The sequence below is a fragment of the Oncorhynchus gorbuscha genome, linkage group LG08, assembly GCF_021184085.1.
Source record: "Oncorhynchus gorbuscha isolate QuinsamMale2020 ecotype Even-year linkage group LG08, OgorEven_v1.0, whole genome shotgun sequence".
Taxonomy (NCBI): Eukaryota; Metazoa; Chordata; class Actinopteri; order Salmoniformes; family Salmonidae; genus Oncorhynchus; species Oncorhynchus gorbuscha.
This window is the reverse complement of record NC_060180.1, coordinates 38255760-38399938: the sequence shown is the minus strand read 5'-3', so window position 1 is coordinate 38399938 and position 144179 is coordinate 38255760. Positions and strand designations below refer to the sequence as shown.

At 42.7% G+C, this 144179-nt stretch overlaps 6 protein-coding genes across 16 annotated transcripts in view; 1 reads left to right on the top strand and 5 right to left on the bottom strand.

Annotated features, from left to right (window-relative positions):
- Positions 1-8701: 8701 nt before the first annotated feature.
- LOC124041613 (ski-like protein) lies at positions 8702-42402 on the bottom strand. Of its 2 annotated transcripts, none has more exons than XM_046359391.1 (8): positions 42182-42402; positions 38584-39933; positions 16956-17057; positions 16430-16515; positions 15454-15599; positions 14715-15013; positions 14003-14233; positions 8702-13607 (listed from the first exon to the last, which is right to left on the bottom strand). In XM_046359391.1, the coding sequence occupies exons 2-8, from the start codon at positions 39739-39741 to the stop codon at positions 13332-13334; spliced, it is 2298 nt and encodes a 765-aa protein (XP_046215347.1). In that variant the 5' UTR covers positions 39742-39933; positions 42182-42402; the 3' UTR covers positions 8702-13331. The 2 variants fall into 2 exon arrangements, with proteins under 2 accessions (XP_046215347.1, XP_046215349.1); XM_046359393.1 differs by lacking the exon at positions 42182-42402 and adding an exon at positions 41257-41561.
- An 11032-nt stretch (positions 42403-53434) lies between these two features.
- prkci (protein kinase C, iota) lies at positions 53435-101416 on the bottom strand. The gene is made up of 17 exons (XM_046359398.1): positions 101082-101416; positions 89495-89616; positions 83938-84027; positions 83258-83308; positions 83052-83137; positions 70871-71008; positions 70621-70684; positions 63018-63073; positions 62698-62874; positions 62168-62352; positions 61780-61915; positions 61495-61582; positions 61174-61299; positions 60159-60238; positions 59856-59945; positions 57266-57381; positions 53435-55629 (listed from the first exon to the last, which is right to left on the bottom strand). The coding sequence occupies exons 1-17, from the start codon at positions 101162-101164 to the stop codon at positions 55542-55544; spliced, it is 1776 nt and encodes a 591-aa protein (XP_046215354.1). The 5' UTR covers positions 101165-101416; the 3' UTR covers positions 53435-55541.
- A 2500-nt stretch (positions 101417-103916) lies between these two features.
- On the top strand, positions 103917-123672 carry LOC124041611 (polyhomeotic-like protein 3). 7 transcript variants are annotated; one of them, XM_046359383.1, is made up of 13 exons: positions 103917-104024; positions 105865-106140; positions 113253-113447; positions 113527-113679; positions 113918-114007; positions 114435-114669; positions 114894-115697; positions 115831-115940; positions 119565-119778; positions 119859-119973; positions 120330-120471; positions 120980-121247; positions 122760-123672. In XM_046359383.1, exons 2-13 carry the CDS (start codon positions 105907-105909, stop codon positions 122912-122914), a joined length of 2715 nt encoding a protein of 904 aa, XP_046215339.1. In that variant the 5' UTR covers positions 103917-104024; positions 105865-105906; the 3' UTR covers positions 122915-123672. The 7 variants fall into 7 exon arrangements, with proteins under 7 accessions (XP_046215339.1, XP_046215336.1, XP_046215337.1 ...); XM_046359380.1 differs by having other exon boundaries at positions 113918-114040; XM_046359381.1 differs by having other exon boundaries at positions 103940-103967; positions 113918-114040.
- Positions 123673-125124: 1452 nt separating this feature from the next.
- On the bottom strand, positions 125125-134141 carry LOC124041610 (PWWP domain-containing DNA repair factor 3B-like). 2 transcript variants are annotated; one of them, XM_046359378.1, is made up of 12 exons: positions 134034-134141; positions 131421-133415; positions 130563-130995; positions 129603-129673; positions 129432-129517; positions 129238-129298; positions 127668-127743; positions 127518-127565; positions 127093-127340; positions 126676-126885; positions 126127-126215; positions 125125-126028 (listed from the first exon to the last, which is right to left on the bottom strand). In XM_046359378.1, exons 2-12 carry the CDS (start codon positions 133350-133352, stop codon positions 125950-125952), a joined length of 3333 nt encoding a protein of 1110 aa, XP_046215334.1. In that variant the 5' UTR covers positions 133353-133415; positions 134034-134141; the 3' UTR covers positions 125125-125949. The 2 variants fall into 2 exon arrangements, with proteins under 2 accessions (XP_046215334.1, XP_046215335.1); XM_046359379.1 differs by lacking the exons at positions 125125-126028; positions 126127-126215; positions 126676-126885; ... (1 more) ...; positions 127518-127565; positions 127668-127743 and adding an exon at positions 128052-128633.
- A 5405-nt stretch (positions 134142-139546) lies between these two features.
- On the bottom strand, positions 139547-141742 carry LOC124041624. 2 transcript variants are annotated; one of them, XM_046359418.1, is made up of 7 exons: positions 141593-141742; positions 141164-141335; positions 140842-141018; positions 140552-140648; positions 140217-140370; positions 140034-140059; positions 139547-139874 (listed from the first exon to the last, which is right to left on the bottom strand). In XM_046359418.1, exons 1-7 carry the CDS (start codon positions 141640-141642, stop codon positions 139852-139854), a joined length of 699 nt encoding a protein of 232 aa, XP_046215374.1. In that variant the 5' UTR covers positions 141643-141742; the 3' UTR covers positions 139547-139851. The 2 variants fall into 2 exon arrangements, with proteins under 2 accessions (XP_046215374.1, XP_046215375.1); XM_046359419.1 differs by having other exon boundaries at positions 141164-141431; positions 141593-141683.
- A 346-nt stretch (positions 141743-142088) lies between these two features.
- Positions 142089-144179, bottom strand: part of LOC124041620 (death-associated protein kinase 3-like) — a 12855-nt gene continuing 10764 nt past the window's right edge. For both annotated transcript variants that reach the window (XM_046359409.1, XM_046359410.1), the window contains exons 10-11: positions 144080-144179; positions 142089-143937 (exon numbers count right to left, since the gene is read on the bottom strand). The exon at positions 144080-144179 is cut by the window's right edge and continues 112 nt beyond it. In XM_046359409.1, coding sequence (XP_046215365.1) covers positions 143622-143937; positions 144080-144179 — 416 coding nt within the window. In that variant the 3' untranslated portion in view covers positions 142089-143621. The remainder of the gene's footprint in view (positions 143938-144079) is intronic.

The following is a 144179-nucleotide window of genomic DNA, read 5'->3' as shown; positions in this document are numbered from 1 at the left end:
TCATGGGGGCTGGCATTCAGTATAACTTTATTTATTATGTAACCTTATACACATGTTTACTGGAACTCTGTTGCTCTGGTTTTTTGTAAATTCTTTCCAATGTGTCAAGTAATTATCTTTTTGTTTTCTCATGATTTGGTTGGGTCTAATTCTGTTGCTGTCCTGGGGCTCTGTGGGGTGTGTTTGTGAACAGAGCCCCAGGACCAGCTTGCTTAGGGGACTCTTCTCCAGGTTCATCTCTCTGTAGGTGATGGCTTTGTTATGGAAGGTTTGGGAATCGCTTCCTTTTAGGTGGTTGTAGAATTTAACGGCTATTTTCTGGATTTTGATAATAGTTTTTTGGGTGCTCTAGGGCAACGGTGTCTAGATGGAATTTGTATTTGTAGTCCTGGCGACTGGACCTTTTTTGGACACCATTATATTGGTCTCACTGAGATGTACTGTCAGGGCCCAGGTCTGGCAGAATCTGTGCAGAAGATCTAGGTGCTGCTGTAGGCCCTCCTTGGTTGGTGACAGAAGCACCAGATCATCAGCAAACAGTGGATATTTGACCTCAGATTCTAGTAGGGTGAGGCCGGGTGCTGCAGACTGTTCTAGTGCCCTCGCCAATTCGTTGATATATATGTTGAAGACGGTGGTGCTTAAGCTGCATCCCTGTCTCATCCCACGGCCCTGTGGGAAGAAATGGCCCTGTGGGAAGAAATGTGTGTGCCAACACCACTTTCCATCAAGTTGTATGGCAGACCCTCATGTCAAATTGAGTCGGAAGGCTTTTTAAAAAAATCAACAACGCATGAGAAGACTTTGCCTTTGTTTTGATTTGTTTGTTTGTCAATTAGGGTGTGTAGGGTGAATACGTGGTCTGTCGTGCGATAATTTGGTAAAAAGACATATTGACATTTGCTCAGTACATCGTTTTCAGAGAGGAAATGTACAAGTCTGCTGTTCATGATAATGCAGAGGATTTTCCCAAGGTTACTGTGGATGCATATCCCACGGTAGTTATTGGGGTCAAATTTGTCTCCACTTTTGTGGATTGGGGTGATCAGTCCTTGGTTCCAAATATTGGGGAAGATGCCAGACCTAAGGATGATGTTAAATAGTTTAAGTATATCCAATTGGAATTTGTTGTCTGTTAATTTGATCATTTCAATGAGGATACCATCAATACCACAGGACTTTTGGGTTGGAGGGTTTTTATTTTGTCCTGTAGCTCATTCGAGGTAATTGAAGAATCCAGTGGGTTCTGGTAGTCTTTAATAGTTGATTCTAAGATTTTTATGTGATCATGTATATGTGTTTGCTGTTTGTTCTTTGTTATAGAGCCAAAAAGATTGGAGAAGTGGTTTACCCATACATTTCCATTCTGGATAAATAATTCTTCTGTTTGTTGTCCGTTTAGTGTTTTCCAATTTTCCCAGAAGTGGTTAGAGTCTATGGATTCTTCCTCTCTCTAACAGTGGTTCACAACCAGTAGTAGGCTACTAGGACCCCCGGGTGTACTTGGGCTATTCACAGGGGAAGACTTATGAGACCATAGGATAACTGGTAACATGCACATGAGGAGAGGGGGTACTTCCATGGGTATCCCGGCCAGAGCAAACTTCAGTCGGTAACCACTGCTCTAACATAAGCATTCTGTGTAACCTACCATTTAGTACTTTCAACAGACTATTGCCAATTGAGCAGCTTATGTATTTCCCTATTTTTAAGTTTAGATTGAAAACACATTAACATTTGAATCCTGAGTCAGCCATTTAAATGTGGTGGGAAGTGAGCTGCCAACGAAGAGGGTTTCTGGCATCAGTACCCACGATGCACTTAATCAAGAAATCCGCTCCAGAGGCACTCACTCACTTCACTGCAACTAATTCCTGGCTTCCAACCCCTCGGACAACATACACTGGCTTCCAACCCCTCGGACAACATACACTGGCTTCCAACCCCTCGGACAACATACACTGGCTTTCAACCCCTCGGACAACATACACTGGCTTCCAACCCCTCTGACTACATACACTGGCTTCCAACCCCTCGGACAACATACACTGGCTTCCATCCCCTCGGACAACATACACTGGCTTCCAACCCCTCGGACAACATACACTGGCTTCCAACCCCTCGGACAACATACACTGGCTTCCAACCCCTCGGACAACATACACTGGCTTCCAACCCCTCGGACAACATACACTGGCTTCCAACCCCTCTGACAACATACACTGGCTTCCAACCCCTCGGACAACATACACTGGCTTCCAACCCCTCGGACAACATACACTGGCTTCCAACCCCTTGGACAACATACACTGGCTTCCAACCCATCGGACAACTAATCCCTGGCTTCCAACCCCTCGGACAACTAATACCTGGCTTCCAACCCCTCTGACAACATACACTGGCTTCCAACCCCTCGGACAACTAAGCCCTGGCTTCCAACCCGTCGGACAACTAATCCCTGGCTTCCAACCCCTCGGACAACTAATCCCTGGCTTCCAACCCCTCGGACAACTAATCCCTGGCTTCCAACCCCTCGGACAACTAATCCCTGGCTTCCAACCCCTCGGACAACTAATCCCTGGCTTCCAATCCCTCAAACAACTAATCTCTGGCTTCCAACCCCTCGGACAACTAATCCCTGGCTTCCAATCCCTCAGACAACTAATCCCTGGCTTCCAACCCCTCGGACAACTAATCCCTGTCTTCCAACCCCTCGGACAACATACAATTGAGGATTCATGTTTTTCTACCCTTCGACAATAGGACCTGTGATACACACCTGTGACAGCAATACGTGTCTACTGTCTATAGATCATCCCGGTCTATTGACACACCTGCTGTGTGAATAAACACCCTATGTACTTATATTTCCTTTCTGGTACTTATATATATCATTGTCCAACCTATGGACAGATAGGTCACTTAACACTGTAAGATGTTTGATATCAACATCAACTACACTGCCATTTATTCCCAACGCTCATATGGGAACCACAAGAGACTCACAGCTTCACGGTAGGTCTGCATTACACATCAGCCAAAGGTACATTGAGAATATTACTTCTACTTAAGTTGAAATGTTTGTTCACCCAATAAGGCTACAACAGTGGCATATATTTAGAGTTCGGACAACTTTGAGAATTTAGAATATTGATCGAATAAAAGACATTCAGTTGCTTAATATTCCCAATGTTATGTTATTAATGGAGAGCTAACATAGCCGTCATATTTAATGTAAATGCATCATAACACATAAACCTCAAAGCTGTCCCAACTCTAAATATTATGGCTCTGGGCTACAGGTGTTCTTCAAGTGCAGTCGCAAAAACCATCAAGCGCTATGATGAAACTGGCTGTCATGAGGACCGCCACAGGAATGGAAGACCCAAAGCTACCTCTGCTGCAGAGGATAATTCATTAGAGTTACCAGCCTCAGAAATTGCATCCCAAATAAATCCTTCACAGAGTTCAAGTAACAGACACATCTCAACATCAACTGTTCAGAAGAGACTGTGTGAATCAGGCCTTCATGATCAAATTGCTGCAAAGAAACCACTACTAAAGGACACCAATAAGAAGAAGAGATGTGCTTGGGCCAAGAAACATGAGCATTGGACATTAGACCGGTGGAAATTTGTCCTTTGGTCTGGAGTCCAAATTTGAGATTTTTGGTTCCAACCGCTGTGTCTTTGTGAGACGCGGTGAGGATAAACGGATGATCTCCGCATGTGTATTTCCCACCGTAAAGCATGGAGGAGGAGGTGTTATGGTGTCGGGGTGCTTTGCTGGTGACACTATCTGTGATTTATTTAGAATTCAAGGCACACATCCCATCTGGTTTGGACTTAGTGGGACTATCATTTGTTTTCAACAGGACAATGACCCAACACACCTCCAGGCTGTGTAAGGGCTATTTTACCAAGAAGGAGAGTGATGGAGTGCTGCATCAGATGACCTGGCCTCCACAATCCCCTGACCTCAACCAAATTGAGATGTTTTGGGATGAGTTGGACCACAGAGCGAAGGAAAAGCAGCCAACAAGTGCTCAGCATATATGGGAACTCCTTCAAGACTGTTGGAAAAGCATTCCAGTTGAAGTTGGTTGAGAGAATGCCAAGCGTGTGCAAAGCTGTCCAGGCAAAGGGTGGCTATTCGAAGAATCTCAAATATAAAATATAACTTGATTTGTTTAACACATTTTTGGTTAGTACATTATTCCATGTGTTTTATTTAACAGTTTTGATGTCTTCAATGTAGAAAATAGTACAAATAAAGAAAAACCCTTGAATGAGTAGGTGTTCTAAAACTTTTGACCAGTAGTGTATGTATATATATTTTAACTGACTTTATTTGAGATGGCAGAAATTTGACCATCAGATGAGACAAATAGTAATCTATGGGAATCCCATTTGAAAAGAAGTGGAGAGCAGCAGAGAGCAGAGCAGAGCAGCTTGAATACCATTGAAAGGTGTGCGCTTTCTGTTCCTCCTACCACTCCATGACAAGTTGTGATTGATGCCTTTTTTAGTGTTATTTATCAAGCACACTTCATGTGCTTAATTTCATGTGTTCTGTTTATCTGGTAGATATGAATGATGTATGGAGAATAGTGTCAAAGAAAACACTGTTTATTATTCTGTGCTGCATCTACAACTTTTAAAGTGGTAGAGAATAGGTATCTATGCATTGATCTTGTGTGGCTCAGTTGGTAGGGCATGGCACATGCAATGCCTAGGGTTCAATTCCCACTTGAGCCAGCCATATGTGAAATGTATGCGTGAATGACTGTAAGTCGCATTGAATAAAACTCAGAAAAGTGTCTGCTAAGTGGCATTATGTGTCAATGAAATACAGAAGATGTGTTTATAAAAATGTATATATTCTGTATTATATGCTGTATCAAATGGGTTCTCATTGAATCCAAGGGTGTATGAACAGAGAAGGAATGTTTGTGTCTTACATGTCATCAAGGTACGGTCTTTTTGACCACATCCTGCTGGAGAAGTATTTTCTAAAAGACGATAGCCAACTCAATTAAGGCTTTTTCATTTAGATTCAAGAATTAGTGCCTCGGCTTTTCAGTCTCAATTCAACAAACAATTAAACCATTTTTATAGCCATTTTTTGTTGATGTTTCATCGACATCTAGATTCCATCTTAAACCTTATTTTCGGGACATATGGAGCCCAGGAGGTTGGTGGCGCCTTCGTTGGGGAAGACTGGCTCGTGGTAATAGTGGAACGGTATCAAATTCTCCGTTCCAGCCATTGTAATGAGCCATCCTCCCTTCAGCAGCCCCCTGTGGTATGCTGTACCTGGTGAAATGAACATACAGTACTGTAAATATTTGAGTTCCTGATGGAATAACAGTAACACACAATGTATCTTTAATACCGGTGTGTTTCTCTAAGGTATTGACCCCCAGCTCTTGCTAGCCACTGGGGTTGCACTGTAGACTCTAGACCTCTCAACTGCCTCTGGGGCATTCTCATGTTAGCTCCTCGATAACGTAACATAAAAATGAAAATGTGTCCTTCTTTGCTGTCAGCCTTGGGATTTAAGCGGGCAAGGCTCTGAGTAGCCTACTGGCCTGCCTCTCAAGCCACAAGGTTACCGCCGCTCCAGGACCCCTAAGGCAGCTGTATAACCCTCTCCAGGACCCCTAAGGCAGCTGTATAACCCTCTCCAGGACCCCTAAGGCAGCTCTATAACCCTCTCCAGGACCCCTAAGGCAGCTCTATAACCCTCTCCAGGACCCCTAAGGCAGTAGTATAACCCTCTCCAGGACCCCTAAGGCAGCTCTATAACCCTCTCCAGGACCCCTAAGGCAGTAGTATAACCCTCTCCAGGACCCCTGAGGCAGCAGTATAACCCTCTCCAGGACCCCTAAGGCAGTAGTATAACCCTCTCCAGGACCCCTAAGGCAGTAGTATAACCCTCTCCAGGACCCCTGAGGCAGCAGTATAACCCTCTCCAGGACCCCTAAGGCAGTAGTATAACCCTCTCCAGGACCCCTAAGGCAGCTCTATAACCCTCTCCAGGACCCCTAAGGGCAGCAGGACTCATCTGGAACTCAGGCCACATCATGGACGTGTCCATCCCCTCAATCCTGTTCCGTCTGAAGGGTGGGGGGATTATGTAAGGCTTGTCCTTGCTCCTCTTCCACCGAGCATACCTAAACTAGAGGTTGACCAATTAAGATTTTTCAACGCCGATACCGATTATTGGAAGACCAAAAAGCAGATGCCGATTAATCGGCCGATTTTGTATTTATTTTTTAGAACAATACTGAATGAACACTTATTTTATTTTAATATAATACATCAATAAAATACATTTTGCCTCAAGTAAATAATGAAACATGTTCAATTTGGTTTAAATAATGCAAAAACAAAGTGTTGGAGAAGAAAGTAAAAGTGCAATATGTGCCATGTTAGAAAGCTAAGTTTCAGTTCCTTGCTCAGAACATGAGAACATATGAAAGCTGGTGGTTCCTTTTAACATGGGTCTTCAAAATTCCCAGGTAAGAAGTTTTAGGTTGTTGTTATTATAGGAATTATAGGACTATTTCCCTCTATACCATTTATATTTCATTAACCTTTGACTATTGGATGTTCTTATAGGCACTTTAGTATTGCCAGTGTAACAGTATAGCTTCCGTCCCTCTCCTCACTCCTCCCTGGGCTCGAACCAGCAACACAAAGACAACAGCCACCATCGAAGCAGCGTTACCCATGCAGAGCAAGGGGAACAACTACTAGAAGGCTCAGAGCTAGTGACGTTTGAAACGCTATTAGCGCATGTTAATTAGCTAGCCATTTCACTTCGGTTACACCAGCCTCATCACGGGTGTTGATTGGCTTGTGTAGTCATAAACAGCGCAATGCTTCTGCCTACCACCGCTCAGTCAGATACTTAGATACTTGTATGCTCAGTCAGATTATATGCAAAGCAGGACACGTTAGATAATATCTAGTAATATCATCAACCATGTGTAGTTAACTAGTGATTATGATTGATTGTTTTTTATAAGAAAAGTTTAATGCTAGCTAGCAACTTACCTTGGCTTACTGCATTTTCGTAACATGCAGCCTCCTTGTGGAGTGCAACGAGAGAGAGGCAGGTCGTTATTGTGTTGGACAAGTTAACTGTAAGGTTGCAAGTTTGGATCCCCCGAGCTGACAAGGTGAAAATCTGTCGTTCTGCCCCTGAACAAGGCAGTTAACCCACAGTTCCTAGGCCGTCATTGAAAATAAGAATGTGTTCTTAACTAACTTGCCTGGTTAAATAAAGGTATATATAAAAAATATTTTAAAATGGCAAATCGGCGTCCAAAAATACAGATTGCTGATTGTTATGAAAACTTGAAATCGGCCCTAATTAATCGGCCATTCCGATTAATCGGTCGACCTCTAACCTAAACCAAAGCTTCCTGGATCTCTTCTCTTCTCTCTGAACGTGGTGGACACCCTGCTGAGCTTGTTCTCCCGGTACAGCTCAAAATTACTTAACTTATTTTTTACTTTCGTTTGCTTATTTTTTCATTTAGTATTGTCTTATTGTAATATTTCAGTGTAAGTTGTACTCGCAATTGAGCTTGTTGCTGCCACTTGTACAATGTCTTGCTGGGTAAAATAAACAACATTATCTCTCTCCCTCCCTCAGGGAGACACCTCCCTCTTGGGCTTGCACATCACATCACTCAGTTGGCCGAAGTGCTGCTACTGACTGTGGCCTGTGCAGTGCTGTACGTTCATAGCCACACAGGGTCTCCTATGGGGATCCACAGGGGTGGAAGGATGCTCACATGGATTCATCCTCCATTTTGGAGTCACACTGGCAGGCAGTGCAGAGGTGTTTCGCCAGGTGTTGTGGATTATCCTCAGATTGGGCTCTGTTCCTGGTGTTCCTGCCTGTGTCTGGTCTTCCAAGTTGGGATCCCTAGATACCTGGGGCTGAATGATCCCTGGCTCTGTTTGCTCAACAGCTTCCTTCTTGGGGTTGTGTTGTGTGTTCGCTGCCTGGCTAGCATTTCAGCTAGCTCAGGGCTCAGTGACTACTGACAGACCTACTGCACCTAAGCACACATGATGCTCTGGAGGAGCTACACTTGTCCCCTAATGCTTAACACCACACTGAGCTGTAACCGATGCCTTAAGGGCCACTCTAAGTCGAGTGACAAGACAAACAATGGAGTCCATATATTGTAGGTCCATTGTTTTTTTGTCATTATCAGGCGAGAGAGCTGTACAAATCTTAACAGGGTATTTATAAATCACACTCTTAGTCTTGACTTGTAAGATTATGTCATCTCTCATGAAATATTAAATATTACACAACACAAGGTTTGGTTCTGGGTACCGAGAATAATAATGAGACCGACTGGTCAGTTGTCATTCTCATGTTAACTTTTTTTTAACATGAAAAACATCTTTCATATTCACAGTTATGTCTACTTGATGTGTAGGCCATTGTTGTATTTTGGATAATGATGCATACAATGTAATGAGTTAATTTTATGATGTACAGTTCTGTTTTTTGTATCCTATTTAGTCTAAACTTTGACTGGCTGATGTACAGCTAATTGCCTATGAGGGATAATAAAGATGATCTATTCTACTTTAAGCCATCAGTGATCGTCTACGACAACACATGACATCAGTCTCGACTCCCGAAGAAAAGAAGATTCCCGACACCAATCGTGACACTACAGAACTTTACTTGAACGTGATCCAAGTTCATTGTTTATACAGTGTATATTTACAAGATGTGAAATAAGGGCGGGAGGAAAAAAACAACACGAGATATACAACTGAGGTATTCGCTAAAAGCAAGTACAGGTATGTCGTCATCATTTACTAGGAAATATCAATTATGATCCACGATTAAAGACGCAGTGTCCTCTGCTTAAAAAACATTTTATATCACAACATGAGGTAGGAGAACAGTGTCTCGTTTCATGCAACAAAAAAAAAAAACGTCTCAATCACACTATCGTTGTTGGCAACATGGTATGCAATGGTCATACATAGACACCCACTGCCATACAGGTTTCTGAAGAATAAAAAAAAGCCATAAAAAGATCACATTTCTTCTTTAAACTATGATTTGTCAGGTGTAGCCTAATAACTTTAAACTGAAAACATGGCATGTTTATCCCAGGCACACATAATATTAAGAACCATTTTGTGAAATCATTAACAAGATGGGACCTAGCCAGGACAAGGTGTAATGTCCAGGTCCCACGCTTGTAGATAAGGGTGTTTGTAAATTCAACTACAAAGCATAATTGGAAACAATTGATCTGTAAATAAATATTAAACTACAAAGCATAATTGGAAACAATTGATCTGGCATTATATCACCCATCCAAAATAACTTGTTGCCATTGTTAAAGAGCGCCACTTCTACACTTCATCGCCTTCTTCATTAAAAGGGAAAGTTGAGCCATTGTATACATTTCAAAATGTTTTTTTTTTTTAATTGCTGAACTATTCTTTTATGTCTGAGAACAATCCATTGGGGATGCATGTAAAATATCTATAAAATTGAAATGAGTTACTGTTTAGCTGTGCTTCTGAAGCAAGGCCAGGACCAAGCCTAATGGTAATGGTCTAGTTAGTAGTGAGTTGAGTAAAATGCACCCCTCTAAAAACATTTTTTAGTTTATTTTAAACTCTGTACAAAGCACATCCATATTAGGTTCTGTCCTAAATGGCACCCCATTCCCTATATAGTGCACTACTTTTGACCAGGGCCCATAGGGTTGCTTACAGGGTAGGGAACAGGGTGCCTTTTGGGACACAACATTAGTTCTCATAACAATGCGAATGCAAGAGGGCCCAGCCCACTGTGTCTTTCACATCATTATTATGACATTTAACTACAGTCAATATAGAGCGCCCTCTTGTATATAACATTCCATTTACACCGACAGCAAATAAAACACAGAAATACATTAGATACCCCAGAACGATTGTTAAAAAACTAAATGAAGTAGACTGTAGAGATAGGTAATTATGGTGATAAACTGAATACTGATTTATCTTGTGATGTCAACAAAATGCAGTTAGACTCTATACCCCGAAGAGGACAATTGTCTCTGTGTTGGACAAAAATGAGGACAACCACAGTGCTACTTGAGAATAAGTCTCTCGCTTTTTCATAGCTACTGTGCTTTGGTCACTTTCAAATCGATGGCATAGAGTCAGTCAGACAAACTCGACACACACACACTTCTCTCTCTCTCATCATTGCAGAATCTCATGAGGCTACATTTGTATGGTATGATTAGGTAGTTGGACTTTAGTTCTATTTAGCCATCTTCTAAAGCCAGAAGTATATTTCAACGGTCAAACTAGCTCAGATGCCCTCAGCCATTGCGTCTCCTTGCTAGTAGTGAGACAGGTCAACAACTTGTACGTTGGAGACACTGGTGGCATCCCAAATGGCAACATATTCCCTATATAGTGCACTACAGGAATAGGGTGCCATTTAGGACAGGCTCTTTTTATTTATTTTTTACAAAAACGTATCAATTGAGTGGCTCGGTGAGAAGTAAAAAATCATTCACCTAACAAAACAACTTAGGGGTATCGATCCACTCGGTATATGCAAACTTTAGTTTAGTTTGGTTTGTTTTCAGTTTCTTTTTTTTCTCTCTAAACAAATGTTCGGTGCATTTTTAAATTGTCTGGGTTGAGGGTTTAGTGTACAAAAATGGAAGGTATTAAGGGAGAAAGATTATACATCATTATTACACAGTCTATCAAGGTGAAATCATCCACAAAAGAAACTAAATGAAAGCAATGAGTTCTGGGGAAGTGCTGTAACAACGCTCTTTCTTTCCTATTCAACTCTGACCTCTGTCCTGTGTCAGGTGGTCACATCTGAACACCATGCATTTCAACTCCCAACAGCAAGATTACATCCTTTAAAAAGGTGCAATATGATATCACCGTACACAGCAGAGCGACAACAAATTCAAATGTGCCACTATTGGTTAGTCCCAATGTAGGCATGGCCCTTTTTTTTATTTTTAAGAGCCAAGTGTCAATCTGGAATTAGGTTGTTGATAATGTGTTAACAGGAAGTCACTCCGCTGCGTATTGAACCTTTAACAGGGTAAACAACAAGTTAAGTGAATCTTTGAAGAATTCAGAGTTAACAAAAACATCAGGGCTGTTTAGAGCTTCGGGCCTGGCTAGTTAATATTATAATAACCTTTAAAAGATAATCCCATAACAACACAGTAAATATATTAAATGACTAATGTATGTACAAAGTGAATATAAATCTTTAGTTAATACATTAAATATATTTTTATTTATTTCTTTTGTTTACAATTTCCAAGGAAGGTTTATATGGAACAATGGTCGGTAGAGAGCATACATTTGCAGTATGGATTGGATTTTTCTGCATGCGAGTGAACTTCACGTCACACACCAAGGGTGTTAGTTTCATCGTTGTCGTTTTTCTCCTCGTGAAAATAACTTTATGTAGCTTCGTTGAAACTCGATTACAAAATAAGACCTACTATACTTTAGTACTCTGGCAGAGCATTGAGTATGTTGTAGGGAATTCTCTTTAGAGATCTGCATTGAATGGTTGAGCACAGTGGAATGTCTATCAACTTGCATGTACAGCAGATGCATAAAAAAGCAGCTTGTAGTTAAAGCCAAGGCCAAAACCTCTTTTAACCAACTATTTACACTCTGCCTGGAGGCTATAAAAGAAAGACTGTCTGGCAACTAGACAAAACCCCAGTTCTGTGTGTACGTTTGTGGGAGGGAGAGATGGCGATGTGTGTGTGGGGCAGAGAGAGGGGCTCCTGTACCAGCTCCCCGGGGGCAGGAGAGAGAGAGGCCCCAGACTATAGAAACGGCCCCAATTCTAACAGGACAAAAGAGGCTCCTCTCTCCTCCTCATCACCCGCACCCGGCCCACCCAGCTCGAGAGAGAGAGAGGGCATCAGCCCCCTGCACTACCTCAATTCCCTTCCTTTCTCTCTCTCACTCCTCTCTTCCCCCGCCTCCATTTCTCTCCGCTTGACTGTACCTCCCTCCCTGCATCCTGGTCTTTCCCTCCTCCCTCTCGGGATCTGTTTGTTTAGTGAGTTGGAAAAACGCGGAGGAAGCAGGGGCCTGGATCCAAGGCAGCAGCCAGCCCACACCACACTCTGTCAATCTGCACTAATTCCATTCACCTGTGACCCACATTCCACCAAGAAGACAGCTAGGTTCTGCTGCTCTCACGAGAAGGAGAGATGAGGATGGCAAAACACACCAACTGCTGCCAACAGGGAAATCAAAACTAAAACAGGACAAACTGCAGATTTCTACAAGGAAATTTTGTGTGTGTGTGTGTGTGTGTGTGTGTGACATGTCCTATCAAAACAGACCGAGCCAGACTAGTTCAGGGGTTTGTTGTTGTTCCAGACCACAACAACCTAAGCAGTCCTCAGAGTCACATCACTCATATGTCTTTAGATCTTAATATCACTTCAGTAGGCTTAACAATGACGACTGCAAATGCTCTGTACAATTACGTTTCCCTATACCTTTGTTTTACACATTTAGAACTTCTGTCATTCAACTTCTCTTCTTACCAAGAATAAGAGTACAAAAACAAACCAAGGTGAAATGATAATGTCTGTCAATGCAGTCTACTGCTGTGTGTGGCTGGTAGCTGGTCCAGAACGGCTGGGCTGGGTGTATGTACAAAGATTGAGAGCACCCACACGGGCACCATCTTGGCTCCAGTTGGCGTGCAAGGTAGTAGTAGAAAGAGCGACTGAGCGCTAGTGTAACCACAGTTCAGAACAGAGTCGAGTGGTGCAGGAGAGAACTGTTTTTCTGTCTGACTGACTTCCCGGGCTCTATGGGGGCGACAAAACATCAAGTCCAAGGAAGGAGGGAGGGATGGAGGAAAGGGTCCTAAAAACATCCAACTCCTATCGGTCTGCCAAGCAGTCATTAGTTTGTTCAGTAAAACTATAAATTAAAACAAACATATACTTCCCAAAAATGTAAATACTGTTTAAGGATAAGGGGTGTGAGGAGGAATAAAAAACAAACATAAAACTCATTTCATGTGATGTTAAATAAAAACAGTTCCTTTTCCAAAGAAGTAAAGACGAGGGAGGGACCAGGAAGGAAGCGGGTGAGACAGAGCAGAGAAGCAGCCTTGGGGGACAGAGTACTCTGTCTGTCTGTCTAGGGCTGCCGTCTCTGCCAGCAGGAGGTGAAGGATGAGGGAGTGAGTTGGAGGAACATAACAGAGGGCGCTTGGGGGGTTGAGAGACAAATGGAAAAGGGGAGTTTCGTGAGGGGCTACTTCTGAGCGTGGCCGTTCTGCTGCTCGAGGCCTGCGATGTGTCCCTCTGTGTGGGGTGCTTGTGTGGAGGGGGTGGGGTTTGAAGAGGGGCTCCCTGTAGCAATTGTGGTGGCCGAGGAAGACGAGGAAGAGGCCGTCTGGTCCATCTGGTGTTTGAGCTGAGAGATGATTCTCTCCAGCTTCTCCCGGGCGTCCCGCTCCCTCTTCAACTCCTCCTGGAGCTCCTCCCTGTCAGCTTCCGCACCATCCAACCTCCCACGCAGCTCTGCCAGCTAAAGAGGAGGAGGAAGGGAGGACGTAAGAAGAAAGAGAGATGAGGTCAGGTTAGTCTGAACTGTCTGAACAGCACACAGACACTCACACACTTGGACACACACACAGAAACACACAGCCAGACAGTGTGAGCCAGACACCAAGGCTGAAGGAGACAGCAGGACAGGAGGGGTGTGTGTGTGTGTGTTACATTCCTCCCTGAGCTGAGCCCAGCAGCACTATCTGAAAATAAAGCTCTGTACTGGAAACCCAAACAAAGACCCAGTGTCCTCTACACACCACTACAGTGTCACAAACAGATATGAGTATATTTTCCCAGAATGACTAAGTGTTGTGTTGTCTGAGGTCAAGCAGGATGTGGTGGTGTGTGTATGTGTGCATCTCCAGTGCCTACCTGATTGGCGTAGTGTGCCTCCTGGTGCGTGTGTATGCTGCTGTCACACACACAGCTCTGCTGTCGCAGCTGTTCCAGCCTGTGCTCCAACTCCCTCTGTTCCTCCCTCACCTGCCCCAGTTTCTGAGTGTGCTCAGTGTGGACTGCCTCCAGTTCACTCTGCAGCTCACGCTGCTCTGCAGACAACTGCTGCAGCCTGGCCGCCTCGCCTCCACGCAGCGCCTCCAACTCCTAGAGACGGAGGGGGGCATGGTCAGTTACATAGCTCTAAATTACACTATATTACACAGAGACAGAGGGAGCGAGAGACAGACACAGAAAGAGAGAGATACAGGGGATGGTACATTCCCCAGAAGCAGTTCAGGTCATTGAGGTGTACAAGGACATACTAAATGCTTTTGAAATTCTGTCCTATACCTGATGCGTGATTTCTTTAAATTCAACATGTTGAATTCAATGAATTGAAGGGACTCAATATTTTTGAGACAACCTAACATATAATATAATATAATAACATCTTGGTTCTTTGGTCTACCAAGCCCTCTTGTTGATTGAATCAAGAGTGTTAGTGCTGGGCAGGAACTAAGAAGACCTGAGGAGTCCCTGATGAACAGATTGAGAAATATTGTTTTATGCTATTGACTCCCTGGCTAAATCTGTTTCTATGGGTGGATTAGACAACCTCTAGTTGTCTCACTGTCTTGTGTCTCACCATCTCTAGATGCAGTTGTTTGTGCAGGGTGGAGTGCAGTTTCTCCTGCTGTCTGCTGTACATCTGAACGATCTCCACTACGATCCTGTCCTTGTCGTCCTCACAGCCTGAAGACAGAACATCTTTACTCCCCAGCGCTGCTACCGATGACGCTACCGCCGCAGCTCCCGCTACTGCAGAATAACTCTTGTTGCCGGGGCTGGTCTCCATGGAAACTGGCTGCTGGCGCTCCCGGTCGGCAGCGGAAACGACGCGCTGCTGAGACTTGGTCTCGTCAACTACAGGAGAGGCGTGGAGATCTGAGGAGGAAGAAGGAGAAGAGGGAAGTTGAGAGATGGAAGCAGTACAAAGTCTCATCCACCTACACAGCATAGCCAACCCACACACATGCATGTGCAACGCAGATATATGGACAAATACACACATCCTCCCACACAGCTGGAGAAGAACCATTCACCTAACAACCCGATACCACATATTCACCCACACAAATGGTCCCCTCATACACACGCACTTCTAGGGCTGAACCCCCAATGGCAGCCCTATTCACTTTATAGTGCACTACTTTTGACCCATAGACTTTTGGCCCACAGAGCTCTGGTCAAAAGTAGTGCTCTATAGGGAATAGGGTGACATTTGGGACACGACCTGGGACTTTGACGCACTAATTTACGACCTGTGTGACAGGAGGGTGCAGCAGCATGGCTGATTCATCCGTGTGTGTGTGTGTGGTACTGACCCATAGCAGTGTCGCCGTGGCCGTGGGTCAGTCTCCTGCTGTAGTGGTGTTTGAGCAGCACCCCCAGTACCTCAGGGCTGACCTCCGGCTGACCCCTCAGAGACACGTTAGGAGCCACCATCTTATCATATGTATACAGGAAGTGACTAGGGAGAGAGAGAAAGAGAGAGTAGACGTTATCAAATATATACAGGTACAGAGTTACACATGCTCACCGTTATTCTACGTATACCACTTGTGCATTTTTGGCATCCAAGTTGCACTAAAATGGATAAACTATATTCTAAACGCGCCGCTTCTTCACGCGCCGCTTCTTCACGCGCCGCTTCTTCACGCGCCGCTTCTTCACGCGCCGCTTCTTCACGCGCCGCTTCTTCACGCGCCGCTTCTTCACGCGCCACTTCTTCACGCGCCACTTCTTCACGCGCCGCTTCTTAACACAGACTTCTGCATAGTGCACACCTTTAATATAGGGCAAGTTTTCACAGGCTAGCGAGGCTTCCTGGTGTTCTAGAAAACACTCGGTTCTAAAGTTGCACTGTAAAAACCACCGAATGCGGGGAAACCAGCTTTGGTCTGGTCGGGTCTGAAGTCTAAGGCAGACATGTCTGGCGAGCGGCCAGTTGTAATCCCATAGTCTAGTCTGTTTCCTCCCTGTGGTCACATGCTGCCATGCCTCCTATAATCCAGCTAGTCTCCACAATCTGGAACCGATTACTGATCAGAAGAACACAAAAGGTCACGCTGGCACGGGCCCACGGTCGGGTTAACTAGAGGCAGGGTAAAGAGGCAGAGCGGGGTTTCAGCGCTGCTCTAGTAACGCTCCCCGAGAGGATGTTGGGAAAGTTACTTGGAATGGATTCTCAAGGGCCAGGTCTTCCCAGGAGGAAGACTGTAGCTTGCCAGTCCACAGGACTCTTGGAAGATTAGCCTCAATTGTGGGCTAAAATATATGAAAATAAGAAAACAAAAGTACCTGGGATGGACCATGGCAGGGTGGCCAGGCTCTTCCTTAATGTGGGGGAACAGGCGGTTGAAGACCAGAGTAGCCTGGGCTTTAGCCTGTAAACAACATAATAATACATTAATACACATGTTAATATACTGTAGATTAAAATCAAAATCAAAGATAAAAACCAAAAAGGAGAGATCTGTAGATGTTTATTAATTATCATATAAAACCTATATCTGAATGTCAATGTTTGTAGCTATAATTCTGTGTGCATGTTTGAGAAGATTGTAATAAAAACACATGGATTTTTCAATGGCTGTGTGTGTTTAGGGGAGGGTGAGAAGAGAGGAGAGAGAGCATGGCGTGCTTTTTCAAATAGGAGTGTGTTTTAGGGGCTGACCCCAGTTTGTGTGGGGTTACGTGGTAAGAGTTGGGGTTGGGTTAGGGTCGTAGGGGATTCGAGGAAGGTTAGGGGGGGTGAGTGTAGTTGATTCAATGTTACATCGTCAGCAGTACACCGCTTCCTGTGTGTGTGTGTGTGTGTGTGTACCTTGGTTGCTGCATCGCTGTCGGCCAGTTTACTGTTAGGAGAAACCAGAGGCTCGGGAGGACGCGATCTCCTCACCTGGGTGTCCCTGTCCTCATCTTCCATCTTCCAGAGAGAGAGAGAGTGAGAGAGTGAGAGAGAAAGAGAGAGAGAGAGAGATGGAGAGAGAGAGGAGGGTTAGACACTGGAGAGAGTGAGACGGACCTCTGTGTTATGGCGCAGATTAGCCAGAGACTTCCACTCTTTTCAAGATGTTATTTTCCAGGACTTTTCAATTATTTTTTTGGGGGGGGAAACAGCACACACAGGCATCAGTTGTTTTATGTATGGGGCTGCAACAAAAATGTTTGCCACTCCCATCTCGCTCTGCTGAAGCTGCTGCCGGTTGTGTGCGTGTGTGTTTTTATCCAGGTCACTCTCAGCAAGAGGCCATGAGCTAATGTGTTAATGCTCATCGCGGACAGACAGGGCTGACACACACACAGTACTAATGCAACAGGACTGTTCACAGCTCAATAACATTTCTAACATGCAGCTAAGGGAAGGAGGGATGAAGAGCGTGAGAGAAGCCAGTAGTAGGTAAGCGAGAGAGATGTATGCGTGTTAGAGGTCGACCGATTAATTGGGGCCGATCAAGTTTTCATAACAATCGGAAATCTGTATTTTTGGGCGCCGATTTAAAAGAAATATATATATTTTTATACCTTTATTTAACTAGGCAGGTCAGTTCATTAAGAACACATTCTTATTTTCAATGACGGCCTAGGAACAGTGGGTTAACTGCCTCGTTCAGGGGCAGAACGACAGATTTTCACATTGTCGGCTCGGGGGATCCAATCTTGTAACCTTACAGTTAACTAGTCCAATGCAATAACGACCTGCCTCTCTCTTGTTGCACTCCACAAGGAGGCTGCATGTTACGAAAATGCAGTAAGCCAAGGTAAATTGCTAGCTAGCATTAAACTTATCTTATAAAAAACAATCAACCATAATCACTAGTTAACTACACATGGTTGATGATATTACCTAGCGTGTCCTGCGTTGCATATAATCTGACTGAGCATACAAGTATCTAAGTATCTGACTGAGCGGTGGTAGGCAGAAGCAGGCGCGTAAACATTCATTCAAACAGCACTTTCGGGCATTTTGCCAGCAGCTCTTCGTTGTTTTTTTTTTGGTGCTTTTTTAAATTTGACCTTTATTTAACCAGGCAAGTCAGTTAAGAACATATTCTTATTTTCAATGACGGCCTGGGAACAGTGGGTTAACTGCCTGTTCAGGGGCTGAACGACAGATTTGTACCTTGTCAGCTCGGGGGTTTGAACTCGCAACCTTCCGGTTACTAGTCCAACACTCTAACCACTAGGCTACGCTGCCGCCGTTGTGCGTCAAGCATTGCGCTGTTTATGACTTCAAGCCCATCAACTCCAGAGATGAGGCTGGTGTAACCGAAGTGAAATGGCCAGCTGGTTAGCGCGCGCTAATTGTTGTTGTGTTGCTGGTTCGAGCCCAGGGAGGAGCGAGGAGAGGGACGGAAGCTATACTGTTACACTGGCAATACTAAAGTGCCTATAAGAACATCCAATAGTCAAAGGTTAATAAAATACAAATGGTATAGGGGAAATAGTCCTATAATTCCTATAACAACAACAACCTAAAACTTCTTACCTGGGAATATTGAAGACTCATGTTAAAGGAACCATCAGAACCAACATGTTCTCATGTTCTGAGCAAGGAACTGAAACGTTAGCTTTCTTACATGGCACATATTGCACTTTTACTTTCTTCTCCAACACTTGTTTTTGCATTATTTAAACCACGTTTCATTATTTACTTGAGGCTAAATTGATTTTATTGATGTATTACATTAAAATAAGTGTTCATTCAGTATTGTTGTAATTGTCATTATTACAAATAAGTAAATAATAATTATTATTATATATATTTTAAAATATTTTGTATTATAAAATCGGCCGATAATCGGTATCGGCTTTTTTTTTGTCCTCCAATAAATCGGTATCGGCGTTGAAAAAAATCATTATTGGTCGACCTCTAATGTGTGTGTTTACGCATTGGGCTTGGCCATGTGTGTGTTTACATGTATATCATTGGTCTGACCCTCCTCAGCAGTGGAAGCCAGTGCCAATATTCCCGAGTGTGTGTATGAGGTGCGCTATCTGTGTCTGAAATTGTTTGCTGTATTTCTCAGAGGCAGTGCACACTGCGAGCGAGAGAGAAAAGATAAGCAACAACAAATCAGCCACTGCAGTGGTGAGGCAGTCTGTCCCCCCCTCTCTCTCTCTCTCTCCATTCCTGATGCACCAGAGAGCTGCATCATGGCCTGGTAAGGCAACTCCACCGCCGCTGACTGCAAGGCTCTACAGAGGGTGGTACGCTCAGCCCAACGCACCATTGGGTGCTCACTGCCTGTACTCCAGGACACAGCTGTAACCCTGTGCATGTGACTAATAAACTAAATTAAACATATACATACACACAAACGGATTATTGCGTGACTGTATTGTGAGCATGTGTGCTTATATACCTATATATACACACACAAGTAGCTATGTGGGAGACCCACAAGCTGCATGACAATGTGGATTAGTATTCTAGGCACAGGAACAGCTTTTCCCTACTGTTATAATCTACCAGCCACAAACACACAAACTGCCAGGGTTCATGTCTCTACTCCACATCTCATCCACTGCTGAGGAGGGTCAGACCAATGATATACATGTATTCACTAGATGAATGACAGGGGGCGCCGTCCAGCAGTAATGACACTCCCAAGGAACAGCCTCCATAGAAATTTACAGCATTTCAATGTCATTTTTCAAGGACAAAAACACATGCATTTAAGTATTTCTTTGTTGTAGTGTCGACTCTAAAATGTTTTTATATTTTCCATTTTTATTGAGAAATTGGCTTCTTTCAGTTCATACGATACTATGTATTCGTCTCTGTAATGAAATAAAATGTGTATTTGTATTCTAAAAAACTAAATGTCGATTACTATATAATGTCAGCTGGAGAAGTTAACACATGATCCCATAATGTTTTCAACACCGCTGACCAATTTAAGATCAATCTGATGTAAAATACTCCCCAATGAAGCCAGTAAAAAGAAACTGCATTAGAGTCAAGACCAATACAACAGGTTCAATGGTGGTCTTTTTTGTATTCATCATGCCATGTAAGGTTCAATTGTACACATGTATCACCACTTCATCCATGTTTAATAACATCAACAATGGGTTATCATTTAGTCTCTACCTCATATTATAAACTCAGCAATGCTGACATGGATGTAGGCAATGCGGAAATGTTCCAAAAGACAATTAGTGGGAAAACATTGTTCTCAAAGGCACCTGTGAGTGGTTTCATGTGTCAGAAATTAAAATATCCATTACAAATGAAGAGGGGAGATGTAAAGATGCATCAACTAGCAGGGTTATTTATAAGGATTAGGATTATCATCAACTAGCAGGGTTATTTATAGGATTGGGATTATCATCAACTAGCAGGGTTACTTATAGGATTGGGATTATCATCAACTAGCAGGGTTACTTATAGGATTAGGATTATCATCAACTAGCAGGGTTACTTATAGGATTGGGATTATCATCAACTAGCAGGGTTACTTATATAGGATTGGGATTATCATCAACTAGCAGGGTTACTTATAGGATTAGGATTATCATCAACTAGCAGGGTTATTTATAGGATTGGGATTATCATCAACTAGCAGGGTTATTTATAGGATTGGGATTATCATCAACTAGCAGGGTTACTTATAGGATTGGGATTATCATCAACTAGCAGGGTTATTTATAGGATTGGGATTATCATCAACTAGCAGGGTTATTTATAGGATTGGGATTATCATCAACTAGCAGGGTTACTTATAGGATTGGGATTATCATCAACTAGCAGGGTTACTTATAGGATTGGGATTATCATCAACTAGCAGGGTTACTTATAGGATTGGGATTATCATCAACTAGCAGGGTTACTTATAGGATTGGGATTATCATCAACTAGCAGGGTTACTTATAGGATTGGGATTATCATCAACTAGCAGGGTTACTTATAGGATTAGGATTATCATCAACTAGCAGGGTTACTAATATGACTAGGATTATCATCACTTAGCAGGGGTTACTTATATGACTAGGACTATCATCACCTAGCAGGGTTACTAATATGACTAGGACTATCATCAACTAGCATTGGTTACTAATATGACTAGGATTATCATCAACTAGCAGGGTTACTAATATGACTAGGATTATCATCAACTAGCAGGGTTACTAATATGACTAGGATTATCATCAACTAACAGGGTTACTAATATGACTAGGATTATCATCAACTAGCAGGGTTACTAATATGACTAGGATTATCATCAACTAGCAGGGTTACTAATATGACTAGGATTATCATCAACTAGCAGGGGTTACTAATATGACTAGGATTATCATCAACTAGCAGGGTTACTAACATGACTAGGATTATCATCAACTAGCAGGGTTACTAACATGACTAGGATTATCAACTAGCAGGGTTACTAACATGACTAGGATTATCATCAACTAGCAGGGTTACTAATATGACTAGGATTAACATCAACTAGCAGGGTTACTAACATGACTAGGATTATCAACTAGCAGGGTTACTAACATGACTAGGATTATCAACTAGCAGGGTTACTAATATGACTAGGATTATCATCAACTAGCAGGGTTACTAACATGACTAGGATTATCAACTAGCAGGGTTACTAACATGACTAGGATTATCAACTAGCAGGGTTACTAACATGACTAGGATTATCAACTAGCAGGGTTACTAATATGACTAGGATTATCATCAACTAGCAGGGTTACTAACATGACTAGGATTATCATCAACTAGCAGGGTTACTAACATGACTAGGATTATCAACTAGCAGGGTTACTAATATGACTAGGATTATCATCAACTAGCAGGGTTACTAACATGACTAGGATTATCAACTAGCAGGGTTACTAACATGACTAGGATTATCATCAACTAGCATTGGTTATTTGAATTGGCTAATAGCAGTAATGCCGAATTAATTATTTCACCCAATAATTATTATTTTTTATATTTAAGGGGTCTTAAAATTCTAAATCAAATAGCTAAATGATCATTGGCATGACCATCTTAAAACAATTCCATATGTTACCCTAGAACCCACCTCCCCCGGATTAGACAGGGCTTAGACACTAGACGGTTAAGAAGGGGCCAGGAAAAGACAGAGGAGCTGGTCTCTACAAGGAAGTAAAACTCTGTTTGGGTTAGCATTCTCCCTCTCCCAGACAGAGAACAAGGGAGAAAAAGACACACAGCAGTCAGTGGGTCCGCCCTGTCTGCAGTCTACCACATCCTGTTCCAGAGCTCACTGTTGTTAGAGCAGTATCAGAGTTCACTCTGTGTGTGTGTGTGTCTCTCTCACTTCATTCTCTCTGTGCCCTAAGAAAAACATGCTGAAAGAACCCTTGTGACTGTCTAGTTAAACAAACACACAGACACACACCTGTTCCTCTGTCTCTTTCCTTCAGACACAAACACAGGAAGGAAAAACAAAAGCAGACCGACATACAGATAAATATCGGTCAACACACACACACACGCACACACACACACACACACAGATAAGGACAGGTTTGTTCCTGACCAGAGTTGGCTGCTGGCCTGAGGCACATTTTTCAGGCCACATGGGCACTGTCTAGACGCCTGTCATCAGTGGCAGCGTCACACACACTCCGTCTGCCCCTCCCAGCCACTCAGTCCAATCTCTCCCTTTTCAGCCATCTCCAGGCTGAAGACTAGTTTCGTCTAGTCTGCAGCCTAGTTTCGTCTAGATAATTAATTACCCAGCTGTCACTGCTTACCTCTTGAGTCATCTCAAAACACACACACACACACACACACACACACACACACACACACACACAGAGAGTGAGTGGGAGGACAGGATGATGACTCACCTCACAGTAAGCACACCAGTGTACACACAAACGTAAACAAACAGTAAAGGGACATAGACGGACAGGCACCAGGGGATATTGCTTTGGGAGTACAGTACAGTAGTATTTCTCTAATGGGTGTACAAACAGAGGAATTGATTCCTGTCAGTCAGAATCCCATCTGATGATGAATCTGTGTCATGTTGTTGTGATGATGAGAGGAGAGAAGCAGAGGGCATGCAACAAGCAAGTAACACACACACACAGCCATCCATGAGTAATCAGGCTACAGAGCTACAGGAAGCAGAGCAGTGACGGGGAGGAAGTGACCCAAGTGAAGAGGCTGGGAGATGTGTGTGGACAGATGGCCCTGACCCTCTGCCCATGGGTACCATAGCCTGTGTGTCACAGGAACCCTGATGATGCCACTACACAGAGTGTGTCAGTCCCTCGAGCATGCTGATAATGGCCCCACGTCATACCTTCACAGTCCAGTAGCAACAAAGTAACGTACATTAAGGATGCGACAGATGGAGAGAAAAATCTGGATGTTGAAACAAAACACAAAAAAAGACTGGTTCACCACTTCGTTCATGTCGCTTGCCTTTCTCTGCCATTTCTCCAACTTAACGACAATGGAATGCTGCATCTCGCAATTTCGTGGCTTGCAATGTCTCCCAACTTCAGTAAAGCAGGGCCTATCATCAATGAATAAGCTACGATACTGAGATGAGCGAGATGCAACACGACGCTCACAGCATCTCCGCACAGGTTCGCTTCAGGCTGTTCACAGCATGGTAGCCAGGGCACCGAAACAGTGGAGAAGTTGAGCCTCCAACTTCAACACTCTAAATTGTTGCAGAAATTGAACCACTACACTGTTTACTTTCTGCATCGACGTCAAAATATTTATTTTCTTCTTCTTAACTTTAAGGATCCGTTTAAACGTTCAAACCACCAACGTGCCCAAACTATACAGGATTGAACCCCCCGCATGTCCATAGATGACACACATGCTGTGTGTGTAGTGTCTCAGTGATGTGCTATAGAGACAGTGTGTGTACTATCCTTTTATGACAACAGATACAACAGTACTGTATATTGCCTTCTCCTAAAGGCTGTGTTTTCCTCAGCTACCTCACAACTAGAGGCCTGACTGTCAGCACCCAGTTGGGTAAGGAGGGAAAACAGTTCTATTCTGGGAGCCCAAAAGGTTGGAGGAGGAGATTCTCCTGAGGTTCCTAATGACGAGAGGACATGGTGTAAGTGCAGCTAGCTCGCAGAAGATCCTCCGCCTCTGCCTCTGCTTCCAGGCTTCCTCATGTTTTTTCCAATAAGCCATAGTGATGAACGAGACTTTGTAGTAAGGTAATGCGAGACTGTTGCTACTGTAACTAGCAAGCTTCAAATTCAAACACATTGGCGGCCATGTTGACATGGGAGCTACCAACCAAAATGAGGACAAACTTGCTTTCATTAAAACAAAGGACATGAGAGCAACCAGCTACCACCAAGCATAGCATTAACACACACACACACACATTACACACACAGACAGTGTGAATACCTAACCACACACCACCATGGGTGGGTGCGTCCCACATAGCACCCTATTCAGAGCCTAAAACAAACTTGTTGGTCCACCAGCAGGTAGACAACAAGAAACAAAAAAACAGCCACAGATTTTTTATCAGATAAAATATTTGGTCATAATTACTTTTTGTTTTACATGAATGAGCATGCTTTGTAATGTTTGTTAAACAATAAATGTATTACTAGTAAGAAGTGATGTGGTATATTGATACATTTTATTTCCTTTTTTTTGTAACCAGAGTATCACTGACCAGACAAAATAAAAATTCAGCTGTCACTTTAAGGGCGGGAGGTTACCTTGGCAACGAGGGCAGGGCACTCAAACTCTCAAGTCTTGTGACAGTGTGCCTATGACGTAGAGAATCTGACCAGTAGACGATGCATCTTTGCTAGCAGTTGAAGCAAACTCAAACATTGGAAGACAACCTTTCTTGTAAACAAAACAATGTAAATAGCCAAGACAAGGACAAAGTTTCACTTTAGTACTTTTGAGAAAATTACACTAACTTTCATGCCTGTGCACAGCGCTTCTAAAAATTAATCTTCAGCCGAATCACAGTGCGCACAGCTCCCCAGCCAGGCAGTGTGGCTGTGCGGGATAAACAGTTGAAGTCGGAAGTTTATATACACATTAGCAAACTACATTTAAACTCAGTTTTTCACAATTCCTGATATTTAATCCTAGTAAAAATTATCTGTCTTAGGTCAGTTAGGATCACCACTTTATTTTAAGAATGTGAAATGTCAGAATAATAGTAGAGAGATTTATTTCAGGTTTTATTTCTTTCATCACATCCCCAGTGGGTCAGAATTGTACTTACACTCAAATTAGTATTTGGTAGCATTTGCCACAAAATTAGAAGTATGCTTGGGGTCATTGTCCATTTGGAAGACCCATTTGCGACCAAGCTTTAACTTCCTGACTGATGTCTTCAGATGTTGCTTCAATATGTCCACAATTATCCTTTCTCATGATGCCATCTATTTTGTGAAGTGCACCAGTCCCTCCTGCAGCAAAGCACCCTCACAACATGATGCTGCAACCCCAGTGCTTCATGGTTGGGATGATGTTCTTCGGCTTGCAAGCCTCCCCCTTTTCCTCCAAACATAACAATGGTCATTATGGCCAAACAGTTCTATTTTGTTTCATCAGACCAGAGGACATTTCTCTAAAAAGTACAATCTTGGTCCCCATGTGCAGTTGCAAACTGTAGTCTGGCTTTTTTATGGCGGTTTTGGAGCAATGTCTTTGTCCTTGCTGAGCGGCCTTTCAGGTTGTCGATCTAGGACTCGTTTCACTGTGGATATAGATACTTTTGTACCGGTTTCCTCCAGCATCTTCACAATCTGGGACTGATCTGCACTTTTCGCACCAAAGCACCAAAGTACGTTCATCTCTAGGAGACAGAACGAGTCTCCTCCCTGAGCGGTATGACAGCTGCGTGGTCCCATGGTGTTTATACTTGCGTACTATCGTTTGTTCAGATGAATGTGGTACCTTCAAGCGTTTGAAAATTGCTACCAAGGATGAACCAGACCTGTGGAGGTCTCCAATTTTTTTCTGATGTCTTGGCTGATATCTTCTGATTTTCCCATGATGTCATGCAAAGAGGCAATGAGTTTGAAGGCTGGCCTTGAAATATATCCACAGGTACACCTGCAATTGACTCAAATTGTGTCAATTCGCCTATCAGAAGCTTCTAAAGCCATGACATCATTTTCTGGAATCTTCCAAGCGGTTTAAAGGCACAGTCAACTTAGTGTATGTAAACTTCTGACCCACTGGAATTGTGATACAGTGAATTATAAGTGAAATAATATGCCTGTAAACAATTGTTAGAAAATAACTTGTGTTGTGCACAAGTAGATGTCCAAACCGACTTGTCAAAACTATAGTTTGTTAGCAAGACATTTGTGGAGTGGTTGAAAAATGAGTTTTAATGACTCCAACCTAAGTGTATGTAAACTTCCAACTTCAACTGTATTATAGGATTAATAGTTCTGTGCCACCAGCGATGAAACAAAATGACAGAAACACTTGGAAAACAGCTACTGCTTCATTCATTTCGCTAGAATCTGTGCTCATACTTGACTGCGAATGAAATGCTTGCGCTGTGGAGCCCTGACCACGCACCAACGTGGCTGGCGAAATATACATATTACCTGCCAATTCCAAAATCTACCGACATTTGGCAGGTCGCGGGTGTTAATTTTAGACCCTGACCCTATTCCCTTCATAGTGCTCTACTTTTCACCAGACCCTAATGGGCACTGGTCAAAAGTAGTGCACTATAAAAGGCATTATGTATTTAGGATGCACATCATCGCTTCCCCATGGAAATGACAGCCATTACAGAACCTGCTACAGATAGAGGTAGTAAAGGGGAGCGAAGAGGATTCCTTTAATGGAATACGGTCTTTTCCCTCTTCCCACGTCATGTATAATGGAGAGATAGATGGTGGAAGGAGAGAAGGATGGAGAAAATAGATGTACAGAGACTAGAGAATTTGCAGTTTTAATATGTTCCTGTGTGTGTGTGTGTGTGTGTGTGTGTGTGTGTGTGTGTGTGTGTGTGTGTGTGTGTGTGTGTGTGTGTGTGTGTGTGTGTGCACACACATCCCTCTGGTTGCTCTGGGAGACTAGACACTGGGCAGTTAATCTTCTCATTGGTCAATGTATTTATGTACTACTAGCACTAAAAGGCACCCTATTCTCTATATAGTGCACTACTTTTTGATCGAGGCTCATAAGGCTGTATATAGAAAATAGGGTGCCATTTGAGACACAACCCTGGTTCCATGCTAACAACCTCGTCTCCATGTTCTCCTCTCGATCCTCCCGCCTTCCTCTATGTTGTTGGAGCCAGCTCTGTCTATCTGTCGACTTTAGGTAGTGAGACAAGGGAACAGGCGTGTTTGTGTGTGTTTAGTCTGCTGCCTGACTGGCTGGTTGGCTCTGGGCTGGAGTGCGTATGAAGTAAGCTGCAGTTAGAGAACCCCTTCCACTCCCCCTGACAGGGCCCCTCACTGCCAGAAACAACAGGGCAGGAGCATAGCTCTATGGAGAGAAGTGAACTTTCCCTAGTAATTCTATGGCGCATTTCCATACAGGATTTACCTCAGTGTATTACCCAAGCTCTATCGAAACACAATTTCCCTAGTATAACATAAGGGTGTGTACTAGGGGTGTAACGGTACACTTACCGTACCATTCAGACCGTGAACCTGAACAAATACAATTTAAAAAATGAAAATAAAAAAAAACACTAGGCTGGGCAATAAAACACTAGGTAACAGGCTAGGCCTACGCTGCGTTGTAGGCCTAATGCCTCGAAGTAAATCTGAGCTGAAAACACATTTCAGGTTATTCCGTTAAAACTAGAGCCTATGAGCACGCCCTATTCAAAACTATAATCTTAATTGGCACATTTCGAACTGTCCTTTTGTGAGGCGCAGCCGAGAACTGGTTCTGTGCGACGGTGAGTGGTGGGGTCGATAAACCAGGAGGATCCTCAAATCAGCATTTAAACCAACAGTTTGGGAAAATGTTGGCTTCCCAGTAGATTAAAAGGGTGATGGACAGATTTGTGGATAAAATGTTGACAGCAGGTCGCCACGCTCAATGAGAATAGCCTATGCAGCTGCCAATACCTCCAATATGTTGACACATTTATGCTGACATCCCCCCCAGTATACCAGAGAAAGACGGAAACGCAAGAAAAACAACGTTCTCCCCTCTGCATTCAAGCAGCACTTGGCAGCTGATTCTGACCGGGCCAAAGAAATTAAAGGAGCGATAGGTATGCAGTTTATATATTTACAGTCTCTGGTTTAGAGAGTGCACATCTGGCATAGTCAGTGCAAACCTGCATCGCCCCTACCCTGAACCCTAACCTCTACCCGTACCATTCCCTAACCATTTTAAAATGGCAACTTCAAGGATACCGGATTGCACGGACCCATCTGGCACTGAAGGACGCAGTGTCATGGTGCGTTCGTAGCCGAGTGGAAAGTGGGAATTTACCACATACAACTGGGAAAAATCCACTTTAACGGCCCTCAAACTGGTAATTACTAGTGGAAAACTTGTCTTTTCATCCTGAGCACCCACTTCTCACACATGGTGACCTCTGACGTCACCTACTAAGAAAATGGCTCCAACAGCATTTTCGGCAGTTAAATGCAACAAAACATTATTTATAAAAAGCAATCTATTAATGTGTTTTTTTAACACTAAAATTTGTTTACAAGCACGATAGCTGTACTTTCTGTTTATGGTTGACGGTTTGTTGGCCATTAGCCAATCGGCATTTCTCAATGAGTTCAAAATCACATGAATGCATCCAACTGGTACTTACAACTTCACAACTGGTAAATTCCCACCTCCCACATGGCTACAAACACAGCATCAGAGTGGAAACTTGAGGCACATTATAACAAGCCGGTCTCAACAGACAACGCAAGAAACATCGTGACTGCGGAAAATTGTCAATAGCATTTCATTTCCCAGCTGTACCGAAACGTGAACCAAAAACCGCAATACGTACTGAACCATGGTTTTGATGAACCATTACACACCTAGTAAATACAATAGTGTAACCACTGGTGTTACAGTCAAAAAAACACCATTCTTTCCTTAGCTGTGGCTGTTTAGAAATAACGTAGTGACTCTCATTAAACATCTACAACCACAACTGTGAGCAGGTTGTTATTACAGCAGAGGGAAAATAAATAAAAACGGGGGGAAAAAATAGAGAAAAAATACCAACTCATCCACACGGGGGGGGGGGCGAGAGAAAGAGGCTGGGAGCGAGAGGGAGACAGAGGGAGGAGTCCAGCTCTAGCGTGTGATTGGCTGAACATGAGGGTTGTAACAGGCTGAGTATTTCGTTCAGACGAGGTCTTGTGAGGTTAGTCTCCCCCTGGACAAGGAGAAGAAGAGAGCAGAGGAGGGGGAGGAAAGAAGAGGGAGAGGAGAGCAGGGTTCATACACATGTTGACAGATGGAATTTCATGACTTTTCCGTGACTTTTAACCAAATTTCCATGGTCAACAATTGGCAGCGTCTCTATGTATTTACAAAAAAAGTAAGCGTATTGTGGTAACAACACTGGGAGGCTGCTCTCTGATGCCATGTACCATCTCCTGTCGTTGTTGTTGTTGTTGTTAGTCAACTGTATAACACACACACACACACGTGGTCAACCCTAAGGCTGGATCAAGCCCTGCTCAAACACAACAGAGACAGTTTACGAAGGTCCCATTGAGCAGCTCATTTCGAAAATGTGGCTTGTTAGAGGGGAACTGTAATAAAAGCTTGCACGCCCATTAGCTCTCCTGAAGGACGGTTGACCAACCTTGATGTACAGTGCCAGTCAAGGTTTGGACACACCTACTCATTCAAGGGTTTCTTTACTTTACTATTGTCTACATTGTAGAATAATAGTGAAGACTATCAAAACTATGAAATAACACATATGGAATCACGTAGTAACCAAAAAAAAAAACAAAAAAAGTGTTAAACAATTCTAAATATATTTTATATTCTTTGAAGTAGTCACCCTCTGCCTTGATGACAGCTTTGCACACTCTTGTCTCTCTCTCCTTGAGGAACAGCCTACACATCTCACAAACACATGCTGGTGATGCGCACAACCAGACGGGCTAATGTGTCATTCAGATCCTGGCTGATATGTTGATTTTTATTTGATTGCTAAGATATTTTAAAAGATTTGCCTAAACTGATAACAGAAATTAAATGAATTTCCATTACTTTTCAGATTTGATCATTTTCCAAAACTTTTCCAGGCTTGGAAAACACCATTTTAAAAATCCATCACTTTTCCATGCGTTCCATACAAACACTGGGAGTATATTGGGAGACGAGGGGGTAAAGCGGCTTTATAAAACATACTGCATGGGGGTTTTGCATGCCTGAGCCGTGCGTAGAGCGAAAGAGAGAGTCAGAAACAAGAGAGTGGTCTGCTGAGTTATGTAAGCATCAACTTATCGTCTAGTTTCAATGCTTATTTTGCTAGGGTCTTCTAATTGGGCCCTCAGGGATGTTGACTGTTTAAAATGTTAAAAAATGTGGTGGGGCAGGGCTCCAGACACGAAGTGGGAAAGTCTGTTCTGTTCAAGAAATCTGCAGAGAGTAGAATGCTCTAGTCTAGAATGATTTGGAAGAGACAGACAAGTAACCCCCACTCCTATAATTCCAAAGCCCTCAAATGCCATGAGGTGCCAATAAAGCCTCAGGACAGCACTCAGAAAATTGGGCCCAACCAAATTATCACAAAATAAAATATATCACCTATTGGAAAGACACACAACACAAAAAAAAATGGTCGAACCCTCCATGCTATTTGGTACACAATAGAAAATTGAGAAAAACATGAACTATGTACAGATTCAATGAGCACAGACTCAATAGAAACAGGCCATCGCAGCAGATCTGGCTACCCAGAGAGGACAGGTTGTGCCCACTCTGCCCTCAGAGGTCGAGAGAGAGAGAGCTGCGAGAACTACACAGACTTTGTGGCAATCTTTTTTCTTCCCCAAAATTGAAAACAAATCCAAAGATTTTTAAACTAAATCTGAAAAACCCCTTTTTGCCATATTAGTTGCAAATGATATAGCTCCCTGAATCCTGACACACAGGTAGGGACAACCAGCAGAATGACAAACCACAGTAATAACATTTCTACCGGTGTTTCTCACTATTTCATTATTGTCCTCATTCATTTCTTATTGCATTGTCCTGTTAATTGCTACTGAGTATTATCATTTTTCCTATTATCAATCTGCATCCTCATTGATTTGATGTGTGTATATTTGCTTTGGCAATGTATGTGGTAACACTTTCCATGCCAATAAAGCCAATTGATTAGAGAGCAAGAGCTTGAGAGAGCACGTGAGACAGAATGCAGGTCTGGTCTGTGGTAATGAAGTCACTGGTGTGTAAATAGCCAATAGAGGAAGCATAGAGAAGCAGCTGTCTGCTGTCTGAACAGCAGTCGTCGTCGTCTAGGACCTGCCGACACAGACACGCACAGGGAGTGTTGTCTGTCTACCACAGCTGACATGGTGCCAGGACTAGAACTACAGAGGTGGATTGGTATAGGGCAACATGGCTGGCTCTTCTGGACAACTCTCAGGCACACAGACAGACATGTAAAGGTTCCCAGCCTCCCACACTATCCTAACAAGTACGTCACAAAGTGTTTTTCCTCATCTGAATGTGTGTATATCAGGACACTGTGTCCCTCCAGACAGTCTAGCGGGTATTTCACAACCAGGCCAAGGAGGAGTCACACACTGGGAATTTCTGCTTTCCTCTAATCAGGGAACAGAGACAAAACGCCTCCCAACATAGATGACGCCACCCTATCAATCTGTGTGCGTGCGTGTCTGTCCGAGAGGGAAGTACAAGCTGCTTGTCATCCCCGCAGGCTCATTACATCGTTGTCTTAGACGCCAAACACACAAACTGTAAAGAGCCGCCAGTTATAGTCATTTGTCTGTTGTCTCACCAACATCTCGGTTGACACTATCATTACTAGAGAACGACTGATAATTGGTCATTCTAACCCAAAGGGTAACCATAACCTGAAGGTGTTCCTAATGTTTTGTACACTTAGTGTATGTGTATTAAAGAAGGAAAACGTTTGTATTTGGTCCCGTATTCCTAGCACACAATGACTACATCTAGCTTGGGACTCTACAAATGTGTTGGATGCATTTGCTGTTTTGGTTGCGTTTCTGATTATTTTGTGCCCAATAGAAATGAATGGTAAATAATGTAGTGTGTCATTTTGGAGTCACTGTTACTGTAAATAAGAATAGAATATGTTTCTAAAAACATTTACATTAATATGGATGTTACCATGAATACCGTAAGTCCTGAATGAATCGTGAACAATGATGAGTGAGAAAGTCACAGTCACATACCGGGGAGGTTAGCATTTTTTGGGGGTGGTATGATATTTATGCCTCAAACTTCCTCACTCATTATTTATGATTCATTCAAGAAGTTAAATCTGTTTTGTATTTCGTTTCCTTTCCATGAGTCTCGCGATTATGGTATCGTCCAGGCCGTAGCGAACAGCCACAAAAAAAAACACAGCCAAACTCCTAAACTAACAAAAACATCATAATATATGCACGACCGCTGACTGGATAGCATGTGACAGGCTTACCTAACCAGTCAGTGGTAGGCTACATGATACACCATAAGGTACGTGTGTGTGTGTGTGTGTGTGTGTGATTAGTCTGCTCTGTGGTGGAGACGTGTCTGCGTGACTGAGTGGCCCCAGGTCGATCTGTCTGACTCTTTCAGACGAAAGTGAGACAAGCCGAGGAGCAAGGGAGAGAGAAAAGGGGGGGGTAGGAATGTGGTTTGGGCACTAGACTAGACACCAGACAGTATTTCCGGCAGAATCACGCACACGTCAAACACACAGGGAGGGGGAGGCTGGGGCTTCTCTCTCTCCTCACGCTCTTTCGCTCTCTTTCTGCCAAACACAAAACACAGCAGACAGGGAGTGCCAAATGACTGTACAGCAGGTAGTGTTCTCACACCTGTCTGCACGCACGCACACACACACACTAAAGCATGTCTGCTCCGAGTCCATAGTCTCTTATTTAACCCATATGTGCCAGGCGGCTACAGTGAAGACAAATTACTTGACCTAGAAAACACCAATTAAAGTCAGTGTCTATCTCAGCAATACAAAACTGAGCTGACGTCCCAAATGGCACCCTATTCCAAAGATAGTGCGCTACTTTTGATCAGACTTATGGGTCCTGGTTAAAATTAGTGCACTATATAGAGAATAGAGTGCCATTTGGGACGCACATAATAGTCCGGTTTGGTCAAGAAGAAAACATGAGACATGGATGTGAACCAGTCAATGGAAGGGAACCAATCTATAGCTTTTCGTGTTTTCAGCTATAAAAACAAAAGAGAGTCGCACACTCCATATATATGTATAAACTCCAAGTAATTTATTGAGTAAAAGAACCAACATTTCAGCATCCCTGCCTTCTTCAGGGTGTCTGGCATTTCTATAGGTCCCAGCCTGTGCAATGCTCTCTCCCACTGTCACTTTCTTTTTTGTAAGAATGACAGAAAGAAAAAAACCATCAAAACCCCCTATGCTCTGTAGAAGCCTCCCTTGGGTTCTGGTCTTTAGTGGAAAGCACTGGTGGTGGTGATGCAACATGGGCATTCCCCCATGCAATGGCTTGGGTTGCCTGTTTCTGTGCACTTCAGGCAAAGTGGTACAAAAAAAGATCAAAGGATGGTTTCCCAGAAACATCTTAAGCCTAGTCCCCATTGCGAAGACATTAAAACATAAAAAATAAAAAATATGTTGTTGAATTAACTATATGAAAAACTTAAATGCAATGAACTTATAAAAAATACAAATGTTTTTTTTTAATATATTTAACTAGACAAGTCAGTGAAGAACAAATTCTTATTTACAATGACGGCCTAGGAACAGTGGGTTAACTGCCTTGTTCAGGGTCAGAACAACAGATTTTTACTTTGTCAGCTCGGGGACTCGATCAAGCAACGTTTCGGTTACTGGCCCAACGCTCAGATAATTTGCCCAAGATAATCACAAGACATGAACAAAATTAACCAGTGATTCGTATTTTCCTGCAACTTTCTGAAATGGAACACGAATGCCCACTTTGTGTAGCTGCCAGTGATGATGCTAATCATAACCTTCTGGTAGAGATGGAACAGCTTTCCCAAAAACCACCTAAATGAAATGTTAACTACAAAGTAGCCTATGCCTACATGGCAGAATGATGATTATTTGCATAAATCCAGTGTCCATTTGTTTTGCCAACTCTGCAATCACATGAAAAAAACAACGGTCTCCTGCATGTAAATGGTAACTACACATTCCTTTATTTTTTTTCCAGACCTCAAAAGTCAATGCCAACATCAGTATCGGCCAGATGTCTAGTGTAACGCCGATGTTAAAAACCGATGTCAAAGCTACCGTGCATACCTATATGACCTAATGACGCCACGTAAAATTGTGCGCTACACGAGCAACACAGCATTCCTAACCTAGCCCACAATGTTTGCTGTGTGGATCGAGCAGTCAACAAATCGAGCAGTCATTTGAAAGAGTAAGAACATTTCAGCGAGACAACTCAAAGGCGAAATCCATTAAAGCCGAGATAATGGAATTCATCCCCTTGACAATCAACTGTTCTCTGTCGTGGGTGATGTTTGCTTTTGCCGACTGAACGAGCACCGGTACACATTACTAAGTGCGCTATTTTTCAGATGTTGCCCTACCGGATTTACACAGTAATAGAGTCGCTGCTATTCGCTTCATGACATACATACTATGGAACGCAGTTTGGGTCTTTGCATATCAAAAAAGATACAGTAGCACTGTCAATGATGTACAAAAAAGTCTGCAAACAAGCAAACACCGGCCAAGAACGATGAGTTTACAATACCTCGTTGTTAATAAAGCATCATTTGTTTGACCGCAACTTCTGGGGTAGATAGCTTTAGCTTGGTACCTAGCTAGCACCAATACAACCAGCCTGAAAACAATGACCATTAGAAACTGAAGTCATTTTCATTATTCTTAGCAATGATTTAGGAATCCTTGTGAGTAAGTATTAGCTAGGTTGCCACTTGTTGTTTACCTATTGAAATTGAACTTCAGTTCATGAAAATATATAGCTAACCAGCTACTTAACCCGGTTTCCCAAAGCTAACGTTATAAGCAGCCCGCTAGCTTCATCTGGCTAGTGAGGCTCGACCCGACCGGGTTATCTGTTATGAAGCTAGCCAAAATAAGGATTAGGCACAATAGTGGAATTTGTGGGTCGCGGTCAAAATAAATATATTTATGCCATACTTTTATTTTGAAGGCTAACCGCAAAGCCCACTATTGCACCAAATCCTTATTGTGACTAGCTTCAAAGATGGGTCTGACCACCATTAATCAAATGTCTTATAAATTAGGGGTATTTTTAGATGCTGACACCAAGCTAAATAGTTAGCTAGCTAACTATAGCTACTGAAACAGATTGTCGTTTTGCTATGTTTTGGGGGAAGAACATTGTTTGCATCCATTAGCAAGCTAGCTTTTTTTAAATGACCAGCACTGTAGATGTGCGAGACAACTTTACCAGCGTCATAAGATATGTGTCGATGAATCCCTGTAACATATGAAATACGAGTGATAGTGTAATCAATGTGTAATAACACTATGTAAAACATGTATGAACGCGTTAAATTATGTGACGTGCAGTCATATTCAGGTAAGCTAATTTGAATCTTTTTTGACATGCAAAGACCCAAACGGCGTTCCATAGAAAACCTGGTTGAGAATGAAAAAACTGAACAATGAAACAGCACAGCAAGTAAGTGAAAGAAATAAGTTTTGATTGTTTTACCGGTAATGGGGACATACGTAAATGCCAACAAAATACCTTTTTGGTCAGTGTGGTGTGTGTGTATAACCTTTATTTAACTAGGCAAGAAGAACAAATTCTTATTTACAATGACGGCACGGGTGATGCTGGGCCAATTGTGCGCTGCCCTGTGGGACTCCCAATCACGGCCGGATGTGATACAGCCTGGATTCGAACTAGGGACAGTAGTGACGTCTCTTGCACTGAGATGACGTGCCTTAGACCAATGCATTCATGTGTGTGTTAACTATTTAACTGTATTAGCTGCCTTCTAGAAGCTTAAAAGGGCAGCTAAAATTATATATATTGGGTATTGGTATCGTTTTTTGGCAAAGATGATATCTGCTATATATATAGTGGGGCAAAAAAGTATTTAGTCAGCCACCAATTGTGCAAGTTCTCCCGCTTAAAAAGATGAGGCCTGTAATTTTCATCATAGGAACACTTCAACAATGACAGACAAAATGAGAAGAAAGAAAATCCAGAAAAATCACATTGTAGGATTTTTAATTATGGTGGAAAACAAGTATTTGGTCAATAACAAAAGTTTCTCAATACTTTGTTATATACCCTTTGTTGGCAATGACAGAGGTCAAACGTTTTCTGTAAGTCTTCACAAGGTTTTCACACACTGTTGATGGTATTTTGGCCCATTCCTCCATGCAGATCTCCTCTAGAGCAGTGATGTTTTGGGGCTGTTGCTGGGCAACAGACTTTCAACTCCCTCCAAAGATTTTCTATGGGGTTGAGATCTGGAGACTAGCTAGGCCACTCCAGGACCTTGAAATGCTTCTTACGAAGCCACTCCTCCATTGCCCGGGCAGTGTGTTTGGGATCATTGTCATGCTGAAAGACCCAGCCACGTTTCATCTTTAATGCCATTGCTGATGGAAGGAGGTTTTCACTCAAAATCTCACGATACATGGCCCCATTCATTCATTCATTCATTCCTTTACACGGATCAGTCGTCCTGGTCCCTTTGCAGAAAAACAGCCCCAAAGCATGATGTTTCCACCCCCATGCTTCACAGTAGGTATGGTGTTCTTTGGATGCAACTCAGCATTCTTTGTCCTCCAAACACGACGAGTTGAGTTTTTACCAAAAAGATATATTTTGGTTTCATCTGACCATATGACATTCTCCCAATCTTCTTCTGGATCATCCAAATGCTCTCTAGCAAACTTCAGACGGGCCTGGACATGTACTGGCTTAAGCAGGGAGACACGTCTGGCACTGCAGGATTTGAGTCCCTGGCGGTGTAGTGTGTTACTGATGGCAGGCGTTGTTACTTTGGTCCCAACTTTGGTCATTCACTAGGTCCCCCCGTGTGGTTCTGGGATTTTTGCTCACCGTTCTTGTGATCATTTTGACCCCACGGGGTGAGGTCTTGCGTGGAGCCCCAGATAGAGGGAGATTATCAGTGGTCTTGTAGGTCTTCCATTTCCTAATAATTGCTCCCACAGTTGATTTCTTCAAACCAAGCTGCTTACCTATTGCAGATTCAGTCTTCCCAGCCTGGTGCAGGTCTACAATTTTGTTTCTGGTGTCCTTTGACAGCTCTTTGGTCTTGGCCATAGTGGAGTTTGGAGTGTGACTGTTTGAGGTTGTGGACAGGTGTCTTTTATACTGATAACAAGTTCAAACAGGTGCCATTAATATAGGTAACGAGTGGAGGACAGAGGAGCCTCTCAAAGAAGTTACAGGTCTGTGAGAGCCAGAAATCTTGCTTGTTTGTAGGTGACCAAATACTTATTTTCCACCATAATTTGCAAATAAATTCATTTAAAAAATCCTACAATGTGATTTTCTAGATTTTTTCATCATTTTGTCTGTCATAGTCAAAGTGTATGATGATGAAAATTACAGGCCTCATCTTTTTAAGTGGGAGAACTTGCACAATTGGTGGCTGTCTAAATACTTTTTTTGCCCCACTGTATGTATGTATATATATATATATTTTTAAACAATACCTAAAAGTATCAATTAACTAAATGACTTCAAAATACTTAAAAAGTCATTTCAAATATGGAAGGGTGAAGCGGGGTTGATGCAATGGATGTAAATTGTCAGCCCATCCATTCAAGCCCAGAGGTCTGTGAGAGAGTCCACTAGTTCGGTTAGTGTTGTGGCCTATTGTCTAGTGATGGTTCTAGTGACCTCCAGCTGACCTGGAAGACAAATGATGCCCTTCCCCGTGACACACACACACAGGGACCAACCGAGAGAGAGAGAGAGAGAGAGAGAGAGAGAGAGAGAGAGAGAGAGAGAGAGAGAGAGAGACCAGCTGGTCAGTGGTCATCCTGTCCGCAAAATCAGTTTATTGATCACCTACACATTTGCATATGTTATCGCAGGTGCAGCGAAATGCTCGGATCTACTACACTACAGCCAGCAGGAGGGGTAACACCTGTCCCCTGTCTAACACACACACACACACACAACTACCTAATGAAACCCATAGTTGGGGGCTGGCTTCTAGAGATTCAATAGATACCATTTATTGGTAGTTATATCGACAGTGCAACCAAACGAACTGATCAAATTTAAAGAAGTCTGACACACACAATAAGAGAATCAGTGCTTACTTTGTCAGTGGTCCTGTTGTAGTGGAACTTGTCCTTCATGTCCTCTAGCAGCAGTTTGAGCTGCGGCTCCTCAGGCATTCCCATATACTTCCTCCCCAGCTGCAGGTAGCACGGCCACTTGGCAGAGTCAAAGCCCCAGTGACAGGTCCTCTTGTCCGGGGACTTGTGTGAGTGCATCACAAACTTCTGCGGTGAGAAAAGCAGCTGGCACTCCACGCACTGAACACAGGGCGCCTCAGGCTGTGTGTAGAACTGGGGTACAAACAGACCCTGGCATTTCCCTAGACACTGGTGCTCCACCTGGAAGCTAGACTCTGTCTCCTTTAGGAGCCCCTGGCCAGGCCGCTTGGTGCTGGGGTCAGAGGGCAGGGCAGCCCCAGGGCGGAGCAAGGAGTTGCAGAGGCGCTGGGCGTCGGTAAGGGTGATGAGGCCGCAAGACGGGGCGTTGAAGGGTAAAATACCCAGCACCTTGAGGATGTGGAGCTGTTCACCGTCGCAGCGCGAGCAGTACACGTAGAGCTCGTCGCACACCGCATTGATCTGCTGCAAGGAGAAGTCGCGGAGCACCGAGTTGAGCACCTGGGGGAGGCAGAGGCGTTTCTCCCCACCGACAGCAAAGCAGGAGATGGATTCACCCTCTAGAAGGGAGTGGCTTAACTCTGTGGAGCTGTCGCTGGGCACCAAGAGGGGTCCACCTCCTAGGACTGGTGGGGAGGGTAGAGGGGCCATGCTGGGGCAGGAATCAGGGCTGACCTCGGGGGAGGCTTCGTGGCCGGAGCGGGCTGAGAAGGCTGCTGGGCCCCCCAGAGAGCTTTGGCTGCTGAGGGTGAAGGCAGCCAGTGTGTGTTTCAGCCCAGGACTGAGATCCAGAGCCTTGGCTCCACATACCTGGAGCTCCCCTCTACTGTCCATCTCTATGGATCTATCCATGCCTCTATCTGCCTCCCGGTGCTGGGTGTGCTCCTCCCCAGACTCCCTCTTCACCTTGGGGGTCTGGGGCAGGGTGTCTAGGCTGCGTCGCTTCAGGTTCATCTCAGCCATCAGCCTCTTCTTGATGGGCGCGTCCTCTAGCCTCTCTCGGTACAGCCGCTTCATGTTGCCCTTGAACGAGGTCAGATCTTTGAATGTGGTTTTCAGACTCGTCTGAGTACTGGCCATGTCGGCGTTGATAGAGGTCTGTTTCGTTCCAATACCACCTTCACTTGGATTTATAGAACCCTTTGAGTTAATGTGGGTTTTGTTAGTTTGTTTTATTCTCGTTTCAAATGTTCCAGATCTTCTGGTGTTCAGAAAGGTACATGGTGGAGACTGCTGTGTTTCTGTTCAGATTGTTGTCTGTATGTCTGCTTCCTGTAGGGGAAGAGAGGTGGGGTAGTGGGGGAGTGGAATGGTTCAGGCATTAACACAAACCGAAGGGAGAACATTTTAATTTTTCTCCCTAGTTAAACTCAAACTATGTTAAGCCTGCATGTAGCATTTTTCATGTCAACTGAAAGGATTTGTCTAAGTAGAAGACTATCCCATCAGATGCATTTTTCTCTGAGCATAAAATAACATTGAAGGTGTTTACATGTTTTATGGAGGCTATCCTGGTTGGGGGTTGAGTGGCTCAATAGACCCATTGGGGGCCAAATGGCTATTTACCATACCTCACCACCCAAACATCTGCCCATTCAGCCCTTGTCATTGAACCCCATGGGGCAATGACACGTTTTCACCCACCACACCATTTCATTGCCAACAGAAAGTGCTAGTTTTGTCAAGTAAAACCAACCAGGTGGCCAGGCAACCAACAACTAGTTTCTAGCAATTCTCTCTGGTCTTCTTTCAGTCACTAGAAACTGTGACAAAAAAAGTTCACACTTGGTGTAGCCTAGGTAATCAAATTAACAATTTGCCCAAATGGCTGTAAATTGACCAAATAGCTAGCCACCCCAACCCCACCAGTTGTCCTGCTTGCTGTCCTCAAGCCAACGTCTGCTCTGCTGGTAACCCCACGCTGACCCCATCAACTATGTGAAAACAATTGATAAAGGAGTATAAAGGCTCTCATTCAACCGGTTCAATTGTTATCTAAATGCACAGCGTGACATGGAATGGATGTTGAAGAGGTATGTATCTTCCCTATGCCCCAGAATCTAGCTGCATCAATTCAAATAATAAAAAACTGTTCATACCTAGCTACATCTATAAACAGCGGTTTTATTAACAGGAAATTGTACTGTGATCCAATTTGAGGAAAATGTACATATGTGGCTACAACATTTCACTGGGAACCCTCAACATTGGGCGGTGTAAACAACCACCCTCCAATAAAGCTACAATCGTATTTGCTTGTGGGTGATCAATGTATTTTACACTGCAATATTATCCATTTAAAATCGGCTGCCAAATACAAAATGGGGTTAAATGTGTGTGTGATATATATATATATAAAACAACTGAAGAGAGACTATACATGCGTTTAGGCAGTTCAAATGTAGCTGTGTGCGGGCTTACAGCGACAACACTAACGCGTTTGCTAGATTATACCAGAACCAGCACTGACCTCCATGCAGTAATTACAGTAAGTACACCGCCGCCAGATCTTTCCACCAAAGCTAGCACTATCTGGGTACAAAAAGTCGGACCACAGAGCAGGCTTTGGTCGCAGTAACGTAATAATTACATTACCATCAATGGGAGGAGGTATGCGGCGTTGCAAGCTTCACCACCCGTGATTCCTGCGTGGATGTACAACTAAAACTGACATTGTCCCCACGCAACAAAATAATAGAGTTCCGGATAAAAAAGGTTTTTAGACCATATTAATATTCGAACAAATCTAACTATTTCTCCAGAAAATATCGCTGAGATTCCATTGCTGTCGTTTTCCCTCCATCTCGAGCAGTGTCACCCCCTTCTTCGTAGCTAGCAAGGACACCGCGCACAGCCTGCGCTCTGTTCCATTCCTCTGGCTCGCCACCGTGGCACCGGTATGCAGACAGCACTGATAATGACGTTCACTGGCTCAACTACCGTCTGCGACTGGACGGTCTATCGACCTAGTTAGCTACCTGCAATTTCCAGCTAACATTAGCTAAACCTAGAACCAAATACCCGGCTTGTAGCAGCAAGTTGAGCCGACATGAGAATTAGCTGGCAAATGCGGCTGTGTGGTGTATTTCACACCTCGAACCTCGATAAATACTTGTCTTGAAGGAAATAAAACATAAAATAGCGAATATATTGAGTATCAATGGTAAGGAAAACAATAACGTTACAATGATTATGGCAACACATCTGAGGACCGCGTAACAGAAAACAGAGAAAGACAATTCGATAGCTCGAATTAGCATTGCTTTAGCTACAAAACTGTACTACGTTATACCCGAGCTGGGGAAACGGATTAGCCAGGTTAGGTTAGCATAGCCACTACTGTTACACACCCTGCGCTGTATGAAGCCATAGCAAACTAGCCTAGGCTAGTTAACAATTAGCGAACGCTTGTTAAACCCTTAAAGCATGCCACCATTTCGGTAAACCGTCAAAATAATCCAACACCCGATACATCACATTACCCATTTCATCATGTACATAGAAGCAAATAAGGACGTACCGAAACCCGATTAAAAAGACTGAGTGAGGTCGTTTCGGCTCCTCTTCTCTCGGTTCTCCTCTGTAATACCGAGCGTCAACAAGATGCAGCTAGAAACCACTACATCTAGAGCCCCGCAACGTCACATCACTAACGGAGATACGTCACCCAGACTCGAATTGGGCACGTCACGGAAACCGTGTGCAGGGGTGTCTGTCTCGCAGTCTGGTTGGTTTGTGTTGCCTTCATCTGCAGTGGACAGGGAGAGAATGTTGCGCTCTCTCACTGGCCATAACGATTTGTTTTGTTTCCCATTCGTTTTGTCATTGATGTCCAGACCTGTAAAATATTTAAACAGGTTACATATTAGACAAGGTGTGTGTTCTTTTCAAATGCCCAACTATTAATAATATGTTTTATTTGAAACAATTCCCTATGTGTCTATATTAATCAACATATTCTAGCGATGTTCGCTAAATGAGCCATGTTACACTGAAGGTCCCCCAAAAAATGTCAAACAAAGCTTTTTAACCTCAAACACACTACAAGTTTTACATTCCCTGAATTGCAGGAAAGTTATGCTGCGACAGTTGGGTCAAAGGAGAGAATGGATCACTGCTCCTACCTCGCTTTCTAACCAAGGTGCATGAATTGAGGAGCAAACTGAGTCAGAGAGGCCCAATTAAGATCCTATACCTGTATATAGGAAATATGGTACCATTTAGGATGTACATAGTGATGATTTACGCCTCTGACTGGGTTGCTGCTGCTGTGGCTTCCTCAGACTCATACCTGTATCATGAATGAGCCATTCATGTTTTTACATGTTATGTGTTTTTACAAGTGGGAAGGGGCAATGGAGGTCTGAGTTCAGTTCTATCTATTGTCCAGATACTGTTTCAAGCCCTACACCCTCCCTGAGGACCTGAACCAGAAGGGCTAGAGGAGTTTTATACTATATAAGTGTACTTAAAGGGACTGTGTAATGTTTCATATTGGACTCACTTTCTATACACTAGGCAATCCCTTTCAGAGATTGGCAGTAAAATGTGTTAATATAAAGAGGAAAGTAAATGTCAAAAGTTCACTCTTCTGTCAGGCAGATAGAGATCATTACAACAGATTTTAGGTCACATTTCTTTGATTGTTTAAAGTAGCCATAGCTGACTAAACTCCACTCCATGGTGAAGGAAGTTTCTGATAAACTCCACCAACGGAGTGGAACAGAGACCACTCACTGGGCACAAACTGGTAAAACCAACGTTGTTTAAATGTAATGTGTCAACGTAGTGTTCTCCTTTGGAGAATTTATCTATCTACGGCTACCTTTTGGTCTCCCATCCACAGCTATTGTTTCAATTCAACACAGAATTTAACAAAAAATAGACAATACAATAGGCCTAGGGTTTCAAGCTCTGGTTGATTTCAAATTGAATGATATTTAGAAAAAAGTTCAAGTTTCTTCTTATGAAATCATTTAAAGCGTGCATGTTCAAGATAGCATACACACGGTGCATTCGGAAGGTATTCAGACCCCGTGACTTTTTCCACATTTTGTAACATTACAGCCTTGTTCAAAAATTGATTTGAAAAATTAAAAATCCTCATCAATCTACACACAATAACACATAATGTCAAAGTGAAAACAGGTTTTTCTGATTTGTTTGCATTTGCTCCTCAATATCCTCAGCTGGTTCAGGTTTCTATTTCGTGGGAAAGAAGGATGGAGGTCTGCGTCCCTGCATCGACTACCAAGGGCTGAACAGGATCACGGTTAAGAACCGTTACCCCCTACCCATGATGTCCGGCACCTTGGAGCTGGTCTAGGGGGAACAATTCTTAACCAAACTGGACCTCCGCAACGCTTACAATCTGGTGAGAATCAGGGAGGGAGATGAATGGAAGACTGCCTTTAACACCCGGAGTGGCCACTCTGAGTATTTAGTCATGCCATTTGGATTTGTGAACTCACCGGCAGTCTTCCAAGCATTGGTCAATGACACTCTTATGGATATGTTGAATCGGTTCATCTTTGTGTACCTCGACGACATCCTGATCTTCTCCAAGACCCTTCCGGAACACATCCTGCACATCCGCCAAGTCCTGATATGCCTCCTGCAGAGTCAACTATATGTCAAGATTGAGAAGTGTGAGTTCCATATATCGCCAGTGTCTTTCCTGGGTCACATTATAACTACCGCCGACATCCAAATGGACCCTGTTAAAGTTAGAGTGGTTACTGACTGGCCCCGTCCCGCCTCACTCAAACAAGTCCAGCGGTTCCTCGGGTTTGCCAATTTTTACAGGAGTTTTATACAGAACTTTTGTGCGGTGGCATCGCCTCTGCCCTAACCCGCAAGTCCCAGACCCGTTTTGGCTGGACCCCTGAGGATTTCCAAGCGGTTCTCGCCAGCAGGAACGCAACTAAAATGTAGGCAAATTGGAGCTCTAGGCAGTCAAGTGGGCCCTTGAGGGGTGGAGACACTAGTTGGAGGGGGCACTTTATCCTTTCGTGATCTGGACGGACCATTAGAACTTGATCTCCATTCAAGAAGACAGGAGGTTGAACGCTCGCCAGGCAAGGTGGGCTCTGTTTTTTAGCAGGTTCAACTTCACTTTAGCCTATCGCCAGGGTAACAAGAATCAGAAAGCAGATGATCTGTCCCGCCAACACGGGAAAGGGACTCTGAACCCATCATCTCCAGCTCCAGCCTTGCGCTCGGTGTCTCCGGTTCGCCTACATAGCCCAGTACGGGCTATTCCACCTCGCCGCACTGGCAGGGTCGACCGAGAGTATTCAACCAGGTAAGGTTGGGCAGGCTCGGTGCTCAAGAGCTCCAGTGCGCCTGCACGGTCCGGTCTATCCAGTACCATCTGCACACCCCAGCCCTCCGGTAGCAGCTCCCCACACCAGGCTTCCTGTGCGTATCCTCGGCCCAGTACCACCAGTGCCAGCACCACGCATCAGGCCTATAGTGCGCCTCGCCTCTCCTGTGCTGCCGGAGTCTCCCGCCTGTCTGTCGCCGCTGCCGGAGTCTCCCGCCTGTCCATCGCCGCTGCCGGAGTCTCCCGCCTGTCCGTCGCCGCTGCCGGAGTCTCCCGCCTGTCCGGCGCCGGAGCCCCTCTGTCCTGAGCTTCCTTTCACTCCTGAGCTTCCTTTCACTCCTGAGCTTCCTTTAACTCCTGAGCTTCCTTTCACTCTTGACCTTCCCCTCAGTCCCGACCTTCCCCTCAGTCCCGACCTTCCCCTCAGTCCCGATCTGCTCCTCAGTCTAGTGGGGTTCTGGGTGAGGAATACTAGGCCATGGTGGGCGGCGAGTGTGGACTATCTAGGGACGCAAGGAGAGGGGACTAAGACAGTAACTGAGTGGGGTCCACGTCCCGCGCCGGAGCCGCCACCATGGACAGACACCCACCCGGACCCTCCCTATTGATTTGAGGTGCGTTCGGGGGTCCGCACCTTAGGGGGGGGTTCTGTCACGCCCTGGTCGGAGTATTTTGTGTTTTTCTTCATGTATTTGGTCAAGCCAGGGTGTGACATGGGTTTTTGTATGTGGTGTGTAGCTTAGTGGGATTGTAGCTTAGTGGGGTGTTCTAGGATAGTCTATGGCTGTCTGAAGTGGTTCTCAATCAGAGGCAGGTGTTTATCGTTGTCTCTGATTGGGAACCATATTTAGGCAGCCATATTCTTTGGTTGTATTGTGGGTGATTGTCCTTAGTGTCTTGATGTCCTTATTCTGTGTTAGTTTGCACCAGTTTAGGCTGTTTCGGTTTTCATTACGTTTATTGTTTTGTAGTGTTTGTGTTTATTCGTGTTTACGTTGTTTGATTAAACATGGATCGCAATATACACGCTGCAGTTTGGTCCGACTCTCCTTCACCACATGAAAACCGTGACACAGGGATGCTGGCCCATGTTGACTCCAATGCTTCCCACAGTTGTGTCAAGTTGGCTGGATATCCTTTGGGTGGTGGGCCCTTCTTGATACACACAGGAAACTGTTGAGCGTGAAAAACCCAGCTGCGTTTCTGTTCTTGACACAAACCGGTGCACCTGGCACCTACTACCATACCCCGTTGAAAGGCACAAATCTTTTGTCTTGCCCGTTCATCCTCTGAACACACAATCCATGTCCCAATTGTCTCAAGGCTTAAAAATCCTTCTTTAACATGTCTCCCCCCTTTATCTACACTGATTGAAGTGGATTTAACAAGTGACACCAATAAGGTATCATAACTTTCACCTGGTCAGTCTATGTCAAGGAAAGAGCAGGTGTTCTTAATGTTTTATACACACATATCTTAATGTTCACTAAATAATGTCAATGGCTAATTCATTTGGGTTTTAACACCTGAGGAAGTGGAAACTCTAAACACATTAACTAGATCGATAACTCTAAATATAATAGCCACTGCTAGTAGCCATGTGTTCATCCATCAGTAAATGTAATGTCCTAAATAAAACATGAGACACACAGGCCTATGCCTATGGTCGGTGAGCATTTAGAGCTCACACCGCTCCATACCAAATATCTTGGTTGAAAAAATAGTTGCTATTGAGCTGAATATTAAGAGTTGAGAAATAAAATTATACCTACAGAAAGCTGGGACACTTCTCTCTTCAACAAGGACAAGGAACTTCCCAAGTTGTGTTTTTTTCCCGGTGTTGCAGTTTTAAATGTTATACGATCAGAACACGTATTTATCTCGGACACATGTGGGGAGAAGAGAGTGGCTCGCTCATCACAGCAGCAGTCTCCAGCGAGGGCACAGGCACAAAGGTAGGACAGACACTTTCATTACAGGAATCATGAGGATAATGCACTTTACGGTTTGACCAAAAAATGTGAAGTTTTGAGTGAGGTAATGTGGTAAGTGTTTTTTATACCTTTATTAGGCACCCTTTCCGTTTTCCACGATCTTGGCTGTGTAACTGATGACAGTCTGAGCAAGTCTCTTGCTGATGTCACGTTTTACTTTAAAATTGAGTTTGTGTGACCTCAGCTCAGCCTATCAGAAAACCGTTGCCCTGCAGATCAGCCAAAGGCTCATTAAAGATTAGTATAACAGAGAAATTGTACAAACATTTTCAATGTTTTATCTTAACAGGCCCATGGACATCACCTTTTTCAGTGTTTTATTTTTACCTCTAATTTTTTGGGGTGTGTGTGTGTGTCCCTTTCGACCAGAATTTGCCAGAATTTCCAGATGGCCAATGACCCTTACGTTTGAGTTTACCTTTGACTTCAAATATGTCAACCAGCGTTTTGGCCCCTTTCTCCCCTCTTGTATCTGGCTGTCATGGGAAAATCAGAAGGTTGTGGCTGTTTTTACTTTATGACAACCCGATTCTTGTGGTCACAAGGATCTTCGCTAAACAAACAGACAAGCAAATAGGTTCAGTAGTGGAGATTCAGCACCATGGATTGCGGCGCGGTTGATCAAATACCCGCGAATCTGACTAGTCAAACCTGCACTTGCTTTTGTTATAGAAACACCATGGAACAATGTTGCAAATGTCTATTTTCTCGATCGTGTTTGTGGACAGGATGTACCAGCCATTTTGTGAACAGTGAGTAGCTGCTAGTACCACAAAGCCAGTTTGGGGATTTGTTCATGTGGGACAGAGATTGCCTTCAGTAACTGAGTGGAGAGGTCACTTGTAGCCTAGTCTACACATGATAGTCAGCAATGCGATTTATAGAAGTCATGCAAGTCATTTATGTTTTCTATTGGGGACTTTACGTTGTGTAGGCTAAATATGGTAGGCTGCTATAGCATTGTGATGACTGATCTAATGTATGAATGAAGCCAGAGAGTTTATAGCTGTCAGTTTCATGCAGATATTCACCGGTATTAAACCCTAAATAGCATATGTGAAATGTATTTATTAGACTGTTAGAATGCATTGGCTCAGAACTAGATCGCTAGATGACCAGCTTTTCTAGTGTTAATACTCAAGAGTAGAGAATCACACGATTCTGTACGACTCTGGGTCAAAATTCTACAAAGATCCAGCTTAAAAAAGGACCATAAGCATTTCAAATAAAATATCAACCGAATGTTAATTTTATCTTCCAGGACAAATTAGCTAGCAATGTGCTTTATCAATTTACCAGATTTTGCTAACCGTTACTACGGGCAAAATCAAGACGTCAATATTATTGTAATGCATCTTGTATAATGAAATTACCACCAAATATGTGGTTAATCACAGCAAATCCTGCAATTAATACACTGTTACAGGATATATTCTATATAGGATATTGAGAAACCTGTGTCTATGGGGAAGACATCAATGGCTATGACCTATTATATTGTAATTTGCTGCCCATCTCTCATACCCATGTGCTTTATGAACTAAGGAAAATCAATCAATAGACTCTAAACTCTAGTCAACCATAAATTAATTCAACCCATGTCTTTGCCTTTAACCCCCACTTCCTGTGGACCTCACCTGGTCTTGATGCGGTTTAATATCAACTGATTTGGTTATTCATCCTTGTGTTTTGAGAGGAAGAGAAATATGTATCTGGAAAAGAGCTGCACTGTGTTTACTTGGCCGTAAGAAAAGTGTACACCTGATAGGTGTTTAAACTAAAGTGGCAATAGTAATAACCATTTCAGATGCCGTGTCAGTAAATTGAATGACACTCACAATACTTGAGATGAGATGCTGTTACTATATCATTACAATTACTGCAGAAGCACACTATTACTGAATCCAAGCTGTGCATCTCACAGCACTATGTGGTGTGGGGAATGTGATGAGAATTACTCATTGTTGATATATTGACAAAGAAGGTTAATCACATACACTGATTTAACTGAGTTATAGAATTAAGAGTGCCATTGGTTATAACAGTGTTGCCTAGACTGTGTTTAGCATGTAATATGCAGCACCTTGAAGTACATATACATTGCATCCCAAATGGCACCCTAGATAGTGCAATACGTTTGACCAGAGCCCTATGGTGCACTATATAGGGAACAGAATGTAAGTTTTACTAAATGGGTTGTACTAGAACAGTATGATAGATTCCTTTATTGCTGAAATAAATCCCTCTAGGAACAGGGGAGAATAGAAGACAAGCAATTAAAGCAGGATGTTTTTCAGATCCTCCAAGCGACGACGCAGCACGGGGGGGGGGGACACACCAGCCCACCCCCACTTCTGTGAGGAAGTGGGCACAGGACTAATGTCAAACATGGAGTCTTGGGAGATTGGGAGAACAGGATTGTTTGACTCATTCCTCTCTGCCTCCTTTCCACTCCTCTTTTGACCTCACCTTCTCACCTTCCCCCCTACTCACAAGGCAGGCAATACGCTCGACCTCATCTTTACTAGATGCTGTTTTTCCACTAACCTCATTGCAACTCCCCTCCAAGTCTCCGACCACTACCTTGTATCCTTTTCCCTCTCGCTCTCATCCAACACTTCCCACACTGCCCCTACTTGGATGGTATCGCGCCGTCCCAACCTTCGCTCTCTCTCCCCCACTACTCTCTCCTCTTCCATCCTATCATCTCTTCCCTCTGCTCAAACCTTTTCCAACCTATCTCCTGATTCTGCCTCCTCAACCCTCCTCTCCTCCCTTTCTGCATCCTTTGACTCTCTATGTCCCCTATCTTCCAGGCCGGCTCGGTCCTCCCCTCCCGCTCCGTGGCTTGACGACTCATTGCGAGCTCACAGAACAGGGCTCCGGGCAGCCGAGCGGAAATGGAGGAAAACTCGCCTCCCTGCGGACCTGGCATCCTTTCACTCCCTCCTCTCTACATTTTCCTCCTCTGTCTCTGCTGCTAAAGCCACTTTCTACCACTCTAAATTCCAAGCATCTGCCTCTAACCCTAGGAAGCTCTTTGCCACCTTCTCCTCCCTCCTGAATCCCCTCCCCCTCCCCCTCCTCCCTCTCTGCAGATGACTTCGTCAACCATTTTGAAAAGAAGGTCGACGACATCCGATCCTCGTTTGCTAAGTCAAACGACACCGCTGGTTCTGCTCACACTGCCCTACCCTGTGCTCTGACCTCTTTCTCCCCTCTCTCTCCAGATGAAATCTCGCGTCTTGTGACGGCCGGCCGCCCAACAACCTGCCCGCTCGACCCTATCCCCTCCTCTCTTCTCCAGACCATTTCCGGAGACCTTCTCCCTTACCTCACCTCGCTCATCAACTTATCCCTGACCGCTGGCTACGTCCCTTCCGTCTTCAAGAGAGCGAGAGTTGCACCCCTTCTGAAAAAACCTACACTCGATCCCTCCGATGTCAACAACTACAGACCAGTATCCCTTCTTTCTTTTCTCTCCAAAACTCTTGAACGTGCCGTCCTTGGTCAGCTCTCCCGCTATCTCTCTCAGAATGACCTTCTTGATCCAAATCAGTCAGGTTTCAAGACTAGACTAAAGCTCTTCTCTGTATCACGGACTCCGCTCTAACTCTCCTCTGCTCTCATCCTTCTAGACCTATCGGCTGCCTTCGATACTGTGAACCATCAGATCCTCCTCTCCACCCTCTCCGAGTTGGGCATCTCCGGCGCGGCCCACGCTTGGATTGCGTCCTACCTGACAGGTCGCTCCTACCAGGTGGCGTGGCGAGAATCTGTCTCCTCACCACGCGCTCTCACCACTGGTGTCCCCCAGGGCTCTGTTCTAGGCCCTCTCCTATTCTCGCTATACACCAAGTCACTTGGCTCTGTCATAACCTCACATGGTCTCTCCTATCATTGCTATGCAGACGACACACAATTAATCTTCTCCTTTCCCCCTTCTGATGACCAGGTGGCGAATCGCATCTCTGCATGTCTGGCAGACATATCAGTGTGGATGACTGATCACCATCTCAAGCTGAACTTCAGCAAGATGGAGCTGCTCTTCCTCCCGGGGAAGGACTGTCCGTTCCATGATCTCGCCATCACGGTTGACAACTCCATTGTGTCCTCCTCCCAGAGCGCTAAGAACCTTGGCGTGATCCTGGACAACACCCTGTCGTTCTCAACTAACATCAAGGAGGTGGCCCGTTCCTGTAGGTTCATGCTCTACAACATCCGCAGAGTACGACCCTGCCTCACACAGGAAGCGGCGCAGGTCCTAATCCAGGCACTTGTCATCTCCCGTCTGGATTACTGCAACTCGCTGTTGGCTGGGCTCCCTGCCTGTGCCATTAAACCCCTACAACTCATCCAGAACGCCGCAGCCCGTCTAGTGTTCAACTTTCCCAAGTTCTCTCACGTCACCCCGCTCCTCCACTCTCTCCACTGGCTTCCAGTTGAAGCTCGCATCCGCAACAAGACCATGGTGCTTGCCTACGGAGCTGTGAGGGGAACGGCACCTCAGTACCTCCAGGCTCTGATCAGGCCCTACACCCAAATAAGGGCACTACATTCATCCACCTCTGGCCTGCTCGCCTCCCTACCACTGAGGAAGTACAGTTCTCGCTCAGCCCAGTCAAAACTGTTCGCTGCTCTGGCTCCCCAATGGTGGAACAAACTCCCTCACGACGCCAGGACAGCGGAGTCAATCACCACCTTCCGGAGACACCTGAAACCCCACCTCTTTAAGGAATACCTAGGATAGGATAAAGTAATCCTTCTCACCCCCCCCCTCCCCCCCTTAAAATATTTAGATGCACTATTGTAAAGTGGCTGTTCCACTGGATGTCATAAGGTGAATGCACCAATTTGTAAGTCGCTCTGGATAAGAGCGTCTGCTAAATGACTTAAATGTAAATGTAATAGGCATGTATCCCTCCCTGTATGTCCTTCATGGATGAAATATAATTTACAGTGCAGTACCCCCCTGCACAGTTTGACATACACTATATATACAAAAGTATGTGGACATCATTTCAAATTAGTGGATTCGGCCGTTTCAGCCACACCCGTTGCTGACAGGTGTATAAAATTGAGCACACCGCCATGCGATCTCCATAGACAAACATTGGCAGCAATGGGTGGCCTTACTGAAGAGCTCAGTGACTTTCAACGTGGCACCGTCATAGGATGCCACCTTTCCAACAAGTCAGTTTGTAATATTTCTGCCCTGCTAGAGCTTCCCCGGGCAACTGTAAGTGCTGTTATTGTGAAGTGGAAATGTCTAGGAGCAACAATGGCTCAGCCACAAAGTGGTAGGCCACACAAGCTCACAGAACAGGACTGCCGAGTGCTGAAGCGCGTAACGTGTAAAAATCATCTGTCCTCGGTTGCAACACACACACTACTGAGTTCCAAACTGCCTCTGGAAGCAAAGAACTGTTCGTCAGGAGCTTCATGAAATAGGTTTCCATGGCAGAGCAGCCACACACAAGACTAAGGTCACACCATGTGCAATGACAAGTGTTGGCTGGAGTGGCGTAAAGCTCGCCGGCTTTGGACTCCCGGGGCAGTGGAAATGCGTTCTCTGGAGTACTGACAGTACCACGAATGAATCTGTGTTTGGCGGATGTCAAAAGAACGCTACCTGGCCGAATGCATAGAGCCAACTGTAAAGTTTGGTGGAGGAGGAATAATGGTCTGGGGCTGTTTTTCATGTTTCGGACGAGGCCCCTAGTTCCAGTGAAGGGAAATCTTAATGCTACAGCATACAATGACATTCCAACTTTGTGGCAACAGTTTGGGAAAGGCCCTTTCCTGTTTCAGCATGACAATGCCCCCGTGCACAAAGCAAGGTCCATGCAGAAATGGTTAGTTGAGATCGTTGTGGAAGAACTTGACTGGCCTGCCAGAGGCCTGACTTCAACCCCATCAAACACCTTTGGGATGACTTGGAACGCCGACTGCAAACCAGGCCTAATTGCACAACAGTGCCCGACCTCACTAATGCTCGTGGCTGAATGGAAGCAAGTCTCCGTAGCAATGTCCCAACATCTAGTTGAAAGCCTTCCCAGAAGACTGGAGGCTGCTGTTGCAGCAAAGTGGGGACCAACTCCATATTAATGCACATGATTTTGGAGTGAGATAGTAGACAAGCAGGTGTCCACTTACTTTTGTCATGTAGTGTATTTTTCAACTATAATAACTAACTGTTAAAATAGAGGGAGAGAGGATAGAAAGACGGCAAAGGAGGAGAGACGGTAGATGAGAGTTGAGAGGACAGTCGAGGGGAATGGGTGACAACGTCGCGTGACCACGGAAGACAAGATGCAGCAAGTACTGAACAAATCAGAATCCTGAACAACATCCTAATGTTTACCAACATTAGCTAGCCAACTTATTGATACATATGTTATAAACCCCTCCGGTTCATTGCAAGATGAACAGACAGACGGGAAGATGGCCAGACGAAGGGAAATAAAATGTTTATTTTTGTTTCAGTTCAGTAGGTTCCTCTGGATGAAATCACGCATATTCATCATCCAAGGGTTTCTATACAGGATTCACCCAATAGCAATATTACCAATCAATGTAGTGCTCAATCATTAGTTACAGCAAATTCTATTTGAAAAAAGTAACAAAGCAAAAAAGACACAACAATATAAAGTAGCATGGTAAACACGGTGTTCATTCCTTCAATCAATAACACGGCCCCGCTAAAAACACTCCGGATGTCATTCGAATGGCACCCTACTATTTCATGTAGTGCACTACTTTTGACCAGGATCTATAGATGCCATTTGGGCCACATACTTTATACTCTTAACCTTAGTTAAATTCTTCAGCGACATCTCAACAGAAGAATTGGTCTGCGTTAAAAATGGCACCTTATTCCCTGCATAGTGCAGTCAAAAGTAAGTAGGGAATGTAGGGAATAGGATGCCATTTAGGACAACATTAATTTTTAAATAAACTATTTGGGGAATATAATATTTTGCTTTTATTTGCTTTGTATTGATAGTGTTTGTAATTTCTCAGATTTTAAGAAAATCTCATACAAGAAATCTATCGTTACGTTGTCAGAAATGGTTCAAGAATCAGTGATGGTCCATTTGTATACTGTAGCAATCAGAATCAGACTAATGGAGAAAACAGTAGGGGGGAAAAAAGTGAAAACAGAAATAAGACTTTCAGAAAGGCAGTATAGTACAAATGAACAAAGGAAGAAAAAGTCATACGTAGTACTTCTAAGATTAGAAAAACACATCTTCCTACTGTATATATACTGTACCTTTTTCAACATACCACCAAGACATCATTAACATCTTCTCTAGAAAATATTTGTTGGTCCTGTGTGAACAATAGATTGCATGGATGGTCTATATCTGCATAGACTAATAGGGTCTGTCCCAAATGGCACCCTATTCCTTATATAGTGAGCTACTTTTGACCAGGACCCATAGGAGTCCCCAAACTTAACTAGTGCTCCAGCCCTACCCGTCCTCTCTCCACACAGTCAATTGTTCTCTTCACAGTTTAGTTGCATCCAAAATGGCACCCTATTCCCTTAATAGTGCACTTTTCATAGTGTAGAATACATTTGTAATGCACTTGAGACATAGGGTGCCATTTGAGATTTGCCCTTTGTCAGTATCTACGTTAGTGTTGGTTGGCTGCTGAGGTTCCAGTCAGTCACTACATCCTGTCACCATCTCTGTACTGGAGGTTGCCATGACAACTACTGTAAACAAACAATAGTGGGCCAACCTATGTGGTTCTGACAGGACACCAGGCTTGAAGACAACCTGACACTTTACGACAATGGCCATCATACATAGAGAACAGCTATTTCATTGAAAAATATATAGATTAGTGTTTTGTTTTAAAAAAGGCTAGTGTTGTCTTCCTTCCTCTACAAACATGGTGCTGCAACAAAGCTAATAATACATGTAGGTGATGTAAATCATTAAATTGTTTTCAACCATGTACCCCTGATAATCTGGTTTAAAGCTAAAAAGGTCTGGCTGGGAACCACTGGTCTAAACATATATCCATCCTCAATGATTTTTAATATGTACAAATAAAATATCCATCAAACACCACCAAGTAGAAAATAAGAGGGTTAGTTCGTTCTCTGTGGACTGTCTGTGTCCCTCTTTCCCCCGCCCCTTTGTGTCATGTAAACTAGGTACCCAACCACCTACAAGCCTCATTGGTTACTGAGAACAGGCTCCCTGATGACCAACGAGGAAATCAGCGTGGATTTGATACATGATCCAAAAATAATTAAAAGAGAGAAGGTAGATTTTAAGGACTAGTGGTTATAAATGGCAGAGTGGCTTCCGTCCAAAATGGCCTCCTATTCTTTAATGCACTACGTATGTTATAGGGTGCCAAATGGGACGCGTCCACACTATGGGAGATTGGTTTGGCAAGTTAGCATCTCATGTCTGAGAGTCCCGATGGCTCTCTCCAACAGCAGGGTGCTTGATGGTGACGCCGTCGCTGGGTTGTCTGGTAACCATGCAGAGTTAACTAGCAACGTCGTTGTCAAGAAGACGCGGCATGCAGCGTCCTCACACACACTCCTCAGCTGACATCAGGAGAGGGTTGATGTACTCAAACCCTTCAAACTCCGACTGGTCGATCTTCTTCACTGCATCACTGCAAAACAGACAGGAAACAAACAAACAGTTATAGGGGAGACATATGACGATATTGATCAGTAAGTAAATCGCTTCTCATACCACCACTAACTAATCTAGTAAACTGAACAGATATCATAAAGCATTGATTTAAATGATCCATGAAGAATGGCGGACGGAGACAGAACGAAGGGCCCTGGTTAAAATGACACTGAACAAAAATAAACGCAACAATTTCACAGATTTAACTGAGTTACAAGTTCACATAAGGAAATCTGTCAATTGACAAACTCATTAGTCCTTAATCTATGGATTTTGAATGACTGGGAATACACACATATATCTCAAAAAAGTTAGGGCCGTGGATCAGAAAACCAGTCAGTATGTGATGTGACCACCATTTGCCTCATGCAGGCTGTTGATTGTGGCATGTGGAATGTTGTCCCACTCCTCTTTAATGGCTGTGTGAAGTTACTGGACATCGGCGGGAACTGGAACAGTGTCGTACAGGTCGATCCAGAGCATCCCAAACATGCTCAATGGGTGACATATCTGATGAGTATGCAGGCCATAGAAGAACTGAGACATTTTCAGCTTCCAGGAATTGTGTACAGATCCTTGTGACATGGAGCCGTGCAATATCATGAAACATGAGGTGAAGGTGATGGATGAATGGCATGATAATGGGCCTCAGGATCTCATCACAGTAACTCTGTGCATTCAAATTGCCATCTCTAAAATGCAATTGTGTTCATTGTCTGTCGCTTATCTGCCCATAACATAACCCCACCGCCACCATGGGGCACTACATTCATAACGTTGACATCAGCAAACCGCTTGCCCACACGACAACATACGATGTCTGCCATCTGCCCGGTACAGTTGAAACCGGGATACATACGCGAAGAGCACACTTCTCCTGCATGCCAGTGGCCATTGAAGGTGAGCATTTGCCCACTGAAGTGGCTACAATGCAAAACTGCAGTCAGGTCAAGACCCTGGTGAGGCCATAAAGCATGCAGATGAGCTTCCCTGAGACAGTGTCTGACAGTTAGTTCAGAAATTCTTCGGTTGTGCAAACCCACAGTTTCATCAGCTGTCCGGGTGGCTGGTCTCAGACGACCATGCAGGTGTTTAAGCTGGATGTGGAGTTCCTGGTGTGGTTATATGTGGTCTGTGGTTGTGAGGCCGATTGGACGTCCTGCCAAATTCTCTAAAATGACATTGAGGCGGCTTATGGTAGAGAAATGAACATTACATTATCTGGCAACAGCTCTGGTTGCCAATTGCAAGCTCCCTGTAGCATTGTGTTGTGTGACAAAACCACACATTTTAGAGTGGCTTTTTATTGTCCCCAGCACAAGGTGCACCTGTGTAATGATCATGCTGTTTAATCAGCTTCTTGATATGCCACACCTGTCAGGTGGATGGATTATCTTAGCAAAGGAAAAATGTTAACCAACAGTGAAGTAAACAAATTTGGTCCCAAAATTCTAAAAATGTCTAGGATCTTATTTCAGCTCATGAAACCAACACTTTACATGCTTGTTTCCATTTTATGTTCACTATATATTGTGCCATTTGTTCTTAACCGACTTGCCTAGTTAAATAAAAAGGTATATTTGGGACGCATACAGAGACAGACAGATACTCACTCATCATCAGGCGTGAGCTGGATAGGCTCGTTGGTGAATTGGGCGTCAAAGTTGTCTAGTCCAAACTCTCCTGAGATGTTGGGTTTGAATGGAGGAACCACCTGCTTCTGCTCCATCTGAAACAATGCAACAAGGTCACAGGACACACAGCATTGAGGTCAAAGAGACACACACAGTACATTCAGGAAAGTATTCTGACTCCTTGACTTTTTCACATGTTACATTACAGCCTTATTCTAAATGGATTAAATAATCTACAAACATTACCCCATAATGACAAAGCGAAAACAGGTTTTTTTAAGTATTCAGACCATTTGCTATGAGACTCGAAATTGAGCTCAGATGCATCCTGTTTCCAATGATCATCCTTGAGATGTTTCTACAACTTGATTGGAGTCCACATATGGTACGTTCAATTGATTGGATATGATTTGCAAAAGGTACACACCTGTCTATATAAAGGTCCCACATTTGCCAGTGCATGTCAGAGCAAAAACCAAGCCAGGAGGTTGAAGGAATTGTCCGTAGAGCTCCGAGACAGGATTGTGTCGAGGCACAGATCAGGGGAAGGCTATGAAAAAAATGCCTGCAGCATTGAAAGTCTCGAAGAACACAGTGGCCTCCATTTTTAAATAGAGGAAGATTGGAACCACCAATCCTAGAGCTGGCCACCTGGCCAAACTGAGCAATTTGGGGAGAAGGGTCTTGGTCAGGGAGGTGACCAAGAACCCGATGGTCATTCTGACAGAGCTCCAGAGCTCCTGTGTAGATGGGAGAACCTTCCAGAAGGACAATCATCTCAGCAACACTATCAAGCAGGCCTTTATAGTAAAAGGTGCATGACAGCCCGCATGGAGTTTGCCAAAAGGCACATAAAGACACTCAGACCATGAGAAACAAGATGCTCTGTTCTGATGAAACCAATATTTAACTATTTGGCCTGAATGACAAGCGTCACATCTGGAGGAAACCTGGCACCATCCCTACAGTGAAGCATGGTGATGGCAACATCATGCTGTGGGGATGTTTTTCAGTGGCAGGGGCTGGGAGACTAGTCAGGATAGAGGGAAAGATGAACTGAGCAAAGTACAGCGAAATCCTTGATGAAAACCTGCTCTAGAGCACACAGGACCTCAGCCTGGGGCGAAAGTTCACCTTCCAACAGGACAACGACCCTGAGCACACAGCCAAGACAACGCTTCGGGACAAATGTCTGAATGTTCTTGAGTGGCCCGGACGTGAACCCTGATCTAATATCTTTGGAGAGACCTGAAAATAGCTGTGTAGTGACACTCCCCATCCAACCTGACAGAGCTTGAGAGGATCTGCAGAGAAGGGGAGAAATTCCCCAAATACTGGTGTGCCAAGCTTGTAGCGTCATACCCAAGACGACTCTAGGTTGTAATCGCTGCAACAAAGTACTGAGTAAAGGGACTGGATTCTTATTTAAATGTTATATTTCAGTTTTTACAATTTTATATTTTTGCAAACATTTCTAAAAACCTGTTTTTGCTTTGTCAATGTGGGGTATTGTGTGTAGATCGATGAGAAACAAGAAACCCATTTAAAATTCGTTTTAGAATAAGTCAAGGGTCTGAATACTTTCCGAATGCACGACATATGCTGGATAATCTTGTTTAAAATAATGTATATGAAGCGACTTAGTCAACATAGTCCAGCAAACACCATGTTACAACCGAATGAGCCTTATTTACAAAGAAGTAACGTACAAATTCCCCTGAAAATAGTATAGAACCATTTTAAACCACAGAAAAAAATATTCACGTGGCTAACAAATAATTGCACCAAAAGCTAATCTCTCTCCTTTGAAGCAGCCTGGAGATCAGCGGAAACTCCATTGTTAAGTCAGAACACAAACAGACAGGCAGCCTGCAGGGTGTTCACCCAGCACTACTACCCCCTGGAGGTAGAGGAGTGCAGGGCAAGGCTACGTGTGAGGTGAGACTGAGCGGAGGGGGAGCCAGCTCAGACAGCCAGTCAGCAGACAGAGTAGACCCTACTGGGAAAAGAGGTCAAGCTGCTCCTGAGCTGGCCTGGATGCCTGTCTGGAGGCCAGCCTGTCTGTCTGTGTCAGGTTGGAGTCAATTCCTTTGAAATTTGCCCAGCATTAGGACAATAACACGTTTGTGAATTTGAATATTGAGGTTAGCCAAATGCTCTTAATTCTCTGGTGGTGACCCTCTAATTACAATAGAATCACTGTGACACTGGCCACTTAGTGCTGACTTTTATAGTCCAGGAATAGGCTTCATCTAGGTCTGGAAAACCTGCCCTTAGAGAACCGATACAGCCATGGTTAAATCAAATTGGCCCTCAACTATGACCTTTTCTTTTAAACTATGTGGAAAGACAATATGAGAGTTGATTTCTCACGGTCCGTCATTCGTGTTTAAGTACATTCTCATTGGTGAGAATTCTGCTTCTGCTGCTTGGTTTGAAAACAATGATCTCTATATATTGGTCATGATGCTCTATCTCACCTAAACACTAGATACAGTAGGACAGATAGTGACATAGTTGCATTAAAGAGAGAGATAGAGGGGAGAAGAGATAGAAGACAATGACTCACAAGGTCCCAGTCTACGTTTCGGAAGAAGGGATGACCCATGATGTCAGCAAAGCCTGTCTGGGGATGACAGCCTAGCCGCTCCTTAGGTTCCTGGGAAAAGAGAGAGAGACAGGGAAGGAGGGAAAGATTGGGGAGAGAGAGCAAGGAGAGAGGGATAGATAAACAATGAGTTCAAGAGCATAGATATGAGACAGACGAGGAGAGGGATGGACAGAGAGAGAATGAGCTCAAGAGCATTGATAGAATATGTGACAGCAATGTGACATGACCTTGTTAGGAATGAACTTTGTGTCTGGTAGTTACCTTGTTGAGGAAGCCCTTGAGAACGCTGGCAGCTTTGACTGACAACGACCGAGGAATCCTGATCTGTTTTTCCAATATTACTACAGAGAGGAGACAGAGGATATTATTATTATTAGGTTATTTATTGAAACAATTACTTAGTTAGGACCTAACTAACAAGGAAACAAAGTCATATTTACACACACGTTATCCTAGAGCACTCCCAGGAAGTGAACAAGTGCAAGCTCGTTGGAGAGTAGGGTACTAGAGAATAGGACCCAGCCATCCAGTAGGTCAGCTGTTATATAGAGATGTGTGTGAGTGTTACTTCGATCTGTCTCATGCCCCTCTCCCCACTGGTGTGATTACTACCTCTGAGGGTTTAGAGCTTGAGAGGTAGTCACCTCATACAAGAACTTGGGAGTGTGGCTAGACGGTTCACTGTCCTTCTCTCAGCACATATCAAAGCTGCAGGCTAAAGTTAAATCTAGACTTGGTTTCCTCTATCATAAATCGCTCCTCTTTCACCCCAGTCATTTCAGTTCGCTACAGCTAACGACTGGAACGAGCCGCAACAAACACTCAAATTGGACAGTTTTATCTCAATCTCTTCATTCAAAGACTCAATCATGGACACTTAGTGACAGTTGGGGTTGCTTTGTGTGATGTATTGTTGTCTTTACCTTCTTGCCCTTTGTGCTGTTGTCTGTGCCCAATAATGATTGTACCACGTTTTGTGCTGCTACCGTGTTGTCATGTGTTGCTACCATGCTGTGTTGTCATGTGTTGCTGTCTTGCTATGTTGTTGTCTTAGGTCTCTATTTATGTAGTGTTGTGTTGTCTCTTGTCGTGATGTGTTTTGTCCTATATTTGTATTTGATTTATTTTTAATCCCAGCCCCCATCCCCGCAGGAGGCCTTTTTCCTTTTGGAACGCCGTCATTGTAAGTAAGAATTTGTTCTGAACTGACGTGCCTAGTTAAATAAAATAAAAAATACTTTAGAAGAGCTAGTTTGAAGTATTGTGTGTGTGTTACCTTGAAAGAGGTAGTCTTCAGTGTTCTGGTCTGGGTTGTCGGAGCTCCCTACGATGTCGAAGGGCGACCGTCCAGCCATCATCTCAAACATCAGCACCCCCAATGCCCACCAGTCCACACTGAAACCTGAACCCACACAATTGACAGAAAGTAATTCAAATGACTTTGCCTTACATTCCAATATAAATACACAAGAGAACATTCTCGTAGTGTGCAAACGAGGAAGAGCATGGATATCTAGAATGACGTGTGAATACTATAAATCGTCTTCTGCTTCTGAATCTGAAGCAAATGGGCATTATTTGTAGCAGACAGTCTTACCATAGTCCTCTCCTCTTAGTATCTCGGGGGCGATGTAGTTGGGGGTTCCACAGAATGTACTGGTGGTGTCTCCTGGCCTCAAGCCCTCCTACAGTACCCAGGGAGCACAGCGGTCAGCACACCCATCTTACAGCGTAGAGGCATTAACACACAAACACTTCAGAGCTTTACATGGCATTAACACGCACGAGCACACAAACACAAAAAAAGACACACAGACAGAAACACACAGGCATAAGCACACGCACGGACAGACCTCTCACCCCCCCCCCCCCCAACACTCACCTTGCACATGCCATAGTCAGTGAGTTTGATGTGTCCCTCTGACTCCAGCAGCACGTTGTCCAGTTTGAGGTCTCTGTAGATGATGCCTCTCTCGTGGAGGTAGTTCAACGCCAAGCTGATCTCTGCTGAGTAAAACCTGACAGAGAGATAGATGGAAGAGAACCGGTCAGACTCACACACACACACAGATACATCACTGTCTAAGAGCTACACAACTAAATCACCAAGCTCTTCATCAGTTGAATTTAAGGGTTGTGTTCGTTAGACCCCAAACAGAAGAAAATGTGCTAAAACAAGAAGGGACTACCAGGATTTTCAAATGCAAAAAGTTCCGTTGCGTACCCTAGTGAACATAACTCAAGTGTAGCTATGACATCATTGTTCAAACCTGGCGTGTTCCTCAGGTAGCTTCCTCTGTCTCTGCATGTGGAACATCAGGTCTCCTCCGTTTACATACTCTATGACAAAGAACAGTCTGCTCTCAGTCTGGAAACAGGAGTGTAGCCCAACTAGGAATGGGTGGTTGGATGCCTGCTCAAACACGTGCTTCTCTGTCTGGACCCAGTCAATATCCTACAACCCAGAGAATAACACACACAGGATGCATTTGGAAATCCAGTAGACTTAAAATCATTTCACACACTTAGAAAAGCTAAATAAGCAGACATAACCAGGCAGCCATCTGAAGAGAACAGACAGTGTGAAAGAGTGGATGTGACAAGAGTGAGTGAGTGGTGTTGACAGATCTCTATTGACAGACGGGTAACAAAAGGTCAGGACAGAGCAGCCTCTCAGACAGAGGGATGGCACAGATGATCGATCAGGTAGCGCCTGTCAACGTGTCAGACCAAGTGTGTGTGTTTCTTCAGAGTGTGTGTGTGTGTGCGTGCATGTGTCACTCCGTCTGTGTGTGTTTACCTCATCGTCGTTGACCAGCTCCTTCTTGACGACCTTCATGGCGTAGATCCTCTCAGTCTTCTTGAGTCGGACCAGCAGGACCTTGGCATAGCTGCCCCGTCCGATCACCCTCAGCAGGTCAAAGTCCACCAGACCCAGACTAGACGCTGACTTCCCTGTGTCTCTGCTGCTGCGTGCCTACAGGACGGAGGGATGGACAGAAATAGGCATGAGATGGACGGACGGACAGGCAGACAGGTTGCCATCACTCTCCCATACAACAACTTTGGCAACAAACACACTTCTCTCACTCACACACAATCGCAGTCCATCTTCCTCACCTCTTTCTCTTCTCCATTGTAGTTTAGACTCTCACTAGAATCTTTGTTCTGATGACCTGAGAGAGCGACAGTGACAGATAGGGGGAGAAAGAAAGCAGGAGCAGTCACATATCCTCCCAGACACTAGAGGGCAGACGTGCCAACATTGAAGACATTTTATGAGTACCAATTCAGCGGCACCCCCAGCCTCGCGGACCCCATGACGGAGTGTGTGATACCCACATCGCACCTTTTTAAGCCTAATGATGTTGGCAGAAGACTGCCTCAGTAAGAATGGTAGGCTATAGATTTAAGGGCACTTGATAATTGGCTACCATTCATTCAACATGCCTCGTCATTGGTGAACTGACTATCACATCACTAGCAGCCTACTGTTGACATACAGCTATATCAACAACATACACCTACTACTCTAACAGTCCAACATAACTTTCTGTGAAGGACAGTATTCACGGAACAGATTTCTCTGCCATGTCTGTATCCATCCACGCAGCAACACGCACTGAATTACTGCAACACCGCACGTTTCCTTGTTGGTCAATGTGCTCGTGCTTAATACCGTTGCGGAGATCAAAGTATGTGTGGGCAAGAAAGTGTTCCTGCTTAGTTGACTGAACGCTGTAGCTACAGTAGCTTCTGAAAGTATTCACATCCCTTGACTTTTTACACGTTGTTGTGTTACAGCCTGAGATTTGAATGGATTCAATTGATATTTGTCATCCCTGGCCTACACACAACATCCCATAATGTCTGTGGAATTATGTTTTTAGATTTGTAAAAAATGTTAATAAAATATGTAAAGCTGAAATGTTGTGAGTCAATATGTATTCAACCCCTTTGTTAAAGAAAGCCTAAATACGTTCAGGAGTAAAAATGTGCCTAACAAGTTAGAAGTTGCATGGATTCACTCTGTATGCAATAGTGTTTAACATGATTTTTGAATGACTACATAATCTCTGTACCCCACACGACAACCATCTGTAAGGTCCCTTAGTCAAGCAGTGAATTTCAAACACAAAGACCAGGGAGGTTTTCCAAAGCACATTGAATATCCCTTTGAAAATGGTGAAGTTATTAATTGCACTTTAGATGGTGTATCAATATACCCAGTCACACCAAAGATACAGATGTCCTTCCTAACTCCGTTGCCGGGGAGGAAGAACACCGCTCAGGGATTTCACCATGAGGCCAATGGTGACATTAAAACATTTACAGAGTTTAATGGCTGTGATATGAGAACTGAGGAATGATCAACATTGTAGTTAAATGAGAAAGAAGCCTGTACAGAGTAAAAATATTCCAAAACATGCACACAATTTATTTTTACCTGAATACAAAACGTTATGTTTGGGGCAAATCCAACATATCACGGAGTACCACTCCATATTTTCAAGTATCGAGGTGGCTGCATTGTTACGGGTATGCTCATCATCGGCAAGGACTAGGGAGTTGTTTTTTAAAATAAAAATAAATGGAATAGAGCTAAGCACAGGCAAAATCCTAGAGGAAAACCTACTTCAGTCTGCTTTCCAGCAGATACAGTCAAATTCACCTTTCAGTAGAACAATAACCTAAAACACAAAGCCAAATATTCACTGGAGTCGCATACAAAGACAGCTTTGACTGTTCCTGAGTGGCCTAGTTACAATTTTGACTTCAATTGGCTTGAAAATCTATGGCAAGACTTAGCTGTCTAGCAATGTTCAACAACCAATTTTTTTTAAGAAGGTGCAACTATTGTACAATCCAGGTGTGCAAAGCTCTTAGATTTACCCAGAAACTCAAAGCTGCAATAGCTGCTAAAGGGGTGTGAATACTTACGGAAATTAGATATGTATTTCATTTTGAATATATTTGCTAAATTGTCTAAAAACACATTTTCATTTTGTCATTATGGGGTAGTCAATCACCACCTTCCGGAGACACCTGAAACCCCACCTCTTTAAGGAATACCTAGGATAGGTTAAGTAATCCCTCTCACCCCACCCCCCTAAGTTTTAGATGCACTATTGTTAAGTGACTGTCCCACTGGATGTCATAAGGTGAATGCACCAATTTGTAAGTCGCTCTGGATAAGAGCGTCTGCTAAATGACTTAAATGTAATGTTAAATGTTATTGTGTGTATATGGGTGAGAAAATTATGATCTCTGTTGGGACCTGCAGGTCTCATGCAGCCCTCCAACTAGAAACCTATTTCGACCTCAAATTGCGTGCATGGTACGCAAAATGCGTGCAGATTGACAGGTCTGAGAGGGGGATACAGAATGGTTAATAGTGTGAATGTTAAAGGAGAAGTTTACCCAAATTCCAGAAACTCCCAAGTGATTCCATACATTGACACTAGTCCAGTGGAGGTTGCCCTCTCACCCTCTGTAGTGCTGTACTGAAACAGATGTATAAATGGGTCACGTGACTCGTGACTAGAGGTCGACCGATTGATTTTTCAACGCCGATAACGATTATTGGAGGACCAAAAAAGCCGATACCGATTAAATCGGACGATTTAAAATAAAATAAAGTATTTGTAATAATGACAATTACAACAATACTGAATGAACAGTTATTTTAACTTAATATAATACATCAACAAATTATCAATTTAGCCTCAAGTAAATAATGAAACATGTTCAATTTGGTTTAAACAATGCAAAAACAAAGTGTTGGAGAAGAAAGTAAAAGTGCAATATGTGCCATGTAAGTAAGCTAACGTTTAAGTTCCTTGCTCAGAACATGAGAACATATGAAAGCTGGTGGTTCCTTTTAACATGGGTCTTCAATATTCCCAGGTAAGAAGTTTTAGGTTGTAGTTATTATTATAGGACTATTTCCCTCTATACCATTTGTATTTCATTAACCTTTGGATGTTCTTATAGGCACTTTAGTATTGCCAGTGTAACAGTATAGCTTCCACCCCTCTCCTCGCTCCTCCCTGGGCTCGAACCAGCAACACAATGACAACAGCCACCATCGAAGCAACAGGCAGTCTCCTTGTGGAGTGCAAAGAGAGAGAGGCAGGTCTTTATTGCGTTGGATGAGTTAACTGCAAGGTTGCAAGTTTGGATCCCCCGAGCTGACAAGGTGAAAATCTGACATTCTGCCCCTGAACAAGGCAGTTAACCCACCGTTCCTAGGCAGTCATTGAAAATAAGAATGTGTTCTTAACTCACTTGCCTAGTTAAATAAAAGGTATAATTTTTTTTGGGGGGGGGGGACAAAATCGGCACCCAAAAATACCAATTTCCGATTGTTATGAAACTTTGAAATCGGCCCTAATTAAATCTGCCATTCTGATTAATCGGGTGACCTCTACTCGTGACAGTGCAGGCCTTTTCTGCTCTGTTGCCAGTGAATTCATGATTCACAAATCTGCAAAATGTGAACACATTTGTTGTTTTACTGACAGTGTACAGCGTATGAGCTATTGCTGTCAAAAGTACTATCGGTTTTGTGTCAGGAAATGTGTACTTTTACACCAAAAACTTTTGGATTATTTTATGTAGCCAACTGCCACAGCAACGGAGATGGGTAACAACTGTGCATGTGCTCTCTCGGAGGAATCCCTGCTACGTACAAACTGCACGTTATTGCCTTATTCGTTTTTTTTCCTTCAGCAGAGAAGTTAAGACCGCGTAACAGATTAATTATACAAAGTAAATAACTAAATATTAACTACAAATATCCTCGTGAATAGCATCGCCCGCGAAATGTATAGTAAACTAAATTCAATGCATGCCCTCACAACTAAAGTCCATTTAGAGAGCATAAGCTAAGAGTTTCCACTTGTTTGCTAGCAATAGCAAGAATGATTTGTTTAACAGTGTTGTTTGACAAAGGTATTGATGTGAGTTTCTGTGCGCCTGCTTTCCTACACATTGTTTTCACCATATCAATTGCGGCCGGTAATAATGATCAAAGTCTCTGCAATAGTGTGTTGTTTCTTATTGTAGCGGGCCTAGCCACTCACCGAATATTCCCATGACCTAAGTGCACTCTGGTTGAATTTTAACTTTAATTTAGAATAATTTAGATTTAGATTTTTAAGGTTAACTTCACTAGGGTAGGGGGCACAATTTTCACTTCCGGATGAAAAGCGTGCCCAAAGTAAACTGCCTGCTACTCAGGCCCAGAAGCTAGGATATGCATATAATTGGTAGATTTGGATAGAAAACACTAAGTTTCCAAAACTGTTAAAATAATGTCTGAGTATAACAGAACTGATTTAGCAGGCAAAAACCTGAAAAAAATCCCACTTCCGGGATGGATTTATGTTTGTAGTTTACTATTGAATGTCATTACAGTATCCATTGACTTAGGACTCAAATTGTACTTCCTGTGACTTCCACTAGATGTCAGTCTTTAGAAATTGTTTCAAGCTTGTATTCTGAAAAATGAGAGAGTTAGACCACTCTGAATGTCCCAGAGCTTTTTCAAGCATGCGACCGAGAGTGCGCCTTTCTTGTTTACCTTTTATATTGACAACGTTATTGTCCGATTGAAATATTATTGATTATTATGACTAAAAACAACATGAGGATTGATTCTAAAAATCGTTTGACATGTTTCCACAAACTTTACGGATACTATTTAGATTTCTCGCCTGCCTGTAGTGACTGCTTTTGAGCCTGTGGATTGCTGAACAAAACGCGAAAACATAAACGGACTTCATCGAACAAAAACATTTATTGAGTAAATGGGAGTCTTGTGAGTGCAACCATATGAAGATCATCAAAGGTAAGTGATTAATTTTATCACTATTTCTGACTTTTGTTTCTCCTCTACTTGGCTGGTTACTGTTTGTAATGATTTGTCTGCTGGGCGCTGTTCTCAGATAATCGCATGGTATGCTTTCGCCGTAATGCCTTTTTGAAATCTGAAACAGTGGTTGGATTAACAAGAAGTTGATCTTTAAACCGATGTATAACACTTGTATCTTTTATTTATGTTTATTATGAGAATTTCTGTTTTGTTGAGTTTCACGCTCTGCAATTTCACCGGATGTTGTTTGAGACAGTGGAATACTGAACAAAACGCGCAAACAAAACTGAGGTTTTTGGATATAAAGAGGGACTTTATCGAACAAAACAAACATTTATTGAGTAAATGGGAGCCTTGTGAGTGCAACCATATGAAGATCAAAGGTAAGTGATTCATTTTCTCTATTTCTGACTTTTGTTACTCCTCTACTTGGCTGGTTACTGTTTTATTTATTTAATTTCACCTTTATTTAACCAGGTAGGCAAGTTGAGAACAAGTTCTCATTTACAATTGTGATCTGGCCAAGATAAAGCAAAGCAGTTCGACACATACAACAACAGAGTTACACATGGAGTAAAACAAACACAGTTAATAATACAGTAGAAAAATACAGTAGAAAAATAAGTCTATATACAATGTGAGCAAATGAGGTGAGATAAGAGAGGTAAAAAAAAGGCCATGGTGGCGAAGTAAATACAATATAGCAAGTAAAACACTGGAATGGTAGATTTGCAGTGGAAGAATGTGCAAGGTAGAGATAGAAATAATGGGGCGCAAAGGAGCTAAATAAATGAATAAATATAGTAGGGGGAGAGCTAAATTATAGATGGGCTATGTACAGGTGCAGTAATCTGTGAGCTGCTCTGACAGCTGGTGCTTAAAGCTAGTGAGGGAGATAAGTGTTTCCAGTTTCAGAGATTTTTGTAGTTCGTTCCAGTCATTGGCAGCAGAGAACTGGAAGGAGAGGCGGCAAAAGGAAGAATTGGTTTTGGGGGTGACCAGAGAGATATACCTGCTGGTGCTGCTATGGTGACCAGCGAGCTGAGATAAGGGGGGACTTTAACTAGCAGGGTCACATAGATGACCTGGAGCCAGTGGGTTTGGCGACGAGTATGAAGCGAGGGCCAGCCAACGAGAGAGTACAGGTCGCAGTCCAAAGTTTGGTGACAAAACGGATGGCACTGTGATGGACTACATCCAATTTATTGAGAAGGGTATTTGGAGGCTATTTTGTAAATGACATCGCCAAAGTCGAGGATCGGTAGGATGGTCAGTTTTACAACGGTATGTTTGGCAGCATGAGTGAAGGATGCTTTTTTTGCAAAATAGGAAGCCAGTTCTAGATTTAACTTTGGATTGGAGATGTTTGTTTCTGACGTAAGCCAATAGTCACACGGATAGCAGCTAGCTAGCTGCGAGATCCAGGTGTAAATGTCCAGAGCTTGCGGTTGGATTTCAACCACAAACCGTGGTTAGCTGAATACTAACATTAACCAGTAAACTGGCTAGCTTCTGGTTAGCTTCTATTGGAGATTTCAGATTTGAGTTAAATAATACTTTCATTTTATTTTTAAATATTTGAGGCAGGTTGCAGGAGAGTGTTTTGAAGTTTGAAAATAAAATAAATTAAAGATATGCGAAGGTATATATATATACACACACACACACACACACACACACACACACACACACACACACACACACACACACACACACACACACATATATATATATACACACACGGCGAGGACAAAGGATGTCTGACTGCTATGCCATCTTGGTTAAGACATTTTGTAATGATTTGTCTGCTGGGTGCTGTTCTCAGATAATCGCATGGTTTCGCCGTAAAGCCTTTTTGAAATCTGACACAGTGGTTGGATTAAAAATAAGTTCATCTTTAAACCGATGTATAACACTTGTATGTTTATTAATTTTCATAATGAGTATTTGTGTTTTTGAATTTGGCGCTCTGCAATTTCACTGGATGTTGGCCAGGTGGGACGCTAGCGACGGCACGTACCCTAGTGAGGTTAACCACATTAATGATTTTGAGATACAAAGACGATATTATAATACACACTTTTTTGTATATCTTTTTTTTTCTCCTCTAGATTTTGGAAATTCTCCCGCGACCCCATTTTCATATCAGGCAACCCCACATGGGGTCTCGTCCCCTAGTTTGGGAACCGCTGTGCTAATCTGTAGAGCACCTAGGCCTATATGTCTACATGATATGGTGCCATGGTAATAACATAATAAGAACACCTGGAATGTCAAGAATCTGGCTAGGTTACATACCTCCGCACGCTGGTTTTGTGGCTGTCTTTTCTTAAACAAGCCTTTGTATTTTGGCACTGTACCAGATCCAGTCCATGAAAATACAGTGTCAAGAGCAGTATCTTTAAATATCCTTTCTGTCCACATGCAGCTATGCAAAGTTGGCTGCAGTAGTATTTACATATTTACAGTGAAAACAGTGAAATTTCTAGCAACGTAACGAGTCACGTGATCTGTGTTTTGCAGCCGTTTTGGTACAGGGAGAGAGAGGGGGATATGGCAAACTCCACTGAACTAGTTTCAAGCTATGGAATCAATTGGGAGTTTCTGCGTTTTTGGGTAAACTTCTCCTTTAAACTTTCTAATTCAGTCAGCCACCAGTAGAGCACCTGACAGGACTTAAGGCTGTCTTAGTCCTACTGGATCCAGCTTAGTGACTCAGGTCTAGGGACAAGGTCTAAAGAAACAATTCATTGCGTCAAAATGTCTGATCATCATAAACAATCTTAACCCACCAGGGCTAGTTTTCCTTAAAAAGGAAGTGTGTGTGTGTGTGTGCGTATGCGTTACCTGGCTGTTCTGATTGGTCTAATGGAGTGATGCAGGCCCCTCTATCAGGCCCCATGATAGGCTCCTAGAAAGAGAGCGAGGTGAATAGCGAGAGAGAGAGTGTAAGAAATATTGTGTTTCAGTCCTTTCTTAATGAAAATACAATATGTGTAGGGCCCAGAGTTTTCCGGGACAGGTCACATGAAAAGACCAAGGTAAAACTCTGGGCACTAAGTATAAGAGACGGCACTAACCGCTCCCTGTTCCTCACCTGTATCATCTGTCGGCCACACTCCACGGTGACCAGTTTGTGACACTTCTTGTGGACCAGCAATTTGCAGTTGATGCATTTGTAACCCTGTCTCCCCAGACCCCAGATACGGTCTGTGCAGATGGCACAGTGAGCTCTCTGGAAGACAAAGAAAACAAACCTTTAGAGAGAAAAAGAGACAGAGGGATAGAGGTTAACAGAGACGAAGAGAAAGAGGAAGAATGAGAAAGAAGTGAAGGAAGAGAGGTATCTACAGTTATTCCTCAAAGGTTTAGAGCCTATGACCATTTGTGTCAGATTGTGGTAACTTGTGTCATTGCACCACACTATCACAAGGGGCAGTTAGAATGCTGATCTATCGGTTGTCTAAACTGTGGCACAAATTGATGATCTTTTCGTAAATTAATAGAGGTGTGAATGTTTAAGTCAGAGTCTCTCTTCTTTGGCACTCGAGTCCTGTATCAGGTAAAATGACCTGGCGTTGTGGCCCCGAAGTTGAGAGAGAACATGGGTAAACACAATTGCGCAATTACACTTGACATGTAGACTGACAATTTTCTAAAAATAGGCACAGTGGGATTTTGATTTCTCTGTCTAAAAACAGATAATTCTAAATAGCAAATGGGCATTATTTACCACAGTGTGAAAGATGGATAGCCCCTCTATATGAAATGAGTTTCTGAGTCCTTCTTTGCTGATGTGAAGAAGAACTGAATGAGAGTCCAGCAAGGGGAAAATGGTGGCCCATATTTTCAAGACCTGAGATACTCCATGAATTTATGAAATGTACTAGTTTATTTAGGCAATTTAATATATTAATTCAGGCTTAGCATATTTAGGAGGCTATTTCGCAGCATAAAGCCATATATGTCAGCATAAAGCCGAGTGACTCACTCATTTGATCAAAATAAATAACAACATTCTTTCTGATAGTCTTTAATAAATACATGTTTTGACCAAGTTAATCTGCTGATGTGTGTGTTCAATCATTTGTGAGATTGCGGTTACAATGAAGCACGCAGACTACATGAAATAAATCCTATTAAATAAATCCTAATAAATCCTATAATGAATAATCAGATGCGTTGCAGGCTTATCATTTTTACTTATTCAATTATTTCAGATTTTATTTGATATTTTTAGACAACACAAAACACACATATGGATATGACAACTAAACTCATCAAAAAAAATAAACGTCCCTTTTTCAGGACCATGTCTTTCAAAGATAATTAGTAAAAATCTAAACTTCACAGATCTTCATTGTAAAGGGTTTAAACATGGTTTCCCATGCTTGTTCAACCATAAACAATTAATGAACATGCACCTATGGGACGGTCGTTAAGAAACTAACAGCTTACGGTAGGCAATTAAGTCACAATTATTAAATCTTAGGACACTAAAAAGAGGCCTTTCTACTGACTCTGAAAAACACCAAAAGAAAGATACCCAGGGTCCCTGCTCATCTGCGTGAAAGTGACTTAGGCATGCTGCAAGGAAGCATGAGGACTGAAAATGTGGAAGGGCAATAAATTGTAATGTCCGTACTGTGAGATGCCTAAGACAGCGCTACTGGGAGACAGGACGGACGTCCTCGCAGTGGCGGACCACGTATAACATCTGCACAGGATCGGTACATCCAAACATCACACCTGCAGGATTAGGTACAGGATGGCAACAACTGCCCGAGTTACACCAGGAACGCACAGTCTCTCCATCAGTGCTCAGACTGTGCGCAATAGGCTGAGAGAGGCTGGACTGAGGGCTTGTAGGCCTGTTGTAAGGCAGGTCCTCAGACATCGCACAAACCCACCACCGCTGGACCAGACAGGACTGGCAAAGAGTGCTCTTCACTGACGAGTCAGGATTCTAGAGGTCTAGAGGTCAACCGATTATGATTTTTCAACGCCGATACCAATACCGATTATTGGAGGACACACAAAAAAGCCAATGCCAATTAAATCGGCCGATTTTGAACATTTATTTGTAATAATTACAATTACAACAATACTGAATAAACACTTATTTTAACTTAATATAATACATCAATAAAATCAATTTAGCCTCAAATAAATAATGAAACATGTTCAATTTGGTTAAAATAATACAAAAACAAAGTGTTGGAGAAGAAAGTAAAAGTGCAATATGTGCCATGTAAGAAAGCTAACTTTTAAGTTCCTTGCTCAGAACAGGAGAACATATGAAAGCTGGTGGTTCCTTTTAACATGGGTCTTCAATATTCCCAGGTAAGAAGTTTTAGGTTGTAGTTATTATAGGAATTCTAGGACTATTTCGCTCTATACCATTTGTATTTCATATACCTTTGACTATAGGATGTTCTTATAGGCACGTTAGTATTGCCAGTGTAACAGTACAGCTTCCATAGCTTACCCATGCAGAGCGAGGGGAAAAACTACTCCAAGTCTCAGAGCGAGTGACGTTTGAAACACTATTAGCGCGCACCCCGCTAACTAGCTAGCCATTTCACATCGTTACACCAGCCTAATCTCAGGAGTTGATAGGCTTGAAGTCATAAACAGCAGAGCTGCTGGCAAAACGCATGAAAGTGCTGTTTGAATGAATGCTTATGAGCCTGCTGGTGCCTACCATCGCTCAGTCAGACTGCTCTATCAAATCATAGAAATGCGAGCCGTAGGTCATTAATATGGTCGAATCCGGAAACTATCATCTCGAAAACAAGACGTTTATTCTTTCAGTGAAATACGGATCCGTTCTGTATTTTATCTAACGGGTGGCATCCAGTCTAAATATTAATGTTACATTGCACAACCTTCAATGTTATGTCATAATTACGGAAAATTCTGGTAAATTAGTTCGCAATGAGCCAGGCGGCCCAAACTGTTGCATATACCCTGACTCTGCGTGCAATGAACGCAAGAGAAGTGACAATTTCACCTGGTTAATATTGCCTGCTAACCTGGATTTCTTGTAGCTAAATATGCAGGTTTAAAAATATATACTTCTGTGTATTGATTTTATGAAAGGCATTGGTGTTTATGGTTAGGTACACGTTGGAGCAACGACAGTCCTTTTTTTGCGAATGCGCACTGCATCGACTATATGCAACGCAGGACACGCTAGATAAACTAGTACGATCATCAACCATGTGTAGTTATAACTAGTGATTATGATTGATTAAGTTTAATGCTAGCTAGCAACTTACCTTGGCTTCTTGCTGCATTCGCTTAACAGGCGGGCTCCTCGTGAGGCAGGTGGTGAGAGCGTTGGACTAGTTAACCGTAAGGTAGCAAGATTGGATCCCTGAGCTGACAAGGTAAAAATCTGTCATTCTGCCCCTGAATAAGGCAGTTAACTTTTTTGGGATAGGGGGCAGCATTTTCACTTTTGGATGAATAGCGTGCCCAGAGTGAACTGCCTCCTACTCTGTCCCAAATGCTAATATATGCATATTATTATTATTATTGGATAGAAAATACTCTGAAGTTTCTAAAACTGTTTGAATGATGTATGTAAGTATAACAGAACTCATATGGAAGGCAAAAACCTGAGAAAAGATCCAACCAGGAAGTAGGAAATCTGAGGTTTGTAGTTTTTCCACTCAACCCCCATTGAAGATACAGGGTGATATTAGTTATATTTCACTTCCCAAGGCTTCCACTAGATGTCAACAGTATTTAGTACCTGTTTGAGGATTCTACTCTAAAGGAGGGGCTCATAAGGGCCCTTTGAGTGAGTGTTCTGGCAGAGTGCCACAGCCTCGGTCTGGCGCACTCACGTGAAAGGCAGCTACGTTCCACTTCATTTGTACAGACAAAGGAATTGTCCAGTTGGAACATTAATGAAGTTTTATGTTAAAAACATCCTACAGATTGATTCCATACTTAGTTTGGCATGTTTCTACAGGCTGTAACGGAACTTTTTGAACTTTTCGTCCGACGTTCGGTGAGACTTAGGACGTTTGGAAAACAATCCAAAAGCGTGTTTAACAAAAGAAGATATTCGGACATAACTGATGGACATTATCGAACAAATCAAACATTTATGATGAAACTAGGATTCCTGGGAGTGCATTCTGATGAAGATAAAGGTAAGTGAATATTTAAAATGCTATTTCTGAGTAATGTTGACGACCCAATATGGCGGGTATCTTTTTGGCTGCTTTGTTGTCTAAAGGGTGTACTCAGATTATTGCATGGTTTGCTTTCTCCATAAAGTTAAAAAAATATATATGACACAGCGGTTGCATTAAGGAGAAGTTTATCTAAAGTTCCATGTACAATAGTCGTATCTTTATCAATGTTTATTATGAGTATTTCTGTAAATTGATGAGGCTCTCTGCACAATCACCGCATGTTTTACAACTACTGAACGTAACAATGAAACTCCGATTTTTAAAATATAAATATGAACTTTATCAAACAAAACATACATGAAGTTCTATGAGTGTCAGCTGATGATCGTCAAAGGTTAGTGATTAATTTTCTCTATTTCTGCTTTTTGTGACTCCTCTCTTTGGCTGGAAAATGGCTGTGTTTTTCTGTGGCTTGGTGGTGACCTAACATAATTGTTTTTGGTGCTTTCGCTGTAAATCCTTTTTTAAATCAGACACTGTGGGGCTGGATTAATGAGAATTGTATCTTTAAAATGGTGTAAAATACCTGTATGCTTGAGGAAATGTAATTATGAGATTTTTGGTGTTTTGAACTTGGTGCCCTGCACTTTCACTGGATGTTGCGGGGGGGGACAGGTTAACCCACCGTTCCTAGGCCGTCATTGAAAATAAGAATGTATTCTTAACTGACTTGCCTAGTTAAATAAAGATTAAATAAAAGGCGTAAAAATAAAAAGATACATTTTTTTTTTTTGCAAAATCAGCATCCGAAATTACTGATTGTTATGAAAACTTGAAATCGTCCATTCCGATTAATCGGTCGACCTCTAGTTTTGTCTCACCCAGGGCTGATGGTCGGATTTGCATTTATCGTCGAAGGAATGAGCATTACACCGAGGCCTGTACTCTGGAGCGGGATCAATTTGGAGGTGGAGGGTCCGTCATGGTCTGGGGTGGTATGTAACAGCCTCATCGGACTGAGCTTGTTGTCATTGCAGGCAATCTCAACACTGTGCGTTAGAGGGAAGACAACCTCCTCCCTCATGTGGTACCCTTCCTGCAGGCTCATCCTGACATGACCCTCCAGCATGGCAATGCCACCAGTCATACTGCTCGTTCTGTGCATGATTTCCTGCAAGACAGGAATGTCAGTGTCCTGCCATGGCCAGCGAAGAGCCCAGCTCTCAATCCCATTGAGCACTTCTGGGACCTGTTGGATCGGCGGGTGAGGGCTAGGGCCATTCCCCACAGAAATGTCCGGGAACTTGCAGGTGCCTTGGTGGAAGAGTGGGGTAACATCTCACAGCAAGAACTGGCAAATCTGGTTCAGTCCATGAAGAGGAGATGCACTGCAGTAGTTAATGCAGCTGATATCCACACCAGATACTGGCTGTTACTTTTGACCCCCCCCCCCCCCTTCGTGACACATTAATCCATTTCTATTAGTCACATTGTCTGTGGAACTTGTTCAGTTTATGTCTCAGTTGTTGAAATTTATGTTCATACAAATATTTACACATGTTAAGTTTGCTGAAAATAAATGCAGTTGACAGTGAGAGGAAGTTTCTTTACATCACACCTGCCCAGACCCACCTGCTCACACCATCTCCAGTGCCCTTCACTCTCCACCACATGGCCTCAAACCGCACCATTTTGTTTCTCTACGTCGCCCACACACACTTTCAACATTTGGATAATAAAGCATTTAAAAGGCTGACATTGGCTGATTTTAAGTTTAAGAATACATTCTTTCAAGATAATTAATGAGAAAAGTATCATCTATACCCCATAGGGTATCTCACTGCACCCTGATATACCATGTCTTAAAATATGCAGACAGATTCAAAGTTAATTTCCATTGTAATAATTTCTAACTCCACCCATAACTTTTGGACATCATAACATTCCCAGAAGGCATGGATTATTATAACATAATGAAAAATGTACCTGGTAAATTTATTGTAAATGTACTGCAGGCCTAAAACCTATGGGTTTAAACTTCTGAATGAATGATTATATTGATGATAGAAACAGCCTCTTAATGAGTTCCGAGAGTCAATCCGTTACCCAACAAAATAATTTATTTTGCCCAATTGTTTTTATGACTCCAGACAGTAGGCTATTATTGCTCTTTTCCTGCATTAATTCATTTGGCTAAAAAAATAAACCACGCTATGAATCAAGAATAGATTTTAAATCACAATGAAATGCGGCACACTAACAACTCAAATCCCTTAAGCCTTAAGTATTATACAATAAATAAATATACTAAAACAATAACTTCAAAAACAGTCCATTTATCACTGGATTTCTTCAAATTGCTGTGTGGGAAAAGGATGCCATCCACCCTGCCTGGTCACAGGCTCACAGCTGGCTTCCCTCAAACCACACATCCATCAGAAGGGGACTCTTTATCCACAGTGTCTGGTCCCAGGCTCACAGCTGGCTTCTCTCTGAAACCACACATCCATCTGAAGTGGGTCTTTATCCACCAGGTCTGGTCCCAGGCTCACAGCTGGCTTCTCTCTGAAACCACACATCCATCTGAAGGGGACTCTTTATCCACCGTGTCTGGTCCCAGGCTCACAGCTGGCTTCTCTCTGAAACCACACATCCATCTGAAGTGGGTCTTTATCCCCCCTGCCTGGTCCCAGGCTCACAGCTGGCTTCCCTCAAACCACACATCCATCTGAAGGGGACTCTTTATCCACCGTGTCTGGTCCCAGACTCACAGCTGGTTTCTCTCTGAAACCACACATCCATCTGAAGGTGAGTCTTTATCCACCGTGTCTGGTCCCAGGCTCACAGCTGGTTTCTCTCTGAAACCACACATCCATCTGAAGGTGAGTCTTTATCCACCGTGTCTGGTCCCAGGCTCATAGCTGGTTTCTCTCTGAAACCACACATCCATCTGAAGGTGAGTCTTTATCCACCCTGCCTGGTCCCATGTATGAGGCTTAAGTACTCTAAAGTTGTACATTTCTAACGCAATATCACAGACCAGATTTGCCCTCACGAAAAATGCATGAACCTATATACCTCGGAGGTCATGAAAGGACTGTGCAATACATGACATTTCACTCAAATTATAAATGCGGTTACAAGACTCAATCCCAAAGACATCTCTAAGTCAACACTTATTGACGTTATTCTAACAAACAATCTGCATATATACATGGCCGTTGGGATTTTCGCTAATGGTTTAAGTGATCATTGTGCAGTTGCTTGCATTAGAGACACCAAAATCCCCAAAGTGCCCTCTCGGTTCTGAGTCAAACAAGATTTTACGCAGTTCTGTGAGCAGGCATTCCTGCATTAACTTTCTGCATGCAACTGGGATAGGATTGTACTTATTCCATATATCGAAGAGGCATTCTCATTGTGTTTTCTACTATCTGTGATAAACACGCACCCTCTCGAGTGCCGGGGAAGAGGCTGCTTTACAGGGAAATTATCTGATTGGATCAATAAACTAAATACACAGTGGGCCAAAGCCAGAAAGGGTAATTCCCAGACTGAACAGCAGTTATTCAGGGCACTGAGAAATAAGTGGGCATTGTTTATACGGAAATGCAAATTTAGCTTCTATTACGAATCTACCAAGGCAAACCTCAGTAACCCGAAGAAATGATGGAAAACCACTAAATCCATGAACGCAAACTCAAACTGAAATTGACCTCAAATTCAATGGATATCACTGACAAGAATAAACTGCTTGACATGTTCATTGAGCATTTTACTCAAGCCGGGCATTTATTTGATGAACTCCTTCCAAACATCTCAAATGAGGCTGTGAATTAAACTGCCACATGCCGGCCTACGGGTCATGTATTTCATTTGACCGAGATTGAGCTTTCAGAAGTTGTAAAGGAACTCAAATCTATTGCTATTAAGAAAGCAGCTGGCCCGGATGAATTAAAACCTTATTTAAACAAAAATTGATGCAGAGATCATTGCTGCCCCTTCTCACTCGTGTTAAAATCTTTCATTGGCGAATAATACCATTCCAAAAGTCTGGAAAGTAGCCTATACATAAAGGTGGAGATCCGTCCCTGTTGCATAATTATCGTCCCTTATCTAAACTGTCTGCACTGGCAAAAGTTTTTGAAAAACCTGGTGAACTCAGTTGAAAGACGTTCTTTATAATAACTCCGTTATATCTCAATTCCAGTCAGGCTTTAGAGCCAAGCATAGTACAATTACTGCTGAAAGTAAGGTTGTGGGTGACATTCTAGATGCGCAGGATTAGAGAAATCACGGTTTCTCCCTTTTTATTGACGTATCAAAGGCCTTCGACACTGTTGACCATGCCCTGCTGTTGTATAGACTAAAAAAGGTTGGTTTAAGTGTTGATGCATAGGATTGGTTCCAAAACTACCTTTCTGACAGAACATAGTGTGTAGCACAGAAGGGTATGACATCTGAGTTAAGGCTTACAAAAGGAGTTCCCCAGGGCTCAATTTTAGGTCTGATCCTTTTTAAACTGTATATAAATGATATAGGGAAGACTGTTGACTCTGCAACCCTCCATTTGTATGCTGGTGACACATTAATTCTAGCATGTCTAATATTGAGCCTTTTCAGGACTTACAGTTAGCCTTTGATGTTATTCAAAGGCAGCTTTTCCAATTGAAACTTATGCTTAATGAAAAAGGAAAACCAAGTTTATGGTTCTCTTCCCTGAAAGTTAACAGATGAGTCAATTGAAGATTTTAACTATAACAGGCCAGCAAATTGATAGGGTCACCTCCTATAAGTATCTTAGGATTTGGTTAGATGAGAAGTTGAATTTTAAACGATTAAAACGATAGTTCAAAGCAATTTAAAAATATATATATTTATAAAATCAGTGCTGGATTGTAGTGATATTGTCTATATGCAGGCCTCAGCAAGTACCTTAAACTCAGGACACAGTGTATCATGTTGCTTTAAGATTTATTACAAACGCTAGATCACTGACCCAATCACTGTGATTTGCATGCCATGGTGCAATGGACTTCTCTCTCCACCAGGAGGCTAAAGCACTGGTACACTTGTGTACAAAGCATTGATGGGACAACTCCCTTTGTATTTCTGTTTTTTACTGACCAGATCAGTCACTCAATACAGTCTTTGTTCCGTCGCTGCTGTCCTCGTCTGTTCCTAAGGCTAGAACTGAGATGGGGAAACAATATTTTTCCCATAACGTCCCTTCACCCTGGAACATGCTTCAGAAGATTTTAAAGTTAGGGGAGTTAGTGTCTTTGCCTGTTTTTAAGACCACACTGTTTGTGAAAACTGCAGTTGTTTCTAATATTCAATTGTATCCAACTTGTGACACTGTCTTTTGTGTGTATTCTGTATTTTTCTGTAATGTTTTATGGACACTGCTATTTTCCCTGTTTTGCCTTCTTACCAAGTCACCCTCGCAAAATAGGTTAACAACCTCAATGGGTTTTACCTGGTTAAATAAAAAAATATATGTATTTTTAATTCTAGGTCTTCCTTTCCTGTGGCGGCCCTTAGAGCCAGTTTCATCATAGCGCTTGATGGTTTTTGCACCTGTAGTTGAAGAAACATTCAAAGTTCTTGACATTTTCCGGATGTACTGACCATGTCGGCAAGGTAGTGTGACTAGTAACCGGAAGGTTGCGAGTTCAAACCCCCGAGCTGACAAGGTACAAATCTGTCATTCTGCCCCTGAACAGGCAGTTAACCCACTGTTCCTAGGCAGTCATTGAAAATAAGAATTTGTTCTTAACTGACTTGCCTGGTTATATTAAAGGTAAAATTAAATAAAAAAAGTAATGATAGACTGTTGTTTCTCTTTGCTTATTTGAGCTGTTCTTGTCATAATATGGACTTTGTCTTTTACCAAATAGGGCTCTCTTTTGTATACCAACCTACCTTGTCACAACACAACTGATTGGCTCAAACATATTGAAGAAAGAAATTCCAGAAATTAGCCTGTCACTAAAACAAAATTAGCCTGTCACTAAAACAAAACAAAATAAAAGAAAGTTTCACATATCTTGAAGACCTGAGATTTTCAATATAGGTTTTGTTTATTACATTTACTTGTAAAATGTTACCGTATAGATAATAGAAAGAAACATTTGGCCATTGCCAAGCGGCGAATGGAGTGAAAGAAGACGCAACAAAGCTGTGGGCCAGGTGTGAATGGTTAAGCAGCCTTTCCAATAAATTGGAGTACAAAAGAATCCATCCACCATTGATGGGCTATCAGCAGGACAATAGTCCCTAAACTCAGCAAGAGTCTATTGTCCTTTGCAAGACATGTCACTTCACCAATCTCTCTGCATAGCCCACCACATGCACTGTTTTCTAACCACATCTGGATGGATCCATAACAAATTACTATGGGAATAAATTTCACTGAATGACAGAAATATTGGAATAAAGTGGGCTAATGCAACTGCAGACATAAAATTGTTGGTTACTGAAACACCCAAAGTCAACCAATTGTTATAATAGGATTTGAAGCAAGCATGGAGACTGGTCTTCATAAATCAGATGTTTCTTGCCACTGAATCTCTGTTTGGGTATTGGTTAGCCTACAATTAGGGTGTGGAAATGTTCCGATTATTTTGCTCTTCACTCGCAGTCACTTAGTAACCTAGGGCTACTCCCGACCGATCACATTGTACAGCACCATATTTTCACAACGGAAGCCCCGAGGCCTACATAGGCTACTGTAAAATGAATTTTTTCTTGGAATAGAAACACCATAATATTGATCAATTTAATGAAGCTACATTTCTGACAGTATAAACAGCACAACAAATACAATAATAATTAACAAAAAAATATAATCAATCAATCTCATGCATTCGGGAAAATATTCAGACCCCTTAACTTTTTCCACAATTTGTTACGTTACACCTGAATAATAACATGTGATTGGGAGTCCCATAGGGCGGCGCCCAATTGGCCCAGCGTCAGCTGGGTTTGGCCGGGCTAGGCCATCATTGTAAATAAGAAATTCAACTGACTTGCCTAGTTAAACAAAAGGTTAAATTTTTTTCAAATCAAATAATAATAAAAAATGTTTTTGATTAAATTATTTCCCAATCTACACACAATACCCCATAATGACAAATAAAATATAGGTTTAGAAATTTCTGAAAATGTATAAAAATTTAAAAAACTGAAATACCTTCTTTACCTAAGTAATCAGACCCTGGGGTAAATTCAATTGATTCGGGATGATTTGGAAAGGCACACACCTCTCTATATGAGGTCCCACAGTTGACGGTGCATGTCAGAGCAAAAACCAAGCCATGAGGTCGAAGGAATTGAACTCTCATAACCTATGGTTTAGGTACATTATTGCAACGATTCTGCTTTTTTCGAGAATGTGCTTTTGTTAAATCACCCGTTTGGCGAAGTTGAAGTAGGCTGTGATTCGAATTAACAGGCATCGCATTGATTATATGCAACGCAGAACAAGCTAGTAATATCAACCATGTGTAGTTAACTAGTGATTATGTGAGGATTGATTGTTTTTGATAAGATAAGTTTAATGCTAGTTGGCAACTTACCTTGGCTCCTTGCAGCCACGAGGTCAAATGCATTCATTAATTAAATCGCTTTAGTCGACATGTTGCGGTTTACTCATTGTTTAATTATTCAAGGCTCCCTTTGTTATTTTGTTTTATAACTAAAATGCTTGGCTGTATTTAAAGACATGGATGACTTGCATCCTGTGTAATGATCACACGAAGGAATGAATGATTATACAGTATATCAATCAATGATGTAGGCCTTGATGCCAATAAGTAAGTTAATTTAAGCTAAAACAGCTACAGGAAACAGGACTCTTAGGTCTACAGCTCCATGTCATTTCAATAACTTAGCATCTCAAAGATGCCCTCTGGTGGTCAAACTAGCATAAATGGCAGACAGTAAAATACTATGAGAGAGAGCGAGAGAGAGCGAGAGCAAGAGAGAGAGCGAGAGAGAGAGCGAGAGAGAGAGCGAGAGAGAGAGCGAGAGAGAGCGAGAGAGAGCGAGAGAGAGCGAGAGAGAGCGAGAGAGAGGAACAAAGAGTGGAACATAGAGAAAGAGATGGATAGAAAGGTAGCTCACCCTGTTGAAGCGTTTCGCCTGGAAGGCATGGCCACTGGCATAGTAGAGCTTCCTCCAGCGTCTCGCCCCACGACGATATATAGACTCTGGAGGAGCAAGAAACAAGGGTTACATGATAAAGTATGTGTGTCAGAGAGAAACTCCCCATCTTCAGAAAACAGTGATATGGATATAAGAGAAAAAAGGACAAGTAGTTGTAGACTTACTGTCCTCTCCTGGACAGGGCATGCCAGGCTTCTCTGGGACACAAGGAAACACTGAGAGGAGAGGGAAATAACAGCTTTAGGCCTACAACATAGCAGACCCTACATCACACAAGTACGTGTGCCAGAGGTGAGTGGTGGATGCTCCATCATTAACTAGCAGACCTTCCCCCTATCCCCCAACTCATCTCCCTCTACTGTGACCTTCACCTTGCTCTTAACCGGTCACCCTCCTCTCTATCCGGTGTTGATTAAGGACAACCAAATCACGCTCATGAACAGGCTACTCAGTAAACCCATGACTAGTTCCTGGTTATTGAGAGGCGACCTGATGTTTGCCTCGCTAGCAGATGGATAGGATCAGTGTAGCAGACAGAAAGATTCATGTTTGTTATGTATACATTATGTTGTCTGCTTGTATCCTTGCCTGCAATGTCAGCCCAGCAGCCAACATTCTTATTTATTCAATTAATACATTGAAATGAATGTAATGGAAGGTGAATGTTCAAGTTGTCTGTTGGTTAATGTGTATCTGCACTGAGGATAAACTTAACTTGTTGAATTGAATGCAAAGCCAATGTATGTATTATGTTGTCTGCATTGTCACTGCACTGTCAGTCAAGGAATGATTTCCCCTTGGGTATAAATAAATGTTTATTGAATAGAACTGAAGGTCATGTTACCATGGATGATGAGTTCAGAGTCTTTATTGAGTTCATAGAGCCTCAGTGCTTCCTCCATCTCCAGCTGAGACGATACTGTACACGGGTCACCTGGGAAGACCGTGGACACAGCAACACAACCGGTCAGTACAGCAACTGCATCTCACATTTGACACACAATTCCCCATATAGTGGAGTTCAGTAATCCTTCAGCACCACCACGTTCCATAAGATCTCTTAGCTGATACATTTATCTGTTCCCAGTTTAGAGAAGGCGCCTATGAGGGACTGTATGTGGGTGTGTGTGTGTGTGTGACTTCTGTTAAGGCAGCGGCTCAGTCTTGGCTGAGTTCATTATGAACAGTTACAGTGTGTTTTTCAGAGACTGTGACGAGGCTATTGAAGTATGGCAGGCTGGTGAGTGGTGATACATTAATTAGTTAGGGCAGCCTGACCTGTCACTGAGTCCAAGAACCTGACGTCATCAACTGTGCTGTGACACACACAAGCGTTTACGACCAGCCCGATACCGAGGCAGGGCCAGCTAGCTAGATACAGTAGCTATGCATGACTATCTGGAAAGATAGTGAGGGGGAACAAAGCCTAGCACAGTTAGCACTGGTTTCTCACATATCATAATGCATAGCTATTTTCAAGTCTCTCCAGAGATGTTCGATCGGGTTCAAGTCCGGTCTCTGGCTGGGCCCCTCAGGGACATTCAGACAATTGTCCCGAAGCCACTCATGCGTTGTCTTGGTTGTGTGCTTAGGGTTGTTGTCCTGTTGGAAGATGTCTGTTCGCCCCAGTCTGAAGTCCTGAGTGCTCTGAAGCAGGTTTTCATCAAGGATCACTCTTTACTTTGCTCCGTTTATCTTTCCTTCAATCCTGACCAATCTCCCAGTCCCTGATGCTGTAAAACATCCACACAGCATGATGCTGCCACCACCATGCGTCACCGCAGGGATGGTGCCAGGTTTCCTTCAGACGTAACGCTTGGCATTCAGGTCAAGAAGTTAAATCTTGTTTTTTTAAGATCAGAGAATCTCGTTTCTCATGGTTTGAGCCTTTAGGTGCCTTTTGGAAAACTTCAAGTTGGCTGTCATATGCATTTTACTACTATCTGGCCACTCTACCATAAAGGCCTTGATTGGTGGAGTGCTGCAGAGATGGTTGTCCTTCAGCAAAGTTCTCCAATCTCCACAGAAGAACTCAGAATGACCATCAGGTTCTTGGTCACCTCCCTGACCAAGGCCCTACTCCCCTGATTACTCAGTTTGGCCAGGCAGCCAGCTATAGGAAGAGTCTTGGTGGTTCCAAACTTCTTCCATTTAAGAATAATGGAGGCCACTGTTCATGGGAACTTCAATGCTGAAAGAAATGTTTTGGTACCCTTTCCCAGATCTGTGCCTCGACACAATCCTGTCTCGGAGCTCTATGGACAATACCCTCGACCGCATGGCTTGGTTTTTGCTCTGACATGTCTATATAAAGGCCCCACAGTTGACAGACAGGTGTGTACCTTTCCAAATCATATCCAATCAATTGAATTTACCACAGGTGGACTTCAAATCAAGCTGTAGAAACATCAAAGATGATCAATGGAAACAGGATGCACGTGAGCTCAATTTCGAGTCCCATAGCACAGGTTCGGAACGCTGATGTTAATAAGCAAACATTTCTAAACATGTTTTCGCTTTGTCATTATTTAATCCAATTTAGAATAAGGGTGTAACGTTACAAAATGTGGAAAAGGTCAAGGGGTCTGAATTTTGGGCTCCCGAGTGGCGCAGCGGTCTAAGGCACTTCATCTTAGTGCTAGAGGCATCACTACAGATCCTGGTTCGATTCCAATCATGGCTGTATCACAACCGGCCGTGATTGGGAGAATCATAGGGCAGCATTGGCCCATCATTGTAAATAAGAATTTGATCTTAACTGACTGGCCTAGTTAAATAATTAATAATGTACATACAGTATACACTGTACCAGTTAAAAGTTGACACCTACTCATTCCAGGGTTTTTGCTTGTACAATTTTCTATATTGTAGATTGATAGTGAATACATCAAAACTATAAAATAACACATAGAATCATGTAGTAAACAAAAAAAGCATTAAATCAAACTATATTTCATATTTTAGATTCTTTAAGTAGCCACCCTTTGCCTTGATGACAGCTTGTCAGTCTTGGTATTCTCTAAACCAGCTTCATGAGGTAGTCACCTGGAATGCATTTCAATTAACGCCAGGGTAGTGGGTTCGATCCCCGGGACCACCCATACGTAGAATGTATGCACACAACTAAGTCGCTTTGGATAAAAGCGTCTGCTAAATGGCATATATTATTATTATTATTATAATTAACAGGTGTACCTTGTTAAATGTTGATTTGTGGAATACATTTTCTTCTTAATGCGATTGAGCCAATCAGTTGTGTTGTGACAAGGTAGGGGGGTATACAGAAGATAGCCCTATTTGCTAAAAGACCAAATCCATATTATGGTAAGAACAGCTCAAAAAAGGCTAAGTTTAATTAAAGTCGATTACAACTTTAAGACATGGTCAGTCAATACGGAAAATGTTAAGACCTTTGAACGTTTCTTCATGTGCAATCACAAAACCCATCAAGCACTATGATGAAGCTGGCTCTGATGACCGCAACAGGAATGCAAGCCCCAGAGTTACCTCTGCTGCAGAGCACAGGTTCATTAGAGTTACCAGCTTCAAATTGCAGCCCAAATAAATGCTAGACAGAGCAAGTAACAGACACATCTCAACATCAACTGTTCAGAGGAAACTGCGTGAAATCAGTCCTTCATGGTCGAATTGCTGAAAAGAAACCACTACTAAAGGACACCAATAAGAAGAGACTTGATTGGGCCAAGAAAAATGAGCAATGGACATTAGACCAGTGTAAATCTGTCCTTTGGTCTGATGTACAAAGCAGAAAATAGTTTTAAAAAATAAACACAAACCCTTGAAAAGTAGGTGTCCAAACATTGACTGATACTGTATGTACAGTTGAAGTCGGAAGTTTACATACACAGGTTGAAGTCATTAAAACTTGTTTTTCAACCACTCCACACATTTCTTGTTAACAAACTATAGTTTTGGCAAGTCGGTTAGGACATCTACTTTGTATAGGACACAAGTAATTCTTCCAACAATTGTTTACAGACAGATTATTTCACTGTATCACAATTCCAGTGGGTCAGAAGTTTACATGCACTAAGTTGACTGTGCCTTTAAACAGCTTGGAGAAATGTCCTCTGGTCTGATGAAACAAAAATAGAACTGTTTGACCATAATGACCATTGTTATTTTTGGAGGAAAAAGGGGGAGGCTTGAAAACCGAAGAACATCATCCCAACCGTGAAGCACAGGGGTGGCAGCATCATGTTGTGGGGGTGCTTAGCTGCATGAGGGACTGGTGCACTTCACAAAATAGATGGCACCACGAGGAAGGGAAATTATGTGGATAATTTGAAGCAATATCTCAAGACATCAGTCAGGGAGTAAAAGCTTGGTCGCAAATAGGGTCTTCCAAATGGACAATGACCCCAAGTATACTTCCAAAGTTGTGGCAAAATGGCTTAAGGACAACAAAGTCAGGGTATTGGAAAGGCCACCACAAAGCCCTGATCTAGAAAATGTGTGGGCAGAACTAAAACAGCGTGTGCGAGCAAGGAGGCCTACAAACCTGACTAAGTTACACCAGCTCTGTCAGGAGGAATGGGCCAAAATTCACCCAACTTATTGTGGAAAGCTTGTGGAAGGCTACCCAAAACGTTTAACCCAAGTTAAAGAATTTAAAGGCAATGCTACCAAATACTAATTGAGTGTATGTAAACGTCTGACCCACTGGGAATGTGATGAAAGAAATTAAAGCTGAAATAAATCACTACTATTATTCTGACATTTCACATTTTTTAAATAAAGTGGTGTTCCTAACTGACCAGGAATTGTCAGGAATTGTGAAAAACTGAGTTTAAATGTATTTGGCTAAGGTGTATGTAAACTTCCGACAAACTGTAGGTATAGTAGGTGCAAAGGTAGAGAGAAAATGGAGCAATCAAGGTGACAGGCAGTGACACATGCACACCTCCAGCTGATCTACGGTGTAATCCAACAGTTGCAAACAAGTTTCTATTGGACAAATTCAGTTTATCCCCGGTTTGTTCTGTTTAAGGGTGCGTTAGTAAATTCACACCTTAAGAAAAGTTAACAGAATCTGCAAGATTGAATACACCCGATCACACGCAACCAGTTCACTTTAATAGCAGTCATATACAAACAGCTTGTTGTATATTTTATCCCTTCTCGCATCTATGCGCTCTCCTCCCACCTTTTCCCTTAACTTGTGCAGTTCAGTGCTCACACATCAGCTGTCTGTGACCAGACACAAAAACATTTCCAAGCCCAACCTTTAGATCATGACCACTAACCGCTACACCATTGTCACATTATAGTTCTAGTAGCTATGGTGATTGACTAACGTGTTAATAAACCTGATAAAATCCTGCAGTACAGTCAGAAGCAAGCAATTTAGCAGATACTCCGGTGGGGCCCGTTGGCAATAAATGAAAACCAAAAGCTTACCTGGACTTGGAAGAGTTACAGTGTTGGATAGCCATAGCCAGCTAGCTAACATAGCATCCCTCTCTGTTTGAGCTGGGTGTTTGAGTATGCTAAACTAGCTGGCTGCAATGAGTCTCCTAGGTTTTGCATTGAAGTCAATGTACCCAGAGGAAAGAAGGAAGCTGTCCTCCGGCTACACCATGATGTTACAGAACATAGTGCTACAGACGGTACTGTAGACCTTTATTGCAAAACAGTGTTATTTGATGTGAATATATTTAGTATAGTTTAATCTAAAAAGGATAACTTTAATGTTCCACTTTTTAAAATTGTTTTTATGAAATTCACTGAGAAGGATGGTCCTCCCCTTACGAGTGTCCACTGTTTGGGATGCTCTGGATGCTCCAGTTCCCGCTAATATCCAGCAACGTCGCACAGCCATTGAAGAGGAGTGGGATAACATTCCACAGGCCACAATCAACAGCCTGATCAACAATGCGAAGGAGATTTGTTGCGCTAAATATTTTTATATTGTATGTTTCTTCCTCTTTGGACCTGTGTTTACATTGCATCCACAATGCATCCAATTTCAGTTTGTGTAGTTGTTGGTTTAGCTTTCTGTAACTGTATAGCAAGTACGGTCTGCATGTGTAGGCACATATTACGTCATGTGTTCCAATATCTTTTCCAACTGTCCCGTTATCTGGTTTTAACGTCCATTCTAGATTGCCTTCTAGAAAATCAGAAACAAGAATTCAACAATGCTGTGGTATAATTTTTTATAATTAAATCTTTGAGAACTAATAATCACCAAAATAAAAGCTAGACCGTCAGGGAGAATTGAAAATAACAAAAACAATGAATTTAGCAGTATTTGTTATGTTTGAACAAAATAACAGATTTAGCCATGGCAAAATGCATATAATCACAGGAAATTAGCCTAGATAGATAGATGGGTGAGAGATGGCTAGATGGATGGAGGATAAGAAAAAAAATAAAACCTTCTTCGTCGATCCACTTCATGGTGAAGAGCTGGTCGTTGTCCATGGAGCACATGTCTTTGACCTCCCCGTACAGACCCTCGTAGGAGATGGATGGCTCAAAGTGTGTGATCATAATGTCCCTGGGAGAAGACCAAAGGAGAGAGGGGGGGGACAGTCAGGGACAATACATTAAGTACACGTACATAGACTTATTTACATCATTTTTATTCTGTCAGACTTGGACCCTGACAGTGAATTTCAGTAAGACAAAAATAAAGGTGTTCCAACAAAGGTCCAGTTGCCAGGACAACAAATACAAATGCTATCTATAATATATGCCATATAATATATATAATAATAATATATGCCATTTAGCAGACGCTTTTATCCAAAGCGACTTACAGTCATGTGTGCATACATTCTACGTATGGGTGGTCCCGGGGATCGAACCCACTACCCTGGCGTTACAAGCACCTTGCTCTACCAACTGAGCTACAGAAGGACCACTATCTAGACACCGTTCTCCTAGAGAACACAAATAATTATACCTACCTCCGCCTAAACATGAACACCACAGGTCACTTCCACAAGGCTGTGAACGATCTAAGACACAAGGCAAAAAATATTTGCCAGCACTGCACCTGAAATTGTTGTATATGCCTACATTACTTTGAAGTGCATTGGCTACTGTAGGTGAGCACCATTCTAGCCTTGGAATGACAGAGGTTCAGAGCAGACAGAAAATTGGCTGGTATATGCCATCTCGTATTCCCACCCCTGCCGCTCTCTCGCTTCCTCCTTCATATTCTCACCTTCTGCCTCTTGATTCCTCTTCTTTTTCTCTTAGTCACATTTTCACTCCTCTCGCTTCCTCCCCCTCCCCCTCACCCTCTCCCTTGTTTGTGTTAATTAGTGACAGTATAGGAGTGTTGACCCTCATTTTGGTAGCTACACTCCCAACTTTACAGGCGCACACGTCCTTCTAAGCACCATGGCTGATAGGAGCAGGAACAGACAGACACCTGTTCTCTCTCAAATGACACCCCATTCATTCAGTACTGTTACTACACTAGCAGAGCCAGCATCAATTAGAGGTCGACCCATTTTGATTTTTCAACGCCGATACAGATTATTGGAGGACCAAAAAAAACTGACACCGATTAATCAGACAATTTTTTAAATGTATTTATAATAATGACAATTACAACAATACTGAATGATACCTTATTTGAATTTAATATAATACATAAATAAAATCAATTTAGTCTCAAATAAATAATGAAATGTTCAATTTGGTTTAAATAATGCAAAAACAAAGTGTTGGAGAAGAAAGTAAAAGTGCAATATGTGCCATGTAAGAAAGCTAACTTTTAAGTTCCTTGCTCAGAACAGGAGAACATATGAAAGCTGGTGGTTCCTTTTAACATGAGTCTTCAATATTCCCAGGTAAGAAGTTTTAGGTTATAGTTATAGGAATTATAGGACTACTTCTCTCTATACCATTTGTATATCATATACCTTTGACTATTGGATGTTCTTATAGGCACTATAGTATTGCCAATGTAACAGTTTAGTTTCCGTCCCTCTCCTCGTTCCTACCTGGGCTCAAACCAGGAACACATGGACAACAGCCACCCTCGAAGCAGCGTTACCCATGCAGAGCAAGGGGAACAACCACTCCAAGTCTCAGAGCGAGTGACGTTTGAAAAGCTATTAGCAAGCACCCCGCTAACTAGCTGGCCATTTCACATCGGTTACACCAGCCTAATCTCGGGAGTTGATAGGCTTGAAGTCATAAACAGCGCAGTAGCTGCTGGAAAACGCACGGAAGTGCTGTTTGAATTCATGCTTACGAGCCTGCTGCTGCCTACCATCGCTCAGTCAGACTGATCCATCAAATCATAGACTTAATTATAATATAACACAGAAAAACGAGCCTTTTGTCATTAAAATGGTAGAATCTGGAAACTATCCTTTCGAAAACAAAATGTTTATTCTTTCAGTGAAATACGGAACCATTCCATATTTTATCTAACGTATGGTATCCCTAAGTCTAAATATTACTGTTACATTGTATAACCTTCAATGTTATGTAAAATTTATGTACAATTCTGGCAAATTAATTAAGGCCTTTGTTTGGAATAAATGGACTTTACACAGTTCGCAATGAGTCAGGTGGCCCAAACTGCTGCATATACCCTGACTGCTTGCACAGAACACAAGAGAAGTGACACAATTTCCCTACTTATAAGAAATTCATGTTAGCAGGTAATATTAACTAAAAATGCAGGTTTAAAAATATATACTTGTGTATTGATTTTAAAGAAAGGCATTGATGTTCATGGTTAGGTACATTGGTGCAATGACAGTGCTTATTTCGCAAATGCGCTTGTTAAATCATCACCGTTTGTCGAAGTAGGCGCAACGATTATATGCAACGCAGGACACGCTAGATGAACTAGTAATATCATCAAGCATGTATAGTTAACTAGTGATTATGTTATCCTTTTTGGTATAGGGGGCAGCATTTTCACTTTTGGATGAATAGTGTGCCCAGAGTGAACTGCTTCCTACTCTGTCCCAGATGCGAATATATGCATATTATATAATTAGTATTGGATAGAAAACACTGAAGTTTCTAAACCTGTTTGAATGATGTCTGTGAGTATAACAGAAAACATGAGAAAAATCCAACCAGGAAGTGGGACATCTGAGGTTTGTAGTTTTTCAAAGCTTGACAAACCGAATGCACATTGAGATATGGATGAGGTTGCACTTCCTAGGGCTTCCACTAGATGTCAACCGTCTTTAGAAACTGGTTTGAGGATTCTACTATAAAGGAGGGGCTCATACGACCTCAGTCTTTCCCGACAGAGTTACCTCTCGTTCCAGTACTTTTCTGAAGACAAAGGAATTCTCCGGTTGGAACATTATTGATGTTTTATGTTAAAAACTTCCTAACGATTGATTCCATACACCATTTGACATGTTTCTAAAGGACTGTGAAAGAACTGAGTTTTTGTCTGGACAAAATGCTTGCGCCTCATGAAGATGGATTACTGGGCTGAACAAACTAACAACAAGTGGCTAATATGCACATTATTGAACAAAACATACATGTATTGTGTAACATGATGTCCTATGAGTGCCATCTGATGAAGATCATCAAAGGTTAGTGATTATTTTTATCTATATTTCTGCTTTTTGTGACTCCTATCTTTGGCTGGAAAAATGGCTGTGTTTTTTCGACTTGGCTATGACCTAACAATCACATGTTGTGCTTTAGCTGTAAAGCTTTTTTTTTTTTTTTTTTTTAATCGGACACGATGTGTAGATTAACAAGATGTTTATCTTTCATTTACTGTATTGGACTTGTTTGTGTGAATATTTTTCCATTTCGGGCGCGGCTTTTCAGTGGAATGTTGTCGAGAACCCCTGCGCTAGCAAGGTTATGATTGATTGTTTTTTATAAGATAAGTTTTAATGTTAGCTAGCAACTTACCTTGGCCTCTTGCTGCCCTCGCGTAACAGGTAGTCAGCCTGTCACGCAGGCTCCTCGTGGAGTGCAATGGAAGGCAGGTGGTTAGAGCGTTGGGACTAGTTAACCGGAAGATTGCAAAAACAAATCCCCCAGCTGCGAATCCCCGAACCGGAAGATTGCAAAAACAAATCCCTGAATCCCGAGCTGCCAGGTCATTCTGCCCCTGAATAAGGCAGTTAACCCACCAATCCTCAGCCGTCATTGAAAATAAGAATGTGTTCTTAACTGACTTCCCTACTTAAATAAAGGTGTAAAAAAAATATATATATACATATACACACACATATACACACACATATACACACACACATACACACACACACATATATACACACACACACACCACACACACACAGATTACCGATTGTTATGAAAACTTGAAAGCGGCCCAAATTAATCGGCCATTCCGATTAATCGGTTGACCTCGAGTATCAATGCCAGTACACTGCTCCATTACGTACCATCCAGCTAGGTAACTGGGCCTGTGCCGTTGCTCTTCATTAAAGTGGAACTGACAGCGTTTTAGCAACATGAAATCTTATTCAAATCTGTTCATATACACCCGCAGGAAGAATATTAAACTTTTTTCTTACATTTTATGACTAGCAAGCACTTAGATATGGTCATTTTCATAAGTTAATAGAATGTTTGGGAATAACGTATAGTAAGGCATTTGTGAAAATTCTACAGCGGCCGCGCGTTTGGACAATTAATACATTAGTAAATAAAACCTAATAAAAACATTGGTCATTACCAGGACCGACCAGAGCTACAGTAGGCCTATATGCAAATAAGTCCTAAGCCACACGGGCCTGGCATCATTCACTTTCAACTGGACTTAGTGTTTTCAGTGAAGTACCAACAGTGCAAATTTAGATTAGAATACATTCCCCAAAAGCCACAAAATACACCTGACTGGATTTTTGCAAATATGTCACTCAAACCCTGCTCCAATGACATGACATCCTCCAGTAGCTAGCTAATAGTTATATAAATAGATACACTAGCCCAGGGGTGTCAGATTTAAATCAGCTCGCGGCCATATAAAAATTATATATATATATATATATATATATATATATATATATATAACAGCGCAGCCCAGACACAGCCCATCTGACCAACTGGCCCTCCACGGACCTTGTGTTTGACACGTGCACTAGCCTATTAGCCACATTATGACTGGCTTGTAATTATTGCCCTTGCTAGTTTGATTGCATTGGCATTCCCAGCCTTAGTTACAGTCATCCGTTTTTGTTCAAAATATTGAGTCAATGAAACTGAAACAGTGCATACCGAATGGGTGGAGGCAGCAAACAATGTACCAGGCCAGCTGTTATTTACAATCTTACAGCAATACTTTTGGACCTATCAAGAAATATATCAGTGAATTATATTAACCATGCATTAGACTGCATCCATCTAGTCTGCCAACAATGACTGGAATTTGTCAAATAGAACCCATTTCTAAAGCCTTTTAGAAAATTGGTTTTTAAGCATAAACTGGAAATGTTATATTTGACTGTTCTATATCTGCAACGCTGTCAGTTCCACTTTAAACACCTAGCTATTACACTGTGGTTAAAGTTTACCCAGCCAGCAGCAGCAGCACTAACAAAGAAACTGTTGATACTCCCCTACACAGAGCAGGTCTGCAGGCAGTAGCGCTAAAGACTCACAGAAAACAAATGGATATTGACATGGATGAACAGTAAAAAACAACCTCGAAACCCAAATGAAACTGTCGACCTACCTTGGAGCTGTGACTGTGCTGTGGGGATAGCTACATTACAGTGAGAAACAGATGAAACCTTGGAGCTGTGACTGTGCTGTGGGGATAGCTACATTACAGTGCCATTCTATGATACCACTCCATTCTTGTGCAAAGGAAGTTGGTATAGGCCTACTACTGTTGCCTTGTAACAGTCGGTCCAGTCGGTCCAACTGAGCTGTATGGACAAATAGGCTGGACAATAGAACGAGCCAAAATTCACCCAAGGCTGAAAAATGGCAAAAGAACTTTGGATGAGCTGGGACACTAGCTGGCCATAGCAAATGAATTGAATCAAATGTTGGCAGAGCCTCTTCTAATAATAATAATAATAATAAATGCCATTTAGCAGACGCTTTTATCCAAAGCGACTTACAGTCATGTGTGCATACATTCTACGTCTGACTGGAGTGATGCTTAGAATTCCATTTCATCTAAATGGCACAAAAAAATGTATCCGTTTTTATTTCACTACTACAATCTGTTCTTAGGACAAAACAGAAAAATAACTTGTGTAGAAAGTAAACAGCCACACCTCGATGGTGCCAAGTGTGCTTATGTCAGCATAACGAGGAAGTAGGAAAGAAAATGGCAACTTCAGACTATTTCTTGTCTAGCGATCCATGACAGCAGAGTACGCTGCCCAACCTTACGTAATTTGAAAGAGATTATACTGATTATTAAAATGGTGTCAACTTTTTTTTAAATCTAAATATATACATTGCGAGATATTTGGTGGAATATACAAGCATGCCTCTACATAGCAAACCAATGGGGGGGAGCTCAGCGTTCCAAAGGCAAAGGGTATTTCGGGGCTAGCGTTTGATGACAACGGAGTACTTCAAAACTACAGCAAGCAGCATACAGTAATATTATCAAACTGGGCTCCAAGGCGGATGTAATGAATTGTATTGTTAAAAATGCTGTGTCCAGCCTACACGGAGTGTAGAAAACTTTAGGAACACTCTCCTAATATTGAGCTTCACTGCCTCCTTTTGCCCTCAATTCGTCGGGGCATGGACTCTACAAGGTGTCGAAAGCATTCCACAGGGATGCTGCCCCATGTTGACTCCAATGCTTCTTACAGTTGTGTCAAGTTGACTGGATGTCCTTCGGGTGGTAGACCATTTTTTTATTTTTATTTTTTTTTTGCCGGCCAAACCCTCCCTAACCCGGACGACGCTAGGCCAATTGTGCGTCGCCCCACGGACCTCCCGGTCGCGGCCGGTTACGACAGAGCCTGGACTCGAACCCAGAGTCTCTGGTGGCACAGCTGGCGCTGCAGTACAGCGCCCTTAACCACTGCGCCACCCGGGAGGCCGGTAGACCATTCTTGATACACATGGGAAAAACCCAGCAGCGTTGCTGTTCTTTAACCTGACCCCTACCCTTCATCTACACTGTAGCAGCTTTTTTTTAAAGTGACATCAGTAAGGGATCATCGCTTTCACCTGGTTAGTCGGTCATGGCTGCCGAGTGGCACAGCGGTCTAAGGCACTGCATCTCAGTGCAAGAGATGCAGTCCCTGGTTCGAATCCAGGCTGCATCACATCCGGCAGTGAGCCCCATATGGAGGCGCACAATTGGCCCAGTGTTGTCCGGGTTTGGCCGGGGTAGGCAGTCATTGTAAATTTGTAAATAAGAATTTGTTCCTAACTGCCTTGCCTAGTTAAATAATGGTTACACATGGAAAGAGTAAGTGTTCCTACTGTTTTGTACACTCAGTGTACATGTGAGAGGTATAATATTCAGACATTCTTGGAGAAGGACATTGAGTAGTTTCTGAGCAGTGTTTCTGCATTAGCCTTCATAGGGGTACTTCATTAGTTACGTATGAGAAAAGTCATTACCGTTGTTCATTTTCTGTAACATGAGTAACTAGGGAGAATGGAATTCTGCCCCTTCCCCTTGTCGCCACTACCCACTAAAACCCCAGCGGCAGCCCCATCTGCTGCTAAGCAGGTAGGTCATTGGTCACTGGTGAGCACCCAAGCAGGGAGAGTGTTGATCAGTGTGCCCCTCTCCCCAGGCAGCACACAGAGGAACATCCATCTCTCTGTCACAACTGGAAGCATGTACCCTCAATCTCCATTGCAGCTATAAAACACCCAGCTACTGTAAATCTCAATTTACCTATTCAGGAGTCTAGTGTTTCATTAACTCTGTCAGTGATTTCAATTTTAGAACCATGTTTTGGCATGATTATGTGTCTGGTTTCAAGTAACTAGCAGCAGGCTTAAGGATACATTCAATCATATAGCCTACTTCGGGTAGACACCCAAATAAAAGTATGTAGATAGAAAGGTGTGTGGGTATCATGTGTGCCTTCTTAAAAAGTTCAGTTAAGGAATTTATTTCCTTCTTATTGCGTTTGAGCAAATCAGTTGTGTTGTGACAAGGTTGGGGTGGGATACAGAAGATAGCCCTATTTGGTAAAACACCCAAATCCATATTATGGCAAGAACAGCTCAAATAAGAAAAGAGAAACGACAGTCCATTATTTTAAGAAATGAAGTGCAGTCAATACAGAAAATGTCAATAACTTTTTTTGGAATGAGATGCTCTCCCTCTACTGTGTGTGCATCTTGCTAGCCATTACTCAAATGGTGAGGGGCTGAAACTCATTTGCTGGAACTCGAATTGCAAGGGGGCTAGCCCACATGGGGGAAAATGCAGGATAAAATGGCACCTTCAAAGGGATTTTGTGGCTAATTGCTTATGCATGTATGAACTCCACATTGACACATCCAGCCCCTAGGCATGAGGTTTAAAGAAAAAACGTCCTAGTCGACAAAGTTCAGGAATGTGTTTTTAACCCTTTACACTCGTGGGAATTGGCCTATATGGATAGGGCTAAATTGAAATGTTTACTACATTAGATATGTGAAAATAATGGTCGTAATAGAAAGGGCAAAACAGTTCAAGACTGAATCCAAACATTACACTTGATTTTGTGTGCATTTTCGTGCCGCATTTGTTGATAACAAAATCTGAAAATAATTGGAATACATTCAGTGACATGATAAGAATATTCCTGGAAAACGCTTGGTAGGTGCACCATAAAACAAAATTATCAAGGGTTTGTGTGAGAGGACTAACTGGTGTCTCCATGTGGCCACACGCCTCTCCAAAGTGTGCTCAGTTCCTAAGTAATTGCCATGCACTTCAATAATACTGACCAAAACTATAAATTCAACATATAAAGTGTTGGTCCCATGTTTCATGAGATATAATAAAAGAGCCCAGAAATGTTCCATACGCGCAAAAAGCTTATTTCTCTCAAATGCTGTGCACAAATTTGTTTACATCCCTGTTAGTAAGCATTTCTCAATTGCCAAGATAATCCATCCACCGGAGCTGATTAAACGGCACGATCATTACACAGGTGCACCTTGTGCTGGGGACAATATAAGGCCACTAAAATGTGCAGCTGTCACACAACAATGTCACAGATGTTTCAAGTTGAGGGAGCGTGCAGTTGGCATGCTTGGCTGCAAGAATGTCCACCAGAGCTGTTGCCAGGGAATTGAACGTTCATTTCTCTATCATAAACCACCTCCAATGTTGTTTTAGAGAATTTGTCACTACGTCTAACCAGCCTCACCACCACAGACCATGTGTAACCACAGCACCCCAGGACCTCCACATTCGGCTTCTTCACCTGCGGGATTGTCTGAGACCAGCCACTGTAAAACATTTTGACCAATCAATAAAACGTTTTCAGCGTAAACTTAAAAACTACTAAATTCATATATAAAGTATATAGAAAAGATAATGGAACAATATATTTTTAAATAACATCTTTGAAAAAAAGAAAAAAAAGACAGCCAAGGATAATCAAGAAATCCCCCAAAAAACATGACATGGGGGGGCCCCCATTGATTTAGTTATGTTTGAGTCATTCAGACAGCATAAGAACACGGCATAAGCCATGGCAAAATGTGTTGAATTGCAGGAAACTAGCTTAAAAACGTAAAATGTTCTCTCAAACCCATGACAACATGTGTAGAATTGCAGGAAACCAGCTTTAAACTATAAAAATGTACTCATCACCATGGCAAAATGTGTAGAATTGTATAAAATCACCCCCTCCCCCAACTTTGCCACCGCTGCTGAAAGAAATCCTAGGGGAAACACTGCAGTGCTATGTTGTTCATTGCTCATGCGTCATAATGTTTACTTTACAAAGAGGAAGTTGATAGCAGCTGATGTTTGGTGGTGACATTGAAACTCCTGAGACAAATGTATGTTGCGTTAAAACTAAGACAGCAGACAGGCGTACAAATGGGCCTAGAGATAGAACAATATTTACGAGTGTAAGCCTTAAAACCAGAAACTTGAGTGATGACTATGAACATTCCACTGTCAGTCAGGTGACTTAAAATAATTGGAAACAGGTTGCTGTATCAATACTCAAATGTGCTATATAAATTAATAGTTACTAAGCTTATTGTATCATCATTGCATCCAGTATCTGTTACCAGCCGCCATGCCTCTATTCTAACTACTACTCCCTCTATTCTAACCACTACTCCCTCTATGTGTCAATAAAGAGTAATGACAGTGACAAACAGAGACTGCCACAGCCTGACACCACATGTCACCAGACCAGACCCTGCCTACTGCTGGCCTTGACTGGAAAGCTGGCTGACAGCAGTGTGGGTCTGTGTGAATGAGACTATGAGAGTGAACGGAGCTAGAGGGCAGTTCTCGCTACCGCCATCTCTCTTCTGTCAAACTGCCCATTATTATAGGACAGTATGAATGCATACTGCAGCGTTTCCCAAACTGTCTTCAGTTTAGTGTTTTGCACTAACACTACACAGCAGATTTAAATTATAAAAGCTTGATGATTAGTTGATTATTTGCATATTTCAGTCAGCTGTGTAGGGCTAGGGCAAAAAAGTAATCGTGCACCCCTTGGCATCCCGAGTCGGGAAACCTAGGCACACTGTGCAGTCAAAGCAGAGCCATGTATACATTATATGACTCTGATACAAAGTGCAGCAGACATAAAGGAGCAGGCTTGATGGTTAAAATCATAAATGAGATTCAGATGAGAGCCAATTAATGTATGATGTAGGCCTAGCCTGGATCCAATTGAATTGTTCTGTTTTAATCTGATTGGATGTAGGCTAACAGAGATGAGCTGTTCCACAAAAATTCCCTTTACCCCCATCCTTCGCAGATGTACATGTACAACCGCCAATGCTGATTTAAGGTCTGCCTAGCTGGCTTGATGAAGTGTGACCCAACACTGTACTTGACCACCCAATGAAATGTCTCATCCCAGATTCCCCACATACTTGACCTTCCAAGGCATTGATCTCAGAAATATTTTGGATGCTTTTGTCTCCATAAAAAAATGTTTTTTTTTTTTAAGTATCCAGGGACAATAGAGTGCTTGCAGGGCGGTAATTAGAGTGAGTGGGAAATACAACAGGTCTGGCAGAAGTTACTGGTAATACACGTTTGGCCAGTCTCTCTTTTGGGAAAAACAACAATCACAGACTCCATCACACAGCAAGAAGTGTCATGGCAACACCTATGTGTGACAAATGATTTCCATCTCTGAATACAATTACTAGGTCCACTATTCACTGACTATAAATAACTAGCTACACCCCAAATAATGGCATAATCATGTCATGAACATTAAGTATCTGTAATTGTTGTAAACTCTCACCTATCTATGTCAAAGATAAGAAAACAAATCCGTGATTACATCCAATGTGAGCCTCACATAATAACGTCACAGGATGTTGTAAAGTTTTCTTTACATCAATTATTGTAATAGTGTAATTTGAGCTGTGACAACAATAACTCACCAGGTTCAGTACAGTACGGATATATGAGGAAACATGATGAGTATCAAACATCCAGCTAGCATAATCAAAAAGATCAGCTAACTGGTTTTAAGTTACCATTTAGCTAGCTAGTGAACTAGTACATTCAATGTAGCTTAGTTATGTCTCAGAACCTGTAGCTAGCTACCAAGCCATAAACAATGGAAGAAACTTCACTTACTAAAAATAGATTGACATTGGGAACGTGCATGCTAACTAATACTGGCCAACATTAAGTAGCTAGGTAACGTTAAGTTAGCAACAGCTAACTAACTACATTTCTGGACAGTTTCACTTGTCTGTCAAGTTTATAACGTTAACAAGCGAGCTAACTTAGCTAAAAAGCTAACTGTCTGGCTAATAAAGCCTAGCCCAAGTTCCTAACGAGTCAAATAACGAAGTGCTCTATTCCGACACAAATCACACAAACCCTAACCGTCTACTTACCCTTTGTAATAAGCTTTTACCCGGACTTGGTGAGGGTTTTCGCCGGGGTGAGACATGGTGCTGTCCCGCAACGTCGGCATCATAAGCCCTCGGAATCGGAACTCCGCACGCCAAAGAGGTTTTCCTTCTGGCTGCGACAAATTTAGCTGTGTACCACGCCGAAAACAATCTCCTCTGTAACTTGCCTCGATAGATACAACAATTAGATAGCTGACTTGCTATGGAAAATAACAATTTGAGTCTTGTTAATTTGACAAAATCCAGACAAAGTAGTGTACAACTTCAGGAGTCCGCCAAACAACACTCCCTACTGCAAAAAGGCCTCACGACGGACGAATCCATTAGCGGAATGTAGGAGGGGCCAATCAATATTTGAATCAACAAACTGAACAAAAAAATACACTGATCGTAAATAATATTTGGTAAATGAAACATATTTAAGGCGAATCATATGAATATCATATATTGTAATGATAGACAAAGAGTACATTTTATTTTTAACACAGTACTGTAAATGTGAATATGTTCATGATCCCTATTGTAAAAAATTAAATGCAAGGGCGTTTGTGTTGTCCATGGCCATTTGTAATATGGCCATTTATACATATAATATATTTTCTATGAAAATATAATGTGGTAGTTGGAAATATAGTTATTGAAACAAAATTCATATTTTTTTACAAATGGATCGCTTTGGCTGCCTTTCTCATACAAAACTACTTTACAGTCATAGAATGACTACCGACAAGTAGCACTCACATCTGTAGCCATGAAGTGCTTCAAAGGCTGGTCATGGCTCACATCAACACCATTATCCCAGAAACCCTAGACCCGCTCCGATTGTCATACCGCCCCAACAGATCCACAGATGATGCAATCTCTATCGCACTCCACACTGCCCTTTCCCACTTGGACAAAAAGTACACCTATGTGAGAATGCTATTTATTGACTACAGCTCAGTTTTCAACACAATAGTGCCCTCAAAGCTCATCAATAAGCTAAGGACCGCCATGCTGATCCTCAACACAGGGGCCCCTCAGGGGTGCGTGCTCAGTCCACTCATGTACTCCCTGTTCACTCATGACTGCACGGCCAGGCACGACCCCAACACCATCATTATGTTTGCCGATGACACAACAGTGGCAGGCCTGATCACCGACAATGACGAGACAGTCTATAGGGAGGAGGTCAGAGACATGGCCGTGTGGTGCCAGGACAACAACGTGATGAAGACAAAGGAGATGATTATCGACTACAGGAAAAAGAGGACCAAGCAGGCCCCCGTTCTCATCCATGGGGATGCAGTGGAGCAGGTTGAGAGCTTCAAGTTCCCTGGTGTCCACATCACACACCAAGACAGTCGTGAAGAGGGCACGACTAAACCTATTCCCTCTCAGGAGACTGAAAATATTTGGCGTGGCTCCTCAGATCCTCAAAAGGTTCAGCTGCACCATCGAGAGCACTTCTACTGGTTGCATCACTGCATGGTATTGCAACAGCTCGGCCTCCGACCGCAAGACACTACAGAGGGTAGTACGAATGGCCCAGTACATCACTGGGGCCAAGCTTCCTACTATCCAGGATGTCTATATCAGGCGGTGTCAGAGGAAGGTTCTAAAAAACTGTCAAAGACTCCAGCCACCCTAGTCATAGACTGTTCTCTCTGCTACCGCACGGCAAGCAGTATTGGAGCGCCAAGTTTAGGTCCAAGAGGCTTCTAAACAGCTTCTACCCCCAAGCTATAAGACTCCTAATCAAATGGCTACCCAGGCTATTTGCCTTACCCCCCCCCCCCCCCTTTTACACCACTGCTACTCTGTTGTTATCATCTATGCATAGTCACTTTAATAACTCTACCTACATGTATATATTACCTCAACTAACCAGTGCCCCCGCACATTGACTCTGTACCGGTACCACCCTGTATATAGTCTCGCTGTTGTTATTTTACTGCTGCTCTTTAATTACTTGTTACTTTTATTTCTTATTCTTATCCATATTTTCTTTAAACTGCATTGTTGGTTAGGGGCCCGTAAGTAAGCATTTCACTGTAAGGGCTACACCTGTTGTATTCGGTGCATGTAAGTAATAACCTTTGATTTGACTTGATTTGAGAAACAACACATGAGCATGACACATACCAGCCTTTCTCTGTCTGATCAACATAGTCTAATCATGATTTATGTATGGTAATTATATATGTAAAAACATATTTGCACCGATCTGCACCTATCCAGTGTCTGTGACAATAAAACACACGCGCACACACACACACAAAAATCCTTTAAAGATCTATAGCTATGATGGCCCCCAAGTGATGTCCGTGGATCCTGGTCACTAGAGTAGGCTATTTGTCTTAGTCATAAAGTATTCTTAGCAAAAGTGTCATGTATTTTAATGAAGTTTGTTTAATAAGTCCCGAGCTGTATTAATTGCATGTGTTTAGGACTACTTTACATTTCAACTGACCCCAGCTTTCCCCAGTCCTCAACATATATATATGGGGTCTCTTTTCCCGAGTCCTGTGCCCCCTAGTGGTGATAGTATTACAGTATCTACTGCCAGTAAAATAATTACTATGTAGGTATAGGACCCGACTCCGCATTGCTACCTTTATAATGCGTTTCGTGACACAGCCTGAACTTGACTTGATATTTGTTGCATGTTGAGTAAATCCTTGACTGAGTCTTGAAAATGAGAAATGAGCTTTATAAAAATATATTTTCACACTAACCCCTCTTGCTCTACTGTATAAGGTCCTCCCGCGCTGCAAGTGGTGCTGTGCCTGGGTTTTCATTCCGTCCGGCCCGTTTGTTTTTCTCTCCATTTTAGCATTACAGACTTGACGCATTAGAACATGACTGGGATTGTGACAGTCTGAACCGGTGGGTTTTCGTTCGGTCACTTCGCCATGGGTCAGGTCTAATAACAAATCCAGCCAGGTAACGCTAATGATAGGTGAACGATTGTGCATGGTGCATATATAAGGCTCTTATCGGTGGCCGTAGAATTGGCCGAGGAAATAGGGGATGATGCCCAAACGTAATGTAATTATTATACGATTTTGTTTTAGTATAATGAATAAATAAATGATCGTATAGCTAGGTTACTGCAGCCTATAGTTGCCAGCACTGCACATCCATCGAGAAAAGGCCAAAAGGGGTGACTGTAGACCAATGCATGAATTGCCCAATTAGATGCATTCCGCACAAGATAACGACAATTGGTCATAGATTGTAAATTGCATAACGGATTTGATGCATTGCTATTGCTGAATGAAAATGTGTGTAAATTTAACAAGTCTGCTTTTTGTCAGTGCATGGTTGTGGCTATAGGGTTTGTAATATTTTCTCGGTTGAGCATTAGGGGTGTGTTGCACAAAAACTACATACATGTTTAAAAATGAAGTAGTTTAGCACCAGGAATTGGAACAGAATCAATATCAGCAATCTATTATGTCTCAAATTGTCCCTTTTTACCAAAATGTTATGGGCAAATTAAAGTAGGCTCTACTTTATTTACACAAATTAGGCTGCATGTAAAACATGTGGACAAAATAGCCTATTTCAAACTAGGCCACTTTATTTGGAAGGTTTGTGTAATTTTCTTTCAATTTCATTCAACAATTCAAATATTGGATGAATGTAGTTTGATATAGCCTGTTTTTCAGATTCTTCCAGTATTTTTATGTGTAGGCCATATAAACCTGATGAGTAGGCTATACTAATCAACATGACACCCAAGCGCAGAGGCTTTATCAAAATACATTTCTGATCTATTTATTTTAGGCTATAAGCTATTGAATTTCGATAATTTCATACATGGAAAAACTTGGAAAATGTCATGGTCATATGGGGAGAAATTCAAAAACAGAAATGCACGTCCATTATGACAAAGAAATTAACAAAACTGAATGATTTCGTTGAAAACGCAGCAAATCAAATGGAAAAAAACACAACGAACAACTGCTTGATTAGAACTTTAATATGAATAGGCCGACATAAGTTCGACCTGATTTTAGTACAATTCCTTGTTTAGGCGTACAAGCCCCGGTTTCTGATTAGCTATTTCCTACTGACCATTACCTTCCAATAAATGTAATTAGGTCAGTTGAAATGTAAAGTAGTCCTATATACATGCAATTAATACAGCTCGGGACTTATTAAACTTAATTAAAATATATGACACTAATAGCCTACTCTAGTGACCAGGAGCCAGGGACATCGCTTGGGGGCCATCATATCTATAGATCTTTAAAGGATTTTCTTTTTTGTGACGCCGTTTGCCCAAATGTCCCGTTTGTGATTTTAAGGCCTATAAATGTAAATATAATAATTTTCTTCGATTTAAGGTTGTAAGAAATAAGCAGAATGTGCACACAGAGCATGGAAACTTCACTTCTATCAACCTTCAGTTTTATAGCCGCGCGAGAAGCGCTGTCTTAGTCCAGTCAAGCAATACCCATCACATCCGTTCGAGCCAGTGCTATTGGCCCCGTATTCAAACGCACCCAGCACTAAATTGTCATTGACATTGTTATAGATAGGCAGATGCATCTATAATTAGATTTATTTTATGATGGGACAATTTATCAGCAAAATTATGTCCCAACAAATATTATCTTAGGGATGTAGGTGGGATTTATTTTTTACTGAATAATGTAGGGCACCAGATATCAATGTTATTTTCCAAAAAATACATCCAGCATCCCATATGTCAAATCAAATATATACAAATATGTTTAGGCTTATGAGAGAGGTGTTTTCTATGTGCCCTTTCTAGTTGGCCCAGTGATACAGACCGTAGCTTAGATTTACCAGCAGCATGATGGACAGGCAGAGCCCTAAAAAGACAGAGGGAGGAGGAGAGAGTGAGACCAATGGGACTGCTGCTACTGTCACTGTCACCTCTAACACCAAAGCAGTTACAACGGTTGCCAACAACAACGTCGCTGCTTCAGTGGTCATCGCCATGACGACAACTGACAGCACCACGCCCCCAAGCAGTCAGGCCCCACCCACTTCTCTAGGCACCGCCCCAGAGAGCCAGGCGGTTCAGGTGAGAGAGGGGACAGGGAGGGCGCGTGTCAATGTGTGTGTGTTGAACTCCAAATAATGAAGCCACTAGCCACAGTTTTAGCTAACATTTCATTTACTTTCCACTCCTGTCATTTGTCAAAGAGACTGGCCTTTCGGCAATCTCGAAGTTCAATATGCAGCCGGATTTACTACAGTTTCTGATTGGTAGTTGAAAACAACACAAATATTTTTCATGACAACATTATGTGCTTGCCAATTTGGTGCAATAAGAGCAACAAACAACAACACCGTTATGACCTGCTGCGATCATTCTCTTGTGAGAAGGCAGTGTCAATGAAGATCATGTTGTTTAAAGTGTCTAGAGGACTCCATAATGAGAGAGAGAAATAATGACATGGGAAATATTAGCCTACAAGATTCAATCGAGCCAAGTATGCTTCAATTGCATCCCATTAATGAGAGAAAAGAAATGCAAACCTGCCACCTGTCGTCATTCCTCACACATATGCTGATCATCATGACTTGCTTAGGCCTATGTTTGTAAAATGTTGTCATGCTCATTTCAGTTATATTATTTGTCCCTCCTCTTTTATTAAGAGATGGAGTCCAGACAGGCTACTTTAGTAAAAACACACAAACCCTAAAAGGACCTACTTAGCAAATTGGCTAGTGTTGATTTCTTTGGTATAACATTTCTAGTGTTGATTCAGAAGTTAAATTCACTCTGTAAGAGTGAAATTAACACTCAGTGGTCTAAAATAACCCCCTAGTATTGGTGTTAATAACCAGAGTTATTGTTTTACACTTTGGAGAGTAGAACAGCCCAACAAAACCACACCATTATTATCATATTTCCCAGAATGCACTACTGCAAGTAGATTTTTTAATAATTGTTTTTCATATCTGTGTCTTTGCATGTACATTGATTGATTAATCATATGCTACACATATATTTTTGTAAACTAATCAAATCAGTTAGTTAGAGTAACAGTTAGCACCTGACCCTGTCATGTTTTTTCCAGGTTAAATGGTTTAGGTAGTCTTCTTATCAACTTTCCTAACCCTGACAGTCATTCTGAATGCAGGCAGCAGGTCAACCCTTTGGATATCCTAATGATGTCTCATATTGAACTGCATATTAAATGTTGAGATTGCTGAAAGGCCAGTCAATTTGGCAAATGGCAGAACTGGCAAGGGGTAGAATGTTAGATAAAAAGACACATCACTTTGCAATCCAACACAATTTGACTTTCAGGCCTGATGTGGCCTGTAAACCCGGAGTTTCCTAACATCACTGGGTTATGGTAAAACTAGGCCATCAAAGTAATGTATGTAAGGTATTGTCATAGTTGAATTTGAATGATAGCATTCACCTTGGTACTCACTCGGTGAAAGCCACAAGCCTTTATAAGGAAATAATTCAATAACCATGTCTCTCTCTCAAAGTATTACAGCCATGGATGGTAAAACTCTAAAATTCCCTTGAAAAGAAAAGACAAATTAGGCTTTACAGCATACAGTTTTTAAACAACACCCCAAAATGATTTACTGTATCACTACAGGTGTTAATTTCTTACACTGAGAAAGTTTAACAGCGTCAGCACTAAGCAAAGTATGTCCAGTTTACTCTAAATGAAGTGTTGTGGTTTACACTGTATGTCACAGATCCCTCCAGTACTGTTGCTCATTCCATGGCACACATGGTTCCAATTCCTCACTGATTGTATTTGTAGAAATGTGCCCTTTGTTTTACCATTGGAGTGTAAATTGTTGTTCCAATGTCCGTTGGTCGTGTGAGTACTTGTGCCTTGTTGTTTTGGCTTTCATGCCACTTGTATTGTGCATAGATGATGGCGGGTCTCGCTGCCAAATGGCTGCCAAATGTATACAGTAGGTGTCCCTATAGGTCTTACACATATAAATTGAGGAAATGTAATTGATCATAATCATTATTTTAAAGATCCACGTTAGAAGTCCCTCCTAATGAAAAGGCCCCCCATCCTGCTGATGCGAGCTGCTGGGCTCCAACGCTGAACAGCGCGGTTGGTCACTAACATCATGGATAAGAAAGTGAACTCGCCATTTCCAAAAAGGAGCTCAGTGGGAAATTGGGGATTCCCTGCTTTGTCAAATCAAATCAAATTTGCCACATGCCCCGAATACAACAGTGAAATGCTTACTTACAAGCCCTTAACCAACAATGCAGCTTAAAAGAAAATACAGAAAAAAATAGAATTAAAAATAACAAATAATTAAAGAGCAGCAGTAAAATAACAATAGGGAGGCTATAACCAGGGTGGTACCGGTGCAGAGTCAATGTGCGGGGGCACCAGTTAGTCGAGGTAATTGTGATAATATGTACATGAAGGTAGAGTTATTAAAGTGACTATGCATAGATAATAACAGAGTGTAAAAGGGTAGCCATTTGATTAGACATTCAAGAGTCTTATGGCTTGGGGGTAGAAGCTGTTTAGAAGCCTCTCGGACCTAGACTTGGCGCTCCGGAAATTTTTAGGGCCTTTTTCTGACACTACCTGATATAGAGGTCCTGGATGGCAGGAAGCTTGGCCCCAGTGATGTACCCCAGTGATGGACCCCAGTGATGGACCCCAGTGATGGACCCTAGTGTCAACAGCACTAGGGTTTCATTAAATAGGCCTAGGCACAATACTTTTTAATTGCACATTTAATTAAACTGACACCTAGGCACAATACTTTTTAATTGCACATTTAATTAAACTGACACCTAGGCACTATACTTTTTAATTGCACATTTAATTAAACTGACACCTAGGCACAATACTTTTTAATTGCACATTTAATTAAACTGACACCTAGGCACTATACTTTTTGATTGCACATTTAATTAAACTGACACCTAGGCACAATACTTTTTAATTGCACATTTAATTAAACTGACACCTAGGCACTATACTTTTTGATTGCACATTTAATTAAACTGACACCTAGGCACAATACTTTTTAATTGCACATTTAATTAAACTGACACCTAGGCACTATACTTTTTAATTGCACATTTAATTAAACTGACACCTAGGCACAATACTTTTTAATTGCACATTTAATTAAACTGACACCTAGGCACTATACTTTTTAATTGCACATTTAATTAAACTGACACCTAGGCACAATACTTTTTAATTGCACATTTAATTAAACTGACACCTAGACACTATACTTTTTAATTGCACATTTAATTAAACTGACACCTAGGCACAATACTTTTTAATTGCACATTTAATTAAACTGACACCTAGGCACTATACTTTTTAATTGCACATTTAATTAAACTGACACCTAGGCACAATACTTTTTAATTGCACATTTAATTAAACTGACACCTAGGCACTATACTTTTTGATTGCACATTTAATTAAACTGACACCTAGGCACAATACTTTTTAATTGCACATTTAATTAAACTGACACCTAGGCACTATACTTTTTAATTGCACATTTAATTAAACTGACACCTAGGCACAATACTTTTTAATTGCACATTTAATTAAACTGACGCATTTGTTGGCGATGTTCAAAATCAAATCAAATTGTATTTGTCACAAATGCTGAATACAATGACTTTACCGTGAAATGCTTGCTTACCATCCCTTCCCAACGATGCGGAGTAAAAAAACAACGTAATAAATAGTATTGAAAGAGGAACAAAAACAAGAATGAAGATGTATACAAGGAGTACCAGATCAATATGCAGGGGTACAAGGTATTTGTGGTAGATATGTACAGTTGAAGTCGGAAGTTTCCATACATTTAGGTAGGAGTCAGTCAAACTTGTTTTTCAACCAATATTTTTTGTTTGTTTGTTTAACAAACAGTAGTTTTGGCAAGTTGGTTAGGACATCTACTGTGTGCATGGCACAAGTAATTTTTCCAACAATTGTTTACAGACAGATTATTTAATTTATAATTCACTGTATCACAATTCCAGAGGATCAGAAGTTTACATACACTAAGTTGACTGTGCCTTTAAACAGCTTGGAAAATTCCAGAAAATGATGTCATGGCTTTAGAAGCTTCTGATAGGCTAATTGACATAATTTGAGTCAATTGGAGGGGTACCTGTGGATGTATTTCAAGGCCTACCTTCAAATTCACTGCCTCTTTGCTTGACATCATGGGAATAATCAAAAGAAATCAGCCAAGACCTCAGAACAAGAAATGTAGACCTCTACAAGTCTGGTTCATCCTTGGGAGCAATTTCCAAAAGCCTGAAGGTATCACGTTCATCTGTACAAACAATAGTACGCAAGTATAAACACCATGGGACCACACAGACGTCATACCGCTCAGGAAGGAGACGCGTTCTGTCTCCTAGAGATGAACATACTTTGTTGCGAAAAGTGCAAATCAGAACCCAGAACATCAGCAAAGGACCTTGTGAAGATGCTGGAGGAAACGGGTACAAAAGTATCTATATCCACAGCAAAACGAGTCCTATACTGGTGCACTTCACAAAATAGGGGCAGGAAATTAATGTGGATATATTGAAGCAACATCTCAAGACATCAGTTAAAGCTTGGTCGCAAATGGGTCTTCCAAATGGACAATGACCCCAAGCATACTTCCAGAGTTGTGGCAAAACGGCTTAAGGACAACAAAGTCAAGGAAGTGGAGTGGCCATCACAAAGCCCTGACCTCAATCCCATAGAAAATTGTGGGCAGAACTGAAAAAGCATGTTCAAGCAATGAGGCCTACAAACCTGACTCCGTTACACAGCTTTGTCAGGAGGAGTGGGACACACTTATTGTGGGAAGCTTGTGGAAGGCTACCCAAAACGTTTAACCCCTTGTTAAAGAATTTAAAGGCAATGCTACCAAATACAAATTGAGTGGATGTAAACTTCTGACCCACTGGGAATGTGATGAAATAAGTAAAAGCTGAAATAAATCCTTCTCTCTATTATTCTGACATTTCACATTCTTAAAATAAAGTGGTGATCCTAACTGACCTAAGACAGGGAATTTTTACTATGATTAAATGTCAGGAATTATGTTTAAATGTATTTGGCTAAGGTGTATGTAAACTTCCAACTTCAACTGTACATAAAGGCAGAGTAAAGTGACTAGGCATCGGGATAGATAATAGTAAGAGTAAGAAGACATAACAGAGTAGCAGCAGCATATAATGTGTGAATGTTTGTGTGTGTTGTGTCAGTATGCGTGTGTGTGTTATGCCTGTGTGTGTGCATACGTACTGTATGTGTGTGGGTTTTGTGTGAGTGTCAGTGTAGTGTGTGTGAGTATGTATATAATGTGTATACTGTATATAGTCTTGTGAGTGTTCATGTAGGGTCAATACAGATAGTCAGAGTAACCATTTCATTAACTATATAACCCACTGGGAATACCACCCTCCACTGTGGCCTGTATGCTCTAGTCGGCTGGCCCTCGCTACATGTTCGTCGCTAGACCCACTGGCTCTAGGTCATCTACAAGTCTATGCTAGGTAAAGCTCCGCCTTATCTCTGTTCACTGGTCACGATGGCAAAACCCACCCGTAGCACGCGCTCCAGCAGGTGGATCTCACTGATCATCCCTAAAGCCAAAACCTCAATTGGCCGCCTTTCCTTCCGGGTCTCTGCTTCCTGCGACTGGAACGAATTGCAAAAATCTCTGAAGTTGGAGACTTTTATCTCCCTCACCAACTTTCCATTAATATGACAAGAAAACATTAATGTTCAAAGAACGTTCTAATGTTTTAAAAGCATAAACACTGTTCTCAGCATCAAACTCTCTACCCTCTCTCTTGTTAAATGTGTTCAGATGTGTTGGCCACGCCCACTCATTTGCCACACCTGATCTTAATGAGTGTTTGTTTATTTTGAAATGGGGTCTGTTTGAATAGACTCAAATGAACAGCTATGTCGGAGAAAAAGATGACATTCTAGCTAGAGGTCTTCACAGGTCCAAAAAGTTGGACCAGTTCCAAACTGGACACTGGGTCTTTCCCAATCCGGACTCCATACATGTAAGCTTAAATACACGTTTTAAATATAGAGATCCGTTCCGAATGGACCCCAGCACAACTAATTCCATTCCGTATAGGCCTGGTTGAATCCAGACCGGTCAGATCCGAGTGAGGGAAGCAACATTCATTTTTTTAAACTACTTTATTATCCGGAGCTGATAAAGCGTGAGAGGAGGGAGAGAGAGATGCCGCTCAAGCAGGCTGGGGTGGGGCCATACTGTGAGCGAGTGACACATGGAGCAGGGAGGATTAGATATCTCCTAATTTAACCTATTGCCGCTATGATGATTTATGATTGGCCAACAACAAGCTACAAGCGCCACTCTCGTGAAAAGCACGAGCAGCAGCATAAATTATAAAATGTATCTCTCTATTGCAGCTGTCGCGTTCGGATCTTTAGTGTTCCTACCGGAAAGGTCAGTGAAAATTACACATACCCGTGACAATCATATCAGATCCGACCCAGACGCATGACATTATTTCGAATTCTGGATCTGAACCTGCTCAGGTCTCGGGTATTCGGGTACAGGTGAATCCGTAAAGACCTCTAATGCTAGCTCCATCCTGGTGGCTCAGTGGACTAATTCCATAGATCGAGAACTGAAGGTAATACGTTAGAATCTCACTGACGCCGTGCCACGATAAAAAATAAATGTGTTTTTACATGATTCAAGCTTAAGTAAGTGAATTTCCATGTGTCCTATCTGTGCTTCAACACTGTTAACCCAAACTAAGCCAGCAGTGTCTTATTGAAACATATTCTCAGAACGTTATTTAATTACCTTCAAATAACATATCATTTCTATTCTCAGAACATTAATAAAAACCTCCCAGGAGAACATTCTCAGAACCTCCCTGCAACCTAAAAATGTATGTTCCCAGAACATGGTTCTCAGAAACGTTAAAAAAAAATGTTACGTTTTACGAGGCAGAGAACGTATTTCTTCGTTCCCAGAACGAGCATTCCTGGTATCGAACCCTGATCATGCACGTGCTGAGCTAAATCTGAGGCATTAGTTCTGGGAGCAAACATGAGTCATCGGCTCTGGTGAGTGTAGTAGTTACCGAACCGTTCCCAGCTACACAATATGATTATTGTTTCTCTGCTGTCTCTCTCTCTCTAGGTGATCCAGCAGGCCATCCACAGCAGGCCCCAGACCATGGCAGCTCAGTACCTGCAGCAGATGTACGCTGCCCAGCAGCAACACATCATCCTGCAGACAGCTGCGCTGCAGCAGCAACCGCCTTACAGTAGCAGACAGTCCCCCTCCTTACCCTCTGCTGCCAACACCACGGTGCCCCAGTCAACTGGTACCTCTGTAAGTTTAGCACTCTGGTATCAAGACTACCAAGACTACCAATGCCTAGTAAGACCACTGCAATTCTGTCTGTCTCCAGATCACCCTCCCAGCCTCTCCAGTAACAGGCCAGCTGATTGGTCATTCTCAGAGTTCCAGCTCCACCACAGGCACGATTACCCAGCAGGCCATGCTGCTGGGGAATTGCTCTGCTTCCTGTAACCAAGCCCAGATGTACCTTCGCACCCAGATGGTACCTACCTTCTATCTCCTGTTGTAACAGCTTTGTAGCGTATGATAAACTATCTACTTGCCCAAAGATCATGGGAAGTAAAAAATAAGTAAGCATGCCAAGTTCTCTGTCTCCTTTTCCATTGATGTTTTCCGCTATGACTTTTCTACTTATCTTTTCTCCTTCTTCTTTGTCTTTTCCCTTGCTTCTCTGTCTTCTCCCTCTTCTGTAACTCTTTTCTCCCTTCCGTCTCTGTAAGTTGATTCTGACCCCTGCGGCCACGGTGGCAGCAGTCCAGTCTGACCTGCCTTCTGTCTGCTGCAGCTCCTCTCGACTCTCCACTTCACAGGTCAGCAACCTCCACCAGGGGCAAAGGTCAAAGGTGAAAGGTTAAGCATTGCCAGGTTTTACATACCTGACAAGCTAACTATGTTGTCATCAGAGGACCGCAAACTCCTGCTGACGTTATTCATATTCCTGGAGGACAAATCATTTTTATACAAAAAATGTAAGCCTATGCACAGGTTGCTTTGGATAAAGGTATGTGGAGGTATGCTAAGTGGAGTGTATCTGACTTGACTTGGTATGTCATTACTCATTACATGATCAAGTTGCAGTAACCTAAATATATATCAGGTACAGACAGTAGTGCCCCAGTTTCGAACCCTGTGGGACACAACATGATATCCACATTATATTTTTTTGATATCAAGCACTTTCTAATTGGATGTTAGATTTACATCTATAATAATACTGCCAGTCCTCCCCTCTCTCAGGTCCACAGCCTTGCTGTGCAGGCCCATCTCCCAGGGGCTTTGGCCACTGCCCAGAGTGTCCTGTTGAAGCCATTCTCCACCCAGCCCCAGACGCTGGTCTCCTCTCTGCCCAAGATGTCCATCTGTCCCCTGAGGTCCAGTCAGCAGTCTGACACCTCCACAGAAGCCTCTGGAGCTAAGCCTCGGCTGGCTGACATCACCAGGTTAACATCAGCAAACCAGCTTATCGCGCCTGGTAAGTCAGTCACCATGGCATGGTCTCATCTTTTGTGCTCTGTTGGTTCATATCAGTGTTCTTAAATAATACTGATCCTGAGGTAGGCTTTTGTTCCAGCCCAGAGGAGGTTTACAACACACATCAATGTCTCAAATCACTTTCAACTCCAGTGTTGTACATTCTGTTCCAACCTAGTGCAGGTTTAGACCACCTTCAGGTGTAATAATGTGGTTCTATTTCAGCGTCGTACACTCCTGTCCAGTCCCATGCTGTGGTCAGGCACCAGCTGCACTGTCCTCCGAGCCATAAGGGGGCACCCCACCAGCTCATCGTCCAGCAGACCACAGCAGGAGCCCACCGGCAGCTGCACCCTATCGCACTGCGCCTCGCACCCCAAGACACTTCACCCTCTCTCTTCCCTCTTACCCTCCAGCCCCTGGCCACTCCCACCCACACCACCACCACTGTCCAATCCCAGCCTGGCAATGGCCTTCCAGTCCTCTCCTCATCCTGTGAGCTGCCCACCCCACCCCCTCCCCAGCAGACAGTGGTAGTATCCTCATCAGCCCCTCCACCTCTTCTGTGTCCCAGCCTGCTCCAGCCCCAGCTCCACCGCCAGCCCAAGCCCCCTACCCTGCGTCTTGGCCCCATCTCCCAGGCCTCTCTCCCCAGGCTGGTCCAGTCTCCACCGGCCTCCCTCCAGAGGTTGTCCCTGCGCTCAGTCCAGGCCCTGGCAGTGCAGTCCACTGGGGTTCAGGTGTCGGAGGAACTGCCTGTGGCAGAGGCACCGGTCCAGATGCCTTTTCAGAACCATCACCCCCCCCAGACGTTCCAGAATCTATCCCAGACGTTCCATAATCTCTCCCCACCCCAGACTGTAGCTGTGGACCTGAAGATGCTTCCAGCCACCCTACGTCCCCAGACCCTGGAGAGGAGAGAGGAGATGAGAGAGGAGAGGACGACCCCTCCACCCACACTCTCTCCATTGGCTTGTTCAGACAGACTCTGTAAAGACATACAGCTCGCCTTTACAGAGAACTGCACAGGTACATGGCACAATAGCATTTACTTTTTTTTCATTGCTTAACTTTACCGTTTGCACTATTTTTATACTAAATCGATAAAGCACACTAACATACAGTAACTGCCTCTCTTTCTTTGCTCGGCTCCATCCTCCAGGCAGGTTGGATTTCCCCTGCGTCCCTCCGCCCAGCCGCTCCGTTACCCACTCGTCTCAAGACCCCTCTTACACCAGCTGCTCCCCTCCTCCACTCCTGCCCTCGGCCGCGGTAAGAAGCCCCGGCCAATCCCCCTCAGCCACCCTACCAGGGAGCCCTGAGAGAGCTAAACCTCTCATCCTCACTCACATCATAGAGGGGTTCGTCGTCAGAGAGGCCCTGCAGCCGTTCCTCCCGATATGTCCACTGGTGGGTGTGTTAACCAAGCTCCACAGTACACAGGTACTGGTCTCGTTAATTGTCACCAAAGGCACTGAGGCCAGTGTCAGCTCTAGCCTTTTGGGGGACCTAAGCAAGATTTGGTTGGGGGGGGGGGCCCAACGAGCAGGCAAAAACTTGACAGTGGAGAGAGAAATGTACGTTTTAAAGTTCGACTGAGTACAGTTTTTTGGAGTCGGGCCCCCTTGTGGCCGCTTATGTCACTTATGCCTGGAGTCGGCCCTGCGACTGAGCCCAGCTAGCACATAATGTTCTGAGAACCATTTGTTTCTTAGAGCTTGGTGAGAGTGTGGTTGTCCTTTGGTTATTTTGCATGTTCTCAAATTGTTCTGAGAACGGTAAGAACATTTTCCATAAAAAAACACAATAACTTGAGTAACGTTCTAAGAATGTTATTTAAAAACTTTAGGTCTAGGCATCCCGCTAGCGGAGGGCGTGCAATTAAAATGAATAAAAAATCATCAAAATGATGGATATTAAACATTTAGGTACCGTACATACAAGTGTCTTATAACAGTTAAAAGCTTCAATTATTGTAAATCTAACTGCACTTTCAGATTTACAGTAGCCATTACAGCAAAAGCATGCCATGCGATTGTTTGAGGACGGCGTCCCACATAAAAATATTTTTCCACTGGCACAGGTTTCATAAATTCACAAATAGCAATTAAATATTCACTTCGTTTTTGTAAATCTTCCTTTGATTTGTCATCCAAAGGGTCCCAGCTATAACATGTGTCGTTTTGTTAGATCAAATCCTTCTTTAAAACCCAAAAAGTCAATTTAGTTGGCGCCATCGATTTTGAGTAATCCACTCGTTCAACATGCAAAGAGGAATCCAAAAATCTACCTCTAACTTTTTCAACAAGTCAAATATGTTTCTATTTACTACTCAGATACCCTAAAATGTAATCAAACTATATTATTTCTTACGGAAAGAAGTATATTCAATAGGAAATAGGATTATTCAATAGGAATAGGATTTTAGCAGTTCTTCTGTCTTCATCACGCGTTCATACATGAATTTACAAGAATGTGTCCCTGTACTAAAACTCATATTTATTATTTGTTTTGGAAGTTACAAGCCTGAAACCTTGAACATAGACTGCTGACACCCTGTGGATGCCATATAAATATTTTTTCTGCTTCACGTCAAAGTAAAGGAACCTACGATGTCAGTAAAAAAAGAACCAGCCATGTATCTATCGTCATTGTACGATTTATCCTAAATGTCAAATTGGTGATGTTCAAAAATAGTTTTAAAAATAAAAAAAAACAGTTACAGATCCAGTTGCAGCGTGTTCATACAAATCTTTTTAAAGTGCTTCGGAGCTCTGCGAGATTTCTGTGATTTTCTGAAATAACACACACTCACTAAACCCTCTGTAAATAAGTCAGTTCTTAACATAAAACTTAAAACTAAAAATTCTATAATTGTCTACCCCAAGGAGGATATGTGTTCACTTTCAGCTTCCTGTGTAAACCGGAAGTGCCTTAAATGGTGTCATAGTGGCTGTTTCGAAGGGTTAAAAAGGTCAGATCTTTTCAAAACTTCATATGTGTGATTAAGCAACCCCCATTCATACATACATATTCATACACACACACACAGCAACTGTAAGTCAGTCATTTCTCCCAACAGATGTCAAAGAAAAGCTCTCTCACACACACACAGCAAGGATGGAGTGACAAAGTGCGGTGCTTAAAGACACACAGAGCCTGCAATGGCATTTCCATATTCTCTAGGCTGTGCCGAGTTCAACGAGATGCCCCGCTTGACCGTAGCTCGCTCTGAGTGCAGCGACCGTGAAAGACGTAGGCCCAAAATTAAGCCTGGCCCTAAATGTAATTTGCTTTTGGGTGACAGTGAGAGAACCGTTAGGGTGAGAAGCACAATTCGACCTCAGGTACGTTCCTGAGGTCCTCCCGATCTGTGCAAGCCTAACCTTGACCATGTGGCATTAACCCTTAACAGTTAATCAGGGTTTTTTGATCTCACAGATTACAATGACATCTCTCCCCATAGGAATACATTGCCTGCTCCTCTAAAGTCAACCTGAAGCCTATGTGGGTTATGAATGCCTTATGAACCTGTCTTCAATGACAGTGTATCAGGACACTGAGGTCTACCTGTGTCGATTCTAAGCTTCTTGAAGCAACCGGAAGTGGTTAAAATCACCCTAAATGTGTTTTTCCATACCCAACCAGCAGTTTGTGATAAATAGTGCATTCAACCCTGTGTAAATCGGTCAGTTCTTAACGTAAACACTTAAAACTCAGGATTCTGTAAAGGCATACCCCAATCAGGATATGAGTTGACTTATAGCTTCCTGTGCCAACCGGAAGTGCCTTAAATGGTGTCATTGTGGCTTTTTCAAAGGGTTAAAAAGGTCAGATCTTTTCAAAACTTCTTCATATGTGTGATTAGGCGACCCCCATGAACTGTAAATCGGTCATTTTTCCCATAAAATTTCATTGAAAAACTAAATCGCACACACACACAGCTTGGAAGGAGGGACATATTGGGGTGCGTAGAGACAGACCGTGCCTGCAATATTTAACTTTGTTCGAGCTAAAAAAGAACAGTCAGACCTAGAGTTCTGAAACTTTTGAAACCTGTTCTAGACCTCAGGTCGATGGTGAGTTACTTGGCTCTAGAAGGTTCTCGGACCGAGAAACAGCCTCGTACATTTGCAATGACTTCAATTCATTTTGACCATTACGAAAATGACGACATTTAGAAAAGTCCCAGACGCAAGACTAGGTGCATTGAAACCGGCTTGGCCCATAGATGGACCCCAATGTTTCTGTCCGATAGTTCATTCAAGAACCCCGTAGCAAGGCATGGAAAAAAGTGTATTTTCAGCACCAATTAGGGTATTGCTCGGGCACCGAATGACCTATCGAGCCGAAACTCGGCATTTGGGGTCGCCTCACATAGGCCTACACATAATGTCTGAACTGGACCCGCAGCTAGAATGTTGTTGTTCTGTTCTGCCCCTGAACAGGCAGTTAACCCCCTAGGCCGTCATTGAAACTAAGAATTTGTTCTTAACTGACTTGCCTAGTTAAATAAAGGTTTAAATAAATAAATCAAAATTCTCAGAACCTCTGCAACCAACAAGTTTACATTTCCAGTGTCAGAATGTTTAAAAAATGTTCAGTTTTACAGGTCAAGAAATGTATGGCTTCATTCCCGGAACCAATGAGAAACCAAAAACGTACGTTCCCACATCTTCCAAGAAACCAAATATGCTAGCTGGGAGAGTAGCTTAGTCCCAGTCACACCTCTCTCACTGTGAGAGCACTGCATCAAGAACCAACTACCTCCCTAATACAAAATGTCCTCTTGAACAAGCAGTCTCCCACTGGTAGTTGATTAATTACCATTATGTTCAGCCCTCTATAGTGTATGTTGTGTACTGTATGTGATACAGTGGTGTGTTGCTGCTTCAGATGGGCCGTTCCTCTTTGGGGGCGGACCAGCAGGCCACGCTTCCTGAAGCCCGGGAGGTGAGAACCAATGGGGATCCAACACCTGAGATGAGAACCAATAAGGATTCAGCTATAGAATTGAGAACCAATGGGGATCGAGTGCCAGAGGAGAGCCTGATGGATGCTGAGCATCCAGACAATGACTCAGACATGGATGATACCCCCACCCAGGACGGTCAGTTCCGGTGTGTCTGTGTGTCCGTCCATCTGTCTGTGTGTCTGTCTAACAGCTTGTCATCTCCTGCTGTACTATAGAACCTGCTGCTGAGAGCTTGGTAGATGTGCTGCAGTGTGAGTTCTGTGGGAAGAGGGGCTACGTTCACACCTTCCTCCGATCCAAACGATTCTGCACCATGACCTGTGTCAAGAGGTGAGTCCTGTAGGGTTGCAACATTTCTGGGGTTTCCAGATATCCCAGTTGGAAGATTCCTGTAGTTCCTGGTTATTCACTCCTGATTCCAGGAACCTGTATTTCTTGAAAAATCTGAATTTTGGAACATTATTCCCGAGCCAGATTAAGCTCCTCAAGCCGACTTGTAGTCAAAAGCCATGTGTAAATGTTCTCTTCCAGGGGAATCTAGACACCACAACTGGGATGTTTTGAACATTATGATGTTCTGTGGAATATCTCCCCTGAATGGCTAAACTCCAGAAACGTTTTATCTACATATCTCCCATCTCTCTCGCGCTCTCTCTCTCTCTCTGTCCCCTCCCCACTCCTGTCAGGTTCAATGTGAGCTGTACAAAGCGTCTGAGCGTGATGAAGGTGGACAAGGCCAGTCGTTGGGGCCACAGGCCGATGGGCCGTAGAGGACGTCCCTCGGGGAGGGTCAACGGGGGCACCAGAGAACACTTCCTCCTCAGACAGGTCAGATGTTATAGCCTGGTCTCAGATTTAACATATCTAGCTAACTATCCTATGGTCAATGCCAATCACGACAAGACCGTTTGCAAAACAACACAAACCAGGCAACAATAAGCGTGTCGTCCTCCACGAATGATGAAGCGCCCCGCCTTAACATTTCTGTTAATAACTATAGCTCCCGTCTTAGGACAATCAATTTTGTCACTGCCGGATCTCTATGGCAAGACTCATCATTCACCCAAGTTGTCAAATTCGGGCCAGTGCTGTTTGAGATATTGCGTGTGACGAACGCACAAGTGAATGGACATACAGAGACAGTCTACAGTCCCCTCCCCAATTTCATCTTGGGGGACAACAAATCTGAAACCAGGCTAGGTCAATCCGACAGAATTGATATTAACAACTTTGCAATTCTCTGGTCTACTTACAGTATGAAACCCCAAACTGTTATCACTCCGAATATCCCATAGGTAAATGTCTGATTGTAGTCATGTTGGTTTTTCCACTGCAGGTGCAGGGTCCGTACGGCTCTGAAGAGACCCAGAGAACATTGAGGGGGGAAGAGGAGGCTGAGGATGAGCCCCCTGTCCCCATGATCACCAGGCTGCGCCGGCAGGAAGAGAGGGAGAGGGTGCAGGAGAGAGAGAGGGAGCAGGGAAGACAGAGGAAAGACTCATTCATGTCCTCTGGTGAACAGACCACAGGAGGACAAGAATGTAGTGACAATCCAACACAGTGGAGCGTGGGTCAAGTCTGCTCATACATCAACTCTCTACCAGGTATCATGAATATGTCCTACCATGGGACTTAAAGCTGCTGTAACCAATACTGTAATGGATGTAAACTCAGCAAAAAAAAGAATTGTCCTCTCACTGTCAACTGTGTTTATTTTCAGCAAACTTAGCATGTGTAAATATTTGTATGAACATAAGATTCAATAACTTAGACATAAACTGAACAAATTCCACAGACATGTGACTAACAGAAATGGAATAATGTGTCCCTGAACAAAGTAACAGTAACAGTCAGTATCTGGTGAGGCCACCAACTCCTCCTCATGGACTGCACCAGATTTGACAGTTCTTGATGTGAAATGTTACCCCACTCTTCCACCAAGGCACCTGCAAGTTCTCGGACATTTCTGGGGGGAATGGCCCTAAGCCCTCACCCTCCGATCCAACAGGTCCCAGACGTGCTCAATGGGATTGAGATCCGAGCTCTTCGCTGGCCATGGCAGAACACTGACATTCCTGTCTTGCAGGAAATCATGCACAGAATGAGCAGTATGGCTGGTGGCATTGTCATGCTGGAGGGTCATGTCAGGATGAGCCTGCAGGAAGGGTACCACATGAGGGAGGAGGATGTCTTCCCTGTAACGCACAGCGTTAAGATTGCCTGCAATGACAACAAGCTCAGTCCGATGATGCTGTGACATACCACCCCAGACCCTCCACCTCCAACTCGATCTCGCTCCAGAGTACAGGACTCTGTGTAACGCTCATTTCTTCGACTTTAAACGCAAATATGACCATCACCCCGGTGAGACACAACTGCAACTCCTCAGTGAAGAGCACTTTTTGCCAGTCCTGTTTGATCCAGCAACTGTGAAATTGTGCCCATAGGCGACGTTGTTGCCTGTGATGTCTGGTGAGGACCTGCCTTACAACAGGCCTACAAGCCCTCAGTCCAGCCTCTCTCAGCCTATTGCGGACAGTCTGAGCGTTCCTGGTCTATCTCGGGCAGCTTTTGTTGCCATCCTGTACCTGTCCCGCAGGTGTGATGTTCGGATGTACCGATCCTGTGCAGGTGTTGTTACACGTGGTCTGCCACTTCGAGGACGATCAGCTGTCCGTCCTGTCTCCCTGTAGCGCTGTCTTAGGCGTCTCACAGTACGGACATTGTAATGTATTGCCCTGGCCACATCTGCAGTCCTCATGCCTCCTTGCAGCGTGCCTAAGGCACGTTCACGCAGGTGAGCAGGGACCCTGGGCATCTTTCTTTTGGTGTTTTTCAGAATCAGTAGAAAGGCCTCTTTAGTGTCCTAAATTTTCATAACTGTGACCTTAATTGCCTACCATCTGTAAGCTGTTAGTGTCTTAACTACCGTTCCACAGGTGCATGTTCATTAATTGTTTATGGTTCATTGAACAAGCCTGGGAAACAGTGTTTAAACCCTTTACAATGAAGTATGCGTCTCCTGGCCCTAAACTCCTCTCTTTCCACCTTCCTGTTCCTTTCCCCCCCACTCTATTCATTCTCCCACCTCTCTCTCCACCCTTTTCCTCCTTTAGGTGGGCGGGACATATCAGAAGAGTTCCGTTCCCACGAGATTGACGGCCAGGCACTCCTATTGCTGACAGAGGACCACCTGATGACCGCGATGAACATCAAACTAGGACCCGCCCTCAAACTCTGTGCCCACATCAACTCTCTGAAGGAACCATGAGCACAGGACGGGGCCCATCTGGTCAAAAATAGGGTACTATATAGGAGATAGTGCCATTTGGGATGCGAATGGGAGGAGCACCCTTATCAGACTTGGAGGATATGAGATTCTAAGAAATGACACACAAACAAATATACTTGCTCTCTACCTTTTAACTCTTTGAGAAGCAGCGAGTTAACTGTTCATCTGTGTGTCAGTCATCATTCCACACATTAACAACCATCTATCATCGTAGTGATTGTCGCAATAAGGCTCAAGGTGGCCTTTTTTCTGTGTTACATTGTAAGTACTGTACATGCTGTTTAAACTTAAGTTTAAAGAATTGTATTTAAATGTTTTCAAAATGTTCATCTCTGAAGACCGTTTTCCAAGCCTGAGAGGAGTTGGCATTTAACAATGACTCGGTGTGTGCCCCAATGGCACCCTATTCCTTTTAGTGTGCTACTTTTGACCAGAACCCATAGGTCTCTGGTCAAAAGTAGTGGACTATATAGGGAATAGGGTGCCATTTGGGATGTATCCAGATTGACTGAAGTTGCATATGAGGAAATCCACTTCCAACCCGTGCAGCATAGCAACTGCAGAGCAACCAGGAAGTGCCTTGTGAATTCCAAGGTTGATGAGACATTAGATCAAGTAACATGTTTATTACTGCTGTAATAAATACACCAAAATATATATAAACACATGTAAAGTGTTGGTCCCATGTTTCATGAGCTGAAATAAAAGATCACTGAAATGTTCCATTCACACACAAAGCTTATTTCTCTCATTCTGTGCACTAATTTGTTTTCATCCCTGTTAGTGAGCATTTCTCCTTTGCCAAGATAATCCAGCCACCTGACAGGTTTGGCATATCAAGAAGCATGATCATTACATAGTTGCAACTTGTGCTGGGGACAAAAGGCCACTCTAAAATGTGCAGTCTCTTCACACAACACAATGTCTCAAAGTTTTGAATTTAATGTTGATTTCTCTACCAAAAACCGCCTCCAATGTTGTTTTAGAGAATTTGTCAGTACGTCCAAGTGCAGACCACGTTGTGGTAAACCATGGGGTGTTGGGTTTGAGCACACAAACGGACACAGACGGGGAGGTTCTAGAAAACACGCCTTTACTGGTTAACATAAAATAAATGTAACTAAATAACTTAGTAGTTGGCTCGGTCCTTCATCTGGGCCGCCTCTTCGTATTCGGTTCCGTGCTCCGGGAGCTTTGTTCCCATCTGTTGGTCCACTCCCTGCCTCTCATTTTCTCTCCCACGGTGCCCCATTTACATGGCCTGCACGACTGGTTGGCACTCTACCCTAATTGGTGGCATCAGTGTCGTGGTGCCCACCCCGGGGACTCCCAGCAGAGGGAGCCAACGTCGCAGCACGTACCTCTCCTCTAGCACCAATCCCTGGGGTAGACCTCCGGGATACCACATGTATGGCGTTGTGTGGGTGAGCGGTTTGCTGATGTCAACGTTGTGAACAGAGTGCCCCATGGTGGCAGTGGGATTATGGACAATGAACACAATTATATTTTATCGATGGCAATTTGAATGCAGAGATAACATGAGATCCTGATGTCCACCGCCTCATGTTTCAGCATGAAAATGCACAGCTGCATGTTGCAAGGATCTGTACACAATTCCTGGAAGCTGAAAATGTCCCAGTTCTTCCATGGCCTGCATACTCACCAGACATGTCACCCATTGACCATGTTTGGGATACTCTGGATCGACGTGTACGACAGCGTGTTCCAGTTCGCGCCAATATCCAGCAACTTCACACAGCCATTGAAGAGGAGTGGGACAACATTCCACAGGACACAATCAAAAGCCTGATCAACTCTATGTGAAGATGTGTCACGCTGCATGAGGCAAATGGTCACACCAGATACTAACTGGTTGTCTGATCCACAGCCCTACCTATTTTCTGAAGATATCTGTGACCAGCAGATACATATGTGTATTCCCAGTCATGTGAAATCCATAGATTAGGGCCTACTTGACTTAATTTCAATTGACGGATTTCTTTATATGAACTGTTGAAATTGTTGCATATTGCATTGCTATTTGTTCAGTATTAAATATAATACAAATAAAATCCTTTATCAGACTTGCATGTATTCATTATTGACCTGTCATTGGGGAATAGTCTTGTTCCTGTACTGTCATTGCAAGTCACTGGTATGTCCCAAATGGTTCCCTACATAGTGCACTACTTGGGCCCTGATCAAAAAAGTGCACTATAAAGGGAATAGGGTGTCATTTGGGTTTCACTATAGATGAGTTGACATGATTCACATTCAGAATGTTGTATAGCTTGATGTTCTAAACACTGTCACCAGGAAATGGGTACTTGCTAAAAAGCTAACCTTACACAGCCATAGAATAAGACAGGAATGTTCAAATATGACTTCATTTTAAAAAAGAGCAGACTTTTCCATAGAAAAATAGAGTAGTGTCTTTAATGTCCTGAATTTACAGTTAAACTGTCTAAACGGGCGACCATGTTGGATCAAATACGGTTGCAGTGGGTCTAAAATGAAGTCCCAGTTTCAACCAAGCGGCGTAAGTCTTTCTGAATGATACGAGGTCCCACCCTCCCAGGAGTTCCGTGTTGAAGCTGTAAATCTTGACCAGTCGATCTCAGATTTCAGTTGATTTGACAATGACTTGATAATTCAACGTAGTTTTGTTAAATCACACCACTGCTAGGATGTACAACAGCAGTTGATTGTCCTCAGAGCCACATTTAGAGACCGTTATATATGGTTCTTATTGTCTGCGATAGACCAGTGTCCTGGCCAGAGGGTGTACTTGTATATCAAGCTACTTCACGGTACAGAAAAAGGCCTTACTGGCTGTTCTTGCTTGGGCAAGGCTACTTACTTATTTCCTGTCCTATAATGCTTAGAAGCATCATTTGATTAGGACACTGGCATTCTGAGGCTGCATCCCAAATGGCACTATTCAAACTACTTTTAACCAGAACCCTATGGCCCGTTTAGTCTGAGGGTTGGAAGCCAAGTAGACTGTGTTATGTTCAGTGTGCAGGATGCTGACGGATCGATGCTTTCGTCTTCATCTGCTGCTCGATCATCGCATCAAACTCCTCTCTTTCCCTGAGGAGAGGAAGGAGAGAAGAAAGCAGATTTAGACCCAGAAATAAATGTAACGGTGTTAGCCTTTAATTCAGTGAGCCAACACACTGACCACTTACCTTTTACTCAGACAGGGCCCTTTCCGGTATTTGTCTTCTGCCTTCACCAGTGACAACTCGTCCACTCCAGCTATGGCATAGATAATAGCCTACACAAAAAGACATCACCCTTCAGAATAATAACTCATTTAAGACACACTAGCTATTTATGAACTTTTCCTGTTGAAAAACAATAGTAATAAGTATAAACACACTTAAGGGTAAAACAAAATAGTTTTTTTTTTTTTTTTTTTGACAACTGCACACTTCAAGGATTAGGGCATTCAAGGAGTTGGTCTGACGTCCTCAGCCTCCCTCCTTGCTTGAGGAACAATAGAGAACAAAATAGGAAAGGCCCACCCCCCCACTTGTGCCATGTCATACCTGGACCACCTATTGAGAAGTGCCTTTTGTTAAGTAAATCAGGTGTTAAATGAGATGAAAAGGAGACTGGAGTAGGACTTCTAACATCACTTCCAACAATAAAGTATGGTATTAAAAACAGACAGCAAAGAAAGACACGTGTTTCGATGGACAATAAAGTTGTATTCTATTCTACAGCATTCTGACCTCTGGTAACAGCACGTCCAGTACCAAGCGGATGAGGTCTACATCGGCCAGACAGGGTGCGGTGAGGGGGGCGGTCTCGTACACCCCTCTCAGGTACTGGTACACCTGGTCCAGCTGCTCCTCGTCCTCCAGGTACGTGTCCACAACTGAGCGACTGGCTGCCAGGAACCAACGCAGCCACTTAGACTGCTGCTGACCACTGATTACGCCCTGGGGTTAGAGAGAGGGTTTATCTTCTACATATAGAGCTACTCAAGTTTGGAGACCATATTACATACAGAGACAGATGGAAGGATAGAGAATGGACAGAGAGAAGATACTGACAGGCAAAGGAGAGGGACGGACAGATTGAGGGAGAAAACAACTGCTATACTGAGTGCCTGGGAGAGAGAGAGAGGCATCGGCATGGTTACTCACTAGAAGGCGTGTCTCCACCCGGCGCTGCCTAACAACGAAGTCCACCAGTTTCTCGTTGGCACGGTTACGTGCAGCCTTGGAACGGTCAGGCAGCAGCTTCCTCCTCCTCTCCTCCTCCTCCTGCCGTTTGCTGCCCTCCTGATCGTCCCCTTCCGGGTCAGAGGTTACGTACTGCTCCTCCAGAATTAGCTTACTGGGGAAGGTGAGGTCTGAGGTGCCCCGGGGGTAGCACCTTCTCACTGGGCAGCCTGGGGGAGGGATCATACAGGTAATGTATTGATCCATCTAACCTTCATCTCAGTCACAGAGAACACGTTATGTGGTACTAAAGACCTGTTTAAACAGGACAGACAGCATTTGAGATGACTTGTGGGAATGTCACTGTATCAACATCGGAAAACATCAGTGAACGGACATGAACTTACTTATGTCATCAGAAAAGTATTCAATGAAGGAACCGGTGAAGCCGCATCCTGCAAAGACAATACAAACATTAACAACAGTAATGGGGAATATAACACTGAGTATAATCTGGCTCAAGGTGCTCATTCTAAGAGAAGTGCAGAATAGTTTACCGATACGGATTCTATAGTCGGCTATCAACGCCAGACACCATTTGATGGCAGCATCATACTGCTCTCTGGCTTTACACTGCAGACAACAGGAAACATCAACACAACGGTCACCGGAAATGTTGACAAAATATACACTGAACAAAAACATAAAACGAAACTATTTCAAATATTTTACTGTTACATAAGGAAATCAGTCAATTGAAATAAATGCATTAGGCCTTAATCTATGGATTTCACATGACTGGGAATACAGTTAAGCAATATGTTGGTCACAGATACCTTTAAAAAATAAATAATAATAATAATAATTGAGCGTGGATCAGAAAACCAGTCCGTATCTGGTGTGACCACCATTTGCCTCATGCAGCATGACATCTCCTTCGCATAGAGTTGATCAGGCTGTTGATTGTGTCCTGTGGAATGTTGTCCCACTCCTCTTCAATGGCTGTGTGAAGTTGCTGGATATTGGCGGGAACTGGAACACGCTGTCGTACATGTCGATCCAGAGTATCCCAAACATGGTCAATGGGGGATATGTCTGGTGAGTATGCAGGCCATGGAAGAACTGGGACATTTTCAGCCTCCAGGAATTGTAAAGATCTTTGCCACATGGGGCAGAGCATTAGATCATGCTGAAACATGAGGTGATGGCAGCGGATGAATGGCAGGACGATGGGCCTCAGCATCTTGTCACGGGATCTCTGTGCATTCAAATTGTCATCGATAAAATGCAATTGTGTTTGTTGTCCGTAGCTTATGCCTGCCCATACCATAACCCCACCGCCAACAAGGAACACTATGTACACAACATAGACAAACCGCTCACCCACACGACGCCATAGACGCTGTCTGCCATCTGCCCAGTATAGTTGAAACCGTGATTCATCCATGAAGAGCATATTTCTCCAGCCTGCCAGTGGCCATCGAAGTTTCATCAGCTGTCCGGGTGGCTGGTCTCAGATGATCCTGCAGGTGAAGAAGCCAGATGTGGATGTTCTGGACTGGCGTGGTTACATGTGGTCTGCGGTTGTGAGGCCGGTTGGACGTACTACCACATTCTCTATAACCACATCGGAAGCGGCTTATGGTAGAGAAATTCACATTAAATTCACTGTCAACAGTTCTGGTGGACATTCCTGCAGTCAGCATGCCAATTGCACTCTTCCTCAAAACTTGAGACATCTACAACATTGTGTTGTGTGACAAAACTGCACATTTTAGAATGGCCTTTTGTTGTCCCAAAAACAAGGTGCACCTGTGTAATGATGCTGTTTAATCAGGTTCTTGATATGCCACACCTGTCAGGTGGATGGATTATCTTGGCAAAGGATAAATGTTCACGAACAGGGATGTAAACAAATTTGCCCCCAAAAGTTGAGAGGAATAAGATTTTTGTGCAAATGGGACCATATTTTTGTTCAGCGTATATATATATATATGATAATGCACAGCCCAAGACTCAAGGAACTGTACAAATATATATATATATAAATAAAACTGTAGCTATATTATATATTAGTTATGTTGGAGTCAGTATTCTTGAGAAACTGTTTTCTTCAGTTACCCTTACCACTAGCTGATCAGCCTCTTCACAGTCAAAAGGCTTCAATGTTTTTAGGGACACAGAAAAGCTTTGAAAGAAACACAAAAAGACAATAGTTAATATTGGAGCCCGGAGGCTAATCGGGCAATCAGGGAATGGACACCAGTTACAGCTCATAGGGAATGACTGTGGGAAGGGCTGCACATAGTTTTGGTTCCTACCCCTTTCGTATCCTCTTTTTGTCAAACAGCAGGTCGTCAATAAACACAATGCTGGCCTTCTTCAGCTTACGGTTCACACTCTTCACCTATGGAGTCAAACAGTTTCTAGTTCAGTTACTACTGATGACTATTCAAAATTAGTTTACTTGAAGCACAGCAATCAATACTCACCATTGCCGGCCAGAAAGGATAGCTTCTAAATTTGCACCAAACACATATTCCTTCCGTTATGGACAGTGGCTCTGAAAAGAGACAAATAACTACGGGTTATCTTAGTTTTAATTAACAACTCAACATTAGCTATAGTACACATGCAGGAAGGTGTCATATCAAGGGAGTTAACCAACTAACCAACTCTCTCTAACACACCAAACCACCCCCCACGTGCATCCAAAACCAAACAGTGAACCCACTATATTAAATTGGGGAGAGGTCGAAACACACATGAAATGATGGACATTTAGCTAGCTTGTTGCTGCTAGCTCATTTGTCCTGGGAGATAAACATCAGGTTGTCATTTTACCTGAAATGCATATGGTCCTATTTTTTTGTTGCTGGATCTGTGTAGAATTTTGACCCATTTGGAGTCATACAGAAAAGTGTGTTCTCTACTCCGACAATTAATCGAGAGATAAAACAGGAAAACTAGTTTGACTCATCTTTCAATCACCCACGTTGGTTAGCATGCTTGTGAAAACCAATAGATGGGAGAGGGGGGGACTTGCAGTGCTTCAGGCATCTCAATGTTGACACGCGCCAGCAGTTTGGGTTAAATGATTGAATAACATGTAGGGCCGGGACGATACCAGTATCACAATATTTTTTTCCATGGCAAAAATGAAACCACGAAGCAGTCAAACTCTTTGGCCCTTTAAAAACCTGCTTTATGTAAAATATTGTGTGATATAGTTTGGAAAACAAATAAATGTGACTCTGGATGACAAACATTATATTTTTTCCAACATTAGGGCTGTTTTCCTACAGAAATGAAATATGCTTTGTGTTTTGTTTCCTTGCCACGATACGAATGAGTATCGCAATACTGGTATTTCCCTAATAACATGCATGTGTACATCTACTTAGCAATGCTTGCCCACACAATGTAGCCAGTCTAGTCAGCACGTTACTCACTTGTGTTATTTAAGAAACTGGGCAGATCTTCCTCATCATCTTGCTCGTCCTCCTCTTCAAGAGTCAGTGATGTTACACAGTCTTCCTGTACGCTTAACTCAATGGAGAGGTCTGAGGACAGGGAGGCATCTCCTGTGTCTGTGTCTGGTGAGTCTGACTCCTGCAGCTCAAACCTTGGTCTGGAGCGTGGCTCTGTGCTGGTAGTGTAACCGCTCTGCAGGCCAGCTCCCTCTGCTGTCTGGCCCTTCCTGCTTCTACGTCCGAGTTTGGCTGGGGGGCCTTCCTCAGAGCTGGAGGTCTGGGACCCTCCCTCTGCTGCAGCCTTCACCTTCTTCTTACCACCCGGAGTCTTCACTCCCTTCACTGTAGCCGAGTTCTTTGACCTAACTCTGGGTCTTCCCCGAGCTTTACTACCGGGTAAAGCTAAGTGTGTCTGGGAGAGATTACACACATTTTTTTAACAGTTGTGTATTGAACATATGAATACTGGGATTTCATTTAAACAGATTGAAATGCAATAGGCAAGAGAGAAGGTTATTTAACGGTGATTACAATCCTGAGCACTATTCAGTGTTTGACCATTCACCTGACAACGTAATATAGTGTTAAAGGAAAAGGGAGGAGGTGACCTGAGGTTCATGATAACTTTGTTTTTTGATAAGAGGAGATACAGTGCATTCGGAAAGTATTCAGACCCCTTTCCTTTTCCAACATTTTGTTATTCTAAAATTGATTAAATAAAAAATTTTCCTCAATCCACACTCAATACCCCATAATGACAAAGTGAAAACAGGTTTTAACCTTAAAGGTTAAATTAATAAATGTTTCTAATCAGTGATGAAGATGATAATACAGTACCTTCTCCAGAGGGCTTAGTTCCAACAGCTGACAGGGGGTGATAGGTGAGGCGTTCCGTGGGCCCAGCCCCACGTGAGACGGGGAGGCAGAGAAGGAGTTGTCTGTTCCTGTGGAGGATCTGGGGTGAGGGCCTGGCGTGGAGCTAAGAAAGAGCTGCTGCTGGACCCGCTGAGGTCTGCCTCGGAATCTCTTATGTGTGTTTGGTGAGAAGGGGATGCCAGAAGGGCTGCGAGTAGGAGAGAGGCTACTCTGCAGGCTGGAGGAGAGGTCTGCAGACAGTACAATGAGTGAGGATGGGACATCGGAGTCTACCTTGAGGGTCTGTGATTTTTTTGTATATTTTCTCTTTGGAAGCCCAGTAGAGCTGAATGTGGGAGAGGAAAGGTTGAGGGAGACGTCTGCAGATAACACAGGGAGTAAGGAGAGAACTCCTGAGTCTACCTTGTGGGTCTTTGATTTCTTAGTATATTTCCTATTTTTTACAGTCTCCTCCTGTGACTGTTCCGTGTCTCGTAACTCTACCTTATGCTTCTGCGATTTTTGGGATGTCTTTTCCCCATTTCTCACGGTCTCATTTGAGTCCTCCTTATGCTTCTGAGATTTTTTTGTGTAGTTCCTCTTTCTCACGGTCTCTTGTGATTGGTCAATCCCCAGTGACTGTTCTACGGTATGGCTTTGTGATTTTTTCGATGCCACCTTATTCGTCAGCGATTTCATAGATGTATTTTTTCCAGTCTCTGGGGATTGTGACTGGTCAATCTCCCGGGTCTGTGATTTTTTTGTATATTTCCTCTTTTTCACAGTTTCTTGTGAGTGGTCTACCTTGTGCGTTGAAGATATTTTAGAGACCTTTTTCCTTTTTGTTACCAACTCTTGTGACTGGTGTACCTGGTGGGTTGGTGATTTCATAGTTGTCTTTTTCCCATTTCTCACAGTCTCCTGTGGCTTGTCTCCCTTATGGCTCTGTGTTTTTTTGGTATATGTCCTCTTTCTCACCGTCTCCTGTGACCAGTCTATCTTATGGGTTGGTGATTTTATAGATGTATTTTCCCCATTTCTCACCGTCTCACTCTCCTGTGACTGGTCAGTGTCCCTTGGCTGGCCTACCTTATGGCTCTGTGATTTTTTTGTATATTTCCTTTTTAGCCCAGTCTTTTGTGTCAGGCAATTCTCCTGTCCTACCTTAATAGTCAGTAAGGGTTTAGATGTATTTTCCCCATTTGTCACAGTCTCCTGTGGCTGATCGACATTATGAATTTGTGATTTTTTAGCCGCCTTTCTCCCATCTTTCAGATTATGTGGTGACTGGCACAGAGTCTTTTGCTCTTTGGCACATTTGCTTATAAATATCCCAGTGACTAGAACATTAGGGCCTGTTCGGTCTCCTTGTCCAACAGAAGCACTGGAGAGATGGGGCCCATTCTTACTCTGTCCCTTATTGGCACTCTGTAAGTCCAAGGCAGGGCATGGTGGTTCAAAGGTGGCCTCAGATGACTGACACCTGTCCTTGGGTATCACAGGTGAGCTGGGTGTCAGTGTCACAGCCTCCGTTTGGTCCTCTGGCTGTAAACATGGATGTGTAGCTGTCGGGGACTGGGCCTGGTGGATATGGTGTTCTGTGTCAGTCTGGGGTTTCTTGTTTTTGCGTGGCCTCCCCCTCTTGCGACGTTCACCCTGTGGCTGTGATGCATCAAAGGTTCCTTTCTCTGCCGTCCTCTTTTTTTGGGGTGAAACAAGTGTTTGAGATGGGCAAGAAGGGTTGGTTGAAACGGGTGTTTCAGCTGGGATAGCAGATCTGGTTCCTTCCCCATCCCCAAAGCAGTGTGTGGGAGACGGAGGGCTAACTCCCAGCTGTGCAGTGGCTGTCTGCTGGTCAGCCCAAACAGAGGTCTTCCGTGTGGAAGAGGAAGAACTGTCCTCTGGAGAATTCATGTTCAGGGCCAGGCAAGCTCCAGTGCTTCAGCTCCTCAGGAGAACAAAGCTCATCATCTTGAGCTGTGGTAGAACAATGCAGGATGTGAACAGGTTTATTCTTTGTGTTGATCAAATAAAGCCATGTGAATTTCAGAGAGGGGTGTAATCTTAGGGCTTGTTGTGTGCATCTAAGAAACATTTGAGCAAAAATCTGTTCTGCTAACCACAGCTTGTAAATAATTGAAAGTTCTGCTTTGCTAGCTAGAACTTTAACAACATACCTAAACGCTTTTGCGTGTAACTAGCTAGTTGTGGGGATTGTGGGTTTACCATCGACAACAAAACCAACAGGTAGGTCAAGTAAATTAACTAGCAACACATCTGTTGTCAACACTCCACTGATCAGTCTCGTGGAAATTTCACAACAAAAATGATCGAATGAGATTACAGACAGTTGCCTAGCTTGGATAACTTTTTGTACTTACTTACATCTGCATATGCATGCACACACCGTGTTTGCTGGTCAAGCAACAGTAGCAAGCTAACCATAATTATATCGCATACACAGCCGCTGTACTGGTTAATCAGATAGCTAGCTACTGTATCGGATTGCAATTATTATTTCGCTAACAACCCAGCAAGAAATAATAGTAGCATAGAAGGTTCCAAATACTGATTTGTATAAAGATGTATACATACACATAGACACAGCAAGATAGATGGAATACTTTCTTCTAGATACTTGAAAGGTTGCAACTCCTCTCAGCGTCTCGTCAGCAACTCTTAAAAAAGTAGTTCCGGGTCACGGAATTTCGAACATTTTCAAAATAAAATTAGCCCACCTAGTAGTAGAAAAGTGTCAATAACGTGTAAGTAATTGTTTAAACATTAACATTGTTCATATTTAAGTGTCATTTGCATTACATTTAGGTTGTAATACATGTTCCAAGGTCAAATAAATTCCCCCAATGCAAATCACTGTATATGGAATAGATGTTGGCTTGTAGAGCAAAAAGTATCCTGGGGACCGTACTAAAAGTATTGTAGGGGATAGTCAGTAGTGTCTGTAGAATGTATATATGGTGTCATTTCATGTGGCCCTAAATAATACAGAGTGTTGGTGGCCTTTTACTGTGGTCAAATAGCTTAAAATGGGGGCTAAAATATAAACAAATGATACTATGTGCAGAGATTGAAACGTGTGGTTGGGAGTACTCAGTAAGGTCTGTATAAACCACCTTCAAATGACCCGGTGACATCTATGGTCCTGAAGTCAATGCCTATACACACTAAACTATCAACACTCAAATAACAAACCCATAAGGCCATTTTTTTTGTCAAAACAAAAATCTAATTTATTTACAATTTAAACATAATCAACATCAACCAGGCTATAGGGACACAGTCACTTCAGTCACCAATTGTATCAAATGTGTCAGTTAAAATTCATGGTCATACTTAATTCATTTCATAAAATGTTTCGGCAAAACATTTATGGTCTAACACACTTTATGATACATTAATTTGTAGCAATCCCTTCTCAAATACATACATTCAATTAGTGATGGGCACAAATATGGAAAATCAATATCAGTTGCATTTTTGATTCGATATTGATATTATATCGGTTCGTAGAAAATACATTGCAACTGTGTGAATGTTCACTTTTCTGTGATGTCCAGACAACTGCTTGCGGATTGCCCATTGGGCCAAGTGTGTTCTGGTGGTATAAACCTACTTAACCCGTTTTAATACAATGGGAAGCCCATCCACAATTGATGACCCATCAGCTGGCACTTAAATAATACTACAGTTTTACTGCAGCACGCAGAATAGTTTTTGCTCTATAAGCCAATGTAACAGTATAGCTTCAGTCCCTCTCCTCGCCCCTACCCGGGCTCAAACCAGGGACCCTCTGCACACACAGACAACTGACACCCACGGAGCATCGTTGCCCATCGCTCCACAGCGCACCACCGCTAACTAGCCAGCCATTTCACATCGGATACACCAATATGTATTCCATATGCAGTGATTTGCATTGTGGCCGCCAATGGAATGGATGGAGCAAAAGGCCAGAAACACTCCATATTATTCAGAGCCCCATGAAATGACACCATACAGTATACATTCTACAGACCCTACTTAGTACTTCTTTCCCTACTTTTACATCATCACAAATAATCATTGTTCCTGTACATTGCTATATTTGTACCGTATAGGGTCCAGGCACCCCATTATTAAGCTATTGGGCCACAGTAAAAGGCCAGCAACACTCAGAGTCCCATGAAATAACACCATATATAGATTCTACAGACCCTAGAATAGTTTTTATCTCTATAAGCTCATGTGCAATTTATAGACCTACAGTGTATTGCATTGGGACCAAAGGAGTGGGTGGAGTAGAAAGGGCTGCTGGGTATTTAGACCACAGTCATTCAAGAAATAACACCATCTATAAACTCTAGTCTAGTGCGACATCAATAGGGTTTTTAGAATATGATGTTCTTTACATTCATTTACTTAAGCGCCAAACATTTACCAATTTATATATTTTTATTTTACCTTTATTTAACTAGGCAAGTCCATTAAGAACAAATTCTTATTTTCAGTGACGGCCTAAGAACAGTCAATGAGCTCCACGGCCTAGGAACAGTCAATCTGCTCCACCTTATAATATTATGTATATTATATGGAGTAGTAATTGTCTTTAGTTTTAACATTATGCACTACGTAAAGCTGCACTAAATGATTGATTTCATGTCATACACAGCGTTTTACCGCAGACTTTTATTGTGAAGGCAAATCAGAAAACCGGAAGTTTTAATATTTCTACCAGGACACTAATGTTGCTGTCATGACGCTAATGCAACTCTTGAGCCAAAACACAACTTAATATCGTCGGGTTTTGCGCCCTTTGATTCATGGCATATGTAGCACATTACACTGAATTTAGGAACAACGCAATTATATTTTCCTTTATTTCAAGACAAGTTGACAACATTAAATATTTAGGCAGAAAACCAAAATAGGAAAGGAATTCAAAGGAATTTAATGTGACTGTAACAAACTAGTGATTAAACATTAGTGTATGAGACAATAATACATTAAAAAAACATAACAATAAGAACAAATTCTTATTTACAATGACGGCCTAACGGGGAACTGCCTTGCTCAGGGGCAGAACGACAGATGTTTACCTTCAGCTCGGTGATTCGATCCGGTAACCTGCTTGGCCCCCCTGACACTCTTGAGTGGAGGAAATGTCTGGTTCCGACAACCAATCATATCGCCGTCTGTAACCAATAATTTCACTCGCCAACCAATCCGAGAGGCCAGTGCAACCAACTAGTAACCAATAATTCACCAATGAGGATAGAGCTATGGCGGGACCTTTAAACTCTCTCCAAGAGGACCATGGAAAATATATATTTTATTTTAGGTAATTCTATTCGCGAATTATGTTTATTTTCTGAAGTAACGTTAGCTACATTTTTTGTATGAGTTTTCATTGATCATCATCATCATCGATCGGAATACCTAGCAGGTAAGATCACTGTATTAGGCTACAGTAACTAACATGTTAGCACGGTTCGGTTAACAAGATTTACAGTGTAGCTACCGTAACGCTAACGCGTTAGTAAACTGGTGTTTCAACACTGACACAGGTTAACGAAGTAACGTAACTTTAGCTAGTTTAACGTCCGATGACTTAGACCATCAAAATGGTCTGTTAACCTCACTATTTTCATACTAATCTGGAGTTATTATTTTCATTAATGATGACGCTTAGTTGATAGCGATAATAGATAAGTAAAACAATAGTCTTTTGATGGTGTTTAATCAATTGATCTAATTAAGTTAATAGTTCTACTTTTCAGCCCTTCCAGCCTGTATTTGAAGTATTTATAGTGATGACTTGCATTTTAAATTATATACAGGCCTAACGTTACACGGTATGTCTCATGTGATATGATCACCTGTTCTTTGGGGAATGTATCATCAATACATTATTTCTCATGTGGGAAATGTTGTTGTCTTATGATTTCAGGGAGAGATGTATGCCTTCCCAAGGGATGGCAAAGCATTTAGCCTGATGTGGATCATAAGTGGATGTCCAAGGCGTTGTTCAGGTGGTCGGGGAATGGGATTCCAGAGATGGACTCTGCCAGGTTTGACAAAATGTGGTGGGACCACCCTCCACCACCATCTGCAGCTCAGTAGAGATGGAGAGGTACTTTTCCTGTCCTCTGCTGCTCTGGATGCCCAGGAAGCTCTGGCAGGTTAAGCTGTATATTGCCCACATTCTGTGAAGGTCATCAGTTGGAACATATGGTTCCTTACTGTTCCACACTAATACACTGGTAATGGCAATATCATGTAAATAATAATCTAATGTAGCTTTTATATTTATACGCAATGATTACATCAAGCTTGCGACTACAAACATTTGCTCTTTGTTTTGGTTGTGTTTGAGATTATTTTGTGCCCAATACAAATGACTAATAAATCATGTATTGTGTCATTTTGGTGTCACTTATTGTAAATAAGAATAGAATATGTTTCTAAACACTTCTACATTAATGTGGATGCTACCAGGATTCCCGATAGTCCTGATGAATTGTGAAGAATGATTAGCGAGAATGTTACAGATGCACAAATATCATACCCCTTGTCATACAGCATGTCTTGGGGGTATGTTGAGAGGTAGCTTGTAAGTAAGCATTTCATTGCACTGTTTACACCCCACTGTATTCTCTATATATATGATGATTAAAATTGGATTTGATTTAATTGGATTTGACAGAGAGGATGCTTGCCATTTCAGGAGACGGTTCTAAAAGAGTACACCAGGGCTATATCTCTGGATATGTTTGGCCAGGAGGGCTGTACTGCCCCGAGTTGGCAACCCAGAAGCAAGGCAGTTCAGCCTTCTGAGGAAGAAGACCTTCAAGTAGGTTGTTGAAAATGCTCTGTGGTATGCTGGGTATTTGGTGGCATTGATGAAGAGTGATGCAAAAAAAACATGCTGCCAATCAGATGACTTTGTATTGGTCCCACCATCCAGCATCCAGTCAACACCTCTACCCGCATCCGTCCTCTGCTCATGTACAGACTACTCCACCACCAGCTGGTTCTCTCTCCGTGGCCTTGACACCTGTGCCCTGCTGGGCCTCTGTTCATGATTTTCACACCTGTGCCCAGCTGGGCCTCTGTTCATGAACTCCATACCTGTGCCCGGGTGGACCTCTGTTCATGATCTTCACACCTGTGCCAGTCCCATCCTCTGCTCCTTATAGGCTGGGCATTCTGATGGAGCCAGCGATCAGTCACTCTTCGTTTTCAGTTAAATTGTTTGTCCCTCTGTGGTGTTTATTTAAGTAACTGTAATACAGCATCATTTGTCATTGATGTATTACTCAAAAGTATTCTCCCCATACTCTTAATTCACTCTGAGCACAAAAGCCATTAGCTGAATTCTCTAATTACATTTTGTTTAGTTCAATTAATGTCAGTCTCTGAATGCTCCATTGTATAAACGATTTCATGTTCCTGCTTGTGTGCTTTGTGCACTGATTTCAGACAATTCGAGTACATTTGTCATTCTCACGTCTTTCTCCAAATATGTGTCTTCAATTACTTCCTTGATTTACAATCAAAACAACTCCGCCAACATTATGCTTTCGATGTGAACTTGATATTAAATGTATAAATTAAGCCGTTTCTCTTATTTGAGATGAACAAGATTTAACTCCTGTGGTGTTCAGGCTTAACACATTCAGGCTACCCTTCTATAAATGTGAATCCTGAAGAGGGTGAGCGATTTGACGAAAAGAGACAGGTTTTCATAATAAAAAGTTATGGATGATGATGACAGATTTACGGGGTGAGAGGAACGAGGATTGTCGGATGAAGCCCGATACTTTTCTACTCTCAGATTGTCAGGGTAGGGAAAATAAAGCATTAAAAAACGATGCAAGGCTAAATACAGCAGCCTTGTTGGGATTCGATACACGGTCGGCATGGGCGAGTATGTTCGTTCTTGGTAGAAAATGCCACCCGAATTCGTTACACTTTAATTCCTGGTGTCGCAACCTCGACTGATGAGCTAGATCTTTGGCCCAACGCTCTAACCATTAGGCTACCTGCCGCCCCACATAGGGTTCTGGTCATAGCTGGAAAATTGTACATGTTATTCCATCACAGTCATGTCATGAGTGTAATACTGTATTGTGAAAAATACAAGGGGGATTAGAAATGATGCAGACAATTGCATTGATAGAACCCACCATCTATCTGCAATATTAAAGCTGATCTACCCTCAGGAGTGTTTTATCCACAGAGGAATAACACAACACAGACACATGGCAAAGCAGTGCAACATGTTTCCAACCCTACAGAAAAATATAATATATAACAGTACACACAGAGCACGGTGAAATAAGTATGTGTTAATTACATTAATTAATAAACCCTTCAGATTAACAATGTGGCCATCATATTTCTCTCCTCACAGTCAAAAAGCACTGGATGACAATCCTGAGAGAAAGTAGGAAAAAAAACGACATTAGGACACAGATAAACTAAAGCAATTGCAAGCTATTCTGCCATGTTGGTTTGATACAAGCCTGCATATATGAGGTTATCAATCATAGTGTGTATGAGCAATAAACAGAAGTGATTCTTGTGGTGAATTACCATTGATCTTGCAACCTCTTCTTTCCCTGTAATACAAAACATAATGTCCTTTTTAAGATATTTGTTTAGTGGAAATGAAACTGAACAATAACGGGAATGCTGGTGTCTACAGCACAAATACAGTTTTTAGTTTAGTTTTTTGTATTTACATATATTTCTACATATGAGCTGCTGTATACTCACATTTGTGTCATCATATAGTGTTTGCTGGACTCGCAGGCTTTCATTTGACTCATTGCTGCCACCGCCTGGCTATTTGAAGCATCACATGAAGCAGAGCAGGAGTGGGACTGGTGGACAGCTTGGGTGAAGTTGAATCGTAACCACTCAAAATGTTCTATGGTAATAAAAAACGGAACATCTTCCAGTGTCATAAAATAACATTTATAATGTAAGATATGTTGGTTATTCTGTAAATCGCTATCACGAGAGTGATATGATTTATGTCCAGGACACTGTCTCAATGGGACTTTGCTTAAATATATATATATGTATTCTTTGATCCAGTAATACCGTACCTCTCTGTAGACTCAGATCTAGGGACATATTTCTCTGTGTGTCTCTGTGCAGGAAAATAGCACTCCTTTGTGCTGTTTCATTCGCATGCAGCATCGCCTGTGTACAAAGCAAATCTACAGTCACTGACAATCTATATGTTTTAGAATAGATAGTTTTGACCAAAAGTTTAGATGCCAAGGAGTTGTATTCTGAACATTAACAGCATACAATCTATAGTCTATGTATTCTGAACATGAACAAGGATGTCAAACATGTGAATGTCTAAAATGACATTGGAGGCTACACTCACATTCTCCTGCAGGCTGAGGCTCAGGGACACGTAATTCTCTCTCAGTCTCTCAGCGACAACCTCCATCTCCTGCTGCAGTGTGGTTTGGTTCTCCTGGCTCAGCCTTACAGACTCCAGCAAGGCCTGCTTTTCCTTCTCCCACACAACCTTCGCCCCCTCCATCTTCTCCGTCAGGGACTGTGTAACAGAGTTAAGATTGTACCGGTAAGCTCACAGCAAGCACTGGCTCGAGCTCATGTACAGACAGTGTACCCTGGGTTGTACCCAGATAGGGAGGGCACCATACTGCTGAACAAGCAGGCACACACACTGTGGTCCACACCTGTTGGGCTACGTTGCACTGGGCCACGCCCTTCATGTGAGGAGAGGTGGCCCACACCACGATAACGATGAGGGAGACCATGGACCACAGGGTCAGCAGTGCCATCACCAGGTTACAGCAGGTCCCGGATGACTTGGAACGAGCCATGGTTTTGAAGGGAGCTGTGGTTGCGCTGGGAATGACAAAGATCATATCCCTTGTCGGTTATGTCTGACAACAGAGACAGACAGCAGTTGCAGCTTCAGGCGGAAGGACTCTTTTGTGTCCACTGTGATGGGAAAAAAGTCTCATAAGTCCAGACAGAAGTTAACACTTGTCTTTATCAACTGAGCCTAATGACTCACGTTACACAGGCTGAAGAAGTACTGTATATTGTAAGGTTTTCCGTTTAACTGTAGAGTCCTCGTTCAACAAAAACACCTCACTTACCTTTGTCCAAATATCCCCTTTAAAACCAATACCCAAGTCTTTCGCCACATCTTAGTTAGAATGCTTTTATAGGAGGAAGAATCCTAGCAGCCCCTCTGTGTTTATATTATCATGCCAGGACTAGTGTACAGTACACTCCTCGCTCATCACTGCACATTCCATCTCACTACTTTTTAAACAAATCCTTTTGTAGAAGGTTGTTCACATGCCAACTACTTGTAGAAATAAGACTACACTTTCCCTGACAAATGGTCGTAGACTCCTATGACATCACAACACCTAGAGATCAAATATATCCCAAATGGCACCCCATTCGGTATCTAGTGCACTACTTTTGACCAGAGCCCATAAGGATTCGATTTTAGCTGGTCAAATGTTTATTAAGTTGTAAGAATCTTTCCCTCAATTACTTTCCACAAGGATTCGATATTAGAAGATCAAATGTGTATTAAGTTATCTCAATGGACACAATAAATATACACAAGGAAAGTTAAGCTACATGTATTTAAGCTTGTTTATTTAAAACACAAACCTGTCTAAAACTGTTCAAACCAATAAATACATACCAATTATACGTTTTGCGTACGTTAAAATAATTCAGTGGGAGATAGTTTGGAACATTGCTTTATTCTTAAGTGCAAATGAGAATATTAATCTAGGGAGTATAGGGTTCTGTAGTTTTATGGTGAACATGGAATGTGATGCATAGATTTAATGACTAACTCGTGGAATGTCTGAAGTGTGTGGGTTGTTATGGTCGTAATGAATTAAAAAAAAAAAAATTTATACTTTACATAGTTTAACATCATGCAGATAATTTGGGAAGAATCCTATGTACAATAGTTGTACTTAAACGGGGCAGTTTCCCAGACAAAGATTAAGCCTAGTCCTGGGCTAAAAACCAAATTCAATGGACAACTTCCATTGAGCATGCTTTTATCCAGGAAACTGGCCCAAAGCGTTTTGAGGGACAGCAACTAAGCCTGTATTTTCACTAACATGTCTAGCCATTACTACATATTTCCTTATGCTTATGTATAGGCAATAAGGTGTTCTATATCCAGGCACAGCGTATAAAGAGCAAAACTGGTTTATACAATCTATATATTTTAAGACTACTCTCTCCTTAGGTAAGACAGCTATAGTGTTTGCATTTGCATCACAGTACAACAAGTCAGCTGAGTGACATATGGTATAGAATAGATAGTACTTCATCCTATTGACAGTAGGCTGAGATCTCCCTATAATACATCGACATGAATTTTCTGTTATTTCTGTGCAATTTGTACTGTTGTTACTTATAACCATCAGCTGAGAATGATACATGTTATGATGGCGTACTTAAAATTGACACACCAAGCCAGACTAAGGCTGTCACACAGGTGCATATACCATGTATTTCTTCAAAATCCTTATCTTCAACATTAAACGTGTATTTAGGACATGTATTATTAAACACGTATTCATAATAAGGACTCTGCGTTGCTAGTTCTCTCCATACAAAGTGATACAGGAGGAGTAACCTTTTTCCCAATCAAATGTGTGTGAGGGGCAGCATGGATTATGATCGGGGGCCCAAGCGTTTTCTCTAACCCGAAGAACTCTGGACCCTCATTCTGAATCTGATGACAGCTGGTGTAGAATATGTGCCCTGTTCGTGCCACAAACACACAGACAAAGAAGAAGCTGAGAGTGCAGAAACAGAGTAATGTCTGTGATTCCAACAACCACACCAACACCAGAAAAACTCTGAGAGCTGGTGTACATGTACTGTCCTGACTGTACCATACACACACACAGACATGGACATAGTAGGAAGTAAGCTGAGAACTAAAATAATGTCATTCAGTGATTCCAGCCCCAGCCCGGTAGGACTTTGCCTACCGGCCATGACCAGACCGCCCTAGAAAGAAGAAACTGAAGAGCGTAGATTCAGACTAATGTCAGTGATTCTATGAGAATAATGTCAGTGATTCTAGAAGGCAGGCCAGGCTCAGGACTATTCTACAAGCCAAGCTGGAGCCAGGTCTCAGGGCATGACCAGACTGTCTTTCTCCCTCTCTATCCCTCTGACCAGCTCCTCTACCCAGCGCACCTCCGACGCCACCTGCTCCGCCAGGACCTCGTAGCGGTTCTCCAGGCGCCCAAACGTCCTCTTGAGTGCGTTAGCAGCCAGCATGGCGGCACGGGCATCCTCCTGACTCTGCCTGCGCTGGGCCTGGGTACACTGCAGAGCCTGGCGGATGTGATCCAGGTTGCTGGCGATGCTCTGGTTCTCCTCCTTGTACCAGCCCTCCTTCTCCTCATAGATAGAGAGTAGAGCAGCCACATCCTCCTGACATGACCTGGAGAAGAGAGATGTTAGCATGAATGGATAGATATATTGTTGTACCCAAATAGAACGGCTTTATATGCGTTTTTAATCATCACAAATTAATTCATCCGCCCATTCATTGAATCATCCATCCCTCCGTTTACCCCCCCCACCTCTGGTTGTGCTCCAGGTCTCTCAGCCCCTCCTCGGCAGCAGCGATCTCCTCCAGCACCTGGGAGAAGCGTTCGAAGTTGACGTAGGTGTTGTTGGGGG

Excerpts from the sequence above, each read along its gene's own strand:
- prkci (XM_046359398.1), bottom strand. The coding sequence starts at position 101,164 with ATGATGCCGACGTTGCGGGACAGCACCATGTCTCACCCCGGCGAAAAC. Across the intron at positions 71,009-83,051 it reads AGGCGAAACGCTTCAACAGG|AGAGCTCACTGTGCCATCTG; the intron begins GTGAGCTACCTT and ends TTTGTCTTCCAG. Across the intron at positions 62,875-63,017 it reads ACAATGGAGAAGAGAAAGAG|GCACGCAGCAGCAGAGACAC; the intron begins GTGAGGAAGATG and ends TCCGTCCTGTAG.
- LOC124041610 (XM_046359378.1), bottom strand. The coding sequence starts at position 133,352 with ATGAATTCTCCAGAGGACAGTTCTTCCTCTTCCACACGGAAGACCTCT. Across the intron at positions 127,744-129,237 it reads AAGAGGCTGATCAGCTAGTG|TGTAAAGCCAGAGAGCAGTA; the intron begins GTAAGGGTAACT and ends TGTTGTCTGCAG. Across the intron at positions 126,886-127,092 it reads GGGTGGAGACACGCCTTCTA|GGCGTAATCAGTGGTCAGCA; the intron begins GTGAGTAACCAT and ends CTCTAACCCCAG.
- LOC124041611 (XM_046359380.1), top strand. The coding sequence starts at position 105,907 with ATGATGGACAGGCAGAGCCCTAAAAAGACAGAGGGAGGAGGAGAGAGT. Across the intron at positions 114,670-114,893 it reads AAACCAGCTTATCGCGCCTG|CGTCGTACACTCCTGTCCAG; the intron begins GTAAGTCAGTCA and ends GTTCTATTTCAG. Across the intron at positions 119,974-120,329 it reads ACCATGACCTGTGTCAAGAG|GTTCAATGTGAGCTGTACAA; the intron begins GTGAGTCCTGTA and ends CACTCCTGTCAG.
- LOC124041613 (XM_046359391.1), bottom strand. The coding sequence starts at position 39,741 with ATGGCCAGTACTCAGACGAGTCTGAAAACCACATTCAAAGATCTGACC. Across the intron at positions 15,014-15,453 it reads CCACGGCGACACTGCTATGG|ATCTCCACGCCTCTCCTGTA; the intron begins GTCAGTACCACA and ends CTTCCTCCTCAG. Across the intron at positions 14,234-14,714 it reads AACAACTGCATCTAGAGATG|GAGTTGGAGGCGCTGCGTGG; the intron begins GTGAGACACAAG and ends CTCCGTCTCTAG.
- LOC124041624 (XM_046359418.1), bottom strand. The coding sequence starts at position 141,642 with ATGTGGCGAAAGACTTGGGTATTGGTTTTAAAGGGGATATTTGGACAA. Across the intron at positions 141,019-141,163 it reads AGTGCAACGTAGCCCAACAG|TCCCTGACGGAGAAGATGGA; the intron begins GTGTGGACCACA and ends TCTGTTACACAG. Across the intron at positions 140,649-140,841 it reads GCCTCAGCCTGCAGGAGAAT|GCGATGCTGCATGCGAATGA; the intron begins GTGAGTGTAGCC and ends CTTTGTACACAG.